This window comes from Rosa rugosa, chromosome 4 (genome assembly GCF_958449725.1).
Source record: "Rosa rugosa chromosome 4, drRosRugo1.1, whole genome shotgun sequence".
Classification (NCBI taxonomy): domain Eukaryota; kingdom Viridiplantae; phylum Streptophyta; class Magnoliopsida; order Rosales; family Rosaceae; genus Rosa; species Rosa rugosa.
This window is the reverse complement of record NC_084823.1, coordinates 51,633,002-51,756,893: the sequence shown is the minus strand read 5'-3', so window position 1 is coordinate 51,756,893 and position 123,892 is coordinate 51,633,002. Positions and strand designations below refer to the sequence as shown.

General features: G+C 38.0%; 18 protein-coding genes, 1 long non-coding RNA gene, 2 other non-coding genes and 1 pseudogene across 35 annotated transcripts; 5 read left to right on the top strand and 17 right to left on the bottom strand.

Moving 5' to 3' along the window:
* Window positions 1–39: 39 nt before the first annotated feature.
* On the bottom strand, window positions 40–1,269 carry LOC133707114 (caffeic acid 3-O-methyltransferase-like; annotated as a pseudogene).
* A 502-nt stretch (window positions 1,270–1,771) lies between these two features.
* Window positions 1,772–3,714, bottom strand: LOC133745885 (caffeic acid 3-O-methyltransferase-like). The gene is made up of 4 exons (XM_062174044.1): window positions 3,126–3,714; window positions 2,670–2,980; window positions 2,441–2,505; window positions 1,772–2,271 (listed from the first exon to the last, which is right to left on the bottom strand). Exons 1-4 carry the CDS (start codon window positions 3,506–3,508, stop codon window positions 1,969–1,971), a joined length of 1,062 nt encoding a protein of 353 aa, XP_062030028.1. The 5' UTR covers window positions 3,509–3,714; the 3' UTR covers window positions 1,772–1,968.
* Window positions 3,715–6,678: 2,964 nt separating this feature from the next.
* On the bottom strand, window positions 6,679–8,813 carry LOC133745274 (protein DMR6-LIKE OXYGENASE 2-like). The gene is made up of 4 exons (XM_062173330.1): window positions 8,492–8,813; window positions 8,128–8,375; window positions 7,563–7,884; window positions 6,679–7,116 (listed from the first exon to the last, which is right to left on the bottom strand). Exons 1-4 carry the CDS (start codon window positions 8,714–8,716, stop codon window positions 6,871–6,873), a joined length of 1,041 nt encoding a protein of 346 aa, XP_062029314.1. The 5' UTR covers window positions 8,717–8,813; the 3' UTR covers window positions 6,679–6,870.
* A 5,328-nt stretch (window positions 8,814–14,141) lies between these two features.
* On the bottom strand, window positions 14,142–16,487 carry LOC133745166 (mitochondrial import inner membrane translocase subunit Tim13). The gene is made up of 2 exons (XM_062173166.1): window positions 16,255–16,487; window positions 14,142–14,540 (listed from the first exon to the last, which is right to left on the bottom strand). Exons 1-2 carry the CDS (start codon window positions 16,366–16,368, stop codon window positions 14,388–14,390), a joined length of 267 nt encoding a protein of 88 aa, XP_062029150.1. The 5' UTR covers window positions 16,369–16,487; the 3' UTR covers window positions 14,142–14,387.
* A 4,410-nt stretch (window positions 16,488–20,897) lies between these two features.
* Window positions 20,898–20,980, bottom strand: LOC133707589 (small nucleolar RNA U31b). The gene has a single exon (XR_009845203.1). It is a non-coding gene; the product is annotated as a small nucleolar RNA U31b (small nucleolar RNA).
* Window positions 20,981–29,044: 8,064 nt separating this feature from the next.
* On the top strand, window positions 29,045–31,385 carry LOC133744077 (B3 domain-containing transcription factor NGA1-like). The gene has a single exon (XM_062172211.1). The coding sequence runs from the start codon at window positions 29,500–29,502 to the stop codon at window positions 30,841–30,843; it is 1,344 nt and encodes a 447-aa protein (XP_062028195.1). The 5' UTR covers window positions 29,045–29,499; the 3' UTR covers window positions 30,844–31,385.
* Window positions 31,386–40,463: 9,078 nt separating this feature from the next.
* On the bottom strand, window positions 40,464–44,647 carry LOC133745828 (uncharacterized). 3 transcript variants are annotated; one of them, XM_062173988.1, is made up of 7 exons: window positions 44,436–44,647; window positions 43,841–44,176; window positions 42,070–43,221; window positions 41,810–41,856; window positions 41,089–41,253; window positions 40,830–41,010; window positions 40,464–40,759 (listed from the first exon to the last, which is right to left on the bottom strand). In XM_062173988.1, exons 2-6 carry the CDS (start codon window positions 44,145–44,147, stop codon window positions 40,831–40,833), a joined length of 1,851 nt encoding a protein of 616 aa, XP_062029972.1. In that variant the 5' UTR covers window positions 44,148–44,176; window positions 44,436–44,647; the 3' UTR covers window positions 40,464–40,759; window position 40,830. The 3 variants fall into 3 exon arrangements, with proteins under 3 accessions (XP_062029972.1, XP_062029970.1, XP_062029971.1); XM_062173986.1 differs by having other exon boundaries at window positions 41,810–43,221; window positions 44,436–44,645; XM_062173987.1 differs by having other exon boundaries at window positions 40,830–41,004; window positions 41,810–43,221; window positions 44,436–44,644.
* A 2,816-nt stretch (window positions 44,648–47,463) lies between these two features.
* LOC133743969 (heavy metal-associated isoprenylated plant protein 30-like) lies at window positions 47,464–50,141 on the bottom strand. The gene is made up of 3 exons (XM_062172056.1): window positions 49,850–50,141; window positions 48,224–48,299; window positions 47,464–47,949 (listed from the first exon to the last, which is right to left on the bottom strand). The coding sequence occupies exons 1-3, from the start codon at window positions 50,024–50,026 to the stop codon at window positions 47,627–47,629; spliced, it is 576 nt and encodes a 191-aa protein (XP_062028040.1). The 5' UTR covers window positions 50,027–50,141; the 3' UTR covers window positions 47,464–47,626.
* Window positions 50,142–55,103: 4,962 nt separating this feature from the next.
* On the bottom strand, window positions 55,104–55,709 carry LOC133742803 (uncharacterized). Its single transcript, XM_062170478.1, has one exon. The coding sequence runs from the start codon at window positions 55,452–55,454 to the stop codon at window positions 55,254–55,256; it is 201 nt and encodes a 66-aa protein (XP_062026462.1). The 5' UTR covers window positions 55,455–55,709; the 3' UTR covers window positions 55,104–55,253.
* Window positions 55,710–56,308: 599 nt separating this feature from the next.
* On the bottom strand, window positions 56,309–59,987 carry LOC133742801 (protein NTM1-like 9). The gene is made up of 7 exons (XM_062170476.1): window positions 59,676–59,987; window positions 58,904–59,205; window positions 58,459–58,758; window positions 57,962–58,342; window positions 57,398–57,775; window positions 57,013–57,324; window positions 56,309–56,922 (listed from the first exon to the last, which is right to left on the bottom strand). Exons 1-7 carry the CDS (start codon window positions 59,839–59,841, stop codon window positions 56,587–56,589), a joined length of 2,175 nt encoding a protein of 724 aa, XP_062026460.1. The 5' UTR covers window positions 59,842–59,987; the 3' UTR covers window positions 56,309–56,586.
* A 1,352-nt stretch (window positions 59,988–61,339) lies between these two features.
* Window positions 61,340–63,409, bottom strand: LOC133743963 (uncharacterized). Its single transcript, XM_062172049.1, has 6 exons — window positions 62,905–63,409; window positions 62,657–62,791; window positions 62,524–62,566; window positions 61,939–61,995; window positions 61,739–61,853; window positions 61,340–61,643 (listed from the first exon to the last, which is right to left on the bottom strand). Exons 1-6 carry the CDS (start codon window positions 63,147–63,149, stop codon window positions 61,510–61,512), a joined length of 729 nt encoding a protein of 242 aa, XP_062028033.1. The 5' UTR covers window positions 63,150–63,409; the 3' UTR covers window positions 61,340–61,509.
* Window positions 63,410–64,219: 810 nt separating this feature from the next.
* LOC133707162 (uncharacterized) lies at window positions 64,220–66,187 on the bottom strand. 2 transcript variants are annotated; one of them, XM_062132719.1, is made up of 6 exons: window positions 65,999–66,187; window positions 65,755–65,886; window positions 65,299–65,349; window positions 65,106–65,220; window positions 64,936–65,024; window positions 64,220–64,532 (listed from the first exon to the last, which is right to left on the bottom strand). In XM_062132719.1, the coding sequence occupies exons 2-6, from the start codon at window positions 65,848–65,850 to the stop codon at window positions 64,497–64,499; spliced, it is 387 nt and encodes a 128-aa protein (XP_061988703.1). In that variant the 5' UTR covers window positions 65,851–65,886; window positions 65,999–66,187; the 3' UTR covers window positions 64,220–64,496. The 2 variants fall into 2 exon arrangements, with proteins under 2 accessions (XP_061988703.1, XP_061988702.1); XM_062132718.1 differs by having other exon boundaries at window positions 65,755–65,892; window positions 65,999–66,185.
* A 4,057-nt stretch (window positions 66,188–70,244) lies between these two features.
* LOC133743846 (dolichol-phosphate mannosyltransferase subunit 1) lies at window positions 70,245–72,419 on the bottom strand. Its single transcript, XM_062171900.1, has 8 exons — window positions 72,261–72,419; window positions 72,053–72,152; window positions 71,925–71,958; window positions 71,724–71,800; window positions 71,135–71,160; window positions 70,879–71,043; window positions 70,680–70,794; window positions 70,245–70,483 (listed from the first exon to the last, which is right to left on the bottom strand). Exons 1-8 carry the CDS (start codon window positions 72,356–72,358, stop codon window positions 70,379–70,381), a joined length of 720 nt encoding a protein of 239 aa, XP_062027884.1. The 5' UTR covers window positions 72,359–72,419; the 3' UTR covers window positions 70,245–70,378.
* A 646-nt stretch (window positions 72,420–73,065) lies between these two features.
* Window positions 73,066–73,961, top strand: LOC133746057 (uncharacterized). The gene has a single exon (XM_062174221.1). It carries the CDS (start codon window positions 73,074–73,076, stop codon window positions 73,653–73,655), a length of 582 nt encoding a protein of 193 aa, XP_062030205.1. The 5' UTR covers window positions 73,066–73,073; the 3' UTR covers window positions 73,656–73,961.
* Window positions 73,962–80,884: 6,923 nt separating this feature from the next.
* LOC133707598 (U2 spliceosomal RNA) lies at window positions 80,885–81,082 on the bottom strand. The gene has a single exon (XR_009845212.1). It is a non-coding gene; the product is annotated as a U2 spliceosomal RNA (small nuclear RNA).
* On the bottom strand, window positions 81,052–83,468 carry LOC133745401 (WAT1-related protein At3g30340-like). Of its 2 annotated transcripts, none has more exons than XM_062173463.1 (6): window positions 82,942–83,468; window positions 82,787–82,849; window positions 82,574–82,690; window positions 82,064–82,481; window positions 81,675–81,826; window positions 81,052–81,566 (listed from the first exon to the last, which is right to left on the bottom strand). In XM_062173463.1, the coding sequence occupies exons 1-6, from the start codon at window positions 83,133–83,135 to the stop codon at window positions 81,380–81,382; spliced, it is 1,131 nt and encodes a 376-aa protein (XP_062029447.1). In that variant the 5' UTR covers window positions 83,136–83,468; the 3' UTR covers window positions 81,052–81,379. The 2 variants fall into 2 exon arrangements, with proteins under 2 accessions (XP_062029447.1, XP_062029448.1); XM_062173464.1 differs by having other exon boundaries at window positions 81,200–81,563; window positions 82,942–83,453.
* Window positions 83,469–92,096: 8,628 nt separating this feature from the next.
* On the top strand, window positions 92,097–95,467 carry LOC133743977 (nuclear pore complex protein NUP98A-like). Of its 5 annotated transcripts, none has more exons than XM_062172074.1 (7): window positions 92,097–92,170; window positions 92,429–92,523; window positions 92,825–93,529; window positions 93,682–93,897; window positions 93,997–94,328; window positions 94,482–94,563; window positions 95,198–95,467. In XM_062172074.1, the coding sequence occupies exons 2-7, from the start codon at window positions 92,499–92,501 to the stop codon at window positions 95,215–95,217; spliced, it is 1,380 nt and encodes a 459-aa protein (XP_062028058.1). In that variant the 5' UTR covers window positions 92,097–92,170; window positions 92,429–92,498; the 3' UTR covers window positions 95,218–95,467. The 5 variants fall into 5 exon arrangements, with proteins under 5 accessions (XP_062028058.1, XP_062028056.1, XP_062028060.1 ...); XM_062172072.1 differs by having other exon boundaries at window positions 95,195–95,467; XM_062172073.1 differs by having other exon boundaries at window positions 92,100–92,170; window positions 92,447–92,523; window positions 95,195–95,467.
* A 712-nt stretch (window positions 95,468–96,179) lies between these two features.
* On the top strand, window positions 96,180–100,277 carry LOC133743976 (serpin-ZX-like). Of its 6 annotated transcripts, XM_062172068.1 has the most exons (8): window positions 96,180–96,406; window positions 96,518–96,581; window positions 96,814–96,892; window positions 97,161–97,289; window positions 97,585–97,889; window positions 98,117–98,207; window positions 98,309–98,369; window positions 98,776–100,277. In XM_062172068.1, exons 4-8 carry the CDS (start codon window positions 97,262–97,264, stop codon window positions 100,061–100,063), a joined length of 1,773 nt encoding a protein of 590 aa, XP_062028052.1. In that variant the 5' UTR covers window positions 96,180–96,406; window positions 96,518–96,581; window positions 96,814–96,892; window positions 97,161–97,261; the 3' UTR covers window positions 100,064–100,277. The 6 variants fall into 6 exon arrangements, with proteins under 6 accessions (XP_062028052.1, XP_062028054.1, XP_062028051.1 ...); XM_062172070.1 differs by lacking the exon at window positions 96,814–96,892; XM_062172067.1 differs by having other exon boundaries at window positions 96,180–96,581.
* A 586-nt stretch (window positions 100,278–100,863) lies between these two features.
* LOC133744998 (uncharacterized) lies at window positions 100,864–101,553 on the bottom strand. Its single transcript, XM_062173008.1, has one exon. The coding sequence runs from the start codon at window positions 101,551–101,553 to the stop codon at window positions 100,864–100,866; it is 690 nt and encodes a 229-aa protein (XP_062028992.1).
* Window positions 101,554–105,265: 3,712 nt separating this feature from the next.
* LOC133745557 (ethylene-responsive transcription factor 7-like) lies at window positions 105,266–107,837 on the bottom strand. Its single transcript, XM_062173646.1, has one exon. It carries the CDS (start codon window positions 107,804–107,806, stop codon window positions 106,829–106,831), a length of 978 nt encoding a protein of 325 aa, XP_062029630.1. The 5' UTR covers window positions 107,807–107,837; the 3' UTR covers window positions 105,266–106,828.
* A 5,851-nt stretch (window positions 107,838–113,688) lies between these two features.
* Window positions 113,689–116,089, bottom strand: LOC133745753 (uncharacterized). 2 transcript variants are annotated; one of them, XR_009863758.1, is made up of 5 exons: window positions 115,826–116,089; window positions 115,687–115,738; window positions 115,160–115,220; window positions 113,991–114,059; window positions 113,689–113,807 (listed from the first exon to the last, which is right to left on the bottom strand). It is a non-coding gene; the product is annotated as an uncharacterized LOC133745753 (long non-coding RNA). The 2 variants fall into 2 exon arrangements; XR_009863757.1 differs by lacking the exon at window positions 113,689–113,807 and having other exon boundaries at window positions 113,934–114,059.
* A 3,413-nt stretch (window positions 116,090–119,502) lies between these two features.
* Window positions 119,503–120,493, top strand: LOC133744997 (serpin-ZXA-like; the record flags this gene model as incomplete). The annotated part of the gene is made up of 1 exon (XM_062173007.1): window positions 119,503–120,493. A coding segment is annotated over one exon (867 nt), but the record flags the coding sequence as incomplete, so codon positions are not given.
* Between the last annotated feature and the right edge of the window lie 3,399 nt (window positions 120,494–123,892).

Here is a 123,892-nt window from a genome sequence, read left to right as displayed (position 1 = left end):
GATAATAGTACATTAGTACTAATGAACATGTAACTATCTCTTAAACTCCTTGACAATTTTGTTACTTCAGAATTTATCTTCTTCAATAGTACGCTAGTCACTGACCTTCATGAAAATGGCATCTCCTTTCGGAATACTTACAAACATATCTCCTGCAATATGCTCTATACCTGAAGCAAAATTCTTCAACAAGTTAAGTAATCAAAGTGTAATAAGCAATGCTACACTATAAATATGATCAAGAACAAACAGCTTAACCTAGTAAATAAGATGTAGTACTGTATTGTGTGAAGGGAAACAAAATTTGATATCCGTACCAGGATAGGAGGGAGACTTTTCTATAACAGAAGCTAAATCATAGTTGATAGCCTTGATGGTAGGGTACTTGGAGACAATCATGTTAAGGATAGTACCATCACCACCACCCACATCTACGAGTGTATTTACACCTTCAAAACCTTTATAATTCTCCAGGATCTCCTTCATTAAAATTGGGTTAAACTCTCTCATCGAGTTTTTAAATATTTCACCACATCTAGCATCTTTCCCTAGATACTCCACCACATCCGTTCCATAGGTCTTGGTAAATGGAATTCCTCCTTCCAAAACTGCTTCTGCCAAATGGTACCTGTTTGTGACATGCCATGATCTCACTTGCTAGAAGTAAATGAGTTCAAAATGGGTACAAATTTGAATAAATGGAACATTGTCACACACTGATGAAGGAAACTTCAAACTAACAGATTTTATATAAGTTGTAGTATACCAGCTATCTGTGTTGACCATAATCATTGCAATAATTTAGTAAAGTTGCTAATGATGCTCCATCCTGGTCCCGAATGAAATACTTGGCAACGGGGGCCAATCCATAAAGCCTCAAAACCTCCACATGATCAAGCACTGAAGGGGCACCTGGGTTGGTGGGCGGAAACAGAGCAAGTGAGAACTGAGTGGGCAGACAGAAGGCGAAGCATACGATGATTACGATCAAGCACTAAAGGGGCACCTGGGTTGTTCTGAGAAGAGAGCTGAGACGCAATTTGGGAAGGTGAAAGCAGAGCTCCAGGGCCAGCTCTATGTATTATGTCAAGCACACCAAGTTCTATGGCTGCTTTAAGCACCATAGGCACCAGTGATGCGCTTACTAGCTGCATGGCATGTTGGGAGTGACTATCCATTCTCAGATGGTTTATTTTGGTAGTAGTTTCCTTGGAATTGGGTGTCTGTGTCAGCTATTGATCTGTGCCATAAATTTATAACCATAAGAGTTGGAGATGGCTTGACTGCCCCATTTTATTTTCAAAGTCAGCATTTGAAAAATGTTCTGGCATATTATTGCATTCCACAGGTGCCTAACCATGCAAAGTCCCATTTCTATTCAAATAGTCATGTTTTTTAATCTCACCATTAGAAAAGCATGATATTTAGAATGTGAATCAGCATATATGATGTGATCTATTTTCGTAATTTTGGTATGGTAAGCCAAACAGGTTATTTTGGTGTGTTACGCATAATTCGGAATAAGTCAAACAGGCTTCAGCTAGCTTATCTGGATGTTCTGTTTCACGTCTAATGCCAATTGCACTAACATGGTTGGAGCTTAGTAAATAGCTAGGTATTGTACTTAAATTGATCCAATGCATCATCATCGATCATTAATATATCTATGATTGCCTAGATTTATATTGGTTGCATATACGTTTTTGATTCACAGGCACAGCTGGTTATTCTCCTCCGCATGTAGCTACTGCTACAGCTTTAATTACCTTAATGAGGTAATTCTTTTTACACAATTGAAATATCATAGCTATTTGTGTCTGCAATTCCATCTGCTACAATGGATCTCTCTATCCTTCTTTATTCTTCGATGTCATTATTCTACAGTACATGATGAAAAGAGATACAGATCTAAAATAAGAGAAGACTGAACCATACAAAAACAGAACATATCCAACTAGATATAGGATATTACATGTTCTTGAACATCTCCACCACCGAAAAGTTAAATGCAGAACTTGCCACTCGAATGGTGTAAAACCCGGCTTGTTTTGCCAAACTTCCAAGTTCTTTCTCTGTTCTCTCATTTCCATTGGTGTTCATGTTCATCATGAACATATCAAACTGAAACAAGCTTTTTGCAGAAGTAGTAGTTTCAGGGGCTTCCGGTATCACCATATCAACCACCATGACTTTTCCATGGTCTGGCAATGCCTCATAGCAGTTTTTTAGTATCGTCAAGCAACTTTTGTCATCGTAATGGTGTAGTATCCACTGTTTTCAAAACCTCGGCATTAGTTGAAAGCTCTCTAAAGCACATAACTAATAAAAAACTAGTACTATCTTTTAAGCTCCTTCACAAGTTATTGAAGTTAATAATTGGTTGAAGCAGAATTGTTTTTTCATTAGCAGAATTAGTCGGATACTAGTTTAACAGATTGACCTTCATGAAAATGGCATCTCCTTTCGGAATGTTTACAAAGATATCCCCTGCAATATGCTCAATACCTGAAGAAAAATTCCTCTACGGGTTAACATATCAAAGTGTAATAAATTACTGAGGTACGCTATTCATAAGATCAAGAGCAAACAGCTGAATCTAAATGAATAAGATTTTACTCTAGAAAAAGATACTAAATTGTCTGAATGGAAACAATGATTTGATATCATACCAGGATAGGAGGGAGATTTTTCTATAACAGCAGCCAAATCATAGTTGATACCCTTGATGGTAGGGTACTTGGAGACAATCATGTTGAGGACAGTACCATCACCACCACCCGCATCTACGAGTGTACCTAGACCTTCAAAACCCTTATAACTCCCAAGGATTTCCTTCATAAAAACGGGGTTAAACTCTTTCATTGAGTTCCTGAATGTTTCACCATATCTTGCATCTTTTGCGTTGTACTCCACCACACTCATGCCATAGGCCTTGGTAAATGGAACTCCTCCTTCCAAAACTACATCTGTCAAATGGTACCTGTTTGTGACATGCCACAGTGTTACTTGCTAGAGATAAATGAGTTCAGAGTACGCAAAAATTCGATTAAATGATACAAACATGGTCATATATATACTAATAAAGGGAAACACAAACAAACAGGCTTTGTATGAGAATGTAGTACCAGCTATCTGTGTTGACCTTGTCATGGCAAAAACTTAGTAAAGTTGCTAATGATCCTCCATCCTGGTCCAGAATGAAGTACTTGGCAACCGGTGCCAAACCATAAAGCCTCAGAACCTTCACATGATCAGCTTCATCAGTGGAAACTGAGCAAGTGAGAATGGAGTGAGCAGACAGAAGGCGAAGCATACGATCAAGCACTACAGGAGCATCTGGGTTGTTGTGAGAGGGGAGCTGTGACGCTATTTCGGAAGATGAAAGCTGAACTCCAGGGCCAGCTCTGTGTATTATGTCGAGCACACCAAGTTCTATGGCTGCTTTAAGCACCATAGGCGCTAATGATGCGCTTACTAGCTGCATAGCATATTGGGAGTGATTGTCCATTCTTAGATGGCTTGTGTTGGTAATAGTTTCTTTGGAATTGGGAGTGTTTTTATTAGCTATTCATCTGTGCCATAAATTTGTAACCATGAGGAGTTGAAGATGGTGTCCAACTGGGTTACGATTCTAAACCTCTTGTAGTCATCAGAATGAAGAAACTCTACTTCTGGAAATGAGAATATTCTATTTTCGTATTTTCGTTTGAAGTTTTGTTCCTGTATTATATGAACTTCCATTTGGGTGGCTTGACTGCATCATTTCATATTCAAAGTGGTCTTTTGAAACTTACCATTTGCAACATGTGTCATATAGTTGATTTTATCTTCAGAGGAAAGGTCAGTAAAAAGAACATGGAATTCAACTAGGATGACTCATTGTCTCATTCTAAAGGACAAAGAAAAAAGAGGTAAAAGAAGATGTAAGAGGATCATTTTAATGGGTTTCTGTATTTTATAATAGACCATATATATTGTGTGTACGGTAGTATGTAGAAAAAAGCTCATTTGAAAATGTTAAATGATTTTTTCTATCATTTGACAAAGACAACCACTTCTTTCTTCTTTTTTTGGTTTGAAAAGAGAACCACTTCTAGAGATTGTGAAAGGCTAAATTTAGAGATTGAACTAGGCTAATAGCCTAAAAAGATGCATTACATTGCACAGTATTTACACAAATGATCAATTTTGTTTAAACAAGTCTATGCAGCACTCTTTTTGCAAGTCCCAATTTTGTTTAAACAAGTCTAAGCAGCACTCTTTTGGATTCACTAACAAAGAGACAGGTATTTGGGCTTATAACGCTGACACCCAAAAATATAAAGCCTGTTGGCCATAAATGGATCTTTGTTAGAAAGCGTAATGAGAAAAATGAGGTTGTTAGATACAAAGCCCGCCTTGTGGCGCAAGGTTTCTCACAACGCCCTGGAATCGATTACGAGGAGACATATTCTCTCGTAATGGACGTTATAACGTTCTGCGACCTTGTCAGTTTGGTAGTTTCTGAAAAACTTGACATGTAGCTTATGGATGTGGTTACAGCATATCTCTATGGGGATCTAGATTCAGAGATATATATGAAGGTTCCATATGGACTTCAATTACTCAAATCAAGTGGCTCTAAACCACGGAGCGCGTTTTCTATAAAATTTAAACGCTCACTATATGGATTGAAACAATCCGGACTGATGTGGTATAACCGTTTAAGTGACTACTTGATTAGGAAGGGATATGTAAACAACGAAATATGCCCATGCGTGTTTATTAAAAGGACAAGTTCCGGATTTGCAATCGTAGCAGTTTATGTCGATGACATGAATCTAATTGGAACTCTAGATGAGTTAAGAGAAACTGCTAAGTACTTGAAATCCGAATTTGAGATGAAAGATCTTGGGAAGACACGGTTTCGTCTCGGATTAGAAATCGAGCACCATAGTGATGGGATTATGATCCATCAGTCAGCATACACTCAGAAATTACTAAGGCGCTTTAATGAAGATAAAGCAAAGCCTGTGAGTACTCCCATGATTGGCCGAAGTCTTGAGGCCGGAAAAGATCTGTTTCGTCCAAAGGATGAGAACGAAGAGTTATTAGAGGCAGAAGTGCCCTACCTAAGTGCAATAGGCGCATTATTGTACTTAGCTCAATGCACAAGACCGGACATCTCATTCGCAGTGAACTTGTTAGCTCGACATAGTTCCGCGCCAACACGCCGCCATTGGATTGGTGTAAAGACAATCTTTCGTTACTTAAAAGGTACAATTGATATGGGCTTATTTTATCCCTACAAAGAGAAAAGAAATGACAGAAGTTTGGGATCGGACCCCATAAGGCAAAACGCCAATTTCTGTGATGTAGTCGCCGGCGCCACTACCCATAGTGGCCGGCGTCCTACCCCTCCTCCCCTCCTCCCCTCCATCAAAATGACAACGATGTCTTGATGGGTTTTGTTGATGCAGGGTATCTCTCTGACCCTCACAAAGGTTGCTCCCAAACGGGTTATGTCTTTACCATGGGAAGCACTGCGATATCTTGGAGGTCTACAAAACAGACCCTTGTTGCTACTTTCTCGAATCATGCAGAGATTATTGCTCTACATGAAGCCGTGTGTGAATGCATATGGCTAAGGTCTGTAATTAGACACATTCGAGGAACTTGTGGTTTGAAGTCTACCACAGATGAACCTACATGCATTTATGAAGATAATGCAGCTTGTATTGAGCAAATGAAATTAGGTTTCATCAAGGGCGACAAGACAAAGCATATATCGCCTAAGTTCTTTTACAATCAGCAACAACAATCACTTCTAAATATTGAAGTAAATCAAATCCTATCAGAGGATAATGTAGCAGACTTATTTACTAAATCGTTACCTAAATCCACCTTTGAGAAACATGTAAAGAGTATCGGATTAAAAAAGTTATCCGAACTCCCATGATTGTAGCAATCAGGGGGAGATGTCGACATCAGGGGGAGGATGATGTTTACATGTTCGATCTCGAAGAGTGAAGGACGTGTTGTGCTCTTTTTGTCATTCGACCAGGGTTATTTTTGTCCCACTGAGTTTTTGTTATCTGTCAATGTTTTTAGTGAGGCAACGATCAAAGCGTCATCACCAAGTTTGAGCGGCACAAGGGGGAGTGTTGAAGGATGTTGAATTCTAGTGTGCCTCTTCAAACTAGGGTTTAGTTTTAGAGTTGTAATAGGAGAAAGTTCTAGATTTCCTAGTTATATTCAGATTCTATTACCTTGTATGTACTCTGTAAATCCATATATAAAGGGCTCATATTATCAATAATAGAACACACAATTCTCTCGAATCATATTTTCGTACAACAAATATTCTATTTTCGTTTGAAGTTTTGTTCCTGTATTATATGAACTTCCATTTGGGTGGCTTGACTGCATCATTTCATATTCAAAGTCGGCTTTTGAAACTTACCATTTGCAACATGTGTCATACAGTTGATTTTATCTTCAGAGGAAAGGTCAATAAAAAGAATATGGAATTCAATTAGGATGACTCAGTGTCTCATTCTAAAGAACAAAGAAAAAAGAGGTAAAAGAAGATAATTATATATTGTGTGTACGGTAGTATGTGAACAAAAAAAAGAGGATCATTTTAATGGGTTTCTGTATTTTATAATAGACCATATATATTGTGTGTACGGTAGTATGTGAACAAAAAAAAGCCCATTTGAAAATGGTGAAAGATTTTTTCTATCATTTGACAAAGACAACTACTTCTTTCTTCTTTTTTGGTTTGAAAAGAGAACTACTTCTAGAGATTGTGAAAGGCTAAATTTAGAGATTGAACTAGGCTAATAGCCTAAAAAGATGCAGTACATTGCACAGTATTTACACAAATGATCAATTTTGTCTAAACAAGTCTAAGCAGCACTCTTTTGCAAGTCCTCTGTCCCAGAATTTCCCATAGAACTCGGCATATGTGAAGTTTCTGTACATTGCTGGTTGATCATGGCTGATGAGCTCCTTGGCAGGACCAATCAATGCATCAGGTGATGGACAGTAGAAGGTTGGAATTGATATTCTCTCTTTATTGCAGTTCACAACAGCTCTGTGCAGCACACTCTTGTACCTATCATTGCTAATCACCTATACACACAGAGAATAGACAAAAATAATTAGAGAAATGTTGAGATTAGTGACAATTTGATATGTTATGTGCAGGCACGGAACTAGAGTTGGGCTGGGTTGAGTTGCAGCCCACCTCATTTTTTTAGAAAAAAATATTTTAAGTACAAGTTTTATATTCGGTGTAGCCTCTATAGTCAAAAATCTCCTCCTATCCTCTTATTTTAGTCTATCTAACTTAGTCATCAATTAAGAAAATAGCTCTAAATTAAAGAACTTTGATTTAAATTTTAGTAACAGTTTTCACGTAAAATTAACCTCAATTTGTAGCCCATCCGATTTTTCAATTCTAGTTCTGTCTCTAGTTATGTGATAAGACTAAGTTCACAGCATTACGTTAGATCATGGGTTTAGTGAAGACAGTCTGATAAATGGAAAGATATCCAAGTTAGTGGTGATGATGTTACCTGCATTTGATCACCAATATTGACTATGAAAGTGTTGGGAATAGGGTTTACAGCAACCCATTTGCCCTTTCGAAGGACTTGCAATCCAGGCACATCGTCTTGGAGAAGTATGGTGATTAGGTTACCGTCGGTATGTCCCGGCAAGCCATAAGTAAGATCTGGCTCTGGACAGGGTGGGTAGTAATTCAAAGCCATATGTTGGGCTTGCTTGCCTAAAGCTTTCACAATGTAGTCCTTTTGCAGGCCCAAGCTCTCTGATATGGCCTCAAGCAGTTTTAAGACGAGTCCTCTAACACTTATGCAATACTCACTCACTTTCTCCCTATGAGCAAACAAAATAAGTATTCATTCTATCATTTAGTTATGGTACAAAAAATATAAGCCTTGCTACATTTTCTACCCTAATGTCTAAATCTTTATCTTCAAGTACCAAGCAATTGTGTATACAACTTTTTTCTCGCACAATAATTGTCATATGGCAAGTTTTGGGAAAAAAACTTCAAAGCACACCGACGATGCACTTATACAATAAGAAATAAATGTTCGGATGATTTATAGAATTTACCTGAAGGAGGGGGGATTGGTAGGCCATTCGTGAACATAATCTTCCAGAGGGTAACAGTGGAGCCTGAGAAAGTCCCTCCAGTTGGCTGTTTTTTCTGTCTTGACATTGAAACTAGTGGATAGCCTTGTAGTCTTTGAAGGGTCATCGGAGTACATCTTCATCCTCTCACTCTCCGGCAACCTAAAAAACTCTCTTGCTATACTTAACATGTTATCGATCATCTCCTCCGGTACCCCATGACTTTTAACCTGAATCGGTAACAAAAGGATTCATTAATATAGTAGAGTTGTGAGCTTCAGTCATTAACAAAACTTTCACAACAAACACGTACATAATTAATGGGATTACATATATATAGAAGTACCTGAAAGAAGCCATCATTTTGGCAAGCTTGGGCAATCTGTTCTATAATATCAGAGTGGTTGGGACCGTTGAGGCCCTGAAGATCAATGAGAGGGATGGAGCCCTCCGATGACACCTGAACGTCGGCGAGATTTGGACGGTCGGAGATGGGCCGAATGTACTTTGAAGGGACTTGGTTGACGCCGGAGATGAGGTCTGTTAGAAGTAGCTTTGCTGCTGTGGCCATTGCAAATATGTAAAAGACTAAAACTGGAAGAGAAAACCTGAAAGCTAAGCTAGTAGTGGACTAAGTATGCTGGTTTGAGAAATGGAATTGCTTTGCATCCCTATTTATAGTGTTTGTGAAATCAATTAATAACAAGTTCAAGAAGCTTCTGACTAAAGTCATAGGATTTGATCAATATGTGGAGGGTTCTTGAACAACGTGTCGAATTTTAAAAAGAGACTAACATGCAAAGTGCACCGTCAGCTCTTTTGAAACGGTAGCAAAGCGGTGAAACAACCAATCGTCTAATCCTCTCGTAGAAAAATAGAAGCGCAGGATAGATTTTTGTGAATTTCAACCATGAAAAGTCCAGTTGATTAATTAAGGTATCAACTCTTTCGAGATTGGAGAGACTTGTCTACATTGTTGTCTCCCAAAAACTAATATCGTTTTATTTTTTATTTGATTAAATCAACTCATTAATCTTACGTTGTTTTTAAACTGTCGTATCGAAAACTAACAACTTAAAATTATTTAGAATTATACGAAACTGGCTTATCATTACATTGAACGAGTGTAGCACCTGAAACCAGAGATATATAACTCACATGTCAATGTGATCGACTCATCAAATCGAGAAGTATTATTGCCCCTGCCATGTGAATTCTGTTCATTTAGCAACAGGGAAGTGCTGGTCCAGCTGAAATGAAAGGTCCAGTTTCAATTAAGAATCCAAATCCAACCAAAACTGTAAATTTGCGGTGGGAATTTTGATAATGCAATTCTGGTATGATAGAGGCGGCAAGTACGTACCGACAGATATATATGGACGCACACTTTAAGATCCTCCTATATATATAATTGGTTTGCATGAGGTAACATGAGGTAACCAGAATGACATAATATTCCAAACGTCAGCAAGAATTCAAAATATCAAACTTTTTGCTTATAAATTAAGACTCTGGTTAAGAGGAGACCTATGTTTATTATAAGAAAATGGCTAAATTAAAGACTAAAAACAACTGGAAGAGAGGGAAATAAACAAGTGATTAATAGAGCTAAAGGTATCTTTCAATGGTTTCAAACGATCATCGTCACTTGGTAAATTTAAGCTAGGTAGCTGGAACTAGAAGTCAAATAGTTTTGTTTTTGCATTGGTAGGTACAAGAATCTCTTGTGAGATCTTTTGGGATGTTAACCATGTTATGTTCACAGGTCATAGGCAGGCAGATCTAAGTGGTGTTTGTGAAGGTAATCTGTAATCGACCCCATTCCGATTTGTTTTGGTAGTCGAAATCTTCAGCATGTCAAGTGCTTGATGGTACGGAAAAGTGCAATGAAAACGTTGAGTTATAATAAAAAATAATAAAAAGTGTTCGGCGAAATGCTTCAAAACGATTAAGTAATAAAATAGCCGACCTGTTCGTTTCGTCTTCTTCGTCTCCATGGGTGGTGGGCCGGTGGCTTTACTCGGTGTCTGCCGCGCGCACACAAACTGTAGAAATTGACTGATACCGTGTGTTAGCTAGGTTTTAATTGAAATTATGCACTTAATGTTGTAAATATTATTATCCATGTGGATGTCCATGTAAGTACTCATTAGTTATGTACTTTGATGTAAACCCTACCTCTATATAAATGAGGCTAATGAGACTGAATGATAACACTTCTACTTCCTCCTAACTATTCTCTTTTATCTTCTTCCTACTTTATAACACGTTATCAGCACGAAAATGAGCTTAAACAAACCGATATGCAGCTAAGGTAACACCCATATCAAGAGTCGTAGATCTTGATCTATGGCTCCGAATGAGCTACTATCATGTTACCAAATTTGAAATACTGTTGCATTAATTACCTCCTATATGGTTGGAGAAGACTTTATGCCATCAGATATATACTGTATCGAATTTTCTGCAGTAAACTCAGTCATATGATGTCATGAACCTGAAGTTCCTTGAACCAAATACACTATTTTGGCATGACTGGTTACATCATCTTTTGTCTACCATGTTGCATGGAATCACTTACAAGTTTTGATGACTGCTAACCTTACTCACAAGCAAATTGTTTATTTCCCGCATATTTGTGAGTTGTCACTTTAATGAGACAATCCTCCTGCAATGAGGGGGAGAAAGATTGTTCCTGAAGAACGATATGAATTGGTGTGAGATATCTCCATCGTCTCATTTTGACTTCGAGAAATATCAAAACTAGTGAATTGATAAAAGAAAGTGACAAAATTATATGCTAAATGCAAAGGCATCTGCTTGGGTTAAAGTCCTTGAGACCGACCATATTAATACAAACAATGTAGACTCCATTTGATTTGTGGGATGAAAATGTATCCAATTGACATGGTTCTACTGAAGAGAATGTCATTAAACAATATCACAGCTCCTAATATGGCTACACATACAGAGGATGTAGGTACACCATTAGGAAATGGTGTCTTAGTGATACAATAATAAATCAATATGGTTGATGCTGATGAATAAAGCATGTTTTGACCTAAATCTTGGTTTGGGTTCGCCATCAACCAATAAGCATCTTCACTCCAAAGAAAGTGATAGATTTTTGAACGCATCTTTTGAGCATGGTCAAAATAAGACAGTCTTCCCGCCGTTAGGGGGAGGAAAGACTACTGTCATTTGAATAACGGCGTGAATTTGTGTGGATTATATCCACCAGGTCTAAAGTTTTAAGCTCCCAAAACAGGGAAGATTATACAAGCCCTATAAATGCTCATACACGAGATTATAAGTAAAAAGATCCACATTCGCTACGTGATTCATCTATGAGAGATGATTGTCCTAGAAGCGACAATGTATGCCCCAGAAGTGGCATGGGTACCCAATATCAATAAGCTTATTATAGCTAATGCATGCATATAAGAATGTGTGGGATCTATGATTAATGATCATCAATGATAATTTACATTTGGTAGCTACCAAAAAATCATTAAGGGCTGTATTGATGCTATACCACGTTTCATTATGAATGTCGACAAAGTATATTATTGGCCAAATTGGAAAGAGGCAATTCCAATGAAATTGAATATTTGAAACGTGATGAAATACTTAGACCTTTAACCCTACAAGTTACAAAAGGGTATTTACAAAAGTGAAGATAAATCACTATGACACAATGTCTATTTATAGAGACATGAGATTGTGAACATCTTCCCTTATACGAATGACAATTTTCTATAAATACAGTGTTACATATAGCTGTTATATTGACGAGAGATTTATTGCACATTGTCATCGTATATTATGAAGATCTTAAAGACACATTGCTAAAAGCAAAATCTCAAAAGTAAAGTGTCATTGTAAGCGTATTGCTTATCAAATCCTCAAGGGACTCAAATACATGAATAATTCAAATGCAAGTCCATGAAAGGTTGAAAGAGCCTGAAGCTCACTCATGGAATCAAAGAGTCTAAAGCTAGCTCATATGTACTCATTTCGTTCTAGTCAACGAGATCTAAATTGCCTTAATGAGTACTATGACAAGACTACGAAATCGAATTCGAATTATGATTATAGTGTTGCAACATATTCTAACCTTTGCAAAGTTATGAATTACTTAGAGCTCTTGAAGACCTTATATGAGACATATCAATACACAAAGATATTGATGTGTATGGCTAGGTATGCCATGATGATTTTTCAATGTTTTAAACTATACAAAGTTAAATGTGTCAATTTCTTTATATTGTTTAGCTATTACTTTGTGTATGAATTTGAGCATATGAGATTGTTTCTAACCTTATCATATAAGGTAAGGCTTATTGAAAATCGTCTAGCTTTGTTGATATTTCTTAAACTTTACAGGTATGAAAATTTGTGATGAACCCCTACATGCAAAGCACACATGGTCTCACTTCAGTGATAGACACATCAAACTACTATACATGGTACATGTAGCTTATCGCATACATGAATGAGGCTTGCAACAATCAGGGGGAGATTCTCATCAGGGGGAGCATCCAGAAGCATGCTACCTAGGACATATGCGCGTTGTGCTCTTTTTGTCCTTCGACCAGGGTTATTTTTGTCCTATTGGGTTTTTGTTACCTGGCAAGGTTTTTAACGAGGCAACAATAAGCGCGTCCAATACCATCATTCATTGGTGGACATCCAAGGGGGAGTGTTGTAAATATTATAATCTATGTGGATGTCCATGTAAGTACTCATTAGTTATGTACTTTGATGTAAACCCTACCTCTATATAAATGAGGCTAATGAGACTGAATGATAACACTTCTACTTCCTCCTAACTATTCTCTTTTATCTTCTTCCTACTTTATAACACTTAACTAATAATAGCCTCGATCATCATGTATCTCATTCTTTAATGATTTGTCCTACGAAATATTAGGTGTCTGTACTGAAAAGCAGAAAAATTAGCCATAAAATAAGGACAAAATATAGTGGGTATCCAACTCTGAGAGATTTCAATCTGTGGTGGAAACATGTGATAATTAAGTAACGATTATTACTCACAAATCACAATTTTATGGTTTAAAACACTTGAAGCATGCATCATGAGTTAGAAGCACTTCAGTTTTAAAATCCCATACAAATCATTAATATGAGTATATATATATATATATATATATATCTCAGATCAAATCAGAAGTCCTCGAGTTGTTTAAGCTTTTGGAAAAAGTAAAAACTCTAAACCCGTTTAACAGATGCAGTTAACTGAAGTAAGACGAACATAGTTAGGGTATGTGGTCGACCGCACTCATCAATCCGACTTTTGCATTATCTACAATTAAAAGGAACATGATATTTATGTTCTGCAGTCGAACATAACATGTGTTTATCTCTCTCGTCAATTGACACACCTTTCAAATTGGGAGAGGTTAGTACGTTTCAGTGAAGTCGGCAACATGTGATGTGCGTATTTGTCCTACAGTTTATGAAATCTATATTCCGATCAGCATGAGTACGTAATCAGAGTGACATCGCTATGGCAACGTCATTCCTTACGATCCGGTCTATCTTCTTACCGACATCACCCTGCTCACATCATCACCCCCAAAGAGTTAAAAGACTATTAACAAACAAATAAAATGGGGCACTCTTTCTTAAATTAGGCCACCAAATACTCAGTTCAGATAGTTTTAGTCTTTTAGGTTTAAATCATTAGAGATGTGCGAAGACGAAGAAATAGCCAAATTAGTCAAAATCTGTGATGAGGGCTAGATGACTAGGCCTCAACGCGTTTTCCACAAATGCGACTTTAGATTAACACAATTCATACCCAAGTTTCATCACGCCACGGTACATGATAAAACTCGACCTCAACGCGTTTTCCACACAAATGCGGCTTTAGATTAACACACATCCTCCTATGAATTGACCCAAGTTTCATCACGGTACACGATAAAACTCGACCATTAGGTCTCAAATCATACCAATTTAATAACCAGATGGAAGAAAAAAGAAAGCATTAACATCCAATTTGCGAGTTGATAGGATTATTCCCACAGATGCATAGCTAGAAGTCAAGTAAAGTACATAAATTAGGAAATAATGTAAATGAAACACTCGGTCCTAAGAAAAATGTTGATCCTAGCGATAGAGTACAAAACGGCATAATCTCTGCTTGCTTTTGTAGCTTTTTTATCTTTTGCAACTTCAACTTTCTTCACAAAAACAATTTGATGATCCTTCAAATTTCAATGCTGAGTGGCACTGAATAGAGATTTACTGATGATGCCGGTGGCCTCAACGTAGCGATCCATACATCTAGAGATGCAGCTACTCTCACCCCCACTAAGGCTTGATCCGGGTTTTGTGATGCACTTGTCAAAGCACTTCGTCCTCAGGGTCTGTGTGACAAATGAAAAACAGTTGAGAACAAAAAAGGCAGAGGGAGAAATTCTAAGCAGAGGCATATACACATAAGATTCAGCTTGGAATATTTCTCCAATCCAAAGTGATGGAAGTTTTTAAGGCAACTTCACAAGATTATATACATGTAATCCAAAACATGCAAGCACGCACATACATACGCATATCTACAGTGCAGATGTGTAGCTCATCATACTAAGGCTAACAAAAGAAAGACATAATATATGCATGGTAAGTAGTAATTGATTTCTAGAGTAAATATATACATAGCCGATTCTAAAAGTTCATTACACCTCAGTATCTCCCCTTAACACACATCACCCAGGACCGGTAGCTAGCAAACCTCATCAAAAGAGAAGAAAAAAAAAAAAAGTGGCTACTCATCTCTAACATCAGCACACCCTGTGTGATTATAACTGGGGGCTCTTTTATTGCGTAAAGATGATTACAATTTGTGAGAAAATTCTATCAGAATGATTATGCATCTTATAAGAAAGAAGTATGAGAAGGATAGACATGCGGTTAGGCTTTCTCCAGAAGCCGCTGGGAACATGTGCAGACTTCTGATTGGGAGAGTATTGGAAACCCTGGTAATCTCAATCTGTGAGACTAGGCAAATGACATTTAAGACATCCGTTCTGCAATATGATTTTAGTAAAATTGGGAGAGTATTGGAAGCCCTGGTAATCTCAATCTGTGAGACTAGGTAAATGACATTTAAGACACCCGTTCTGCAATATGATTTTAGAAAAACCAAAGTTCCACCAACATCCTTCCCCATTTGGCTCATTCCGGATCCAACTTCTCTACTTCTAAAAGCCTCATTGTAAGTGCAAAATTAAAAGCAAAAACAACTAACGATAAGCACAGTAATGTGAAGATGTAGGCCAAGGAAAACATCGATCAGCAGCCACTATTGTAACAGAGGATGCGACATAAGTGACAAACGAGAGGGGGGAAGAGGGAGAGAGGTTTTTTCTAACAAAGAGAGTCCACTGTTCCAAGCTTTTTAGTAGTTAATCTGTATGCTTTACAATCTATGTATACTGAACTATGCCAGAAGTATGAAACTACAAAGCTGGGGGATCTGTGCCACAGATTCCATGGTTGCTTCATCTACACCCTACCAGGGCACTTCTGGAACTACTATAACAATGAATAGGTATTTCAATGCATTACACAGTTACTACAGCTACACTATAACAAAAATTAAATTGACAGATATTGGAAAGATCAAACATCTAACATATGGGAAGCAAGACAAAAGAGAGACGTAGTTCCATTGATTCCTCATAAGTCATTGTCTTTTAACCGTAAGAAATCCCTCTCAAACTAACAGGGCCCAAAGATCAAACTTTAGAACTCGATACCACTACATTCGAAGTTCAAAAGAAGTTTAGACATTTAGTGATCAAACAAAGAATACCAGGCATACTAGAGCAATCTTCAAACTAGAATCAAAATTACAAACTCTTTAGACCTTCAAGCCCCAATATTAGAACCATAGAAGTTCAAATAAGTTTATGACATACATAGAACAAAGCGTTGTGAACTAATACGAGGTATTGAGGAAGAAGACATTCAAACATAGGTTTCAAGTGAAAGATTACATACCCAAAATAAAACTAAATATAGGGATGAACATGAAATAAGAAAAACCCAAGAAAGGAGATGAATGAATGAATGAATGACCTCAAGGAACTCTTCGGCATAAGCCTGAGCGAGTTGGTTCTGAAGCTGGTTCTTGAAAGCGTCAGGGTTGAATTGGGTTGAAGAAGATCCGCTTGATGGCGATGAAAAATCCATTCTTGCTCACTCAAAATCGTCTTTGACTCTCTTTCTCGATTGTTAAGCCTCTAAAACCCTACACCAACTCCTATGGCTGCTCTTCTCCACCAAAGTATTGGGATTCCGGATGGAAGGGCACCGCTTTGGGTTTTGGGCTCTTTTACAATCTTCACAATTCTACTTCAAGGCCCAACCATCCCTGGTTTGCCCACTTGGATTGTTATAAAAACTTTTTGCTATGTTTTTCGTTTTGGTCGGGTGGAGCCCAAACCCCAAGACACGACTCAAGTTATGTTCATGTACTCGATGAATTTGATACTCAGTTGTACTCAACTACCGTTGCATCTATATTCAAAAGTAGAGAGTATAAAAGAAAATTAGTAAATTTCAACCTCCATATTATTCTCCACCCTGTAATTTAAATCCAACGACAGATCAACAGTTGTGCTCAACTGAACAGAAAATTCATTGAGCAAGTTGTAGGTAGCTCATTCAGGTACTATTAACTCAAGTTTAAGAATATAGACAAAGCTAAGCCTTTCTCTCTAGCTATTGAGTTGTATTCCCAACAAAGATGAGTTATAGAGCAATTCTAGCTGCTCCGCCAAAGTTGGTTGCAATCAAAAATAATGTCATGCAATATTATATTGTCACATTTTAGCTTTTAATTAAAACCTAGTAGAATCTACTATGAACTCTAGACTAACAAGTAACAATATCACAAAGAGTGCGTCTTTAAACACCTCATATGTAAGTATATAACTCACTACACCAAACTAAACCAAAACTAGCAGTCTAGCAACATAAAACATCCCATTCAACCCTCGACGACATAACTAGTCGAATCTAACCAGGCATCGCAAATAGGGAAGGCGGTTGATTCCTCATCCATGCTAAAGTCACCACTTTTAGTAATCTTGTTCATTTAGTCATTTACAAAGCAAAATATGTAATGAGATTGATGTGCTTCATCAACCGACAATGTGGTAGTATACAACTATACATTGTGTTGGGCTAACATGAGGCCCAAAGCAAAACTAGCACTTCAGCTCAGTACTATCGAGTTCAATTAGGTGAACCAGTAAGATCCTGAAGGAATGGGATTCAAAGTTCAAACTCCACTGCCGTAAGTTGATCCATCCAAGCCTCCAAAAGATTAACAAGTTCTGGTTAGTATGTTCGCTACAAGTGATCCCATTTCTGCAATACTAATTACACTGTTCTTGCTTCATGAGCATCTTGATCTGGAATTTTTAGACCAAAACAAATGAACAACCCATTGCTTCATTTTCAACACGGGAGATTGAGATGGAGAAGGCGACAGTATATGAAGATGCATAAAAGACATGATAGCCGCCAACTGGATACCGATGATGATCGATCGATCGCGTAGAGTGTGAAATTGCCTGCTCTCGATCTGATGCTGCTCTCTCTCTCTCTCTCTCTCTCTATCTTGCAGTGGTCCATTCCATTCAAGTTTTTCAGAGAAACGCGTGGTCCTATCCCAAACACAACCATCAACTCATATTTATCAACTTCATGATCATACTTAGACTTTGTTTTCCTCATTTTCTTCGTTAATCAATTCCTTTCCGATCCATACATTACTTCTGTTAATCCCCTTCCTCGATCCTAAAATCCAGAGCTAGGGTTTGTAATTCAACTTAAACTAATTAAACTGCTGGTCCATACATGCATGCATATATATAGCCACACCTACGATGATGAAGAAGAAAGAGCTACAGTGTTTATTGAGCTGGTGGGAATAGGATAAGCCTAGACTGAAGTACGTAAAAGTCCAGCAAAAAGCTTCATACATATATGATGCTCTTGTACATATACACAGTCACGGTCACGTCACTGTGTTTCTGGAATAAAAGTCATGGCAATATTTCTGTCATCAATTTTTTAGCTTCAAATGGATTAATGTAAATCAATAACAAGCTTCATGAACCGGTGGATGTGAAGCTGAAAAAAGCAACTAGTGAGAGATGAAGCTAGCCCCAACCTAAAAATGACCCAGAGCCCCGCAACCCTAAAACCCTAGAGTGGGGCGAGCAAGCGATGGAGCAAAAAAGAAGTGATCATCGATGAAGAAAAATAAAGGTGTAAAGCCCCAAAACCATAACTAATAAGTAGTACAGTACAGGTAGGCTTAACGAGGCATGATGATCGAAATCCTATTAAAGCTAGACATTGTCAATGGGGCTTAAGCTATGTGTATATATAGGGTTTTTGTGGATATAGAGCAGAGGGTCCACTAATAACTCCAACGGGTGAGACATCATAGTCCACTTCCCCATCTCTCTGCACAATATATTGGTTTCATTGCATATACATGATTTTGTTTAAATGGTATTGCTAGCTATGAACACTTGGGGGTAAAGAAAAGTAGATATTCTGGTTGGGATTATGTGCATTGCCCAGCTATATATACAATCTGTTGGCTAGCACTTCACCCTTTTGAATCCCGTGGAAGATATTTGAAAACATTCCACTTTAGGGTTTGGGGTGTTTGTTTGCTGATTTCGATGTTCTTCAATTTTAGTTATCCAGACACATCATATACTGCAATATGTATACACATAAATACATAAACTTTTCTTATATATGTCAAAACTCATGATGGCATGGACTATCACAATCCGACAATATAACAATTAGTTACCAATAATACACGTATGGATCTAAAGTTCTATATGTATTACGTTGTTAGATGGCTTAGATCATACGTTTGTCAAAGTACATAATTATATTGCGTGATTCTTTTCGATCTATGGTATATCAAACTAGCAATTGGCATGGTAAATTAACGTATATAAAAAAGTACTATGCACGTAAGTGAACATTAAATTTTACTTCGTTCGTTGGGAAAGAACTATTCAGGATATTAATAGTCACACCATGTGGCAATATATATCTAGTTGCTGTATCATGAATTAACATGCTGCTAGTCTCACTCATTTGGCCGAGTTTAGGCTTTCACAGTAACCCCACGTTTCATACTCTAATATACACATATCATTACATAGAAATTAATTTTTCCTTATGAGGAGGGTCTAATGCGTGTAGATCCTTTTCCTACCCAATCTTGAAGACAAATATGGAAACGTAGACTAACCTTTCAAGATCAAGAAGAAAACCATGCATATCTATAATAAAGAACATGCATGCATATGCAGGTCGACACCAAGTGCTAAATAAGAACACACATTGACTTTCCACAATCATACAAGAATACACTAAATTAGTGGTCTAAGTTCATTATTCCTTACGCCTAATTAAGTTCCAATTATATTCCATATCCCCCACAACCCAAAGTTTGAATTTGACACTGATCGATCGTGCTACAGCTAAGTTGGCTATTTATGAAACCACCCACTTGTTTATCAAATTAAAATGTGACCTCAACCTTAACCAAAGACTAAATTTAGTACCAGATAATACAAATTGGCCATACTTTAGATGAAAGTCTAAATCAAGTAATCCAGATACACTTAATCAATCATTTTCTTCAAACTCAGAATCGCATTAACCCCAGAGATTCCGAGATTTACATGGAATTGTGCTAATGCCTTTCTGCATTTTAATAACAATGAGATTGCTCATCTTCATTGGTAGCATATGTTCAAGTAACTAAGAGTGATTCATCGCTTAAGTTACGGACTGCAACCATGTGTTAAGGGGGAAGATATGATTATCTATATGTATAATGTATATTATCCAATATTCATTACTAGTTAACTAATAAACTACTTGTTAAAAATCAGGTGCGAAAATGTTTATCCAACAAAGATTCCGTTGGAGACGAGATGGTTTTCAAAGAAAATGTAATTGTATAAATGAGAGAGGACGTCTTTCTCAAACAAAACAAAAAAAGAGGGAGAACCATACCCTAAATATTATTAAGGGTTTATGTTTTTTAATTATTTTCTACTCCTCGTTTCATTTATGATTTTATGCTACATTAATAGAGCAAAATATTGACAAGTGCCCAGGAACGATCTGTTTATTTGCTGCCACATAATAGAGTAAATTGAAGGTAATGCTATTTTTTATTGAAAAACGCTAGAGATCTCAAAAATTTATACCAAAATATGATCCCAAATGACATGACGCATGCCATATTGTCACCCTATAATTTCCACATGGGTATATGTTGTTTGCAAAATTATATTTCTCTTAAGTAAAAAGAAAAACAGTCTTTTGATAAAAAAAATAAAATAAAAAAAATTATTCAGGTATTTAATAGTAGCTGCAAATCTCAAACTTTCTTCATGGTATCCTACTAATTAAGCCACCATCACCACACCTTCGCTGGTATTACTTGCTTTAGAAAATGACTCAGATTCCGATCCGTAATGTTTGAAGCTAGTTTCTTCCAAATGAGAAAATTATCTCTCACAATCAAGAATCTTCACTCTATATGAATATGTCTTATTTACAATTGTGTACGTTGTGTTCAAAGTGGTGAGAAAAGCTTAGAAGTCCTTCAATTTAGATCAAGTGAGGTTTTTGGTACTATCACTTTCTTTAAAGAAAAAGAGGAATCAAAAAGAGAGTCAATCACCACCAAGCATCAATTTTTTGAAGCGCAAGTCTGGGGCGACAAAACATCTCATGATCTTTCTTGTTTGATTACACTAATATTCATATGAATCTATGAACACAAAGAAGTAGACTCCGTAATACAAATAAAGAAGATGAGAAGTTACACCAAATATAAAATGGAATCCAAATTGAGAAGCTGCATCAAAAATGGATGCTGGCTACTTGCAATTGTAGGAGTTGTTGGTACGTGTTATCAGTATTGGGATTGTTGGGATTTGATTCCTTGTTTGTAGAGTTTAATTCCTTTTCTTCCTCTGTTTGGGTAATTTTAGGGTTTTAATTCAAAATATTATATTAGTTTCTCAAATAAATTAATTTTTATTTACATTTTGAAAATTAACAAGTCAATAGAGATTACTTGACAGCTGCCACATCATTTAGAATTCATATTTGGTATAAGTTTTTGGGGTCTCTAGCATTACTCTTTTTTTTTTTTTAATAAAGCATTACTCTTTTTTATCTTACAATAGTATATCAAACATGCTACAGACCCAGAATTAGTATATCCTTAATTTACACTTCGACATTTCGCATACCATTTTTCACTTTTTTTAAGAAATAGAGATGAGATATGATGAGATGAGTTGACACCTTAGACTACTGCTTAGTAGCGGGAATTGGAGACACATTTTTTTTCCTTTATTTTAAGAAGAATTGTCGAAAATGATACCAAAATGAGGTTCATGCATAAAAAATCACCTCCAATTAACAAGAGTCGTAATACAAATGACACAAAACAGGAGGTAAAATGGCAAATTGTTATTGAAACAATGAAATCTCAAAATATTTCTAAACAACTATTGAATATGATTTCGTGAATGAAAGGTCATACGTATAAGAGTAAATTAAATGTGAATTCCCTTTTCATTTAAAATACAGTACATGAACTCTATCAGGTGTCATCTGTTTTCACAGCATCTAGCTAGTAGTTACGCATGTAATGGTTATCTTCCAGATATAATACCATAAGGCTATGTTTGTTTCATGGGATTGGATGGGATTGGACATCCTTATCTAGTCTAATCCCAGTTATCCCATGTTTGGCAGCAAGGAGGACTATTTTTAATGAGACTCCACAGTCCCAACAGCAGCCCCAACACCTTCTACCACAAACCCACCGAAAACCATGGGATTGTGCAAGCCTCCTTCTACTCCACTATTCATCATTCTCACTCTCTCTCTCTCTCTCACGACCCTGCTCTCTCTCTCTCTCCCCCAATTTCATTTCGGATCAGCCACTGGGCAGATCGCACAATAGAAGAACACCCAACACTAGACTCTATTGCCTCTACATTTCCAGGCGTCAGATTCAAATCCTCAACGGCTCAACGCCGGCCGAGACCCACAGCTATATCCGGTAATCAATCGATGGGTCTCAGATTATGGGCTGGAAGCACCGACGAAGACGAAGCTCAGATTCAGACCAAATCTGAGATGATTGCGATCCTGGGGAAGGGTTTCGATGGAGTCGGAGAGGCTTTCTTAGCTTCCAGAGTGGAACTTCACAGGAACGCTCATCTGGAGATGATTAAACTCTCGAAGAAGTTTGCAGCATTGAAGAGGAAGTATCAATGATAGTCTTGTCATCACCAAACATGAGTCAAGTACTAGAATAACATAAGCCAGGCTAGAGGAGTCCAGGACTCTTATAGAAATTAAGGTGGGCAATGACAGTCCTGTGTAACAAACACGGCCTAAGAGTCATTAGTTTTTGATAAAGTAATATGGGGTTCACATCCAAAACCAATTGGCAATGGATGGAGTGGCCCAAACCCTTATAAACCCATAGGCAATGTCCCATTTTTCCCATGTGGGATGTATATATTCTCAACACGCCCCCGCACGTGTGGCGAATTTTCAAGCCATACACGTGGACAACTTTTGGGTGACGTGGAGCCCGTGTGGCCGTTTGGCATGCACACGTGGATAACCCGCTCTGATACCATGATAAAGTAATATGAGGTTCACATCCAAAACCAATTGGCAATGGATGGAGTGGCCCAAACCCTTATAAACTCATAGACAATGTCTCATTTTTCTCATGTGGGATGTATATATTCTCAACAGTTTTTCCAGATATAATATACCTTATGTATAAGAGTCATTATTTAGCCAAGAAGTAATTGTGCAAATCAAGTTTATAGGGAACAATAAGACAGGAACCCTGGCTGGGCGGCTAAAACAACTGGGTTTTTTCCTTTCATTTTGGGATGCGAAAATTGCAAGTTGAGGTTCGAAACTAGGGTGGCCTCTCAAAAATGTTTTGAAGCCAATGTAAACACACTAATTAAATATACTTTAGTCAAGGAATCAGAGAGTTTTAATTAAGCGATTCATTTCGAAGTTTCGATAAACACAAACGTCACTGTGCTCAGGGGTTGATGACGATTGCCGCATCTTAACTACTGTAGCACATTGCTTATAATTTATACGATGACTCATGCATGCTCATCGAAACTATGATCCTAATTAATTAATCAACTAACTAAGTTAATTGATTTCATCAACTATAGGTTATAATATGAGCTAGAATAATATCACGGGGCCTAAAATAGAAAACTACGTTATACTTAATTTGTATTCTCTTGCATATGTTATGAGTATTCTTATATTCATTGATTATATAAGTGTGTAGCTAGTGTGGTCCATTTTATTGGCTCCAAGTGGCCAGGAGACTAAACCCAACCACATGACAGACATGTTAGTAAACGGTAATGTTACAACATTCAATTTTTCGATCACAGTTTATATATATATGCTTCAAACATTGAGCCAAAATTTTCTTCGATACACTTAGCTTATGCGCACAAATTTTTGATGCGTTAGCTTAGCATAACAGCAACTCCAACAGTTTTCTCATATTTTGATTTTTCTCTATTTTAAGGAAAATGAGTTTCTTTTGTTCTAACAGATTCTCTATAACTATCCACATTTTAGGAATAGTGAGGAAAGAGAAAAAAAAATCTCTAAATTTAGAGCAATCTCTAAAATTTTAAAGATGAATTATGGAGTTTTTAGATTTTACTATAAAATAAAAAAGTTGTTGGAGTTGCTGTAATAAGATGCTTATATACATTTGACTATGATCGATGTGCTTCATTGCACATGTTGTACACACGGAGACACACGAAAACACGTAATTTAGCTATGAGATTTTAATAGAATATTTTTGTTGTTACTATTATAGAATAGAAGTGTTAGCGTGCCGGCTTAGAGGGACCCTTTGATCATTCCTGGAGAGTGGAGAGGCAGAAATGAGAAACAAATTATCAGAAATTAGGGCATGGAAGTTGAGGGAAAGCTGGAGGATAGAGACATCGAGGGGAGGGAAACTAGCTATACCCTAGCTCGCATTTTAATTATGTTAATTTATCACATATTGGGGAATATACACACACACATACACTCTACATCCAGGCAAATTCAGTAGGTGATGTTCATCAATCCACTAGCATTTATAAGATTTTATGATATTGTATTGCCTGGAGAGTCAATTTCATGAGCAGAATGATTGGATGGTAGTGGATTAATATCTCTTTTATACGATTCTGAGCCTACTCATATAAACCAGGTGTACATGTACAGTCTCATCTGCCATGCAGTTGCTTACAAATAGTTCAATCAAATTAATTAAGTAGAAGCATATATATATAATCCTTGGCCCTTCATTACTCTAAGGCATGCCGGTGAACTAGGTAATTAAATAAGTTTCATGGTCATATATCTCTTAGATTGCGGGATAGGTCAGTGAAATGAAGCACATATTTATAGGTTCCCTGGTATATAATAACTTGGCATTATGATTATGTGACTGAAGGATGAAGCATATGGAGGGGGAAGGCAGTTAGACATTGCCACTCACCTAATGTGTCTCTCCAATTCAGTCGACTCTGTAGTACTGTGCACCCAGAAATGGTCCATACAAAAACAAATGAAAGCAATTTAACAGATATATATCCTACTTCTGATAACACAGAATAACTATCAAGTTGCATGTGCTATTTTTCATGTACCTAATGTATTGAAAATGGGAATGGCCGTTAAGTAAACTAAGTAATATTCCAACTATCACTCTCATCATATGCCTCTGAACTGGTGAGTGGACGATATTTTTTTTTTTTTGGCAAACAGTATTTGGGAGGGGGGAAGGCAGGATGAGTGGACGATATTTGGTCATCTTTATAATTTACCACTGCGTACGTGCCTTCTAAAAAAAAAATAACAAAAAAAAAATAAAAATAAACCCATTTAAGCTGTGATTATCACACAAATCACGTAAAGCTGTCATCGTTTATTTTTAATTTCCTGTAATTTCTGAATTTCATCATGTTATATATATATACTAGCATTTCTCTACACATACAGAGCATGTGTAAATATTTTTTTTTTGTAGAAAATAAAAAAGAAGACGGTTATTGCAAAGAGAAGATAATAGGAGAGAAAAGTGGGTTGTGGGGTTTTTTTGTTGTTTTCTTTTTAATAAAATTATATTTTGTAAATGTCATAATTGTCCTTGTGATTTAATTAATTCTCAAAGTTTTTTAATCTTCTGGGGTCATTTTTGTCAAAATTTTCATTTTTGGCTAACAAACTCTCTTCCCTTAATAATAGTACTAGCAACGTGCCCGCGTTTCTCGCGGGTGATAATGTGATGTTAATGAAAAATGGATCGACTAAAAAGAATAGTGGTTATTTATTTTTTAGACATAAAATAGTGGTGCTTTGGGTATTTTTTCAATTGCTCTTTTATTTATTTATATTTTATTAACTTAATTTGATAATTATGTTATTGAAAGGTATTATAGTAACTTTTAAAATTTGGTGAAGCCTTTAACATTAAAAGAGAGCCTCCAATTATAGTAGAGTACAGATATACATATATATATATATATATATATATATATATATATATATATATAATATGTATGTATATGCCTGGTTTTCGTCCAATTAATGGAATATGTTTACTTTTTTTATAGGTAATGATCGACTTCTATTGCATGAAGTGATATCCATGCAGTCGTAGTGCTAATTAGTTAGACATGATTGTTTCCGGGGTCCAAATATTGGCTAATCAAGAGTCAAATCTTTGCAAAAAGAATTTATTTAATTTCTGGAGGTTTTGGTGTGGGTGAATGGGCAATGCTTGCATGATAGTGTTAACCTAGTGATATATCCCTTCAATGTCTCAAAATTTATTAATTCTATCAACAAATGAAAGGGAAAAGAAAGAATCTTAGCTAATCAAAGATTGTTGGCTGCAAATTAATCAAGTAATTAACCAACCAAACTGCTAATTAATGAATGTAAGTACAACTTAGCTGCTCGACTAGAAGAAAACAATTCAATTAAGATAGCTCAAGGCTTAATCTATTTCATTGATTCGCAAATTAATTCATAACTTAAAAGTGGTTGATCCTTGTGAACAGATATATACTAAGGCCTCGTTTGGTTCGCGGAAAGTAAGCATCAGGAAAGGAAAGTTGTTCATTTCCTGTGTTTGGGATGCAAAAGGAAAGGAAATACTTTCCTGAAGCAAAGGAAAATAGGGGGAAAATGGTTCCTTCCATACTCCAAAGGAATCACTTTCTCCCCTTCTTTCCTTACATTTATTACTCACAACATATTATTTTATTCCATTAATTACATACTTTTTAACAACTTTCCGGATAACTTTCCTTACATTACCAAACATCGGAATGGAAAGTTCTTCAGAAATTTCATTTCTCTTCCCATGGGAAAGACAAATGAACTACTTTCCTTTCCGCGAACCAAACGAGGCCAATGAAGAAATATGATATCTAAAGTGTTTATTAATTAACTAAACTCCAAACACACCCTATGAGTGTGGATAACTACGTGGGAAATTATTCCACAAAATGTGGAGAAAATTGTTGCAAATATTTTGTTTTTGATTTTTGATTTTTTTTTTTGTTAAATTTCTTTTGTTTTTCTTTTATTTGTGAATTAACCATTTTGTCTTTCTCAAATTTTCAGTTTAAAGGTTTTTTAATATTTGAGGAATATTTTGGTAAAATTTTTCTGTTTTGGCTGACAAACTCTCTTCTCTTAATATATATATTTTTTTAATAAAACTCTTCTCTTAATAATAGTATAGATAAGGATGCCGAACTAGCTGTTGTATCAGTATCATTGCAGAAACTATAAACGAAAAAGTATTATTAAAGGGTGTAACGGTTTCGATAGGCATCTCTCAATTAATGCTTGATTTCAATTTGCTTAAATTGATGATTGTTCAAAAATAGCTTTCAGATGTTCTAGATTGACCTTTTAGTATTTATCTGTGAGTTTTTTTTTGAAATGGGACTGGTGCGGCTGCCCTCAAGCCTTGATTAATGAAATTGCAGAATACATGGGGGGGGGGGGACGTAAAGCCTGAACCCCATATTACAATAAGCATAAAGAGAACATCCTGAAATAATACCAGGATTCTCTACAAATTAAAATCTATGTACTCTAACAAGCATCAATTAGCAAAGAGTGCATGAATGGCTACTCCATTTGATTTTACATAGCGGTGACATACCGAAAAGATAACTCTATAACGAAGAAGAATCATTAAAAATATCACAGCTTTCCCACTATGTTGCCGCACGGAAATAAATCCGGCGACACTCAATTTCATCCTGCCACTAGGAGGTTGCGTCTATTGATACTACTTACTATAGTAAATTGATAATATCTCAAGATAATATGACATTATTACTTTTAGTCCTGGCAGTGGATCAAAAGCTCTATAATGCTTGAGACCATAAAATAGTAAATTAAATTTTGTATCTATGAAAAAAATAACGATATGAGAAACATGTTAAAGGACTGTATAATGTTCAAACACATTTGTCCAAACTCGAATGTACACAAATCATCAATTTGATTCATCTTAGCCTAGAATACTATAGCTGTTTAGCTACCTACAATGAAAATGAAAAAGAAAAATTGAGAAAGGTGAAATTATTCAGATTCATGGCCATAATAAAATCCAAGGATAAACCATCATCTCTTTATTTTCTTTTTCATTAAGCTTATCTTCAATCTACGAGTTGTTTTTGTTCCGAATAAGTATATACATATTAAAGCTAGGAAAATAAATCACAAACGACCAAATTAGTTGTTTGTCTTCTTCAACAGGGATCAATTAATTTTTCAATAACAAAAAAGAGCACGTACAAAATTTGTCTTATTAATTAATTATTGTTGAGATCTTTTTAGAGACATGAGAGAACGGTAAACATCCTTAATTATATAAGTTGATAAAAATGACCAAATGATTCAGCAAAAGGTTAATATTGCCTAACAGAGAGGATGGTCCGTCGAGGAATAAATGGAAGCAATTAAGAAAAAAAAATTTAGTCAAATAAATCCCCTCCAAATAAAACAACCCACTTACCATAAACTAATCACCATCAGGTAAAAATTTAGTAATTTACCATTTCTTTCTTTCACTATGGATTAATTAAATAAATAGCTTCAGTAGCAGCAGATAGATTCCAAAAATAAAGCCAAAAAGAATAAAAATGGTCCACCAATCCTAGTTGGTGTATTGAATTACAAGTTCATACCCTCCCACAACAGCTGGCCCTTTGGGCCTTATCGTAGATAACATTAATTATATTAATTCCATAATATATATATATATATATATATTCAGGAAAATTAAAAACGAAAATACCATGCATGATGACAGGGACAACCTCACATGAGCCCAACCAGATAATACATGGGGTCCCTACGTATAATTTCTGAGAATTTATTGATCATTCATCTCAAATTAAATTATAATTTTGTTAATTAAAAAAGAGAAAATAAAAAGATAATAAAACTGTATCTAATAACATAAATCTACTCTTAAAAGTGAGAGTTTATGAATTATCCGCTGCTGTCTTGCTGATGTTATAAAGAAAACAATAAAAATGAAAAGATCTAATGCCTACATGCCTAACTAGAGAAGGTTCCAGGCAGGGAAGCACCCACCTATTATACAGTGACTACTACAGAGTATAGACATAGACCGCTAGTCCCCTCCCTTTTTGAAATCTTTTTTTTTTTTTTTTTGGGGTTTAATTCTCTCTCTCTCTCTCTCTCTCTCTCTCTCTCTCTCTCTCTCTCTCTCAAAGCCCAAGGTCAACAACAAGAGGAACTTTGCACTCTTTTGAAACGTCCATGGGGTGTCTGAGTCTTCTTGGTCAAAGAAGAATGCACCGACCGTCATTGTATTTGAGAGCTACCGTCTCTATCTGCTTCCTCTTCTCCTTCTTCTTCTTCCTCCTCTTTTCCTCGCCCTGCTGATTTTTCGTGCTCGATCGATCTCACTCTCACCCCCTTCCCCACAGTTTTTCATTTTATTAAATCTCAACCCTAGAAAAGATACCAACAAAACGAGAGGAAGAGGAAAGTAGGCTGAGACTGAAAGCTAGCTACCAAAATTGGCCACCTGCTCAGAGAGCCGTGTTTGAATTTAATTTCTTCCACCTTCTTGTGCTTGCTGCTTTAGATCTTCGAGATCTAGCTTACCTCATCATGAATTTCGGCGCATCTAGAGATGGAGGAGGAGGTTTTTCCGAGGATGAAGTCAGAGGTAAGCTTCCCTTTTCGTCTTACTCTCCCTCTTCTTCTTCTTCTTCACCTCACTTCAACAACGCCAGTACGGCAACAGCCACTCTTCTCCCGGGTGGTCTCAGCAGCTGGGATACTTACGGCGGCGGTGGAGGTCCAGACACGAGGCTGGAGCTGATGGACTCGTCGCCGCTAAACGCTGATAATAATCAAGAGTCGAACAATGAGCCTCATACAACAACAACAGTAGCGGCCATAGAGAAAGAGCACATGTTCGACAAAGTGGTGACGCCGAGCGATGTGGGGAAGCTGAACCGGCTGGTGATTCCGAAGCAGCACGCCGAGAAGTACTTCCCGCTGGACTCGTCCACCAACGAGAAGGGGCTGCTCCTTAATTTCGAGGACCGGACCGGGAAGGCGTGGCGGTTCAGGTACTCGTACTGGAACAGCAGCCAGAGCTACGTCATGACCAAAGGGTGGAGCCGTTTCGTGAAGGAGAAGAAGCTCGACGCCGGCGACATCGTGTCGTTTCAGCGCGGACTCGGTGAGTCTGGGAAGGACAGGCTCTACATTGACTGGAGGCGCCGCCCCGAAGCGGCCGATCCCAACCACCACCACCACGCGCTTCATCACCAGCATCACAATTTTGGAATTCCACCCCCGCATCATTACTCGTTCCACCGCTCGGTGCCGTGGAGTCCACTTCTAATGCGGCCACCTGGATCTTCGCCAACAATTGCACGCGAGCACCATTTACAGCAGATGAATTACAGCACGAACATTCATCCCTATCGGAACAGCAGCGCTGGCGGTGGCGGAGGTTATGGGTACGGAAACGTGGTGAACATGAATCCGGTCTGTTCGGGGCCGGTTTATTATCTGAGATCGGGTGGAGGAGGAGGATCAGTAATCCCACAGCAATTACATCAACAAGAGGGCACTGCTACTACTCATGCTCATCATCATCATCATCATCATCATCAAGTGGGTCTGGGTCAGCTGGGTCGGGTTAATGTGGTCGAGCCCATGGTTCTGGAGTCGGTGCCTGTGGTCCATGGCAAGGTAGCAGCAGCAGGCAAGAGGCTGAGGCTGTTTGGAGTAAACATGGACTGCCCCGTATCCGATCAGTCGGACGAATGTGACATTTTGTCGTCATCAACTACTACTGCAATGGTTCTTTCCCAACAGCCTCATCAACCCCCACTTCAATTAAGGCTCTACGACGGCACGCCGGCCACCACCACCGACTTCTTCAACCGAGGCAAGACGTCTTCATCGTCCTCCATGTCCTTGGATTTCGATGTTTGAACAATGAAGATGACAACATTTGAGAAGTCCGAAGCTAGCTAGATAAATTAATTAGTATTCAGACACAGCCGCAGATGGATCATGGAGCAGACAATGTATGTGCTGAAAGAATAAAATGGGTTTGATCGAGTTCAATGGATGATGTTCGGTACAGAAGGGGGTACAAGGTTTGTGGGGTTTGAATGCCTAGGAGAGAAATGCCAAAGCCACCATGTCTTCTTTCAATAGTTTAACAGCTTTTTCATCATCATCATCATCACCACCATGTGTATAAATATTTTAATTATTTATATAACAATTTATATAGGAGAGATGATAGATAGTTCATGATATTCGATGAAGACATAGATCCCATCATTGCCAAGATTTCATCCTCTTATAATTTCATTTTTTGTAGGCTCTGGTCTCATCAGTTCCTCTCCTCTCTCTATCTATTAATTTGTATCCATTCCAAGCCATCATGATGAATTTGTTTCCTCAATTTGTTTATATATTCAGCGTGATCTTTTATTATATTCATATAAATTCCCTTCGTCCACCGACTTCTTCTCTCTCCCTCTCTAGCTATTTCCTAAATTTTGGAATCAAGGTTTAGCTTTCCTGACTGTTGAAGGCGCGCAGTGGATCAGATACAGTAATCGAACACAGTGCATGAAGCTACCTGATGTAATTGCAGTTTTGTATTTTACCGTGGTAGGTTGTTGTTCTTGTCGCTGCAGCTAGCTGCTTCGTTGGGCTCACCATCCCCCGCAGGTTTTTGCAGGGAGACCTGCAGAGAGACCTTAGAAACAAACAAAAGGTATAGGGTTGTATGTAATTAAATACTCTTTATCATCATTAATTTTCCTCATTTACTTCTTGCCAGTAATTAGTTACCACCTTTTTCTGCAATATTTATTGATTTAAAGCCTCTTATATTAATTAGTTACCAGCTGCTCCCTTTCTGCATTTGATTTCACTTAAATTACTCCCTACGCTTTGAAATAAATTCTATTAATCCAAAAGGAGACTAGCTCTTCAGCTAGCTAGCTAGTCTTCTTATGATGGAGCTCTAGGGTATACTGGTATTGATCATGATATAATGCATGTTGTTCAAAGACACTACAAGATCTAAGACAGTACTTACAGAACTGCTCCCTTTGTTGGCTATATAACCTGCACTAGGCTGTTCTTTTTGTCCATCGAATTTCACATGCTTCTTTGTATTTTACCCAATGTAATTCTAAAGTTTGCATTTGAACTTAATGTGGAGAGTGGAGACAAAATGATAACTGTAGTAAAGATAAAACAGTCCTATGCTTGTCAACATCCACAGTTTTTACTTGCATATATAAACTCTTACCCAGTCTGCTAATTGCTTTTGCTAGCTAGCTCCAGTTTAAGGGTTTAACTGTATGATCATGATATGACGAGGGTGAAATTAATCTTATCGAGTCTGCTTACTTGTATATACAAGATTTTTCAATTTTTAAGATGTTTCAGTATGATCATGATAAGATCAGGTTGAATTCTATCACCTTGCGAATTCATGATCATGGCTCTTTTGACTCCAATTTAAGTCATAACGTTGAGGAGGAGTTTGCCATACATTATGAATTATATTGCATGAAATTTAATTAATAAGCTCGGAACAGAAAAGCTTATTGGCATAGTACGTAGTTCTGATCCACGTTTATATAATAGCTTGTTAATTATGTACCTAATCATGTCATTCATCTTGGGATTTAATTACAATGTGGATGTAAGCACATAGAATTCATCATGCTTGAGCACGTACTATTCTTCTTGCTAGATATTATAACTGGTAACTGGAGAGGTACTAGCTTTTATCCATTTATAAGTCTAAATTCATTTCCTTTATGGCTTTACTACAGGTGAATTGTTTCACCAATTAATCAATCTCATCATATATAATCCAGGTTTAAACACATATATACTTTTAGCATTTTGTTTCCATTGTTACATTTTCATATAGATTATGCAGTGAGATTATTTATTTTTAATGTATAAAGAGAAGCACAAGATACTTCCCTGAATAGGCTCCATATTTTTTGAGGGATAATTTCGTTAAAATTTAAGTGGCAAATTGGATATATGAAGACTGTAACTAAAAGACTTTAATGAGTAATAACCTTTGCCTACCCAAGGATGGCCTTTTGAAATGTTTAGGGTTTCAGATCTTTTAGGACTGTTCTTATTACTGTCAGATACATATTCTTTTATTCTTCTATTTAGGTACTTTTAAGATCATGTAAATGTACACTAGCTAATGCCTGGTTTAAATTATAGGCAGTCTTTTTTTTTTTTTTTTGAGAAGGAATTATAGGTAGTCAGACAAAGGAAGGTAGTAGAAATATAATAATTAAGTTTACAACTGCAATTTTAGGGTTTGGGGAAGTAGCTTGAATTTATATCTTCTACCAAGAATGCAAATGTACGTATATAGAATTTACAAATGGAATCCCTAGATAGAAATGCTACCTATTTAAGAAAGTCAAAAAATTGAAGGATGAAATATATATTAGTAATTTCTACTTTGCATTTCACGGCTTGGCATTTTAAACAATAACATAGGCTCCTTATTCTATGGAAGCAGAATCCATTTACCATTTTCAGCTTACGGTAATGTGGGTCTGCAAATGGTTTTCTAATGTAGTTAATTTGTTAGTTCTTTGAAAAGCTAATGTTGCCTCTATAGTGAAAGTTGCAATTCAATTTCCTACTAGTACAGGAAATGCATTAACTCAAGAATGGGCAGATCACAGCTCTAGAACTCCCCACTTCACATATTCAGTTGCTCCTTTGCAGGTTTTATCATGTGGTTTTTAATTCGAGGAAGTTAAACTGTTTCCAGTTATAGAAGCTGATATATTCCTTCAGATATCAATGCATATATTCAGGCACACCTGTTTTCCTTTGTTAATCCCCATATTTTATGGGAAGACACACATAAAATTTTGCATCACCAGTTCACAAGTACATGATAATTTGAATGTACAATACTAAACTCTTCTGTTTACTCCCAAGTTGAGACAAATAGTTTCGTCTGTGCATGTTGATTATGCAAAACCAATTCCATGTGCTGTGTTTCTTTCAATTAGAATAAATTTCCGGGGATAACCTTCTAGCTACTATTAATTAACCAATTCTAAAGAATCATCTTTAGGTTTTTCTACATGGTGTGAGATTAGAATTGGGAGATATCGGTGCTTGGAAAGCTGTTGACATGAGTTAGAATTAAGACTGTTAAAAAACTATCAAACAGATTCCATATCCAGCTCAAATGGACTTGGATTCTCTATGGAATATTACAAATGATCAACTGGTATTATACATCAATCCATGTTCATGTTTTGCTATTTCCCTAGGGTTTGTACTACAGCCATAAATACACCTGAAAATATTATGAATCAATTTTATTTACTTGTTATTTCGCTTGCACAGTACATAGCATATAAAAGTCGACATATCCAAGCACACCAAGTCGAAGCAAAATACGGATTCAACACAAATTCTTCCATACAAATCCAGCCATGAGAAAAGTGAAATCTATGTTATGTGCTGGCACGCATGAGGTCTTCTAGTATAATTTCTCTAATTGAGGTAAGTTTTTTAATTTCGTCGACCAATTGCAAATAGTGGCCTCTCAATAACTCGTATAGTTGCCCTAACAAAATAAAAAAGGTACTTGAGATTCCTCATTTTTCTTAATTAATTCATCAGTGTCCATCCAAAGAGGGGTAGGGGCGAGCATGTATGAAACCGAAGGACGGAGGGAGAGAGACTAGCCATCTCCCTTGTATTTCAGAATGAGGTTTAATTCGTTAGACAAATAAAGGATTACAGTTGGTATATATGGAGTGCATTACTATGAACAACCAATGAGGATTAGCTACATCCCTTTATTCTTTTTTCTTTTTTTGAATAGTCCCTTTATTCTTTAATGGGAAATGAAATTGGCACTCTCTTGTCTGTAAATCATATCCATCTCTTCTTCTTCTTCTTTTTTTACAAGTGTTAATTTTTGCATAGACATGTGCTTAAAGAAAGGAAGCAAAAATGTGGTTTGCAAAAAATAGGATGCTAATTTCATCCCCATTACTGTTGAAGCAAAACCTAACTAGCCCTTATTTAGTGGTGTACGTTTCATTTTGTAATCCGTTCCTAACTAAAATTAGAGGAGTGGCGATAGCGAATGTTAGTACACAAGAAAAATCTTCAATTCAATTTTGATATTATGCATGCTTAACGCATACTAATATTCAAGAGATTAGCATTTGCCATTGACAAATTGCTCAAGAACAAAAACTATAGTAATTTAGTCATAATTTTCCACGTACGCCTCGGACTTTAACAATAACTCGGAACAATTTTCTCCTTTCCTCATCACATTGATAACAAATAAATGGATGTGTCAAACAGTGTCAAGGGTGCTAGCTAGCTACTCTCAAGTCTCAACATCATGCTGACTTGAAAATGCCATGTTTGATTTCTCTCGTAGCTAGCTAGTTACAAGGAAGCTAAAAGCTAGACGGCATATCTGACAATTGACAAGTATATATTCAATGGAAAGAAACAGCTCCATGTTCTAGTCAAGCCTTAAGATACCATCGCGGATTTTTCTTCCAACTAAAATTTACCAAAGAGACCAAAAACAAAGAAGAAGAAACCTGTATAGTCAAAATAGCAGAGATGGGTGTGTCCTTAATATAACTGTTGAGTGTTTGGGAGTGTCATGCTTTACAGAGACAGGTCCACTGCCAAAGCTTAGTTTGCTATATGAACCTTCTTCACTTCTGCTTCAAAGGCATAGCCCTCATCATTCAACTAGGGAATGCTATGGGGGCCCCTACCCTAGATTATGGTATAGCTAGATGTAGGTAGGCATCTAGGCACAGATAGATATGTATATAAATTGATGAGGATCGGATTGGATCAATCTGAGTACAACAGAGTGAGCACTGGTGCATTATAAAGTTCAGTGATATCAGTATGTAGGGCTGCGTATGGATCTGACTAGTAGCAGTAGTAGTACTGTTGAAGCATGCTGAGCTACTGCTGCTGCTGCAGCTAAAAGAGTACGGCATGGAGGACAAGCATAACGAAATGCTAGACATATCACTGTTCCACTAAACAGTTATCACCAACTCCGATCCTCCTCCATGGCCATTTTGTCCATTTCTGGACAGTTAAAACTGGGTTTCCTTCAGTTAATTTCTTATGGGCAGAAATGTGTTTTCGTTCCCTATTTTCTTCTGGGCAATATTGATTCTGATGGAAAATACTGTGGGAGCTAAGTTCCAAGTCCAACCATGTAACCCTAAATTTCATAGTTTTGATCTCCTGTGTTTGTACAGTCTATTTGGTTTTGAATTTCCTTCTGCATTATCTACTGGTTTTTCCGCAGGGTACGTTTTATTTTCGGAATCCAATAGTAAATCTAATATCATCCCCTAGGTTTACTGTAACTAAAATTTATATGTAAGCATTCGATGATTAGGGTTTGATACCGAACCCTTTGAAGAAGAACAAATGGAGAAGAGTGCAGTCCCCACCCTAGTACGAAATAGAGGGCAGTAGGTTTCAGCTAGGGTTTGATAGGCGTAATCAATGACGCGAAAGAAGTATGAGTATTCTTCATTTTGAAATTTCTATATCGTATTTTTGAAGACCTGCGCGCTTTGCCAAACAAAGGCCAAACGCGTGCAATCTACACTAGTCATTTTGCATGGCCCACGTTGATATTTTCCTTCGTTTTAATGCACCTTATTCCCGTGATGTATGTGATTGTGATTTGTGATTTGTGATATATATATATATATATATAGTCTCTTTGGCCAAGAAGAAGAATGAGTATGACTCTCCTAACACGTCCAATTAAGTGGTTTGGCTCTTTTTCATGGTAAAAATGAGAGCATCTTTACTTAGAAAAGAAATAAAATATAAAAAAGTAACACAATAATTCTTATCCCTGTTGCATGTCATTCTCATTCAATGATTTATTTACTGTTCAAATCGAAATATTTAAATCACTACTAAGACGTGTAAAGCTTATGCTAAGAATACAAAAGTATTCTTCTTGATATAACAATCTCAATGGAAAAGGGGTTAGCGTTTTGAAAAGTGACTATTTTTCACCGATGGGTTTGTTTTAGAATGAGTGAGGTGAAATTGTTGGGAACATGATTTTGTAAATAACTATATATATGAGAGTGTGTACGTAGTTTTGAATTTAGGGTTTAGTTTTTGATTATCAAGGTATATTAGCTAAAATAGAAGCGGGACTAGAATATATATATATATATATATATATAAAATGACGTGTTCACATCTTAATTAATGATTCGTTAGATACACTACTGATCGAGTATTGTCGATCACGTGGTTAATCCTTTGTTATGCTAGCTATTTGCTGTCAGATATATATTCACTTGCTAGTATGTGTGGAAAATGTGATGTTTTGAGTGACAATCCCTTAATTTATTACATTTAAATTCCCCTAGCTCACTAGCTCATTGCTATTTAGTGATTAGTTTTAGGTCAAATGCAAGCATGCCAAAAATAAGCTAAACATTTAACTGGAGTTAAATGCACGACACCTGTAAAACGGAACTTGTACCGTTTAGGGCTGATCGCTAAGCTTTCTGAAGGCATATGCCATATTTGCGCGGCATGCTTTATTTATTTGTTTCTTTCTTCTTTCCTCGATCATCATCTTCTCTCACCCAACATTCCATGTCCCCAAAAGTTAAATATGGACCATCTACCCCCATCTGGGTCTGTTCAAAACTCGGTCTCGAACCGTCAAAGAAGTTAAAACAACCAACGGCTGTGATGAACTGACTTTTCACTTTTGGTTCGTTATTATCTCTGATAATTTACTGTCACGCATTAAAGCAAAGCAAGATAGATGGAAAAAAGACGATCGAAGAAGAAGAAGCAGCAGCAATGAAATTTAAGGAGGACACAAAAAAGGCTGTGGGGCTGAACAGTCCTTCTGTATTACACAGACAGCTCTAAGAAGGCTTTCAAATTTTTTTGGTGACAGAGCAACAGAGCATTAACAACGACAGTGCAGAGGGAGAGGCCGGTTGATGCAGCCGATCCCATAAGAAATAACAACCGCAATTTTAGAGTAAATATGAAAGCAATAGGTCATGGGGGGTTCACAGTTCGCAGTTCCACACCCTAAAAGCTCCAAAGCAGCCGTAAAGATGCGCTAAAAAACCTTACTATATTTGTAAAAGAAGAAGACGAAGATACCTAACAGAATTAAAAGGGAGAAGGAGATAGAGGAGAGGAGCTAGCCAGGTGGGGCCTCATCGATCAGCCTGAGCCAGCTGATCAGAAAATAAAGCTTTGCTTTTTTCTGACGACCCACCTCACCTGGATGGGATATGATATGTTTGTTATAAATGTGGATATGTGCTAGCTGATCGATAGAGATGTATATGTACCGATCTAACATTTAATGATAGGAATCCAGTTTCATGCTAAGGTATCCAAACTGAACCCAGTTGGCCAACCCTTATCTCCACTCTATTCCTTTCCTTTTTCGTCTCCTTCTGTCACAGTTTCTTTCCCCTCACTCAACTAGCTCCTTGGTGTCGTTTTTCGTTTCTATTTTTCCCGAAATTACTACCATGTTGATGATTGATGAACAGCGTGTACTATGTACATACTTGTTTTAGGTTTTGGATCGACCTATGTGGTTCTTTTATTCCTTTAGAGTAATTTTATTTTTTCCTTTACAGTATAGGTTAATTGTTTTTCTTTAACGGGTTTATGCCAATGAGAGTTGGCAGGATTGGCAAGGCCTAAGTTTGAATGGAAATCCATCTAAGTTCAACTGCTGGATTGGAAGTTGGGCACAGACATTGGTTGTGGTTCAGCGAGGCCTTTGTCGGGGAGCAGCCTCTCCCTAACCTAAATTTTCATTCCTGAAAAAAAAAAGTGCCAATGTATATCTTTGAGAACAATGATTTTTGTGGCTAGTTTCACTTACTTGAGTAACATTTTGTTTTGCGGAATGAGTTTGATGAGAATGTAGTTTCTATTACAGATCGAGTCTAGGAATAGTTACTAGGGTTTCATTGATCCAAATTATGTATGCCATATTTTCCCATACTCGTAGCTCAGAGCTCATTACCATAGGTCTATTTTACAGATCTTATATATGTCCCAGTGAGAAAATGGGTTTATTAAAATGTGAGTTTGATAATAACTTGTTTTTTAACTATGAAACGATAATACGAGTTTAGAAAAAAGAATGTAACATGAGAAAACCGTAAGAAAAGTTGCCGGTATTTGCTCAAATGTAATTAGTTAATTACCATTTCCAGCTATCCTTCTAATTTTTTTTTTTTTTTTCAACTTTTCTAACCGACCTTCCATTTCTTTTTGTTAGTAAAGAGTTACTTTCTCTAGCTATGTGCCTAGCTATGTGTGTTCCATCAGAATTCAAAGATAATAGACTGTTGGTTTCATATAGAATTATGATGATGTGAAGTGGACCATTTACAAATGGACCATATGAACTATGTGGCAGAGAGTATGAAAGAGAAAGAGAGCTTGGTGTTAAGTCCTGTCTGATTACATGCTCAAAAATCATGAAAAAGCCATACTGTTTTACAGAAATTCTACATGGTAGTAAATGTTGAAAAAAGAAAAAGAAGGTGATGATTCAAACCAAGTGTGATTGTTATTAATGAATGGATTTCTGGGTAAATGGTAAAGTGGTAAATGGATAGTAGATGGTTGCAAAGTTTGAGGTCCCCTACTGCCATGATCTGTCACTTTTTGTCTTGGTGGGTGAATGGGTAGTGTTCAATGTCCATGAACAAGTACTACTACTTCCCACTGGGCATTGGGCTCCTAGAGCCTACAGTAATGTAACGCAATGTTTCATGAGTGGTACCACATGTAGCAACAGTAATCAATTATATACTTAATGGCTTTGTTTCTACCCCTTGTCCATTCAGTATTTTTCTTATTTACTAGGTTTAATTTTTTAATGTTCCCCATTTCTGTCCCAGAGGGGATTTGATTTGGTTTTTACCATAGGACAGTATCTGCCTACAATAGAAAAATATATTTGCTTTGTGAATGATGAGTATAAAGTTAAACTGAAATGACTAGCCCACTAAGATCCTACTAGTTACAGTTTTAGATGTATAATTTGCAGGCCAAGAAAATATATATGGACTCAAAACTGCCAATACAAATGTCAACTTTCTTACTGTCATAGTTGTATTATATGTTGTTATTGTCACAATAATTTCAGATTTGTCCTTGCAATGTTTTACTTTGACATGATTAAGCTGCAAGGCCTAACCCAAATCATCACTTCTTTTTCCTCAAAGGTTAAATTCCTATAAAAGCTTTTAACAGTACTAAAAGATGTAGCTTTCTGCTTTTTACAGCAATTGAAACAGTAGATTTATTTTTCTAATAGGTAAAAAGTGGCCTATAGTTGGAACTTGTTCAAAGTAGGTACCAGTGCAATCGAAATCATGTGCCCAACCTGTAGTGTAGTTCTTCCTGTACTGGGCTTTTGGCCTCCTTTTGAACCAGAAACAAAAAGAATAGAAAATTGTATTGACATTCTCACACAATCAAAATGTAGAAGTTTCAATATTTATAGAGGTAGGTTGTTGTCACCAAAACTCCAAAAGTAATTCAAACACTTGGAATCATCAAATTTACATTTCACAGACTCTAAGCTAAATAAGATGTAATACATTATATATTCTACTATTGACTATCAATTGTACATACATACAGGTCAAGAGAGCTTTAAACTCCAACAGTTCCTTCTAGGCAGTACCAGCACAAACATGTATGGCCGGTGTCTATGTTAATAGCTTTCTTTTTGCCTCAAAATGTAAGCTCAAACTCTTCCCTAGTTGTCTGGCACCTATCAGTATGACAAGACAAGGTCAAACTAAGAATGAATTCACGAAAAATTGGTAAGGGAAGTAGCTGACCTTATTTTTGTTTAGATTGCGCCATCCCATTTCCAATTTCATGCATCACACATCTTTCATACTTCATGGCACGCAATGTTGCTTCAGCCTCGAGCCACAGTTTTTTGTATACTGAAGCTTGTGGGTCTATCTCGTCCTTGGTTGAATAACTGTCTCTCACAGCATTTCCCATGACCTGCATCTTACCATTACAAATGTGAGGTTTCAGTAACATGAAGCACTGGTATGAAAATTTCAGCATCATATCCACAAACTCTACCTGAATAATGTCTTTGCTCTTCCCAGTAACTATGTTGCTATATGAAGGAAAGGAATTCAACATTCTCTCAGTAATATCAAGACAACCAACCACATTCTGATGATCAAGTTCATGTGGAACAGCAAGAGCCCCTGTCTTTGTTACTTGAAACCCCATGTTCGAGCACTGAAAGGCATTATTAGGCTTTTAGATAAAAAAATAATAGCATAACATGTCCATGTACTGATGTACCAGAAAGAGAAAAGTGAACAATAACAGGTACCAGAAACCTAACAACCCTAGTTTAATAAGTAATTATGATGAAATTACTTCTGTTCACCAGCTCCCTGGTAAACACAAAATAAAAGCCTAATAACTATTTGAGTAATTCTTATTACAATACTAATAAGCCAGAACATTAAATCGACTAGGCAAGATAAATAAAGGCATGCAAACAAAGGTTAATCTTCTCAGAATTAAATCAATGAACCGACACTAGGAACTCAGTTATAAGCATTCAGAACACATCCAGATATTCATAATGATAACAGAGTAACAGTTACATCTTAGAAAATGGGTAAAATACACAAAAGTCCAACAGTATCCCCGTAAATTTTAGAAAGGAAAGTGGCCAAGGGAATTCTTATTTGGATCTTTAGAGAGTACAGCAAAATTCAACATTGTCTTCAAATCAAATTCTCAGCATAGAAGAAAACAAAAGAGGGACAAAAGACACACATACCCCCGCCTCGATGATCTCCGTTGACTTATTAGGAAAGTATGGAGTGCCTGAAACAGTAAAATCAGGCATTGGAGTCTTTCCTCCAGCCCTATGTTGGAAGCACATACATAGGTTATTGATTATATGCTGGATCAAGTCATGATCATTCAATAAAACGTCATTTGAACAATTTTGTACAAGAAAACTTGACAGATCATGCATCATATTTAGCACTGTTGAAACATCTATTTTTGAATCTGTAGATAATAACTTGGATATACCCTCGCTGAGCGCAGAGTAACTTCCTGATTTTTCAAGCAGGGCATATTCTCTTTTTGGTTCATGGATGTCATTAGAAGTTTGAGTTCCCATTCCATTAAGCGATAATGACAACTTTGATCCTGCTTTATCAACAGATGTATTCTCCTTGGAGAATGAACTAACAGCCCCTACGGCTCCAGATTCACTTTTTTTGAAAGATGAGAAATCATCCGCATCATATTCATTTGCATAGCAATTAACAATTGCTTTAGAAGGCCGAGGAAAAAAATGAGGCGCCAGCGGATTCAGACTATAACTTGCTTCTTGTACATTTTCAATAGAGTGTGAACTCAAAGACCTTGAAACTCCAAGTGGAGTTTGTCTAGAAGCCAGGCTTCCTCTCCAACAAGGTGAGTCCACATCAGAGTCGTTCCCATCTAACTTTGTTGAAAGAGAAACAGCTGCCTCAGCATCCTGATGTTCCGAACTAGATTTATCATAAAACTTCTCTAAAGTGATTTGTGGATCAGACTTATCTGTTAGTAACGGGTCTGAACCCTCACTAGATACAGGTTTTCCACATTTCCGTTCGTTTCCTTTATCACTCAGACTTTTATCATGGTCAGTCTTTTTGCCTTCACCATACAGCAGCTGATGAAGATCCATTATGTCAGGAGGGCTGTATTTAGAAGAATTATCATTGCATTTCACTGCAAAGCTGCCTGTAACCTCAGCATTTTTTGACAAAATGGGATTCATGGGAGATAAAGTTATTCTGGTATCTGATGAACCAAGCCCCAGATCCGGAAAAGCATCGTATCTTGGTGACTGGGAAGCTGTAGAATTAGCCGCACAAGGATCATATTTTGTCAAACCAACCTCACCAAAGGTCATTGTCGAATTACTACGGTTCCAACTTGCAGCTACTGCAGTATATGTTAGCTCAGGTTGAGAATAACTCTGAAGCATGGATGCAGAGTATATAACTGACATCGGAAACTCATATGAAGTCGCCACAGAATTTACTGCTGAAGAAGAGAAAATTCCAGCATCTACTGGGTCTGTGGAACTTGAAGTGAATGGCGTTTCTCTTCCCATGGTTAAATAACTGCATTTCTCATGAACACTTTCAGAGTTTTCATCATAGAGTTTCGATTTTTTTACAGGCTTTCCTGCGCAGAAGCATGTAACGAATGAAGAGCTTTCTGTATTGATGTCACAAACTCACAAAAAGTAAAAGTGGCCTCACAACACAAGTTTTATTTCGTTATATACTTATTAATCATTTCCCTCTCCATTCAAGTAGGAACAGGTCCATTACAACTTAATAGATAGTAGAATAACACATTGAAAGGAGAAGAAGGTCAAGAATTTAATTTGCCCAACAAAGTGAAGTAGTTCTCTAAGCACATTGCATGCCAAAAGTTAAAGCCACATTCAATTTACAAAGTAAGTGGCATATGCAATACTTTCAACAAGAACGCGGCAACAGAAAGATACATAGTGACAGCAAGCACAAACAATGTACTAGGAGTTCCTCAAGCTGAAAAGACAAGATATTGCACCAAAATTTTCCATCTGTTACTTCATAGATCATAATCATAAAAAAAAAAAAAACCATCACCAGAGAACTATATCTTCACAAAGTGGGCAAGTCACTCGAAAAAGACGATAAATGTTGCAATATAAAGAAGGAATTGAAATCATTCATGAGCTTATTAACTTTCGAATTCTCTAATGCCAAAAGGAACTCAATTTTACACACATTTACAATTGAGGCAAAGAAGTTACCTTGTTCAAGCAAGGTCTCGTAAGCATAGTTGGTGCAGGCCAAACTGTCACTGTCACTGTGCTGGCCAAACCATGAACCCTGTAATGAATCCAACCCGAAATTCGATGCAGATGGTAATGGATCTTCTTCCAAGTTGACATTAGACAAGGATTTGATCAAGGAATCACAAGGGTCTACTGAAGTCAATGAAGAGGTCCAAGTGGGTTGGGCAGTAAAGCGGTTCAATCTAAAGGGCTGAGCTTTAGCTGACAAACGAGAGGACACTGCAGAAGATGAGACTCTCTTTCCATGACCATCCTCCTCCATTTCTATACTATAAAGTTGCAGTCAAAACCCTATGCAAAACCCAAAACCCAAAACCCAATATCAGAATTCAGAAAAGGCAAGAACAGTAATGTAGTCTGCTCAATTGGGATGATGAAATCACAAATCACAACATGATCGCCTTAATTCAGCTAAAGGATGATTCTTTGGTGTTTTCTTTGCTTTAAGTAAATGAAAATGTGGAATCTTTAAGAACTAAGCATGCATGTTTGATAAAGTAAAGAACTTTAAATCTTTGCATAATAATAAGAATGGAGATTTAGAACATACCTATTGCAGAGGAGGTAGAAGAAGGGTCTCTCTATCTGTTGGGTTTGATCTTTCTCTAACTATTGACTGCTTTCTTCATTCAGTTTTGTCATGTCGACTCTACAATTGCCTCGAAGGCCGGTCCCTTCTTCTTCTTCTTTGCTTTATTATCGGCTTTTGTTTTGGTCAATGGCAAGTCCCGCCACATTTACCCAGTTGTTCGACACTTCAGTGGAGAACTTTCTTTTTTGGAGGATTTTCAATGAACAATTCATGTCCTTAAAATATGGTAAAAAAAGGAAGTAAAGGAAGATAAAAAGTTAGTAATGAGAGTCTTTTGTTGATGAATAATCCATTAAGAAAGCTTTATCTTTTTTTTTTTTTTTTTGAAAGAATAAATAATTTCATTATTTATTCATAGTCAGAAAGTAAATACATCAGATGTTGTCTCATACCAAAATCATAAATGACACAAGCTGCCAAGCAAAAGACAGGTGACCCTCACTGTTACACATACGCTCACTTATTGAGCCTAACAACAAAGAAACAAAATCCTCACTACTTACCTCCCTTTGAACAGTAACCTAGTCTCCTAGAGACCTCAATTGGTGTACAACTAGAGAAACTAAAATGAAAGTAGTAGAAGACCGTACTTCTAGTATTAGGCAAGAAGACCAGGAAAGTTTAAAACTTTCCCTTGCCCTTGTCTCTAGGGCTAGAAACAGTATCGATAGCTGCAGGATCTTCATGAAGAGGTTTGACGCCGTCATACTCTTCAAAGCAAACCGGGGCTCGATCAAAACACCAACCCCCACCTCGGAGTACCTTATTGCGATCACGCACTGATTCAAAGGAGAACAAGAATAAATCTCCAGCCCGTTCCTGAACTCTAAATTCTGCCTTAGGATCAACCGGCTTGCGGGTCAGAGGTTTTCCAATCAGAAAAGGTTGAGAGTGAAAGAACCAATCAGTATATACACTTACAAACAGTACACACACACACACACACACACACACATATATATATATATATATATGAATATATGAATATAAACGAAATATATAACAACAAATAGACGAAATTGAATTCAAATAGTTTTGAACAGAAAAATCACTAACTTGATCAGATAGAGGCTTGCAATGCAGTGACCTAAGACAAAAATTTGTCCACACTTGTGCTGTAGTTTCGGACGTCTATCTAGAGGATACAACTATCTGGTCAAGTTCTTGCACAAGAACTTGACCCTAGCGAATTTTACTTTATGCTTCTCTTAAAAACGATTTTGGGAGGAAGAAGAAGAAAAGGGAGTTTTTCGATTATGAATGACGACCTTGGGTCGTCCATATATAGAAGTCAAAACGAACAGTTGCGTCGGCAGTTTCATCGTTGTTTGATTTCATCCGTTGCAACTGTTTGGTTTTATCTGAAAATTGAATAATAATTCAAAAAAAAAAAAATCAGATTTGTCAAAAGAAAGCCCATCAAAGCTACCAAAGCCCACATCTAGGCTTTGTCATCCATTTACTTGTTTGGAATGATGTGGTCTTATAAATGCCATAACCCTTAAAACTTTCTTCCATGCATGTAGGACTAAAGTCCCACAAGTTCCAACCGGGAGGACGCGGACGAGGCCACCACCAATCTTTCCTAGGTCAGAAGCGCTGCCTCCTTCAGCGAGGGCAAGGGAAGCAGCGAAACTTGCTGTGACAGCATCAATGGAAGTCATTGGATGGAGAGAAGTCGAGAAGAGAGCAATACCAGGAAACTTGGGAAGGAGGATAGGGCGCCGTTGAAGACTAGGTTGAGAGAAAAACTCTCCTAAGTTTTTTTTTGTGGTGAAACAGCATAAGAAAGAAAAATTATATGGTGAAACAACATAAGAAAGCTTTATCTTATTATTACTATATGGTGATTTTTTTTTATAAACTATACGGTGATCTTTGTCAAAGAAAAATTTGTCGGTAAAGCTTTATTTCTATCATTACTACTTGGTGATATTTGCTGAAGAAATTTTTCGGTGAAAGTTTATCTGTATTATTACTGTTTGATGATCTTTGCTGATGAAAATCTCTTATGTAAAAGTTTATCTCTATCATTACTATTTGGTGATCTTTACCAACGAGTTATTATTATTATTAGGTGAATCACGGTGGACTATTAGCTCAGTGGTAGAATGCGCCCCCGGTGGGGGAGATGTATGGATATATATCTCCAGAAAAGATGCATGGTCAATGCCAAGTCCCGTTCATTTACCCATTTGGTGAAATAGACATGTCCGTAAAGATGCGGACTACCGGCACCTCAACAAATAAGTGCTTGGGCACAAAAGCTCCTACCTAATGGAGAAATGTGTTGAGGCGCAGCAGTTGACTGGACATCCAAAGATAAAACACTATTTAAAGTCAGAAGTTCCGCATTTGGATGAACCACAAATAAAATTAGTGTCAAGTTGTACCAATTTACTGGAACATATATTGCAATAATACATTGTTTGAAATGGAATGCCATTGGACGTAAAGCATAATAGATATTTTTTCACAAAACAAATTCTTTCTTTGTTTACATCATTGTCCCCTTACGGGGCTATACCATGAATAAGCGGACATCTCTAAATATTCTTTGCGGACCAAACAGTTTGGCTATACTTTATACCATTATGATTTGACTCCCACAATTGCCTTCTCTACCAAGAAACTACCTCCCTGTTAGCCCGTTACTGTCGTAAGATCCATAACCAAGGTTGAACCAAGGAGGGTGACAAAGTCCAGAGGAAGTTAAGCCTGCTTCTCTCATGCAGATGCTCAACTACCTCCGGATGGTCAAAGTCCATATTAGAACAGTGTGTGCCAAGAGGGTAACGCTAAAAATCATGTAGCTATGGAACAAAATTTCGAGTTTATGACTTTTTGTTTCTTGAAAAAACCGAAAGTGGTGCAATTTTGCCTAGCTTTGTAAACAGGAAATTGCAGAACCACGTAGAGAGGATATTACTTGGTATCCTATAGTGCTTAAAGCACTAAACATTTACAAGTACAAATCCAATCAATATTCCTTGAAACAGTTCTATTGAATTATTCCCCACACAGGACACACTAATACAATCACATTAAAAACACGCTTAATTTGCATACTGTACAGAACTATATGGTACAGATTGAAAGCCTTGAAACCACACTACTAGCTAGTACATGGTACACAGAAGATCATTTAGTTACATGACAGAGCAAGCATTGACATTATCATCGTTGAACATGTTGCTGACTTTATCGTCTCCCCGTTGAGTCATCGGAATGGTACCATGTTTGTCCCCAATGTTGTAACCATGCCTGTAGTAATTGTAGCTCTCTTTGAACTCATTGGTTGTGTCCTTGAAATAGTCAGCGGTGGATGTGAAGTACAAGGGAGGGTTGGGGTAAGGCCAGAATTCGGCCCTCTTTCCAGCCCTCCTCACCGCCTTTAGTACCTTGTTCCGTTCAACATACCCAACTACTGTCACCTTTTCCATTGGTAGATTCACCTCCACCGAATCAATCCCTAAGTGCATATAGCAATATATGAAAATTATGAGTAGAATGTACTAAAACGATATCGGAAAAATCTTGAATATATGCAATAGCAATACTTGTAAAAAAGAGGGTACTGAGGAAATTTAAGGATATTATCGAAATTTGAGACCATAGAACACATCATCAATATTTACAAATCATGAAGCATCACAATTCTTAAACCTCAAATCCTTTGTTCACTGTTGAAAAAGAAAAAATTAATTTTAAAAAAGATGAGAAATCAATGATTGCCGACTAATAACCTCTGAGCTTGAATATTGCATGTTTGACAACTCTCTCACAACCAGTGCAGCACATCCTGACCTTGAGCTCCACAGTCTGTAAAGAAAAACAAGATTTCAGAATCTGTTCTTGCAAAAGCTGGGTGTGTCCTGTAACGTTTTATGAAACTATTTTTGTAATACTGGATTGTAGAATGAAAACAGAGAATTAAACTACAAGTTTTTAAGATGTAAATACATGTTCGGCACAAGTATTTCAAAATTTGAAATATTAAAAACATATCTATCATTTAAAAAAAAAAAAAACTGTAGCACTCAGTTTATACAATCTGAAACTCTATTTTTTTTCTTCGAAGAGAAAAAATCATTTTTAGTTTTTCCTCAGTAATCATGAAAGATTGACTATTTTGTTTGTATTGATCATGAATCCTTTATTGGTTGTTATGAAAAAAGAAACAGAGTATTGTGAAGGAGATTAAACAAGAAGAACCAAATCCCTCAATTTTGTTTATAAAATATATCATATGAAATTGCAAGCTCCTGAATCTTTAGTTCAAAAAGATAATTCAATCAAATGTCTCAAACTTAGCTGTTAATTCCTCTAGCCCATGAGATAATCCAATTATATTGAAGCATAAAATGTCGAAGCTTTACCCTAAATCATCCATATAAATTAGATCTGACACATGAAAGAGGGATTTTCTAAATCCTTCATTCTTCTCCACTGTATGATTCTGCAAGTTTCAATTGATTGAAAAAGACTGCTGGGAAGAAGAAAGTTAAAACAGCTGATAAAGTAGATGAGATTATGAGAAGAGAGGATAAGTCTCAATGGAAATTGTGGGAGAGAAAGAGAGAAACAGAGGAGAAGAGTTTGTGGATCTATGTGCTTAAAAGAAATAAAAAAAATAAAAAATAAAAAAAAATCACTTTCTCTAATTGCAAGGCGGGTTGTTTTCAGAAAACAAGGAAAACGTCAAAAAGTCATTTCCTATATTTATTCATAGTTCCTGAATTGTTTCCTAAAATTTGTTTTCCCTGTTTTTCAAATTTAATGCACCGAACGCAAATTACATAAGTTTTTGAATTCGTAAAATAAAAAACAGTATCGCAAAATGATACCGAACGGGCCCTAATTGTTTCGGTTTTACTTTTCTATCTACTACTTTCCTTCATTTCTTTTTGTTCCCTTGGTTCTTTCAGAAGCTTTATACTTTTAGGCAGTTTATTAATTGGAAACCAAAGGGATTAAGAAAAGCCATGACTCATGAGGCGGGATAAGCCTTTTGTTCAAGATCATTCATTATTCGTATAATACTTACAAAGCATGGAACAGTGTCTTGTTCTTATTTTCCATAAATGGTACCAAAAAAAATGATTCAAGCGTTTAGCATAACTAACAGAGATTGTATCCGATAAGTACACCAGAAAAGATTATAAGCTTGAAATAACACGAAAGAAGATAGCTTTTTGACCATATAGTCCTTTCTTGTAGTTCATACAGATATGGTTCTTATAGACACAGATAGAGGGAGGAAGAGAAGCCATATATATGCATGGTGAATGGTATACTCATGCAGAAAATGAAGATACCTCGAAACTCGAAAGATAGAAAACAAAATTATTTACAGGATCATGAAAGCGAACCTGCAACGAAAGGGGTCGACCCCTAGGCATGTTGTACTTGAGTTTGTGGATGTTGCTTCTGCTTTTGTGATGGTGGTGTTGATGGTAGCGTTGATCGTGGTGCTGATCGTTCGTGTAACACAAGAATGCAATGGAAGATAGGATTGAGCCAAATGTTCTCTTTAGTGAGGTTGCCATGACAATTGGGGTTAGTTGCTATTTATATATAAAGAAGGAAAAGGATGTGGGAAAAGTGAAAACTGCTCAGGACAAACCAACCCTAGATGTCTAGAAGATATTCCTCAGTAGCCTTAAGTATCCATTCCCTTCCTTCAGCTTTGTCTAAAACCAATTCCAACTTAGCAGACTTAGCAGTTTTCTTGTGATTAAAATCACAAATTATTAATTAGACCTTTTAGACAGGGAATGGTATCTAAATCCTCACATTAATGCTTGAAATGTGGGTCAAGCTAACGTGGCTGCTGACAATTGTGAAGGGAATATATCAGGTTTCCATGGGGATATGGATGAGCTTAAGGAATAGGAAAGATGGGTTCTGATGCAAAGGGGACAAATCTATATATTCTCTCAAGTTCTAAATACCTTTCTTTTTAACCGTTTTGAAAATCACTACACAACATGCACTACCATTTATCTAAAAAGTCTATTAACAAAGTTATATTCCCACATTGCTATTTGTAAACCCTGTATAACCTATAGGTGATTTACATTTCTACAACCCTATACAAGAAGGAATCTTTTGGTTCTATACTTTTTAGTAAATTATACCAATTGAGAATTGCTCTACCAATAAACTATGCTATAAAGAAACTGGTACACTAGCATTAAGAACAACCAAGTGCTAAACAAAATGATGACATTTTTCCCACACCAGACCACACAATACCAGAAACATGGGCTTATACAACCATGTATATGAATTGTTTAAGAACAAAGATAATCACAGTGGTGTAGTTGGTGTACTTTTCTAGCATTTTGTATTTCATTTGTTTAATTTTAATGCTGTTCATAAAAACCCAGAAAAAAATAATTCTGGTTTAATGGAAGGCTTTGATGCTTCAAGTTAATATCCTGCTTTTCCTGCATTTGATAACATATCTGCATTTATAGTAAACTTTAGGAGACAAACGTACTAAAAGAAAGAATATAACATGTGAATAAATATATACTCTTACAATACCACCAAGATCTCAGAAATATGAAATACAGGAATTCCTAGTAACCTTGGTATTGAAATGCCCAGTTGGAAAGGTAGTGTGGAATACACATTATGCACACACATAAGAAAAAGCTAGAGGTTCTTCCTAATCCCAATACTATTATTGTGCATCAGATGTGATTTGGTCATGTTATTCTCCAACAGAGAATATTGGTGATGTAATTTCATTGATCACCTTGCAATACAAAATACAATGTGCTCACAGATGCCTGGTTTTGGACTTCAAAATTTGGTAAAATCAGATTGAAGCTCAAGAATTGTTGGGAAAATCAGGATTTCAACCTGAGAAAATTTGCAACCTATGCTCCTTTTTGACCAATAGAGCTACCTTTGCACTAATGGGCCATATCTGAAGCTAATGCCCTACAAATAACAGTGATCACTGAGAAATATTTTGGTAGTTGGGCTACATTGCAATTCAAAACAATTGGTTTCCTATTTCTTTCATGGTCCATGAATTGAGAATCTCAAATTTGGCATATATTCTGCAGCACCCACTCCAGTTTCCCTGCCCTTTTGGTACCATATGTCCGGTCAGCATTTACACTCTTCCATCCGTGTAATGTGGAAATTCATCCTTTACCAATTTAAGCTCATCACTCCCTATCTTGATGAGCAATTTATATTTATCTAAAGAAGAGCATCAGATCCAGGGAATAGCTTTTCAAAACCATGGGATATAATATTACACTGTCCATAATGTGTTGGGTGTTAGAAAACTCACTCCCCCTACTTACCAAGATTAACTTATGCAACTAGAACAAATAATCAGGCACAAAATTCGACTTTATTTTGCCATTTCTTTCCTCTCCAAAGTCTAAACTAATATAAGAAAATGGAACCCAAAGCCTTTACAGTTAGCTTAAGTGGTAAGAGAGAGTTGAGAATTCAGTAAGATTAGTTCGAATCAGAGGTGTAGCAAAAACAAAGTGGAAAACCCAAGTTCTTTGCCCAAATTTTGTTCCAGTGTTATTACCCTTCTCTGGATCAACAAAGCACAGTGGCTGAATACTAATGGACTGATTGTTCCATTTTGGCCCACTAGGTCCATCCATCCATGTACACATTTTAGCCATTAAGCTAGTGAAGGTTTGGCACTTCTTTCCAATTTGTAGCCGAGTCTTTTTCGGAATGGCTCAAAAGTAGAGGTGGCAAACGGGCCACTAAGCACGAGCACGGCACGGGCCCGGCACGCTTAAAAGAGGCCCGACACGGCCCAAGCCCGTTAGTGGCCCGGCACGACCCGAGCACGTTAGAATAACGGGTCGGGCTGGGCCTAAGAATATTGGCCCATTGGACTGGCCCGGCCTGAGCCCGTAGTGGGCACGGCACGGCTCGAGCACGACATATTGTGGGCCGGCCCGTTACAAACACAAAATTTCATTTTGTTTTTAAAAATATTAAAAAACTACAATGATGAGATTTGAACATGAGACATTTTTATTTAAAATCTCATGACAATTCCACCAATGCTTTCTTTTATATATATTGTCAAAATAATGAAACAAAACATTATATCCTTGTTTTGACATAAGTATTTTTTCTAAATATTAAATATATGTTTATTAATAAAGACTAATCTCATAATAATACAACTATAGAATGAAGGAAAAAATAATAGATACTAAATCTTCATTATATTAATAAAGATTAATCTCACAATAATATACTAAAAAGGGATGGGAAAAATTCACCAACGGTGTCTGGACACTTAGGGGACTTTCAGAATGATACCTGAACTTTCAAAGTTATCAATGTGATACCTGAACTCATTTTTTCGTATCAATGTCGTACCTACGGTCAATTTCCGTCACTGAACAGTTAACCAGAGGCATGTGTCCGGCACGTGATAAAAAAAGTGAGGGCAAAACAGACTTTTTCTATCAATTTCCCCTAAAATCGATCAAAAATTCAATTCCTTCCAAAATTTAGAGGACATGAGGTTCGAACCCCCAACCTCCCTCACAACAACTCAACTCCCCACCACTGGAGCACAAACTGACCTCAATATAATAGCTCCAAACTTTACATTTATACTCTTTTTAGGCGATACCGAATAATTATAAAAAACATACAAACTTTGGAAGACATGAGATTCAAACCCCCAACCTCTCTCACAACAACTTAAGAACTCCCCACCACTGGAGCACAAACTGTCATCGATGTAGTACCTCCAAACTTTATATTTATACACGTTTTAAGAGATACCGAATAATATACAAAATTTACAAACCGTGGAAGAGATGAGGTTCGAACCCCCAACCTCTCTCACAACAAAACAACTTCTCACCACTGGAGCACGAACTGTTGCCGATATATTATCTCCAAACTTTATATTTATACTCTTTTTAGGCGATACCAAATAATTAAACAAAACAAACAAACCTTGGAACATTTGAGATTCGAACCGCCAACCTCTTGCACAACAGCTCAACTCCCCACCTCTTGGGCACGAGCTGCCGATGTTAAAACCCCTACGATCTTTATATTTATGTTGTTCTTAGCTGATAGATTAAACACCAAAAAGAATCTTCTCTCTCTCTCTCCTGGTCTTCGACCTTTCTTCTTCTTTCTGCAGTTTCTGCAACTCTGCTTCATCTTTTGTTCTTTTTTCTTCCTCCCCAATCCCCATCAAAATTGTCGTCACGGCCGCAGCAGGGCGAACCGAGTTGGACCGGAGCGGCCGGCCGGGGGAGAAAGCGAACTCGACGTCGAAGGAGTGAGGTGGCGGGATGATCATGACGGGAGAGAGAGAGTTGCTGGAGGGGGAAATGTCGGAGACAGGAGGGGAGGAGGCGATGGGCTCCGGGGCGGCGAAGAACCCGACTTGGCGGACCTTCGGATTGCTGACGAAGAAGCTGAAAGAAAGTAGAGGGAAGAAGAAATTGAAAAAGAAAAACAAGAAAGAAAAAAAGAAAGGAAGAAAGCAAAAAAAAATAAAGAATAAAAAAAAAAAAAAAATACTTTTGAGGGTAAATTAGTCTTTTACCCTTATTTTGTGCCTCACGAGCCGGACACTTGCCTCTGGTTAACTGTTCCGTGACGGAAATTGACCGTAGGTACGACGTTGATACGAAAAAATGACTCCAGGTATCACATTGATAACTTTGAAAGTTCAGGTATCATTCTGAAAGTCCCCTAAGTGTCCAGACACCGTTGGTGAATTTTTCCCTACTAAAAACAATATATTTTGAGTTTTTTTTTTGTTTCTTTCTTATAGTGGAATATAAAAAATTATTAGAAATCTAATCTTAAAAAGCTAAGATTAAGAAAAACGTTGTAGAACTTAATTTATTTTAATTTTCTAAATAGTTAAATAAAATTAATTTTTATTTGTTCAAATTAAGATTTTAAAATCGTACTTTATAGTGGGTAGGCACGAGCACGGCCCGTTATTGACCCGGCACGAGCACGGCCCGGCACGATATGGGCTCGGGCCATGGGCCGGGCCGGGCTTAATGTATAAGTACATGGGCCGGCACGAGCCCGGCACGATAATAAATGGGCCGGCCCAAGCACGGCACGAAGTACGACTAGGCCCGTTTGCCACCTCTACTCAGAAGTTAGAGGTGTTCCAAAGTGGGTATCGCGAGTAGCCCAGCCCAGGGGTTGGAAAGCTAATTCTGTGTGGTTCAGCTCTCATAAGTCATATCAGAAACCCAAACAAAGCTAGGACGTCCATTTTCGGAATAAGACTATCCATCAATTTTAGAAGAGACACCGACACGTGTGGAAGTGTTAGATTAAGACAACCTAACTCAACTCATCCGTCAGTACATAACAATATAGTAATCATTACTCTACGTCAAAAATGGATGATGTTCTACACTCTTCTGTTCCATGAACACCCAGGCATGTGCATTATTAGTGCCTTTGCTGCAATTTCCCAAAGCTTAAACAAAACTAATCGATCCCTGTATTAGTTAGGCCAAGTTGGAATCTTTGTTTCAGTACACACTGACTACACAGATGAATTTCAAAGAACAAAGGTGGCCATAGACTAATAGCATCATCCATCATGTGACTCAGGAGCAATCAAAATATATATGCTAGATTTCCATTACAAGCTCGATCAAAATATGTACATGAAATCGAAAACCCCTCTCTCTAAATTCTGACAAAGAGAAACAATTTAACCCAAGAACCCTCACATCCTAAAACAAAGAATGTTGTTGTTCAAGTTTCCTAAGCAGCAGCAGGGGCTCCAAACAAAGGACGAGGAGGGGGAGGAAGAAGAGGGTATGTGGACACAAAAGGAAGGTTTCTGAGAATCAGAAACCGAACCCTCCTCGGAAAAGGTGCAGACTGGAACATGTGCTCCAGAATCCTGGCCAGCAACGCCGTGTACTCCTCCATCATCTCCGCCACTATCGCCACCAGTATCATCTTGTTGTTTGATTTTTCACTACAACACCACACTTGAGCTCTCTCAGATGGCCTTTTATCGAAGCACCCGGAAGCTAGATTCTCAAATAGAGAGAGAGATGAATCCTCTCTGTGATCTGGTATTATGGGGTTTTGGGTTTCTTTCTAGTGGGCGTTACCACGGCGCCCCCACTTGGGTTTTATCTAGGACTTTCGGGGACCATCCAGTATGCCATAGCTGTTGAGGTGACAAGTGTGCATCCCCACCAAATGACTCGTTTGGGTTTCAGTTTTATCATCACCAAACCTTAAAAAAAGAAGGCAGAATAGGGTTTGGTGGTGATTGGCTCTTCTGAATCCTTATCCTCTCTATCCCTTTGTAATTTCTATTATTTTCTACGTGTCAGCATACTGCTAAGACTGGTTAACTGGTTTTGTATATTTCTGCTGTTTGTCTCGGTGTTTCCTATAAAATAGATCCCGCTGTTTTGTCCCACAATTTCAAGTCCCTGATTACAGTGAGCAAACTACCAACGGATAGCCCTGTTTTGAATGCTTTCACATTAGGCACCCTCGACAACTCTAGTTCCTATTTTCATTTTGAGGTCGGATTATTGCTCAAATTCAAGACAGATTGAAAATCACCAAACCAAATAGGACAATCTGTATCGATTCTCCTTTGATTTTGGGACGTGTTGAAAGTCACTAAACCCCGTATATCACAAGTATGTACCCTTTTTGAAAGTGAAAAACCATAGGCTTTTCCTGTTTTGTGCTTTAGCATGGCATGTGAGAGTTTAGTCATCCTTATCCTTATCCAAAGTGCAAATTATGTTATCACCTTCAGCAGGCAGAGACCCAATCGTCTGCATAAGGAAACCTAGAAACAGACAACAATTCATTTTTATAACTAATATATGCGATATGTCCACTAAAATACGATCAACTCGAGTTTACACATAAACACGGACCAAATCCTAATACACTAACATGTTTCTAACCTACGGTTATAACTAATATATATGCACGCATATGACAATGCAACTTATCCTAATACACCTGCTTCAAACGAAGTTGTACATAACTACATAAGATTCTGCAAAGAACCAACTAAAGGCCTATGCTGCCTGCCTCTCCCTTGCAACGTCAAGATCTAATGGGATATCCAGATCCCACTAAAGGCTATGAACATGGTTAGAACCAAGGGAATCCCAACTGAAATAATGAACAAGATAATCAGGCCATGATATTTAGATGCTGCTGCCTTGGAACGCACTGACATCCCAATACGGCTGCTATGTAACGAATTATCATTCCCTCCCGTCCTTGACCTGATCTTTGTTGCGACTTCTTCAGTGGTTTTCTTGTTCTCATCAATCAGTGTTGTTGAGGGTTCTACCGCAATTTTCCTGCTCGCATCCAACTTCAGAGGATGACACTCTACCTCCTGCTTGTTCAGATTAGGAGTTTTCTCTATGGCTTCGCAGGCCTGCATGGAACAATACTATGTTTAAAAATTTAAAATCTAATTCAAGCATACAACTCGGAATGCCTGTCTGGCTTCACTAATAATCCTTACCTCAATAATACTAGATTCCACTTCATCTTCTTGCCCATGCTTTGTATCTCTCACATTACTATCGGCAACTGACCCAGGTGAACTAGTCATCGCCAAGCGGATTCTTCTAGAAGCCGTGCCCTGAGTAACGGGTGTGTCTGAGTTTGATGCCTCTGGAGGTTGCCTGGTATTACAACTGATTCCAGTTTTACCAACAAGATCGGAATCATTGTTAGCAGAATAATCCCTACTGGTTACTTCTTCCTCATCGATTATTGCATGAACTTCCTCCCGTTCATCAGAGGTAAGACTCTCCTGTACAGTTTCTCTGGCCTGCATGGAACAATCAGAGTCAAATAAATGCATACAAAGAGAGTTATCAAATTGGCTTCTCAAGGACTTTTACCTCGGTGATAATTGAATGCCCTTCATCTTCTTCTTTGCTATGGTTTGAAACCCTTGTATGGTTATCAACTGCTAAACGAATTCTTCTGTAGGCCTCTCCCTGAATCACAGAGTTCGAATTTGGTCGTTCTTGAGGAAGGCGGGACCTGATCATGATTCTAGGTCTACCAACTTGATCACTGCTATGGTTATCACCATTCTTCCAATTGGTAGATTCATCCAAATTATTCGACACAGCAGAATCAGCATATGAGTTACCGGGATAACCGATATTTTCCATTCTAGGTTTATGGTCATAAATCGATGCTGGAGCTTCAGCTTGGTAGGAAGTATCAAATTGCTCATTGGACAAGCCACGAGCTCTCATGTCCAGATTATGCTGGTTAAGAACAAAGAAGCAGGTTAGAATCAGACTTCATCTCTACATAGCAATCAAATTAGCTGGATAAATTCCACATTCTAGAGATTCAATATTAAGTACTATAAGCAGGTTAGACAGGAAAACAATCAAATCTATGATAACTGTGGATTACAAGAAACAAGAAAGATATTCTTTGACTCATACCTCGGTCATTTTGGTGTCTGCGTAACCCCATGCAGCATTCAGCGATGAGTTTTCTGGTGGTATGGCTTGCAACATGAATGAATGATCAGATAGATAGGCCTCACTGACCCCAACCAAGTTCTTCTGACTGGTTGACTCCTCACAGGAGCTCTCATACTGTTTATTGCCAAACTCATCGAACACCTCTGGGAGGTATACATCCTGTTCACATGTGCCATCCTGAAAATGCGATCCATTGTTATAATTGCCAAACTCAAGAGGTGAACCCACATAATCTAGCTCTGCATTGAATGGTGAATGCGATGGTGAAAAGATTTTGCAGTCAATCGTGGGTTCATTGGGATCATAGAACCCCACTTCTCCTGGCAGATGATAATGTCCCTATAGTTGAGAAGCATGAAATCACAGTGTTGTTAATATATGTAAACTTGTGTACAGATATAGCCAGAGGAATAGGATAAAGTACATGACAAAAACACAATTAAGAATCATGTTACCGGAAAGATTGTGTCTTCTGGTCCATAGACTTCCACATCAGAAGCCGCCATATAACTGTCATTAGGTGGCACAGTCAGAGTATCAGGGGTCATGTGGTCAAAACTGTCATTCCACCTCGATATACCTTCTGATTCCTTTCCACCTTTCATATCTGGGGTAGCTGATTCCTGAACTATATCTGAAGATGTCTCATCAGGAGAGGTGGTAGGAGATAAGCCAGGTTGGTCTACTTCATCATACTTTAGAACTTCAGCCTTCTCCTCTGGTTTATGGAACAGGCGACACAGAACAAAGGCACACTGCAACATAGAGACATTTTCAGAAAGTGAATGAACCTACATCAGTTCCAAGACGCACTATTTCCCAATCCAACAACTACTAGGTATAAATACAAAGGATGGGTGACCAAGGCCAGCATTTAGTGGAGGCCCTAGAAGGTAGTACCTGTCCAGGAGCAGTACCATCCAGCTCCTTCTGGGTGGGACGATACTCATGCATGATCCAGCTGGTACGCTCGCCCTTGGGAGCGCGGCCTCTGTAGAAAACCAACGTCTTCTTCATCCCAACCAAGCCCGTGTTATTAGTAGCAGACTTGAACTGACGGGACTTGATGGTGCGGTCCTTCCCGGTCGCCTTCCAGTAGCCAGCATCTGTGGCTCTGTTGGAACGATGACCATTCGGATACTTCCTGTCACGGGGGCAGAAGAAGAACCATTCCTGATCATCCGACTTTATCATCGATAGCTCTGCACAGCAAGATCACAAATTAGACACGTACAACCACAAGCTTCACAGTTGCGACAGATCACAAATTTCTAGCGCTAGTGGCCTTAGGCCTTACTTCAATAGCACATTTCGGTAATCAAGAAAAGAATCTACGCCATTCCATCATTCATGGTAATCAAAATGCTCTTCTCCACAATTTTCAAACTCTTAAAAATCACAGGCTTGACAGTCCGAAATTAACAGCATCTGAGCTACAATCTTTTATGTATTGTATTTGATTTGGGTAGGTAAAAAAGCTAGAGTAATATTCTCGAGCGAAGAATTAAGCAACGAATCTAGGTGATAAATATTCATGGTGACGAAGCGAATAAAGAAAAATACGAACCCATCCAATCAGAGATTCTTATTCACAAATTTTCAAAACCCGCAAGTATAAATTGAATTGAATAAAACGAGAGAGAAGGAAGGAAGGAAAGAAAGAGATTAGTACTTGGCAAATCCCAGGGCTCCCATTTGCAGACGTCGATTTCGGGGATGACTTGGACCTCGGAATGACGGCCGTTGATCTTGAGGCGCAGGTAGTGGTTGATCAGCTCCTCGTCCGTCGGCCGGAATCGGAATCCCAGCGGCAGCGACTCCATCGACAACACCGCCATCTGAGCTCGATCGTCGTCGTCTTCGCTCACTTTCCCAATTCTCTGAAGAAGAAAATTTTAAACTACTTTTTGAAAACCCTAGAAGCGAGAAAAGGCACAATTGATGATTGGAGTAACCTCCTGCTTGGTTTTGGGCTCTCAGTGACAATTTGGTAATTTCACCCCCTTGGCTTCCTCTCTCTCTCTCTTTTTTGCTTCGAAAGAACGTGTGCAGCTAGCTTCCCGTATTAATCAGCTTTTACTTTCTTTTTTTTTTTTTTTTGGCGGGATAATCAGCTTTTACTTTGATGGAGTCCAGGAGCTGACCAGCTTCCGGTTGGAGGGGTCCACTTCAACTCTACGTGTATGCGTCGTACACGATCATTCAGTCTCCGCGGAACGAGGTAATAGTTGTTTTGAATAAGGTTGGACACGTGTCGCTCTCTTGTGCTGTCTCTGTGCCACTGTACACACTCTGTAGAGTCAGTGGCATCCAATCCGAATAATCACCGTCGGTCAACAGGAGAATTTCACATTAATTACCTCTCTGACTGCTGTTTATTTACCCACCAGGAAATTTCTGACCGCAGATTTAGTCTGTCTCCATGAGAAAGCAGGAAAGCTTCTTCATTTTAGTAATTCAAAGTTTACAATTTCAAGTCCATTATTGAACCTTTAGAGTTTGTTTTTCGATTAACACCATCAAGACAAAACACGATAATATTTGAGTTGTAGACTTTTTGATTCAATATGTTAATAACAACACATATGAGATTTACCTAAAACCGCACGACTACAAACCATTCTTACTTCTTTTTTTTTCCCTGAGAAAAAACCATTCTTACTTTTGAAGTCACAAGATAAGAATAAAACAACACTCTTGATTGAAGCAAGTTTATGAGTACAGTGGGGGAGTAGGAGTATCCTATGTGAATTATATGAGGTCATGTAATTTAAGAGATAAGTAGAAAATATTATACATAAATAAGAAGTGCAAGGGCATGAGAGATGTGAGTCCGATACTTTTTAATTTATTGTTTTCTCGTAACATAAATTGTCAATTTTACTCCTCTTTATCAATTTCACCAAACTAAAGTTTGGTGTATGCCTCCCATTTTGTTAATACTTTTATTTCAATTAATTTTTTAATGTCAGGAGATTGACCAAATTAAAACGTGAGGCAGTCGACAACTTACGGCAGATTTTAAGATTATGCATTCTTTTCCTGTTCTTTTGTTCCATGATCACTGACTCGGTCCAAAAATAATCACAAAAGTTCCACGTTTGAGTGATGAGAAAAACAAAGCCCCTCTGAAAAAGGGCTCGTAGGCCTAAACAATGTTCGGCCACTTTTATAAAGTTAGATTCTTCGGCGCCGCAGCACATGACTCGTCTTCCCGAAACACAAAGCAAGTCTTCTTCGAAACTCAATCATATTTCCACAGCTGTCCTCTCACCCCATTAACAGTAAAGTTAAAGTTGGAATATGAAAAGAACAGTAACCACCATTTACCCCAAGTATGAAATTTATTTCAACCCAGATTTATTTGTATTCAAGGTACATTTGGTGTGTGAGGTAATCAGCACTAGTGCACAAACAGAGCAAATGACAAGCTGAACATTATATAGATCCCAAAATAAATTGAAGTTCTTCTACTTCTACATCTTATTGCTATTTACAGGTTCTACCTAAAGACCAGGATGGTAGCCAAGAGGCACTGTCTGTGTGTCCACCCGCTGCACAACTCTCCTCGAACCCCACTCATGGCAAAAGGCCAAGGCAAGTCTCAGTACAGTTCCAAGCCCAAGGACCACAATAACACCTATATTTACAGTTCAGTCTTCAATATCAGCAAACATCTTTATATGAAACTACGAAAGTGATACAAGATTCACATGTTAACATGCAAAAGCATACCGATGATAATGTTAATGGGAACTGCAGAGATGCCAAGGGTGGCAGATATTAGCACGTCCAACAGCAGACCACCAATGAGGATTGAGAATGCCACCCAAAGTGGGCTCATACAGCCCTGCAACAAAGAATAGCATAAGCAAAATCATCACACCAATAACTGTACTCATAAAACATACTACAATCTAGTGAATAATTCTTACCTGGTCTGGGTTTTGCGATCGATAGGTTGTTTCAATTCTCCAAACCCAATAATTTGTCTGTGACACCGAATACACTGAGGGTTAAGTTTGTTGACAAATTTATGAGTCGCAGTAATAATGGATAATGGCACTGCCATAACTGTATGCTCGGATGTAACAATCATCATTCAAGTTTCTCTCGTAAAGCCTAATCGTCTCCCTTATATCTAAAACAACAATCTTAATTCCACGGCTCATAGAATCGGGATCACTAGTCAATAAAAAGCTCAAGTTTGAACCTAACCTAAATGGCTAAGTAAGGAATAAATAGATAACCAGTGAAATTTTGGATATTGAAAGACTTTGAGGGAGTCCAGACGATAGATAAACAAATGCTTAAATATATGTATATATCCACTTGTATTAAACTATCCACAACATCATTTTCAGATACATTTTTCTATTCTACAACATTATTGTTTAATACACAATCATACTAGTTTTTGCTGGTGTAAGATCAATACTTCATTTCATGTAAATCAATATTATAGCCATGGCGTGAACGGAAAAGGCTACACATAGAACCCAAAGGTACATATCACATACAGTTGGCTGGGATTCTGGAGTTGACACATTCGTAGCTACCTCTCTGCATTAACCAAAAAAAAGGCATTACAATGTGGCTTCATATGTGAGCTAATTTTACAGATTATCAATCAAATATTGGTGAGTGAATTACTGGCAAATCTCGCATTTGTTTGATCCTTTGGATTGAAACCAAGTGTCTATACATGATCTGTGCGCTTTCGCAAGTTCACCTCGACAATGGCATCCGAGATCAATCAAAGCTTCATCTTTATCCTGCTGACACACCCTGCACAACAAACACAACATTCCTAAATCAACCACACTGAAAATCACTACCTCTTGCATCATCCAATTCGATCCGAAAGCCGGGAATTTCAATTGAATGTTGAGGAGTTTTACCTGCATTGTTCATGAGCGCTGGAGTTTCTGGAATGCTGTCCCTTAACCTCCTTGGACGAATTGGCGGTGGCGGCGGGCGGAGCCGGTGGTGGCTCGGAAACGACGACGTTCAGCAGCGGCGGCACCGTATCCTCAACGGCAGAAGAATCGGGAATTGAGGTAACCGCCTCAGCGCCGCCGTCACGGTGCTGCTGCTTCTCAAGGTCAGGAGGCTCGCAATTTGAGCTCTCCGTGTCATCGCTCATCTCACTGCTGCTCGATTCGTCGGAACCCTAGAGCGTTCAATTCGAATCCGATTTTTCAATTGACGTATGGATTTCGAAAATTGAGGGATTAAATCGGTGGGTTTGGATTAGAAGAGTGGAGGTCACAGGCTCTGCATTTTGGACAAGAAAGGGGAAGAGAGAAAGCGGCGAAGAAGATGAATCATGAATTTAATGCTCTGTTTTTGATTACTAGTATGACTACTCTCTATCAGCTCTCCGGGATGAGCTCGAGAAAGACGGGTGGGTCTGACCCGGCCCAGATTCAGCTGCTGTTACTTTTCTTTGGGGCCCCGGTATATATTGGGATGGGAATAAAATGATTTATAAATTAAGCATAAGGAATGTTTTTTTTTTACTTTGTCAAGGGGAACTCAAAGGCTTCCTAGGCCCAAGATAAACCCTTTCAGCGCATGTGAAATGCTCCAACTGTGCATTGCAGCACAGTAGCCAGACCACTTTAACAGCTTCGGGGTTCAAACATAAGTTGGAGAACACACTCAATTAGGCAAGAACCACTTGCGGTGGTTAAGTATAAGGAATGTTTTTTTTTGACTTTGTCAAGGGGAACCCAAAGGCTTCCTAGGCTCAAAATAAACTTCTTTCGGCGCATGTGAAATGCTCGCAGCACAGTAGCCAGACCATTTTAACAGCTTCGGGGTTCGAACATAAGTTGGAGAACACACTCAACTAGGCAAGAACCACTTGCGGTGGTTAAACATAAGGAACGTTGCTTTCGGCCTAAACTATCTTAAAATACGAATTCAAAGACGCATCAAATATTCCAAACTGAATAGAGACTTCAAATAACTACACGTGCCCTGACAAATCATCTCCCACCTAATGTCGTCACTCTGTCCTCCTGTAAATTTTGTCCAGGCCTTAAATCATGCTCAGTGACTCTTTTGGATGGCAGACAGAGATGACGGCGAATATGAAATTGTAATTACGCAACCTCGAGTTGTAACAAGAAGATTGGCAAGGCCTTTTAGATTTCCAACAGATCCAACGGACTTTGTATATGCCAGGTCTTTGTATGAGCAGTCATGCCACAAAAGAAGAGGAGTCGAGCCTCCATTTTTATAACAAATATTAATACTCCTCACTGATACTTAAATTTCATGCAACTGAATAGAAGGAATTCTGCAATAACATCCTACAAAGAAGGTAAGCTCATCGTTTTCTGAAATGTCTTCGAAAGGGAAGGATTGCAGAACACACTTTCTTAGCGCTACAAATTACTCTGTATACATTTTATCAACTGAGAAAGCATTTACATAACTTGCAGTCTCAGTGCTCAAGTGATAAACAAAGAACCTCTGCTTTTCCTCAGGTTGCATGACTTGCATCTGATTTTCCACGTACCTATCAATTGGATAAAATGTATATCATTAACAGAACTTATGATCGCAACATAGAGCACAACTTTTGCCAAAAGAAGAAATAAAGAGTAAAGCTTCATGGTTCACATAATAAAGTGAAATTTAAAAAGAAAAAAAGTTAAGTAATATTTAAACCATTGCTAGGTGTATGTGTTCATATTTTGAAGCAAAAAGGGTCAATGCAGGACTTGAGGAATGTATTCACCCACAGTTGGAATTATATTTTCAAACCAACTAATAATTTTTTTTTTGTATTCATGGTACATTTGGTGAGGTAATCGATCAGCACCGGTGACCCCAGCAAAACAAATGACAAGCTGAACATCATACAGATCCCAAACAAAGGAATTCTACCTCTTGACACTATTTAGTATTTGAAAGTTTACCTTTTGCACATCTGTGGCCGCTGTCAATATCTGTTCATAGAAGAAAGCTAGTCTCAGTGCACTTCCAAGTGCGAGAACCATAAGAACACCTGTTTACAGTAAAACTTTCATCACCAAACACCCTAATATACAGTGACATAAGATTCACAAATCAAAATGCACAAACATACCGTACAGAATGTAAGCCGGCAGCTTAGAGATATTAAGGGTAGCATATAAAATCATGTACACCGCCAGACAAGCTATGACAATTAAAAATGCCACGGCCAGTGCTCTCATACAGCACTGCAACAAAGAACAGTGTAAGCACAATCATCACACCAATGATTCTACTCATAAACCATCTGGTACGACGACTCTTACCCTGTCTCGATTTTCTGGTTTAATTTCAACTCTCCAAACCGAGTGATCTGTCTGCTCTACCAAAACACATCGAGAGTTAAATTTTGGACAAAGGTGTGAGATGCTTCAATGTTACTACAGAAAGAATGGGTATTGGCACCGGCAAATATCTATGCTCTGATGTAATGATCTCTCAACCCCGTTTTCAGGCCTTAATTGTTAATCATTTCCTTGTCTAAAACAAAAATCTCATTTCCATAGCTAATGCAATCAGGATCACCACTTCGGAAGCTAATGTTTGAACCTAAAATATTAATATATCCCTCTAGTATTAAAATAACAATTCCTTCTTAGATTCACTAACTTATACTAATCTTCAAACACAAAACTAAATGAGCTTTTGCCAGTGTAAGATCATATTGAACACTAAACCATGCTTTGAATGCAGAAGCTACAGTTAGAGCCGGAAGTACATACAGCGGCGGTGCCGGTCGGTGGTGCAGAAACGACGATGTTCATCAGTGGAACCGGTGGCTCACCGGCGGCGACACTCTCGTTGTTGTTGCTCGTCATCTCTCTCTGCTTGCTTAGTCGGCCGGAACCGTAACCCTAGAGCTTCCGATCGAATCAAAATTCCAAGTTATAAAGAATTCATATGGCCGGATTACGAAGATTAGAGAGGAGAATGAGAAAGGTTCAGTAATTACATTGTTGACTTTACCTTTTGGTCTTCGGAATGGAGCTACAGAGTCTTCACTCTGCGAAACTGAGGAGAAGAGAGAGTGGCCAAGTCCGTGGGTGTTAGAACGGTTTTGATAGTGTCACTAGTTCATCAGCTCTGGGAAAATGTGCACAGAGGATCTGGTGGGTCAGGGTATTGCAGTAATGGACCCGACCCAGATTATCAAAGTATCAAAAATTTGGAGCGTGAAGTGCAATTAGATCCATTTTTTAGGGAGGGTAGACGGACTAATATTATCAATTAGAATAATTTATGGTTGGCTTGGTTAGACCAATCAAATGAAGTATCCAGGCTCCCTTTAGAAAGAAAATCAATTGGTAATAAATATATTTATGATTACGTTGAATATGGTAAATGCGTTGAATATTTGTTGGAAGACATGAAATAAAATAATAAATTGAAAAAACAAAATGGGGAAGTCATAGCAAAAGGACGTGGTATTGGGGCATTTGTCCTATATGTACAAATCCAAATCGGGCGGATCTTTACTCGGAGTAGAGCATAAACCTAAAAAAATTGAAGAAGCCCGGTCAGGAACAAGAAAATTACATTGCGATTTAGATTGTATCTCGATGAAACAATACATCAATGAGAAGTTAGTCAGATAAGTTTAGCAATTTTTTTTAGATAAACAAAACAGGCCAAAACTCATCTTTCTTCAAAAATGAAAGAAAAGTCCATTTTATAAGTTAAAAAAAACCTGTTAGGAAAAAAAAAGGCTAGAATCTACACATTGATTCCTTTTTTTCATGATTTTTGCTGAACCGTATGCATCAAAAGGTGCATGTACGGTTTCTAAGGGATACCATTTTATCCCAATCAACCGACTTTATCGAGAAATATTACTTTTTTTAGGCCAAGGGGTTGATAGCGAGATCTCGAATCAACTTATTGGTCTTATGGTATATCTCAGCATAGAGGATGATACCAAAGATCTGTATTTGTTTATAAACTCTTCTGGCTGATGGGTAATACCCGGAGTAGCTATTACAGACAATATGCATGGGATTAGCCGCTTCGATGGGATCTTTTATTCCTGTTGGAGGGGAAATTACCAAACGTCTAGCATTCCCTCACGCTCGGTGCCAATGAGTTTTTTATTTGATTTAAGAGAAAAAAAAAAAAAAAAAAAACTATGTCTTCGCACTATATGAATATTAAGTAATAATAGCATGGCACTTCGAATTCGATATGAGAATTTTTTTTTAAACCCTTAGATTACATATCAAAAGAGTAGTATGAGATAAAAAGACATTTTTGATTTTAGCCAATCCATCGGGAGGCCTATTTCAGCGTCACAAACTTTTTTGTTTTCACAGCAAGGACTCTTAATCTTAACAATTTTTAGGTTATGAAAGAATATGAAAATAAATCTTGTTTTTTTATTTGAAAAAAAAAAAAAAAAACTTTGGGATTGCTAAATAACAGACGAAATAAATATATAAAGCAACGGAACCATCATAGTATTTTTGAACTACTACAAAAGGAAGGATGGTTATTGGATCATTTACCAACCCAAGTCTGATAGACCCTATCATTTATTTTATATTTCTTCGATGTAAGTAAAGTAAGGTAAAAAAAGCGAATTCCATTATAGAGCCGTATGCAATGCGCAAAAGATGCATGAACGGTTGTTCAATTATATCTTTTTTATTATTCTTTATCTCCTCACTTTCATCATGCGAGATAGAAGAAACACTTTTTTTTATGTTATATCATATTATCAGGGTAATGATCCATCAACCTGCTAGTTCTTTTTATGAGGCACAGACGGGAGAATTTATCCTGGAAGCGGAAGAACTGTTGAAGCTGCGCGAAACCATCACAAGGGTTTATGCACAAAGGACAGGCAAACCCCTATGGGTTGTATCCGAAGACATGGAAAGAGATGTTTTTATGTCAGCAACAGAAGCCCAAGCTCATGGAATTGTTGATCTTGTAGCGACTGAATAAAAAAGAAAAAGAACAAGGATTTCACATGAATTCGTGATTTGGTATTTTATCTTCTTACCGGATTTAATATTCTATTTATTAATTTCTTAATATAGAAATTTAAAATATAGAAAAGAAAAAAAAAAGAATTCCTAAGCATCCGGTTAAGATCGATCTAAACCAGCCCATTATATATATGATTCAACATGCCAACTATTAAACAACTTATTAGAAACACAAGACAGCCAATCAGAAATGTCACGAAATCCCCCGCTCTTGGAGGATGTCCTCAGCGACGAGGAACATGTACTAGGGTGTATGTGCAACTCGTTCAGACCATGGACTAGGACAAAAGAAAGAAAACAATTGATCCAGTATCACCGATCCTACCAGTGAGTAGGATAGAATAGAATGGACGAACTCCATTGAATATTCTATATCTTAAAAAAAGATCTATCCTTCAATTGGGGTATCAAATGTATGGCTCCCGTTGGTGCAAATCCAATCACGTCAATTTTAAATTTAAGATGAGAAAGGATTCCCCATTGATAGCAAATGGTATTCATTAAGCAGGGGAAATCTTATTTTAAAAAGTCAAAATTTTAGGCCTTATTCTTGCAAGAACGGACTAACAGGGTCAGCTACTCAGCAAATCTTCATAATTAAATACCGTTACTGTATAAATAGATCTCGTTGTGAAAGACCTAGTACTAGATAATTATGGGTAGAGCCAAAGGGTGTGAACTGTACAAGTTAACAATAACATTGATTAAATGAAGGAAGGGCTCCGGTGTATAGAGAGGACCTCGCCGTTAAGAAGTAACCATAGAAACGATGGAACCCACTATAATCCATTTTTATTTATTAGTTTTTTATTTACTATGTGTTTCAATCAATACAATTTTGATTTTTAGGCGAAATGCCTAGAAAAAAATCGTGGTCGGGAAGGTTAGAGTAGCAAAAGCCATTGGAATTTTTATTTTATACATTGGAAGAATCCGTTTTGTTATTAATACTTTAATAGACTAGGAGACGGGAAGGGAATAACTAAAAGAAAGGAAATCAATTAGTTATTCATCAAAGTTTCATTTATTCAATGACCAGAATTAAACGAGGGTATATAGCTCGAAGACGTAGAACAAAAATCCGTTTATTTGCATCAACTTTTCGAGGGCTCATTGAAGACTTACTCGGACTATTACTCAACAGAAAATAAGAGCTTTGGTTTCGGCTCATCGGGATAGGGGCAGAAGCGGAGCTACATTGGGGCCCCACCGGTCCCATGCCCCAGTAAGATTTAGTATAAAATTTTTCTAGTTTGGCATTAGCATTGATAGCTGGTTTGCTGTAGTGGTAGACATCTTTTTGCATGTGGATGTGCTCCTAGGTTCGAGTATCACTAGCAACAATGCACTTTTTTTTCAAACATTAATACTTTTCTTTCTTCTCAACAAAAAAAAAAAAAATTAAATTCATAGATAAATTATATTTCCATTATGAAAAATTGTCTAAAATCTAAAAACTATAAGTTTGATTAATAAAATATGTAATTTAAAAAAAAAAATATTGATCTTTCCGTAATATTATTTTAATTTTTTATTTCTATTAAAATTTTGATATATTTTAAATTTTGATTTTTTTTAAACTTTAGAGTGCCCCACTGATTTTAAATTTCTAGCTCCGGCACTGGATAGGGGTAGACAAAAGAGAGATTTTCGTCGTTTGTGGATTACTCGTATACATGCAGTAATTCGAGACAATAAAGTATACTTTGATAATTGCAGTAATGGACCCGGCCCAGATTATGCTGCGGTTGGTTTTGTTTGGGCCGCTCTGTTCAGGGGAAAAGACGAAGAGAAATTTTACTTCTTCTTCCTTTCGACGATAGGAGTATAAGACGAGTTCTTAGTGTTTTTTTTTTCTATTTTGTAACACGTGTTTGTGATCAAAATAACTCATATTCTGCTTGCGAGCATTTGATTTAGAGTATAAGTCACTCATTTGTAAGTAGAATTCCTTTTATTAAGCTCAATGGTCTTGGATTTTACCGACGACTTTTTACACGGATTCTATTTTCTAAACATCAAGCTCTCATGCGAAAACCCGTAGGGTATATCACCTTCTTTTCTTGTCAACATTAACATCTTCATCAAATAGATCTTTGATCTCTCGTGTTGTGCTGTGTTTTACTGGAGTCTAATAACGCGGATGATGGTAATCAGATTGTTGTTGGCTCCAGCCCAGATTCTACTTTCAGAGATTTATCACTAGCAACTCATAAACAAGCAACAAATATGAAAACCGTTTATAGTGGCCTTAATTGAGTTTCATATCACTAGTTCCTTAAAAAAGGATATAAGTAACTTCAAAAAGTTTACACATTCTCTGAGTATGAATGCGGATGGCAGTGAACTGTAATAATGCATCTCATGTTGTAACAAGAAGATAGGCAAGGCCTTTCAGATATTCGACAATTTCAGAACCTCCGAGCTTTGAAATTCCATATACTCTGTCAACAAAAGTGATTGGAACCTGCAGATGGGTACAGAGAGGCAAAAGGACCAGGAACAGTTAGAATGCAGCTATTCTTGAAACAAGATGTGAAATAGAACTAACAAACAAGCAAACAAGCGATATCAGCAAAGCAAAATGTGCTTCCAGATCATAGAACTATCAGTTTCAACCAGAAGCCACAGAAGGAAAACATGTATGATGTAATTTTATCTACCTCTTCGATATGGTAGCCTTTTCTAGAGGCCCGAACTATCATTTCCATCTGAAATACATATCCCTTGCTGACACAGGAACTAATGATATCTTCAAGAGCTGATTTTCTATAAAGCCTACAACAGAACCACAACAATCTGAGTCCTTTTTTTTGCTAACTGTAAATATCCTCATAGCTTAATGCAATAATTAACACGTACCGGAAAGATCCTGTCAAGTCTGATACGCCAGGCCATAAAAGCGTCTGTGCAAGTACATTGGCCCCCCTACTTGTTAGTTTGCGCATAAGATTCCACCCATGTACACCCCCACCTTTAACATAACGGGTTCCAGTAACTATAGTAGCATCAGTCTCCAACTGTTTCCTGATAAGCACACCATAGTTAAATTCAGAACATATGTTAGGCACATTATGGTATAGAATAAACAAAGCACAAGAAATGAAATTGTTCTTACTTGATGAAGCTTGGCAAATACTTTGGCTGCATCACAAGAAGCAAACAGATCAAATGACTAAAACTCTGATTCTGTGAAGCTGATGACAAAATGGAAGTGCAATTCGTATATGAACGCGAAAAACAGTAGTAAAGTACGAAACTGTGATTCTGTTCCGTGATTAAAGGGAACACATACTTAAAACTTTATGATTGACTTCTTTGAGATAGTGTCATGAAGACAAGATATTGACGATTCAAATGAAATGACTCAAATCTTATAATTTCCCCAAAACATTTCTGGCTACTGGTATGTACTCTAGCAATCAATTAGCTACAAAGAAATTATGTTCTATACCAATATACGCAGGCAACAGCTATCGCCCTCCATTGTTAAACTTCAAACAGATAGCTCCAATAAAATAAACAGTAGAAAGATGTGACGAGTGAGGACAATCTAGTGTGAAAAACAAAATTTCACAAAACTAGTACATTCGCCTCTTTGCAATTACTGATTCAAATAAAGCTATTGGGCAGCAGACACATTCAACGAAAACTAAGTATTTACGAGGCAAACATATGATGATGATCCTTAAGATAACTAAACTTACATGATGTGACAAATCTGCATCCATTATCACAACAAAATTCCCAGATGCATGCTTCAATCCATGAATGTAAGCCGTTCCTGAATTTCGCAAACAACGAAACTACTTTTAGCACATCTAACAACAATGCTAGAATTTCCAAATGAAATTCCAAGATATCCAAACACAAAACAGAAAAACTCAATAACAAAGCACCACACTTACCCAACCCAAGCTTCTTAGCTCTAGCTCTCAACAGCTGCAACACATTAAAACAAACACCAAATCAATCAGACCCTGAAAATCAAAATCCATAACAACAGCCCTTGAAACTTTGAAAACGAACTACTCACGATGCGATCGTGACCGTACAGCTCCTGCAATTGCTGAACCACCTGCTGAGTACCGTCAGGGGATCCATCGTCAACAATGATGATCTCAAAGTCAACATCCCTAAACCCCCACCAAAAAAAAAAAAAAACAAATACGTCACCGTTTTGCTGGATTTTTCAAATTTAGGGATTCAATTACAGAAAAATTGGGGAAAAGAATAGTGATTACCGGAGATGCTTGAAGACGAGGTAGACGAGGAGGGCGATGTTGAGGCGCTCGTTATAGGTTGGGACTATGATACTGTACTTGTTCTTCGTCTTCTCCATTCTTCAATTTCCAAAATTGAATCATCTTCCAATTCATCGAATCGAACAAGAAGGAATTTGTAATCTCGGTCAAGCGTGACGTTGACTCAGATCCAACGGCTGCTGCTGCGCCTATTGGTTAGTTGATCAGCGCCAAATTGCTAACCGGCCAAACCCGCATGTGGCCCAATTTACAAATTTCTTTTTTTATTTTTCTTTCAGTGTAATTTTCAGTTAATACAATGCTCTTCACTATTAATCTAGATTTTTCGGAATTTGGATTTAAGTAACCAAAGCTTCTGATGAAATATGTAAACTGATGTATATAAATGTTTATCTACAGATTTTTTTATCACGCACTCATAATGACAAATTTCTGGCTCCGTCACTGAACTTGTAAGTTTCTCAATTTAACATAGACTAAAAACAAAGTGTTTAAAAGAATAATTTATTATAAGTATAAGTATCATAAGCTAACTCGTCCGTATGATAATAACTCCATATCAAGCGTGCTTACTATTTATGTTTCAATCTTAAACTTCCCAAAACAAGAGTGAAAGTAACAAAAGCATTAAAGTTCAAGAAAACATGGTATGAACCAAATCTCAAGTCATCCACATTCCCTTCTTCCCTTTATTTTTTTCTTCCTCAGATGCAAATGATTAATATCCTTGTATTGCCAATTAAGGCATTGCTTTATTCCTTTACTCCTTCATATATGTACCTACCCCATGCAATGCAATCTCCCCAAACCTCAACACCTTCAACTCACAGCACAAACTCATCAGCCATCACCCTCTCCACCCTTGCGTCCTCTTACATCAAAACCATGTCGACCGAGGCAGCCAAGCCCACTGGCTACAAGCAACTCGACCGCGAGCTCCGTGAAATGATCACTTCCATCACCAACCGCGTGACCGATCATCACAAGTCCGGCTCGGCCCACGGCCACGAGGAGGACGAGGACGAGCATGGTGTGAGGATCATCACCCTTGCCGGAAACAACACCGGAGCCACATTGCGGAGCGAGTTGGATGATCATCAGGACAATCATCGTAAACGTGGCGGCCATCATGGTCTTCATCTAGGAAGTCCTGATGAAGACCCCGAGGGGCTGAGCACATATGTGAACAGCAACTTCCAAGCCATCAACAACTCGCTCGTGATGGGGGGTAGCTACACTACTAATGATCCGGGTGTTCATCTCGACATTACTGATTTTTTCGAACCACATGGGCATAGTAAGCCGGAGAAGAAGGGGTGGAAGGGTAAGAAAAAAGAGAAGAGCGACCAGCATCAGGAGCATGATGATGAGTGAGACTATGGTACTTAGAGAACAGAGGAAAGGTCTTGATTTACTTTCCATTGAGTGGGTTGAGATTAATAATAAGCCTTTTAAGGCTTTAATATGAGTAATCTAAGTAAAAAACTAAATGTTATCGAGTGTTATTATATCATGTTTACTTTCACGAACAAGCTTGTGCCTGCATTCCATGAGCTTTGAGTTAATAATTCGCAGATAAACATCCATCCACCGTTGTAGACCCACTAATACTTGAAATTTGCTTGTGTTCTTTTTTTTATTTTTTTATATTGAAAAAACTTTAATGCTCTTAGTTGAGGATGGATTTGTTTTTTTTTTTTAACCAAGTAATCATTCATTTATCTCAAGCCAGAATGGCACGAATACATACTTTCCCTTGCCAACTTTAGGGCAAGTTTAGGACGTGGTATGCTAGCACCACCCATTACTTATTATCAGCAAGCCTATAACTATGACGAAACTAGGACACAGTAAATAGGCATAGATCAATAAAAAACTAAATTCTCTCCTTGCCATCCAAACTAGGGCTAGGAGATTTGGCCAGGTCCATCCTCCTGGATCCCAAATACAAAACCCCATAGAATTAGATCCCAACAGTTTGGTCCACATAAAGGCCCAAGTCCAAAAAGTATTCTTATTTATTTTGGGCACCCAAAGCCCAACCAACTTGAGCCATACAAGTGATATGGGCACCCAACCGCAATTAAGTCCACCATCTCCTTCACCGATTACCGCCGCCGCTAAAATATTCTTAATCTTTTTTTGAAGTAAAGAGTACGTACCAGTAGTATGCCCCTATTTCATATATAAGAATAGTACAACAAAGACTATTCTGTTTCAACAATCATAGCTCAGAGTAGTCTATGCCAACAAAAGTATCTCGCCTTGTAGGCAATCTATTTTATCTAACTTCACGCGCTGAGCACGCAATTGTGGTACGATGAAACCAGGTACTTCTATAGAGGCTCATAGAGACGCCTTGACTAGCATAGACATTATTCTGAAAAAGCCATCTAGGCAACTATAAGAATTCTAGGACCAAACTCCGGCCCAAAAACTAACTTCATGACTTGAGGCCCAATTAGAGGTCCATTCAGCCCCTTGGAGAAACCAAGCCGAAAGATAGGTCCTGAATTGGGTCCAAAGGCAGCCCACAAACATGTCAGATTTGATCTAGACACCCAAATATCTTTGGGCACCCCTACCAGCCAGTTCTGTAGCTCCGGCGTCTCTGGCAGCCGGTCAACTTCAACCCAGCGAAGCCCGCGACGGAGCCTCCACCAAACCATAAACCTGCATCCGCCTAATAACATCTCCACCAAAACCACGCCCACAACCATCTCTGTCCACACCAATGATGTCAGTGTTGACTGTAACACGACAATCCACTAGAGAACCAATGGCCCAGTTCTGCCATTAACAACCAATGATGCCACCCGATCCACAGTGCAGATCTCCTCTCTCGGTTGCAAAGAGCGATCACTAAGCCGTCCACGGTGAGGTCGTGGTTTAGATAACCCTGTCAACCACCACCAGCCACGCCATCCCTCATGTCGAGAAGGAAATCGATCAGCCGTGAGACACGTACATTGAGGCGAACGAAAGAGCGGAGGTGCTGAGAGCCTCCATGGTAGCCGCACACCGAAGGAGGCGGCGCTAGGGTTTTCGAGAGAATTTTCTCTCATTCTTCATGAGATAGGGTGCAAACTCTTTAGATATTGTTTTTTTTGGCACCACTAAAATATTCTTAATCTAAAAAATCATGAAATATCATATTACTTGACAAGATTAAGGCTACTATTTTAATATGATTAGCATATTAATGTATATTGACATTTTATAAATGACCATATTAATTACTTGGCTTAGTTATTGGGAAATCCATAAAGATTTATTATTGTTTCCTTGCTTAGAAATAAGTTTTGTATTATTTGAGTTCTCATCCACGATGTGTTGATCAAGTATAAAATTTTGAGTTGAGCATTCAACCAAAACTATATTAGTAGTTTTTCCACTAGCATTAACATAAACAATTTGATTGTCACAATAATTCCTCCCACTGACCTAGCTTTGCTAGGGTTTACTCGAAGGCTGCCGTTTTCGACAACATCTCATCACTATGGATGGTGGTGTATCTGCGACTGGGTGGACGGGGCTCTGGTCCCTTTTTCCTGGTTGGCGTGAGGGTAGCGGCGGCGGGGTTCGTCGACGTTTTTCCCTATCTCTGGGCCTTTGGCTGTTCATTGCTTTGGCCGTCGTGGTTGTTGGGCGGGTGATGATTCCGGCATCGTCTCAGGTTCTTATTCCTCATGATAACAGTTTGGTGTCGGATTGCTTCGTTCTTGGAAGTGATGGGGATAGGAATATTTCGTCTATGATGGACAAGGTTGATGGCGATCTCGACATCTATACAGACGAGGGTCGTCGCTCAATGGACGATGGTGGTGTTTGGTGGCCAAGGGGTCTATCAGTTTACTTCCCGGATCACTGTTTGTCTGGTTTTGGAGGCTTGTGTAAGAGTTTCTGGGATGGTGGAGGTTCTTCCATTGGCAGGTACGGCGGTAGCGGTCAAGGTGGAGGCGGCAGCCGGGAGGTAACCTTGATGGAGTCTGCTAGGGTTTGTGCAACCTTGGATTGTTGGGCTCCATTTTGGTTATTGGGCTGGAACTGGACTGGGCTGCTTTGGTTATTGTCTCATAGTCAGGCTTCTGAGACTGCAGATGCCAATATCATTGAGGTGGTAGGGGTGCAAGTTGAGGAGGCTAGTCCTATTGTGGCCTCGGTTTCAGTTGAAGGGGGAGTGGGCGAGGACTCGCCTACTTCATTTGTTTCTATTTGATTTATTTTCAGGTCGCAAAGATCAGCTGCTTCGTTGAATTTTTTATGTTTGCTTCGGAGTTGCTAGATCTTTGTTAGAATAAAGGTGCTTAATTTTTAAAAGGTGGGTGTACTTGGGGTATGTTGGGTTCTTATTCTGCTTCTAGAATAGGTTTTTAGGGTACTCTGTAATACGGCTCTTTCTGACGGCCCCTTGGGGTGTGTCGTGTTGGTACTGCTTGCTGAAATACAATATCGGGATGACCTCTTTTTACCCAAAAAAAAAAAAATATATTAGTAGTTTTTCCACATTATAAGGAAAATTAGACTATTTTTTTAATTTCTTTTAATACATAAATATATGTTTTGGTCATTTAACCAACCTATAAAATCTGATTAGAAATATAAAATAATATGGATGTGTATTAACAAAAGGGAGATTCTATTCATACCTCCAAAATTGGTATTTAGACCTCCTCACTTAATAGACCTCCAACTTACTTTTACAAATAATCAATATGCTATCTATATCTCCCTAATTTTCCCATAATACCCATCATCCAATAATATCAATAAAAACTTTTTTTTAGAGTGTTCTATTCATATACCTCCAAAATCAGTAGTTAGACCTCCATCAATTTTTGAACGTTTCACAATATTATTTTACTCTTGATATAACTAAGCTGGAAAAAAAAAAAAAAATCTTTCAATTGATAGCTCTGAAGTCTATATAGTTGAAGCAAAAGGATTTTGGAAGCTACGTATGTATAATCGTGGAAACAACAACGGAATTGCTTCAGTCCATTCCAAAGCAAGTCTCTGGAAATTGGTTGACTTGATTGGCAAAATTTGAAAAATGGTTCTTTCTTCATTGATTACTAGTCTTTGTCTTACATTATGATAGAAGTTGACCCAGCACAACTTATATGACTATTGCTGGGGATGCGTAATTGCGTATATGACTAGTCTCGGTTTTGTACAATCATTTTTTGTTTCTCTCCGTTTTGAATGAAGGGAGCTTCTATTCATACCTCCAAAATTGGTATTTAGACCTCCAATTTACTTTTACAAATAACCAATATGCTATATACACCTCCCTAATTGTCCCATAATACCCATCATCCAATAATATCAATAAAAACTTTTTTTTAGAGCGTTCTATTCATATACCTCCAAAATCGGTAGTTAGACCTCCATCAATTTTTGAACATTTCACAATATTATTTTACTCTTGATATAACTAAGCTAGAAAAAAAAAAAAAAAAAAAATCTTTCAATTGATAGCTCTCTCCCCCCCTGCTTATTGTTGTATTTTGTAGGCATACGTATCTTTAGAGGCTAAGAGCAGTTCATTTTTTCAACTTCCTAAGATTCCCTCGTTTCATATATTAGCTCAAACAGTACGCTCCAATGGATGAGTATGATTTTAAGCGAAAGTGGTCTGTTGGTGTTTTAGTTAGAGAATATTGCATATCCGAAATTGACTCGAGGAACTGCAAAGTAAGGAACTGGTCTGTTGATTTCTCCGCTGCTTGGTAAGGATGAAGATCATAACAAAAACAAAAGGGAAAAAATGGCATGAGGATGAATATTTGTTGATTTCATACCTCTAAAAGGGAAAAGACTTTTTTTAATTATTGTTTTTTCTCTTTTGTGTCTTTATTGGTAATTTGACATGAGTTGACAAAGTCAACTATCACTTGAAAAAAGAAAGAGGTCCAAATGCCAATTTTGGAGGTATGAATAGAAGCTCCCTTAACAAAATAGAGAGAAAACAAAAAAAAGAACTACAAAAGCAATAAGGAGAGAAATTCTCTCACGTTCAATAATATATCCTTTATTGTTTAAATTATGATTTTATCCTTTATATATGAAGTTAATTATTGTTAAGAGCCCCTAATAAATCAAGACAATTACAGAATTTTTGAAATTTCAACCATAAGCACTATTTGCTTAATTAATACTCATACATATTTTGGTTCATAATATATATATATATATATATATATTTTTTTGAATTAGCCCGAGGGGCGATAATATCATTCATCTCAAGCCAGAATAGACCGTTACATACCCTTCCGCTGCCATCTATAGACAAATAAGAAGATAGTGGTAGTACCCACAGTGGTACATAGACAATAGACCTACTAATTACACATTTAAATACGTAGATAACTAGAATCCTCCTTTGGTACTACTCTAGAGCAAGGTTTTAAATATCGGTTGTAAATATCTATCGGAACTTTGAAAAAGGGAGATATCGGAAATATCGGGGATATAGGAGAAAATATATCGTTTTTGAAAGAGTCAATTTATTTGAATTACATATAAATACATATGAATGACAACTTCATCTACATCCAAAAAGAGACTCTAGGCGGTTGAAAAGCCTCTCGCTAGTCTACGAAATTGCAATAATTAGACCAAGACATATGACCTATATAGTACGAATTGTAGTGATGAATATGATAGTTATAGATCTCTTTAGAGCTGCCGACTGTTTCCCCTATAAGGGGATAATAAGGATGAATCCAACTAGATGGCTGATTATATACTTCTCCATATTGATTATATCCATAAGCGTCATAACCAAATTGATTGTTGCCTTCATGAGATTCATTTGAGATCCCACTGCACTCTGTGCCTAAACTGATAGAGTCAAAACTTAAGGCAATTGAAGAAACATTAGATGGGGTACTTTGATCATCAGTTGCACCTCTAGTCCTCCTTCCATATCGGGTCTTCTCTTGAGCACCATGACCAGCTATTCTCACTCCGTGGTCTTCATCTTGGGTGGTATGCTCAAAATTACCTTCACAGGTAAATTAGTTTAATCATCCACCCACAGAAGATTGTCCATATTCATATCTTTCACCTTCACCACCTGTTCCGCTTCCACCCTCTCCACCATCATCAGAACTATCTGGAGTTGCTGTACCACCCCACGCATCATCACTATCTGAATTATCTCCTGGGTTTTTAACAACTTCTTCAGATAAGCCCTTTCTACGTTGATTCCAGCATTAGTTGCAGTTTCTACAACTTGTGGAAGAGGTCTTCCAGCTTCACCATCGAGGTGTGCAGGCATAATCCAATCATGAAGTGGATCAATGCCATTATCAAGCGGCTCACCTAGATTCGCCTTGAGGGGATTTTATACTCACCTAGATTCGCATTGAGGGGATTTTCTAGTCACCTAAATTCACCTTGAGTGGGCTTCTCCTCACCCAGATTTGTGTTGAGGAGATCTCTCTTCACACATATTTGAATTTAGAGAATTACTGAGTTTTTTCTATTTTTTGTTTTTTGTTTTCCATCAGATTTTACATATATTTCTTTACTTTATCTGGGATATATCCCAAATATCTAATATATCGGGGATATTTGACGATGTCGGAGAAATTTCACAGAAACGGTAGAAGATAAGATATTCACCTTCTAAGATATATCGGTCCGTCGAAAAAGGGAGATATCGAAGGATATATCGGAAATATCACATATATTTAAAATCCTGCTCTAGAGGCGCTAGAGGTACATAGAGTGCACCAAAAAAAAGTGCATTAGTTTTCTAAAAGGAATTATTGTAAAAGACAAAGCTAAAACATAGTAAAGACCTAGGGCAACAACCTCAACCCAAAATACTAAGCCCAAGAGCCTCAAAAGGAAGGGTTCCAACTCAGAGCCCATCAAGCTGGCTTGGTCCAAGCCTAACATCTCCCTGACGTCATGTCGTACGCAGCAAAACCAGCGCCTCCGCCCGATCCGTTCTGCCCCGACTCATGCCACCGCGCCCCACGCCGCGATGACCCCACCTGTTTCCACCCCAACCACCGCGCCCCACGCCGCCACAGCTCAGGCCGTTAAGACCCGATCTAGAATCACGCATGTCCAATGCGCAAAACATCTGCACCACAGTTGATTCAGAATCCAACGCTACCGATCTTGAATAGCCCACAAACCCCGCCGCCAGTCTTGATCGGAAATGTTGCCAGAAAACTCAAACCAACGCCGTCTGGTAACCCCGAGCACACAACACCCACCCAAGAAGCTTCCTCGACTAGTTACAAATCGAACACCCGTCTGGCAGCAGATCTCAGACGTCGACAAGGCTGGAGGTCAACTAAAACGTCAGGCGCAGATGGACGAGCACGATTTCACAATTAGAAAAAAAAACCGGTCTTAGGGTGTTTAGGTTAGAGAGAGAGAGAGAGTTTTACATAATAATTTGAACTTATTAGACTTTGCTATATTGCAAAATATGAACCCCTAATCATATATGAATATACATATATGTCATAGTAATTTGAACTTAATAGAACTATATTGAAAAATAACCCCTTCACCAATGAAGAACCACTAATGAAGCCTATGTTGTTGGGTTGGGCCTAAATTTTGAACTGAAATTGGTAGGGTGCGTCAAACTTTGCTGTAGCGCAACACACTTGAGCCCCAATAGCACGCTATTGTGGTAGAATCACCTGTAAAAATATTAATTTAATATCGTGTGAACCATTAAACTGATAACAACATATACTACACTACACTTTTCAATAAAAAAAGACATATACTACACTTGATCTTAGCCAAAAGGCCGAGAAAGGTATGCTTGATAAAATGGCATGTCTCCTATTTTGTACGGTCTTTTACTTCCCTGCTTTTCGCTGTCTCCTATGTGGGATGTGAAGAGACAAATAGCAAGCTTAACAAAACCAGCATGTTTAGCAGAGAACCTAGTTGACATTATCAAATAAACAGGGGAGAATTCAAATCTTCTTTTATTCTGGTTATACCAACTGATTTTTCTCTGTCAGTTTCCTGGCTAGAAGATCATAATTCAATTGGGAGGAAAAAAATAAAAATAAAAGCCTCTGAATAAGAAACCATGCATGTGTAACTTGGCTTCATGGACACCTTGAATCATCATCAACGGAGACTCTGATGATGACTGGTGGAGGAGAAGGTTGCTCCTGCTCCTTCATCGCTTCGGCTTCTTGGGCTAGTTTTGCCATATACTTCTGCATTTCTTTATTCTTTCCCCAAAGAAGAATATACAAGCCAATTATCACAATGATAGACCCCAACAAGCTGCTCAATGCCAATGTAGCACCCAACGAGCAAAGTTAGCACCATTTGTAGTTTATTATGAATTATGAATAAGTATCAGCAATCAAGTCTGGAATACATAGGAAAATTCACCTTCCAAGGTGGAGTTGTTCATGAAACATGGGGATACCGATCACCGCTGCCATAATCTGAACAAGGGGGCTAAATGCTGCAGTAAACACAGGTCCCCTTTTCTTCACACACCATGACATCCCCACAAAGCCCAAGCCTGATGCTATCATCCCCTGAACACACCAATAGCTTTCTTATGAACCAAGAAATCACTTGGAGACACAGAAAGTTTAGTAGTTCTTGTGTAATTGAAGTTGTTTTCTAAGGTTCACAGTAAAATCTTTTAAAATCAGGAAACCAATAATGACACTCCAATTTTAGCTTTACACATTAAAATGTTCGGTTTGTAGTAGAAGCTAAAATTGGATTGTCATTGTCGCTAACCGCGATAAAAGGAAGAGTATGCTTACGGCAAACATGACAGTGAGAACTTGTGCTTTTCCCCTCAGAACCCACACGGAGAGGTTCTTACTAGTGCACAAACCTAAGATTCCGGACTGAATGGCACCAAAGAAGTTCATTATAGTAGTGCTGGAATACTGACATGGATATAGCTTGCCTATGTTTGATTGCACTAGAAACCATGAAGACCATAACAGTGTTCCTGCAACCAAAGCTATTGAACCAATAGTCCATCTCTCTTTGTTTCTGGTGCTGCTCAGCTTGATACCATGATCCATCATGGTAATTTGAGTACTCGTAGATTTCGAATGATCAAACAAAGGAACTCCTTTGTAAAGTGTCAATATCGCTGCACCGCATAAGCACACCAGTGTACCGAGTACTTTGGCTCTACCGCTATTGCATTTCAAGTTCACCTTCTCTAACCTGTCAGCAGAAGGAGAGTAACATACATTTTCGTGAAGTAGCCGAAAATATTCATGAAGTATGTAACTGAGATTTCTGTGATTACTTCTTACCCGAACGGTACTGCCATGATGAATGTGACCATAGGCACCATGTTGACAAAGGCACAAGCAAAAGTAGCAGATGTGTATTGGATTCCAAGGAGAAAGAAGTACTGTGTTATGGATGACCTTCAAGAAATTAAGCATTATATTTCAGCTGAATAAGAATGGAAAATACAAATCTAGATGGGAAAATTAATGAGTCTGTTTTTAGATTTAACTAACCCAACAATGGCACTCAAGAAGAGGTAACATACAATCCTTGGTGTGAGTTTTGGTCTACTATTCCTGCAAGCAAAGCTTTTTGTATGTATGAATAGATATCCAAAAAATGAGTTTCCGCAAATAGCATTGAAACTGAGAGAATCAAGGTTGCTTACCTTTCCCAAAAGTAGCTAATTGGAGCCAAGAAGATGGTCGAAATTGTCAACCGATACGTAATGAGAACCAAATGGTTCATTCCTTCATCAAGCACTTTCTTGAGCAGAATATTCACTATGGCAAACGCAAAATCTATGGCTACCATAGCAATGAAAGGCTTCCATTCGTCGAATCCCTTCATCTCCCCGGCCATTCGATCAGTCTCAGTTAGACTAGCTAGTAGAAGAAACTCTTCATAGCTAGCTATCACTCACTCCTGGAAAACAAAGTTTCTCAAGTTTTATAACAAACAAAACCTAGAGGCAGGGAGACCTATAAGACCTCTCAATTTCTGCCTTTTTATATCACTGATTTCTCATGTGCTTGAGATGAGAGGTAATTAATAGACAAGGCTCCAGAATAAGTGGGTACAAAGCAAGATTAAAATTCTTCAAATCATATCATCAATGCTTTAAGCAACCAACTTTGACATTATAAAATGTTTGATTCCCCTTCTTTTTTGCTTTCTTTTGACTGATCCTTTCCATTTCTTAATGTATATGGTAGTTTATCAGGAAATGGGAATCATTTGCAAGGCTCATATACAATTTATGAAACCCCATTTGATACTTTTTTTTTACACTTAAATACCAGGTGATGTTCTTGAACTTGCTCCTGCTTTTTACTCTTTAGAGTCAACAATTTTACTGTATGTAACTTATCATAGGCTCTTAGGCATCTTTTTAGTGGTGGTGTAGGGAGATAAATATATACTCTGACCTCTGCTATTGTACCATGCATGGCATCTAATACTTCCTCTTAGAAAACAGAATGAAACATCAAATGTGTGGTCTAGAACAACTTGTCAAATCTTACGCTATATCAAAGAAAAAGATGAAAAGAGGAGGAACATAATGTTTAACACAAGGGCTTATGCATAATTTAATTATAAGTCAACTGAGCATAAAATTAATGGATTAATTAGCATGTATTCTCATTTTTAAACCACGAATGGCTCATTGGTTGACATGGGATCCTAATTCAAATATGAAAATTAGGAAATGATGGGAAGTTGTCGACCTCGTCGGGTGTTGGTTAGTGCATGTTTATATATGTTGCTTTACTCTGTTCTCTACTTACCTCAAAGGCCATGATAGTAGCTGGACTTGTTCTATAGGGATTATCAAGAACTGAATTACCAAGAATCATTTTGCTTAGCCCCTCAGTTATTCTCATTTTAACGTCTTCTGCTAGTGTTTGTTATTTATGGTGTCAACTCCTTCATGATTTATAGCTTTTATGGATACAGAAATGAGGAACAGACAGAAGATGATAGAAACTACTCAAGCTTTCTGTCATGCATAGTTAAGGCATGATTAATGAATAGGAGATGTGATTAGTCTTCTTTTTATCCTTTTTATAGTAATTAGTGATGTTAGTGATAGAAGAAGAATGGAAACTCGACACCTTGTAATGATAAATGCTTTTAAGCACTATACACAAGCAATGATCCGCAATATCTGTCCTTAATTTCACTGTTTTGCATGTGATTAGTCTTCTTTTCAATCTTTTTTTCTCATAATTAGCAATGTTAGTGATAGAAGGAGAATTGGAACTCGAAACCTCTTGGAATGATAAATACTTTTAAGCACCATACGTAAGCAACGATCCGCAATATCTGTCATTTCCTTAACCTAGCTGTTTTGCTTTTTAAGTTCTTCTCATCGTTTTTTCAATCAAATTAAGAATCATGGATATTTAGTACCAAATTAAATCACGAATATATGTACATCTCATATGAGTAGTTTCTGGGATGACCAGGACCATCAAACAATGCTTTTGTTGGGTGACTACGACCACTCCTTTGGTTATTGGGACACCTTGCATGTCCATTCGACCTTTTATTCAATCGAAGCCAAGCTAACGGATCATGACTAAGCTCTTTAACTCATAGTAGGATTGATCCTTTTAGATAGGCACTAGTTCCTTGATAAGATGGTTTTTGAGTTGATTAGAAATAGGCATGAGCCATGTACCAAAAAAAAAACAGAAATAGGCATGAGCCTAAGCTCAACAAGATCATCTATTGCCATATCTCGAAATCTATTTTTCTAAAGGAGTTAATGTATATCCACTCTTTGGTGGAGATATTTGCCTACCTAAGGAGGCATGCACCATTTTTTATGACATTTCGAAACTGAGTGTCAATTACTTACACGTGTATCTTTCTTTATTTTTATTTTAGCAGGGTCCTTCTAGTGAGGGATCTCATTTTTTTGGCCATTTTAATAGATCGCTCATTAACCTAACTTTTCGATCACATATTCACATTTTAACCATTCAGTTTTTAGGTATATATGAGTAGATTATCTCTGTAAATTTTCAGACAAATTAATAATCATTAAGGCATTCAGGTTCAGGTTGGACAGATTCGGTTCGTCCATTGATTTAATCTAGTTCGATACCTTAACGATTATCAATTTGGCTGAAAATTTGCAGAAATGATTTATACATTAAGACCTAAAAACTGAACGGTCAAGATGGCGAATCGAAAAGTGGGTCCCACAAAAGATCCCTTAAAATGGCCAAAAAAGGAGATCCTTTAGTGGAAGGACCCCCATTATTTTAGCTAGTATGATTACATCAGAAGATATTTTTAATTTGCACTAAAAATATTAGTGAGTCACAACTTAAGTACTAACACTTTACATTAGGTTTACTAAGTTACAACAAAATCCGGATTCTTTGCATTAAAATACCTACCCTAGCTCTATACATGTAAAGAAAACATAAAATTTGGAGCGGAAGAAAGAGAGATAAGCCATTCTCATATTCTAGTCCAATAAAGCTTTTAGTTGCATTTTGGAGTTAAAAAGTTTATCGAGCTTACTCCAAGCTCAATAATTGGAGCAATGATATTTTCAAAAGAAAACTCCGTACGTACGTTGTTGGCGACGAAAAATTTCGTAGAGGATTTTGACTCACCAATGAATGCGGACTGGAGCGGGAGCTGACCAGGATTGATCGAAAAACTTCCTTTGAGCATTGACTCGGAGTTTGACCGTCGGCTCGAGGAGGAGGGGGGTACCTGCAGAAAACTCTCCAATGCCTAAGTCAGTATGTTTCTTAGTAGTGGAGTAGAAAGAGTTGGAATGAGATGGTTTAACTTGACGTCGGGCCGCCTTTATATAGGCGATGACTTACTTGGAGGACAAGCCGCCATTACTCCGCTTTTATGGTCGCATTTACTTTCACACTTATGATGATAATCATTGCTGCATTGACGACAGTTAATCATGACTCATTTATGACAGTCATTTATCACACATTCATAACTGTAATCATTGCGTGTAGTTATTATCGTAATAATCGCCGCATTCATGATTGAAATTTAACGTCATACTAACTACGAAGTTAATCGCCTAAATTGCGGGCCTAGCAAAAGTTGACCACTCCCACATACGCTTGGCATTGAGAACAACTCCACCATGCCTTTGGGACTAATCCAAGTGGTAAAGGAGGGCAGAACAACGAGTTAGCTATAACTAAGATAAGTCGGAGGCTTGATATTCTTTAGGAATAAAAAATATGAAGCTTAATTGAAAATCAATAGTTAGATACTTAGATCATTGATATTTCCTAAAGGAAACTCCCTATTCTTGGTATTGAGAATGACTCCCATGATGCTTTTGCGACTAATGCAAGTGGTAAAGGTGAATGAAGGAGTGAGTTAGCTGGAATTAAGATATGTTAGAGGTTCGATGTTCTCTAAGACTAAAGAATAAAAATCATCATAAATAATTCTTACTTGTCGGGTTACCCTTGCTTATTTTCAACAATCTTAAAACACTTTGTTGTGAAACTAGCTTTTCATATTTATTCAACAATATTCTGTTACCATCAATTCATAGCAATTCAAATACTTTATATGATGACTCATTTTGATGAACTTTATATTGATTATGGTTTCTTCTTTAAACCACCACAGATGATCGAGTTGGTAAGAGCCTCCAGGTGTGGAACTCCCATACCCGGGTTCGAATCCCTCCGACGCTTATTGGAGTTAAATCCCAATATATTCTTGGTGGTCAGGGGGGAGGAAGCGTTCTGACAAGATCCCCCTAGGAAGCCTTTGAGGGCACCGTGTGATTGAACAATAATAATAAAAAAAAAAAGTAAGATCATTAAAATGGTTTCTTCTTTAGTTTTTTTTTTTTTTTTTTGAAAAGGTTGCCTAGCTTTTTCTAAACTTAGCAGTTGTTAATCGAAACATAATAAATTAGCAGTCTATCACGACCGAAACCCACAACTTACTTGCTCAACTATGCATTCTCGTCCATAACATTGAAGTGATCTTAAATTCCAAATATTGAAAACAACAATTCACCCAATAGAATAAACCAAAACAATAAAACCCAAGCAAATTGCTTTCAATCAAATTTGACTTTTTGAAATTTCTTAAATTTACCCTAATAATTTTACCTTTGACCTCTTACCTTTTATCGATCGACGACAAGAAGTCACCGACTTGCTTTCTATGCACGCTAAGACCTAGGGACTCCTTCTGGGCTAAACCAACTTGTTAATTTCACTCTTAAGCTCACTTAAACCTCCACATATAAATCTCATTACCTACGTCACTCATCTTTCACTAGCCAAACTCTCTTCCATCTCTCATTTCTTCTCCGATCAAATCCGGTTTCAACCTCCGGAGCTCCTATCGCCGGCAGTACCAGCCTTCTTCGAATCCCTATTCTCTCCAACAGTTTTAGGAACACTCAGAAAACCCTAACACTCTCAATTGTGCTCTATTAATTGCCATTAATCTCCGATAAATTGAAGAATGATGAACCTAATGTATTGCTCTAAACTATTTCTCATCATCTAGTACTGCGGTATAGCAATCCGTTCTGAGTTTGAAATTGTTCGTTGTTTTTGTTACGTTTCAATTTGCGTTGCAATGTGTGTTGAATTTGCGCTTTGTTTTGGTTTCAGGCTGGGATTGACGAGCTGCAAAATGGTAAGAAATCATGTCTGGTTCTACAGCTACTAACCGTAAGCTTTTTTGATCAAAGAAGAACTTCATTAATAATGAACTGCTTACAACGAGTTTTAGGCGACATCTCTGAATCAGAAATGGCCTCTAGACTTCACACTGGAACTCTATACTGACTGACTCTAAACTTGCACTACAACTATATGACAAAGACAAAAGCGCAGGAGCAGTAAACTTGACACTGGTTCTACGTACAGCCACTAACCGTAAGCTTGCCCATCTCTCTTTTATTTTTATTTTTTATTTTGTGTAAAATGATTCTTGAGTAAGAGAAATTGTTCTATCAATTTTGCAGATGTATATGAGGATATACATTTTTTTTGTAACATGATCAGGACCTCCATTTACTGATAAATTGTCTGTGGCGATGGTTATTTTCATCTGGTGTTTTGTTTACATCGGATTTGTTTCGTTGTGGGATAATTGTTCTAGGTAATTTCTTTTTTCTTTTTCACTATGAAAAACAATTTAATTTGTGGAATATTGCTTACCACCTTTTGGGCACTCATATAGGAGCCCATTTGTTTCCCAATATGTCTCTAGGCAGGCCAGGAACATAAGTACCAATCCTTTTGCTCCCATGGCCTTTGGTAGTACAACCCAATGGAGCTCACATTCGGAGCTAGGCGTTTATTCAGTGATTCCTTCCTCGGCAACCTTCAGTGCTTCATCCTCACCGGCTCTTGGAAGTACAATGCCTGCTTATGGTTTAGGAGCCTCTTATAATCCTGCTTTCAATTGTTTATGGACACCATTTGTTGTGGTAAGCCTGTGAATTGTTATGATTTTCTCCAATCTTCCCACCACCCTAAAACTTTTACATATCATATTCGAAAAGATGCTTGTTAGAAATCGTTAACAATATTTCTTCTTAATCTCCATGGATTTGTATGGAATTTTCTAGTACAATCACTACAATATACGGGATTATTGAGCTTTGCTTGCATATATTGTCTCCCTTTCAAGTCTGTTGAGTTTCTTTTCGTTTTCCAAAAGTTGATCCATATATAAATGTGACATGCACAAGTTAGTGCTCAATTTAAAACCCTATCAATGTAGTAAGAATAAGTAGAGATCGTTCTCAACTAGGGATTAGGGACCTTATTAATTCCTGAAAAATAAAACGTTAGACCAACAAAACTATATATTATAAACATATTCACATTATTTACGATTTACACATAGAATGGGCTTTTAGGATTTTTATTTTCTAAATTAACAACTAATTATATACATGTGACACATCAAAACACAGAATCAAGTACAGAATTATGAATGGAACGATTTTTTGATAGAATTAACTACTATATATTAACACGTTGACAAGGTTTCAAATATCAAATCACGAATCAAAATATGTCATAGCATAGAATCAATCAAGAACAAAGATGAACGCATACAAAGTTCTTTTAACTTCCCTTAATTAAATTAACTAGATGAACGCACCATAGTTAACCCTATTAAGCATGCAATTACTAGTGGTAGATAATCACTAACAAAAACACTTTTAACGCATAAAGCACAATGGAAGTTTGATCAATTCAAGTCAAGAACACAAGTTAGAACGCTAATCAAGCATGCAAGACTCATTGTTAATTTACCTAAGTAATTTTAGGTTTTTCACTTTAATTATCAAAGTCTAGAACGTTAGCACCTTAATATGGATTCAATTACATGTTTATCAACCTAAGTATGCATCCAAAGATTAATTAACATATAAAAGATGGGATTGAAGCTCGAAATTAACAATCATGCAATAACATATAGAAATCGCAATTTTTAATTTAAAAACCTAAAACATGCTTCATAGTATTCGAAAACTACATATCTAAAATCAACCACATAAGAAATCGCAAAACACAAAACCAAAACAGAAAACAAAATCACAAATTGATAGAAATTCGAAATTGTTTTACATTCAAAAACCGAAAACATAAAAAGGTGTTCATGGTTACACTTTTTGATCTTCAAGGACGCAAGAAGCTTCAAAAGGTGGTGGAATGGATGAGGATCACGGCAATGATGTTTGAATGGAGAGGAGATTGCTCACGGCCTTGAACTTTGGTTGCTTGGATGGTTGCCGAAACTTTGAGGAGAAGGGGAAGTGTTTGTGGCTTTTGATTATGAACTTTGTGGTGTGTAGAATGACTTCACAAACCTTCTATATATATTGCACGACAAGGACTAGGGTATCAAGGTTGAAATCTACTTGTGGCATCATCCGACTAATGAAAATATTCCATGAGAATTGGAGAGCAAGTAACCTTTCTTTTGCCGAAATCCTCCTTGTACCTAGACCATATTTCGGCCTCCAAGTATGTAGAATGGAATCAGGAATCCGAATTCAATATTTATTCCTTTATTTTCTTCTCCAAAATTCCATAGAAATCCAAAAACTATCCCAAATTGGTCTTTGCCGAAATTCCTTGAATATTTTCCTTTAATTGTCACGACAAAAAGCAATATAAATGGGCCATGGGCTCCTCAAGACGTCATAGATGGTTCTAGAGACTCATGTGCAAGTCACATGCTTCAATCTTCGAGCCAGGCTTCTCAAAATCCAATTAAAAAGTCCACTTCAAATGTGACGCCATTTTGCTTCTTCTAGAACATTCTTGAACAATCTTGAGTCATCTTCAAGACACAACATCTCCTAGTCTCACCAGGTCTCCTAGCAGCATCAGGACTCCTAGTGTCATCAGGTTTTCTAGTCCAACTGGGACTCTGTCATTTCTTCATTTCCGAACATCAATTTTCCTAGCTCATTCCTAGTTGAGTTAGGATTCCTACTTCAACTGGGATTTCTTTTCCTGGTAGAACTGAGAAAACTTCATTTCTCCATTTTTTCTCATTTCTGCGCTCTTTACTCCTTGCCTTCCATTTCCAGACTCAAAACTACCTAAAAACACAAAAGAAGTTAGAAATGATAATATTAAGGAAATAACTAAGCAAAATGTAGAGAGAAATACACTAAAAATATAGTCGAAATTAGTCTCAACAAAATATATCTTGGTTTCTGTATGAATCTAACACTGTCGATTTTGTATTTTCTAGCTGATTTCTGGAATTATGGAACTATGAAAAATTGTGCTATTTCACATTATATCAACAATTGGGAGACGTCTAAACAATTGCAGAGCTTCACTTCCTAATAATATATTGGCATTAAAATGAGTCAAACTTATGACCAATTCGTCCTAGATCGATGAATTGTTTGGAAAACTTCCCATATAACTTTCTAAAATCTCAATAATGACATCATATTAGTCGTTGTTTTTTTTTTTTATCAGATAAACAACTCAAATGCTACAACTAGTATTTCGTGAGTCGAACTCACAACCTCCCAATTTCAAAGGGGAGACTATGCCACTAGACCAAATGGTATTGGGCTACTAGTCGTTGTTCCTACGTACTCATCCACAATTCTGGCTTTTTTTTTTTTTTTTTGTTTCTTTCTATCTTCCGATAAACATGGAAGTGGCTTATGATCAAATGACGAGATCGAGCAAAGATGATATATATTTAAAGTGAAATTCAGTAGAGATGATATATCGATAAAGTGAAATCCAATCCCTTTTATCCAATAATAAATTTTCAATTATCAAATAAAAGAATCACCATTATTTAAGATGATAACCGAGTTTTATTTATATTGCACCGAACCCGAAAAACTACCCTGAATGAATGATACACAAATGGATTTAAGCTCTGGCACATATTGGCGGAAAATTCTTCTACGCATCGGCGGTGCAAGTGAACCACCATATTCAATAGATCTCGATCAGCCGTTGATATTTATATATAACATTTCTTTTAATAATCAAAAGATGTACTTGATGTTATTTACTCATCCATTCTTGTTAGATGCAAGTGCACGTTAGTTTAACACGTACGTTTATCCGCTAATTTGTGTTCAAATAATTTTTTTATGAAAGTGAAGGGTTTCAATCCGTTAATAATGAAAGTAGGCAACAAAAATAAGGATTAAAAAAAAAGGAGAAAGAAAAGGAAAAAAGAAAAAAAAGACCGACACGAATTAGGGACTGCAAATTGACGCTGAGTTCCCGCGGTTTGTGCTTAGTTTCGACGCAACACACACATACACGTATATATACACTTCCTACTTCAGGTCGATGGCCACTACTTCTTCTCTCTACTTTCATCCACGTACTCTCCCCTTCTCGCAATTTCAGGTATTTTCGAAACCCTAATACATTTTCTCTTTTCTGTTCATCACATTCATAATTGCCTTTTAAATCCTGTAATTCAACTCATATTTCCGCGATCTGCACCCAAATCCTGAACCTATGTAACTGCATTGACCATATTGTCTTAATTATTGTATGATTTTTTTGGTTCCAATTGCTGATCATAGTTCCGAAATCAAAATGCATTGTCAAATTCAATTCATGTTCATCTAATTTAATTTGTTTCATTTTTGTCAAATTCAGGTTGTGTATTTGTTTCAGGTCGATTTCGATACGCTATCACCCGTTTTGAGCTACACACTCACAATAAAGGATGCCTTCGTTCGGCTTCTATAACTGTAAGCTTTTACATGCATTGTCATGAATCTCATTTCTATTCCTTTTACTAATGGTTATTGGTGACAGTTGTTTTAAGGCATTGTCTTGTTGGATTCGCTTTCCGGTACTATGAGATTGCATTGTGGTGATTTTGTTTTAAGATTATAAGGATTGATCAAGACCTGTATGCGTTTTATTTGTTTGTGTTACAAGAAGAATATGTCCTGAATTCCTTTCAAAAAAAAAAAAAAAAAAGGAATATGTCCTGAATTTAGCCTAGATACTTGTTTTGAACTCATGGCTCTCTCTCTCATGCAACAGCTTTTGATGCTCCAAAGCCGGTTTTTGAAACCAAAACAGGCTCTGGATGGAGTCCTTTTGGCACTACCACAACCCCGGCTTTCGGCACTACCAGTTGCCCGGCTTTTGCCACTAGTAACCCAGCTTTTGACTTTACCACCGTTTTTGGCGCCCCGGTTTTCAACACTGCTAGCACTCCAGGTTTTGGCACTAATTGTACCACCACTTTGGCCACTACAGGTACCCTGGCTTTTGGCACTACTAGTACCCCAACTATTGGCACCACGATCACCATAACCCCTGGTGTAGGCACTTCTACTGCTTCAACTGGTGGCACTAATTCCATCGCCATAACCTCTAGTGTTGGTACTGCTAGTACTCCAACTGTTGGCAATAGTATCACCATAGCCCCATCTGTTGGCGCTACTGTCACCATAGCCCCAGCTTCGGGTACTAGTATCACCATAACCCAAGCTGCGGGAACTACTATCACCATAACCAGCAACCCAACTTATGGTGCTACAAGCACCCCAGGCATTGGTGGTGCAAGTACTCCATCCTTTTGCTTTCCAACATCCACTGCTCCTACAAGTGCCCCAGGCTTTTTTACTAATTCTTTTAGCTTTCCAACATCCACTACTTCTACTTTTGCGCAATCAACTTGCACCTCTTGCAGCAGCCAAGTTGGTGCTTCATCTCCTTTTGGACCGCGGAGATCTCCATTTGGTGAGTATTTTTTTTTAAGAATATGAGTGATTTACATTGACACAAGCAAAAAGAACTGGACTACTTCTAAGTATACGAGTGGTTTAAGTAGTACTACTGTTTTGGAGGTCAGAGTAATACCTCATTGTGTTATACCTTTATATATGTTGTAGGAGCTCAGTTGACACCAATAGTTGGGAACAATGCCTCTAGGCAGTCAGCTTTTAGGGGCCACCAGGGGCAGGGAAGTAGAGTGGTTCCTTACACAGCATCTGTTGAAATAGATAGTAATGGTGCTGGTCGTATGAAGTCAATATCAGCAATGCCAATTCATGAGCATAAATGTCACGAGGAACTGAGATGGGAAGATTATCAATTGGGGGATAAAGGTATATTTTCTCAGCTTGAACTCTTCAACATTTGCCTTAACTTTGTCAGCAATGGTGACATTTGCTAAGTTCTGTATATTTTTTAAAATCAAATTTCAGGTGGAGTGGTTCCTCCTGGTGGGAGTGGCTTCAGCTGCCAGTTTACCACACAGCCATTTCTTCAGAAAGAAAAACCCACTTCCTTTGGGCCGTATGGAAGTCCATGTGCTCACACATCCTCAAGTACTTCTAATATCTCAACTTCATCTCCATTTGGTCAACCATCTTCAAGTCCATTTGGTCAACCATCTTCAAATCCATTTGGTCGAACATCTTCAAGTCCATTTGCTCGACCATCTTCAAGTCCATTTGCTCAAACCCTCAGTTCATCAATTTCGGGGAATTCCAATCTTTTTACACCTTCATCAATTGGGCAAACTTCATCTCCACACGTAAATATTTTGTGTTTATGATCAAACATTAGTATTACATAATTAAGGCCTTAAACTTCAGTTATTTTACGTTTCTTTTAAAATGCTATCTCCACCTAGAAACCTGATTATATATAATTATATATGACACCAAGTGTTTTCTTGTGCGCGCAGCCCTCTTGGTGCATGCCTTCCCAAGTGTCTCAGCCGGTTCAGACTGGTACTCCTCTCTTCAACAGAAATCAAACAAACACAGGTAACTTCATTGGTATATATCTTCATCGATGTAGTGGTTTGTTTATCAGTTGATGTTGCTGACTTTATTAATTGGTGGTGTTTACTGTTTAGGCTGGTGGCTTTGATCATTCTCCAGTCTTTTTCCAAATAACTCTGGACAATTATATGTCATATTGTCCTGTCACTAATGACTTTTTTGTGCATATCATATTTACTATTATTGTATTTCGTTTCGCTATGTAATGTGCATATCATAGTTCCAGTGAATTTTTGGGATGAAGCACATCTCACTTGAAATGGAATGTCTTGGTATTTAATCAGTCGCTCAGTTTCATCTTAAAGGGGATATTTATAAGATTTGTTAAGCTTAGTGGACAGAAGCTACTTTTAGAGTTTTGATTTGTTAAGCTTAGTGGATATAAACCTTTTAGTTTCTACAAAATGTTATTTCCTCAATCTCTTGAATCCTTTGATAAACCTATTTGATTGGTCAAGGATTGTTATTACTACATTGCTAATTAGCACCTTCTGTTTGCTGATCTTCACTCTATGCTAAACAGGTGAAATGTTAATCGGTATTTGGTACTATGTTTCATATTCGGATGTAAATTATGTGCTCACACCTTTCTGCTTGTTCTTGTGTTTTGCAGCAGGTTCCTTGTCTATCTACTAGACTGTGATCATAGAGGTACCATTTTGTTGAAGTCTCAGGCCAAAGTAGCAGATGTCGTGTGTTGACTTCTAGGAAGGAAGAAGTATTGCGTTATTGTCGATGTCCTAAATAAAGCATATTAGGTGTTTTTAGTTCAGATGTGAAAGGATCAAGTGCTTAACATCCCAAAAAACAGTCTTTCATGGGTTATGTAGAATTTTGAGTACATTACTTTTAGAGATGAATCAGATGATGGTAAAAATTTGAGCTTCGTTTCGTTTTTAATATTTCAGGCATCAATGAATGAGTAGCAGATGTGTTCAGGCTAACAATATTGAAACATGAAATTAAGTATCAGTATAGCTTTTGGGTTAACTCTATATACTGTTTACTAAATACACACACACACACACACAGCTCAAAATTTACCCCAAAAAAGGGTAAATATTGAGCTGGTTTGGTGGGGTAAATTTACCCTAAAAAATATATATATACGTAGCTCAAAATATACGTAGCATTAATCATGAGTATGGTTTGGTGGTTTTCGACCTTCCTCCTATTCATGCTGCCAGTGCTTTTCTTAAAGACTTTGAGGAAACTATTAGAATTAGAAGATCCTCTGCTAGGCCTAATGTTAGGCTTAGTTTGTTTTGCTTTGCTCTTTTGCTGTGCCTTTTTAGGCTCCCTTGTAAAAAATAAAAATAAAAGAGTTTACCCCAAAAAGAATAAGCTGCCGCTCCGCCATAACCCAAGCACAAAACAGTAAATGAATCCGGGTCGGGCGTAAATCATTTTCATCAGGCACGACATAATATCACGAAATTACCTAAACTAATGGGCCAAAATTCATATATGAAGCAAGAATGGGCCAAACTTAAATTGCCCGGCCCGTATACTTTGAATTCCCGCGCCTCCGGGCGTAGTTTTCACGCCAACCAAACTCCCCTATATATAGGATCTTCCTCTTTCTCTCGTCGGCTCTCTGCAACTTTCGGGTACCTCCGGAACCCTAATCATCTTCTTTGCTTCTGCTTTATCAGACATAGTTGCATTTACTGTTAGTATATAATGTTTCAGACTTTCAGTACTATCCTTCGCCTAGTCTCGTTAATTCAACCTCTGTATTAGCGATTCGGTTCACTATTTCGTTGCTAGTAATCGCAATGTGACCTTGATCGGTTTCGACTTTAGTGGCTTACTGTTCTGTAGTGTGTGTATTGCTCGGTCATTTCATCTTTCCGGCTATGTATTCCTAATTGTTAAACTCAATTTGTGTTGCATCTAATTTTTGGTTGATTCTGTGTTCTATTGTTTGTTTCAGTTTTATATCGAAGGGCTATCACTGGTTTTGTGCTGCGGAATGGAAAGGATGCTTGTTCCTAACTGTAAGTTTTCTCCATTTCTCTATCTGTTTCCGGTTTAGGTATCTAGTCGTGTTTTGTTGCCTCTATTTTCAGTTTATTCCATATATGAATAGTTGTTCATTCTGGTGTTGTATTTTCCAGATTGTACTTTTCGCATTTTCTTTCTTCTTTTTCTGGTTGCAAAATGCTTTATCCGAAAAAATTTCGATAGTATACATTTTCTCTTCTTCCATCAAGTTTTCTTTGTTGCCAGGCAACTGTTTTGTATGTTTTTCAGGTTCCTAATTGTTTGTGGCAGACTGGCAGCTCTTTGATTAGGCCTTTTTGGAAGAGTACGTTGGACTTACATTAATCACATTATGACTTTAACAATTGTATATTTGTATATGATTATTGTTGAATGAAATAACCGGGATTGCATAGATGATTCTATCCCTGGAACAATAAGGAATTTGTATCTGAAATCCATATTGTATGGGGAAACTTAATGTGCTTGTAATCAAGTAGTAATGTATATTGATACAGGATTTATATGTAGAGGACCTAATTGATTTAGGAAAACTGTTATGGGAAGTTCCTGATATCATCCTCTATATATAGGTTCAGGTCCCTGCACTCTCTACACACAAGTATTAAGATCTCAGCCCCATAAAGAGAAGACTTGAATCTAGAGCAGTTGCAGAAGACCGGACCAGTTCATCATGGCACTCAATTCATTCTCAGCTTCAGGTATGTCTTCTGTCTTTCCAACTTGTTCTGGCATGCCTTAAGCTAATGTGTACGTTTATTATGTGATTGTCTTTATATAGTTGAGTAATCCTTCAGTTTAAGATTACACTTTTGTATGGATTTTGTTTTGGAATTATCCTTTTTGGTTTTTTGAACTTGGTGGTGGATCGGTCAATTTTAAAGATGCATATAGGACATGTAACTGGTCATACGCATTTAATTTGTTCTACTTCAAGATGAACATGAACTGAATTTAGGCAACTTGTATTGTCTGATGCGTTCCCTCTCTTTGCAGCAGGTTATAGTAGTTTTCACATTCCTGTTAATCCACAGTCTGATACAGAATCCAGTACTACTATCACCATAAGTGAACCATCATCGAGCAATGGTAGATCAAGTCAGCCTGGTTTTGGCACTACTAGTAGCCCAACATTGGGCACTATCACCATAAACCCAAGTTCTGGCACTAGCATCACCATAACGCCAACTTCTGCAACTACTATCACCATAACCTCCAGTTCGGCCTCCACTACTGTCACCATAGCTCCAACTTCTGGCACTACCTCAACTTCTACATCTGGACACACTCCATTTCCATCTGTAAGTATCTTTCTTTTTCATAAAACACAAGCATTACGTCATTAAGGCCTTAAACTTTGTTTTGAAGTTTTTTACTATGCTATTCATGGTACTGGCCTGCCCTAAGCTTTCTTTTTGGCAACCCTGCTGTCTTCACCTAGAAGGCTAGAAACCTGATACTTGATTATAAAGTTATATACTAGTGATATATGTTAATTTTTGTCCCTAATATCTCTTCCTATGTGTAGCCCTTCGCTGTGCCTTCCCAAGTGTCTCAGCCATTTGAGACTAGTACTTCTACCTTCAACAGAATTAACAATTTTGATCAAACAGAGCCAGGTAGCATTATGTTTTTAGTATGTTTATGTTCCTTCAGGCATTGAATTGTTGGTCAATTCATGGTGCTGACTTTACTTATTGGTTGTGCTTTTTCTTTGTAGGCAACAGAGGTGGCTTTGGCCCTTCATTATTTAAAAGATCGCAGAATAGCTCCGGAATATGGTATGTCATATTTCTTGTTAATATTACTGTTGTTCTAATTGGGTCCGAACTTTGCAGAAACAAAGGTGCTTTCAAGTTACATAATTAATTAGCAAATCTCATCTGATGTAGAAAGTCATCATAATTCCTTCATTTTCATGTCCATGTAAAAAAGGATTTCTATTTTAGGGATAATAAAATTTTATTTTGTCGATTCTATTGGTGTTTAATAACCAGAAATCCCAATTCTAGAAATTTATTAGTTACATCGGTGTACACAGTATAATATTAAATGTTGACATATATTTTGCTAGTACATAATGTATAGAGTTGTCCTCTGTTTTATTAATTTTTTTTTTCCATTGGGAATTTCCAAATTAACCTTTGGATTGAAGAAACAAGTATGATATCATGTTCTCTTTCACAGGTTTGGTAGTGCATGCCCTGCTACAAATCCGTTTGGAATGCTCCCTGAAAGGCCTCCTCAGCTTTCATTTGGTCATTCTGCTCCTTCACCATCAGTTCAAGACGGAATTTTGGGATCTTTGACAGCTACGATGGAAGAATCCATTGAAAACCAAACTGATGTCGCACTGAGAATCACAAAAAAGCTGCTTTTGACTAAAGGCAAGGACAAGAACATGGTCTACTCTCCTCTGTCCATCCATGTGGTTCTTAGCCTGATAGCAGCTGGGTCGAAAAAGGGCTATCCCCAGGACGAGATGCTCAAATTTCTCAAAGCCAAATCCACCGAGCAGCTCAACGATCTTGCCTTGAAGCTCATTCCCCTGGTCTTTGCTGATGGATCCCCAAGTGGCGGTCCTTGCTTGTCATTAGCCAATGGTGTTTGGGTTGAAATGTCTCTCCCTGTCATGGCTTCCTTCAAACAGGTAGTGGAGAATGCGTACAAGGCAGTTCTAAAGCAAGTGGATTTCATGACCAAATCTGAGGAAGCACGATGCGAAGTAAACTCATGGGCGGAGAAGGAGACCAGAGGCCTCATTAAAGATCTTCTTCCACCTGGAACAGTTGACAGCACCACAAGGATCATTCTTGCAAATGCCTTATACTTCAAAGGAGCTTGGGATCAGAAGTTTAATGAAACAAGAACAAAGATGTTTGATTTCCACCTTCTCAGTGGGAGGTCAGTTAAGGCACCCTTCATGACCAGTTGGAAGGACCAATTTATAAGTGTCTTTGACGGTTTCAAAGTCTTAAAGCTTCCTTACAAACAAGGTGAAGATCACAATCGGCGCTTCTCCATGTATGTGTTTCTTCCAAATGCAAGTAATGGGCTGCCATCTCTGGTTGAGAGAGTTTGTTCAGAGGCTGGGTTTTTAGGTCGCTATCTTCCTTGGACAAAAGTTGAAGTTAATAAATTTTTAATCCCAAAGTTTAAGATCACTTTTGGCTTTGAAGCTTGTCAATTTCTGGAAACTTTAGGTCTGAAGTTGCCATATTTGTCAGAGACTGTTGTTGGTGATGAACCAGTTGTTGAATTGATGATACATAAGTCCTTCATTGAAGTTAATGAAGAAGGCACAGAAGCTGCCGCTGCGACTGCTGCTGTTGGGTTTGGTTATTGCTCTGCTTCTCGTCCGGTGATTGAGAAGATAGACTTTGTGGCAGATCACCCATTCCTTTTTCTGATCCGAGAAGAAGCAACTGGAGCTGTGATGTTCATCGGGCATGTCCTCAATCCCGTTGCAGACTGATCTTACATCTACTAGCTAGCCAAGTCCTCTTAGGCTATTAGGCTGTAAATGTTTCTACTTGGGTCATTTTTTTTATCAAGAACTATGTTTTGAAATGTCTCTAACAAATCAATATGAGGATATGGTATTAAAAAATCTCACTGATTGTATCTATAGGTTCCTGTTCTTTGAACAAAGCATGATCATGTGCCAATGAAGTTCTGCGCTTGATCGATTTCCTCTGTTCTTTTAGTTATTGGATTTTTTATTTTTTTGTTTTTATTAAGTAAAAGAAGAACAAGATAGACGGATGACACTTTTACGGCATCCAACGATTGCAATCCTTTATAATCAACAAAAACCTTCTTAATAAGAAAGATATTTTAGATCGCAAATGAGCAATTTGGACATATGACTTGTATCATATGAAGCACGAATGAACCAAATTCAAATGGCAGAGCCCATTGATTACAGGCCCATGGACCAAACTATATTCGCTTCCGTTATAATGAAATTGCTAAATTAAACTCTATACTCGTTACTCCTCATACTTTTGCATGAAAAACAGTTTAGTCCAAATTTTTTAAATTAAACAGTTTAGTCCTTATTCTTTCTAATTTTCACACAACAGGTCCTAAAATGACTATTATACCCCTCACTTTTTATTTCTCTCTATGTATGTATGTATATATATATACATTGTGTGTGTGTGTATTTATATATATATATATATATATATATATATATATATATATATATATGTATGTATAGATATAGATATATATTTTTGAATCAAATAATTATCTTTATTGAAAGAAGCCTTAAGTCGGCTGATTACAATCTGATTGTAAAACGTCCAGAATGCATTCTGGAACCTTATCAATCCAAACTGATGTATAGTTTTCATCAAAAGCTATGCTAGCTAGCCTATGAGCTACTGCATTACAAGTTCTAGGAGCAAAACAAATCTGCACTCCTAGGAAGGACGCCAGAGTCATCCTTATATCATCAATAATTGCAGAATAATCAATCAGATCGTACCTTTGGTTTCCTATGTCCAAAGTAGCTTCCAGGCAATCAGACTCTATCACCACAGATTGCACCTTCAAAGATTGTAACAGTTGCAAACCTTCTTTGATTGCTAGGAGCTCTACCTGTTTGGCACTATCCACATGTTGTACTGGCTGTGTAAATGCAGCTTTGAAACCACCATCCCCATCACGCAAGACTCCTCCTAGACCACCTTTCATTTGGTTTGGTAAGAAACTACCATCAACATTTAGTTTCCATCGCTTTTCTGGATCAGGCTTCCATGGTTTCTTTTGCATTTTAACTAGCTTGGCAGCAACATCATGTCGTGCCTTTCTAAACTCATCCAACCAAGAGAAGGAGCTGAACACAATATCAGTAGATGTTTGTGCACAACCATCCCAGAGTTTAGTGTTTCTGTTCTTCCACAATGCCCACAGTATCATAAGCAACTTCTCGAAAGTGTCTTGCTTTAGGTTCATAGCTTGCTCTAGCATCCACTCAATGAATTTTAGATGTGGCAACAGACTAGCTTGCAGATTGAAAGGAGGAGATGATAAGATTATTTGGGCTGTAGGACACTTACAAAAAATGTGCGCTCTATCCTCAAATCTTGCAGGACATAATAGGCAATCAGTGTCCCCCGTATAACCCTTCTGGAGTAATTTTTCTTTTGTAGGTAGAAGATTTTGGCATGCGCGCCAGATACAAATTTGTACATTTCCTGGAACATGTGCTCGCCAAATTCTTTTCCACAGAACATGATAAGGGTTTCCCTGAGAAGAGGATGTAAGCACATTTCCTAACACCTTCTCTCGTGCAATCCAATAAGCAGATTTAACAGAGAAGAAACCTTTGCGTTCAGGTCTCCAAATATATGCTGGTATGTATAGATATAGATATATATATACACACACTATATATATATATGTATGTATTATATATATATATATATATATATATAGAGATATATATATATATATATATATATAATACATACATATATATATATAGTGTGTGTATATATATATCTATATCTATACATACATATATATATATCTCTCTATATATATACACACATATACACACACACATATATATATATATATGTATATGTGTGTGTGTGTGTGGAGAGAGGCAGAAAAAATAAAAAGTGAGGGGTATAATAGTCATTTTATGACATGTTGTGTGAGAATTAGAAAGAATAGGGACTAAACTGTTTAATTTTAAAATTTTGGACTAAACTGTTTTTCATGCAAAAGTATGAGGAGTAACGAGTATTTAGTCCTTTATAAAAACAATATTTTAACGAAAAACAACCAAACACAAATCTCAAATAGAGGTACTGAAATGAATTGCCCCGAGAACTCCAATAACATGTCAAATAGAATTCGTTATTGTTTTTATTTTTTTCTGTGTCAAAATATTTTTAAAATTATAGATGTAAAATATATTAAATACTATTAATCCAAATATGAATTAAAAGACTATTTCACCCTTGATATTTTTCTCACAGGGCTGCCAGATGGCTGCCACATAAGCTTTTTTAACAGAATAGACAGAAGTACTAAAGGAGCTAATAGAGGGATAGTACAAGTATCAGTAGACTTCCTAAAAATTTGTAGGTACCAAAAATTGCATTTCGTGATAATTCAGGTACCATATGAGGATTTTACCCTTAAGAAATATTCTCTATCAATTTACTTGTGCTTACCAAAGATTATATATAATTATATGAGGATAATTCAGGTACTTCCGAAACCCTAATCTCTGATCCTCGCTTTACTTGTGCTTACCAAAGATTATATATAATTATCTCTATTACTGATATTCATCGCTTAATAGTTAAATTCAACTTGTACTTTATTAGCGTTTAATTTGCTCCCAATCTCATAGTAACACCTTAATCGTTTAGTTTCAGTGATTTATTATTGTATATAATTTGTGTATTGCTATGTGATTTTCGTCTTTTCAGCGAGATGTCTTGATGAGTATGCCCTAATTGACTCACCAGTGTTGCTTTGTTTGAGTTCAATTTACCCAAACAAGTTTGCAATGCATATTTACTCTTTAGTTTTTGTTCCGGAGAAATATTGCCAATTGCTTATCTTTGTTCGCTGACCTACAGAGGGCTCTATGTTCTCCGCTTCTTAGCTAAGCTCATGGTAAAACCGTAAAAGATAAAAAGTTCTTGCAACCCTACTATGTAGATGTTAAATTTGGCTAGAACATAAAAAGATATACATGTACATGTATTACATCTTCATCATAAGAAGCCGATGAATTTTGTACATAAAATTTCAATGTATGTAATCAACATCATTGCATCACATGTATAATATCCATCCCATGATGAGCTGATAGATGAAGAAGATGTCCAGTTTCAGGGTGTGTTTTACGGCGACAATGAGTTTAGACCAAAATAGACTCCGTCTGGCATTTGAGGTACACCAATAAGCAGGTGACAAGCAGTCGACTAATTACACTAGAACAAAAAAGATGTAAACCCTCAATTTTTTTCATCCTCCTCCTCCACACCTAACACGTAAGCTCGCAAGAACAACTGGGATCAAAGGCTTAAAACATTTTAATTTCTTCTAATATCCCAATAATTCTTTTCATGCAAATGAAACTGAATTAGAACAAAAATATTAAAATTATATAAAACACAAACTGCTAAAAGTTGAGTTTCAAAAAAAAAAAAACTGCTAAAAGTTTTTTCTTTAGTCATTATTGTTTTACATACCTCTCTTTAGATATAGCACAAGTCATAAATTTCTCATTGTTATCCACTCTCATGTAATCATATCAATGATATGTGTAAAATTAATTAAAACCAAATTTCTCATTGTTCTGCATTGTCATGTGACCATATTAGTGAGATATATATATATTATATATATATGTGACTTTTCAGTATTTCACTTTAAAATGAAGCAGTAGCAATTGCAATAACTTTAGTATGTTGTAGGTATGCAATGCTAGAGTACTCGAAGCAAAACACATGCTATAAACTGGAGTTAATAATAGGACCCAGCTGTTAACTTAATACTCCAGAAATCCTTCGTTCGAGTTAATGAAGAAGGCACAGAGGCAACTGCTGCTACTGCTGCTGTTGGTTGGAGTTTTTCGAGTGGTCCTCCTCTGGCATGGAGAAGATGGACTTTGTGGCAGATCATTCATTCCCTTTTCTGATCAGAGAAGAAGCAACTCGAGTAGTGGTGCATGTTGTCCTCAATCCAATTGCAATCTGATTTCTTATATCTCTTAGCTAGTCCTATTAGGTTATGTATATGTTCATACTTGGGTTGTTTTTGTATTCAAGAGATATCAAAAGATAAATCTCTAACAAATAGCTATTCAGGTTCTTGTTTTTTAAACAAATCACTATATGCCACAGAGGTTCTCCTTGATTGATTTCTTTAAACCTTGTTCTTAATTTTTGTTATATGGAATTAATCTATCTGAACTGTATATACACATTATTACGTGATGCTTACTATACTACATAGTTTTGTATAATCATAACATTCAAGAATTAAAAACCAATGTAGCAGAAAGATCATAAAAAGTTCTTGCAACCGAGGAATACTATGTATATGTCAAAACTTAACTAGAACATATACACGTACATTTGTTAAATGAGGATGATGCCGCTGTTAACATTTAACATCTAATTTTCTCTCTAATATTGCAACCCAGGAATACTCCAGTTGAGTTCCAATTAAAATCATCTGTTGGCGTTGCTTTGTTAATTTCAAGTTTCATCTGTCGTTTTTGTCAAGTTTTTGTTCTATATATGCTTGTTAAATGAGGATGATGCCTCTCTTAACATTTAATATCTATTCATGTTTCGAATTCCTTATTCGAGGCAATGTCATTTTTGTGATGGACACCCTTTTGCTTTTACTTCTTGTCTTTAATTTACAGGTTCCTTAACATTTAGTTATAGAAGCGATAGACACCTTGCAAATAGAGGAGCTGGCAGAAGTAGAATTGGCGTATACGGTAGAATAAAAACAAGTATTGTGGTATCAATTTCTACAAGATCGGACAAACTTGTAGTGGAGATTTTGGAGAAAAATTGCCAATTGCTGATCTTTCTTGCTTTCACTGATAAGTGCTTCTCCCTTCTTTAAACAGATCAGGGAGAAAGTATCAACTAAGCTCGATCATGGCAAAGAACATAAAAAGTTCTTGCAACCCAGGAATACTATATAGATGTTAAAATTTGACTAGAACATAGATATATATACACGTATAAGAAGCGAATTATTTTCTCTACTTCTCATGATCATTCGTTACTGGAACACAAACAGTACGTGTGATAGCTTATTTGGGAGCACACATTAAAGAATTAAGGGAAAATCTCACAAACAGTACCTGAACTTTCGGCCACTAATAACTTTCGTACCTCAAGTTCAAAAAATATCAGATTGGTACCTGAACTTTTAACCCCGACCCAATATTGGTACCTGAGAACAGTAAAATCGTTAACGGGGTTAACTTTTCAAGGGTAGCTTCGTCATTTTACTGTTCATCTTCTCCAAAAGCTCTCTCCTATCTCTCTGCAATCCCAGATTTTTTATTATCTTCTTCTTCAGTAACACCACTCCTATCTTCTTCGTCAGCTCATCACAATACTCCTCCTTCCACCATTCCCTGGCAGGCCTCCTCTTCTCCGTACTCAAAACTTTCCCACTCTCTTCCATTGACATCTACCAATCCAATCTCTTCCTATTCCTCTTCTTATTCTTCTTCTTCTTCTTCTTCCATTTCACTACTCGAAGCAGCCGTGGGCCTCTCATTCCCAATCTCGTAAACCAGTAGCATACGACGCCGTTTTCGATCGGAGGAGAATCCGAGCACCGAGATGACTTGTCGGGAGTCGAGCATGGAGGCGAAGAAGAGCTCGTTCTGGAACTCACACTCGCCCTAGAGAGAACCGGAGTCTATGAGCCTGACGCCGACGTCCTGGCTTGTGTGGGGGAGCGTTCTGAAGAAAACGGAGCCGGAGCCGCCTTGGTCGAGGCGGCGCATGGGGAAGAAGGAGTTGGTGGCACGTCGGAGGAGGGAGTAGGAGAAGCGGTGGGGGGCTTGGAGTCGGCTTCAGGGGCGGTGTGTTTGCGGGTGATTTTGCATAAGCAGACGAGGAGGAAGAGGAGGAGGGAGAAGACGGTGGTGGTGGCGGCGCCGACAAGTGGGACGAGGAAGCGGGTGCAGTGGGGCTGCGGTGGCTGGGCAGATGAGGGTCACAGGGATTGGGCGCATCGTGAGGTGTGGAAACTACATAAAGGTTGAGTCTTTGGGTGTTGGGTGTGATGTAAAGGTTGAGTCTTTGGTAATGGTGGGTTGGTTTTAAAGGTTGAGTCTTTGTTAATGGTGGCTTTTTTCAGAGGAGGAGGAAGAAGAAGAAGGAGGGGAGTTGTTCAGCTGGTTCGTTTTGTTTGGAGAAGATGAACAGTAAAATGACGATGCTACCCTTGAAAAGTTAACCCCGTTAACGATTTTACTGTTCTCAGGTACCAATATTGGGTCGGGGTTAAAAGTTCAGGTACCAATCTGATATTTTTTGAACTTGAGGTACGAAAGTTATTAGTGACTGAAAGTTCAGGTACTGTTTGTGAAATTTTCCCAAGAATTAATGATTAGCCTTTGATGAACTAAGGTTAATAATATAAAAACGAAAGAACCCAGAAATCAAGAATAGCACAGAGGGGACCAACTATAAGTTGTAATTAACTGATTTATTTTAGATCAAATCACCCCAGAAACAGAGGGCTGATAGAAGAGGCCTTGGGATTCCCAAGTGCCGTTAGCAGCAGCTGCCCAATTGTTGTCACAGTGCATATATTGCTGATCTGCAGACCAAGCACCACCTCCCATTGCTCCTTCGATCTGTGACAGCTGCTGCGTCAAGCCTACGGCGGTCACTTTACCATGATCTCTACTTGTTGTTGGCAACTCCATCGAACACTGATCTGTATATGACATACTCACAATTGACTGATCAGTTGGTACCGGCCATGTAGGCATAGGAAGTGTGTTGGACCAAGTCAATTCATATGCTGGAGGTTCATTGGTCCACACCATGCCCGGGTTCGATGCAACGTGACCGGACACGGCCACCTCTGTCTGGTCACTGATATCAAATACCACGTCGTGGCCTGTCACGTGATCATTTTTGTGAGAGTGAGGTTGTATACACCGAGTGTGACTAAAATTTTTTTCCTTTGAGGACCCTGCTATATATGAACCCTGCTGATTCGGAGGGTTTGCAAATCCAAACCCACCGCCACGTGGCACAACTAGAGGAGACGAATCAATCTTCTCTTGCACCCGACTAAATCCCTTGCCATCAAGCAACTTGGCCTTGAGCGCACCAAGCAAGCCATCTTCTTCAGCTCCATTGCCACAAACATCCTCAAACGAAAACGGTTCCACATTTTCCATCCCCGAATCTCCCACGCCCGCACCATTCGATTGAGGCAGTTCGAAATTGGTGCGGGCATTTGCACCGCGCAAAGTCCGCGCAGCGTCATCATAAGCCCTAGCAGCATCCTCAGCAGTATCGAAAGTGCCAAGCCAAAGCCTGACCTTTTGCAACGAGTCTTTGATCTCGGCCACCCATCTTCCCGACGGCCTCTGCCTCACTCCCACAAACCTATGGTGCCCTCTCGACGATGACTTCCTCCGGCCGCGGACGCCATCGTTTTGAGCTCGTACAGCTGCCATGGTTAGCTCTAGCTTAGCTTGATTTGAAAACCGAGAGGTATGAAGTGGTGGTCGATTTATAATGCAGAAAAACATTCCAGTTTAGTAAAATGACAGTAGGAAATGGCCAAAAACGTCACCATTCTATCCTTGCAGGCGTGATTGTTTGTAACGAAAGACAACAACATAAAAAACCACAGAAATGGTCAGCATTATTTTTCTGTGTACAAATCAATGATGTAACTGCATACGAATGACAAAAAGGAAAAACCCAGAAAACCAGACAGTAAAACAGTAAAAGGTATTGGTTTAACCAAACAACTGCCGTAAGTTTCAAGGATGGTTGGATTTACTGTTGGAGAAAAGAATCAACTCCATTGGAGTTACCGCTGTAACTCCCCGTTTTTCTATATGAAATGATTGAAATCATTGGATTTACGTTTAACTTGCAAGTAGTACAGTGACTACAGTCAGGAGGATAAGACACATATTGGTTAAGTTTGAACATGAAAGTTACCAAGCTAATGGTAAAACCGTAAAACATTGCAACGGAATTCACCGGGGGGCGAACTCGATCTTTCTTATGATGGAGACCGCGTTATGTTTATTTCTTTATTTTTCTTTTGCCTAAAGACAGCGTTATGTTTATGTGGTGTCACTAATCCACCAATCAATGACCGACGCTATCACTAATCCACCATTTGGTGTCACTTAGTTATGAGAAAACTTAGAGGAGAGGATTTAGCAATTGGCGATTAAGCATTTTATGTCACCTAATTGAGCAAGGTTTAAAGGTTTTTGTCGCTTTCAAAACTTGTATCATTTCTTGAATCCTAAATTTTGAATTTTATAAAACCTAGACGGACGACAAAATTGGAAACTGGTGAGAGCATGTTGGTTGCTAGGAAGTTTCAGTTTTTGTGCATTTCTCTATCAACCAGCAAGTCTAAACCGATTGACCGGTTATTTCAAGTTGATTCCGAGGTCGTAGATGTTTTTATCTTGTTCCTTTCATTGCCACGGTAGACATGTCGAACGTACAAAGTACAAACCATCAAACCTCTTAAACGATCACGGCTTCTCATGAGGAAATCTTCTACACGATGCATAATCACGATGAGTCATATGCATTAACTCAATTGATGGAAATGTGTATCCTCCTTTTATTTTGTCATATTATAATAGTGACATTTTGGGTATTCCTCAATTTCGGTTTTGCTAAGTTTCGGTTTGGTCCCCCTCTTGTTGTTCGCTTCTTCTTTGATTAATTCAATAGAGTTAGGAAGGTTGCCCCTATCTTTTACTCATTTCTCAGCCAAAAAAAAAAATTCCTAAAATCTGACAAAAGTTACAAAACGTGGGATTCTTAACCCTCAAATGGCTATACACATACATATCGTGATATGGACGCAGAGCTCCCGCGCTCTATAAACCCTATAAGTAGTTGCGACTCCTTTTCAAAAAAAAAAAAGTAGTTGCGATTCAGATCCAAATTAATTTTTGCTTTGGCAATCTCTCTAATTCTCAATCTATTTCTTCCATTCGTGTCCCTCACTTTTACGTACGACGTGCTTCCGAAAACCCTAAACCCCAATTTTCTTCTTTCGTCTGTTTATCAGATCTATAATTGCCTTTGACTTTCAGTAATTATAATGAATTAGCACTATTGCATGTTTACCAATTCATCAACTTCTACTTTAGCGAATTGATCAGTCGATCTTGAACCTGATATAATGGTCCGTGTAATCACCCCATAGTATCTTTATTTGTGTTCAATTATAGTCTTTTAGGCTGTATAATATGTGTATTGTTGATCAGTGAGTTTCGTCTTTAAATTCCGGTTACATGTAATTTTTCATGACTCATGAATACCAGAATGGACTGGAGAATGAGTTCCGAAATCAGTCGCTGGCGTTGCTTTGTTAAGTTCAATATAAGTTGCATGTAGTACTGTTTTTGTTGAGGTTTTGTTCTATTGCTTGTTGCAGCTTGATTTATACGTCGACAAGCCATCACTGGTAACTTGAGGTGGTGGCCGTGGGTGCAGAATCGTAAGATTTCTTATCGTTATCACTATATATTTTCGAAATAATGAGGCAGGTTTTGTCATTTGTATCTTAACTGCATGCATTGAATAATTGAAAATTCATTGACATCTAGATATGAAAATTTAGTCATACAACATATTGTTCAACTGTTTTGTTTACAAATCTATTTTCTATTTGCTTTCTTCGGCTTTATGAACTTGGCACATATGATTACAAGTATTAAACAATTTTGAAGATGCATATATATATAATATATAGGATCATTAATTAAGCTAGTTGGTCACATGCTTTTATTTGTTCATGTTGCAAGATGAACATAACTTTATTGAATGCTAACTTGATTGTTCTCTCTTTTCTGCAACAGCTCCTTATCAGAAGCCTGATTCTGGAACTACTACTTCCGTTGCTTCTAGTATCACCATAAACCCAACTTCTGGTACTGCTGTCACTATAACCCCCGCTCCTGGCAGTACTGTCACCATAACCACCTCAACCTCTGGTAGTAGTACTACTATCAACATATCCCCCAGTACTTTTGAAACTACCTCAAGTAATACACCTTCGTCAACTGGAGAAACTTCATCTCCATTTGTAAGTATCGAGAACTTAATCTTCTGGTGGATTGTAGTATTCTATCTCCTCTGCTGGCTTTGTGGCAACCTGGTGATCTTTAACTATAAATTCGATACTTTATCAATATATTGATGATTTATGTCAACTTTAATTTCTCTCTATTTTTTCTCCGTGCATGTGTAGAGCTTTAGGCTTCCTCATCCCGCCGCAGAGTATCCGAGTTTATTTCAACCCTTCAACAGTTTGGCTCAAAAACCGCCAGGTAACTTCTGTTTTAGTATGTTTATGTTTCTTCAATTGACATAGTCCTTGAACTGTTAATCAGATGATGGTGCTGACTTTGTATATTGGCTACAGCTGTGCAACTAATACATTCTACAAGCTCGTCTCTGGTTCCAACTCCTGTTCCTGCACAGTCAATTGAAGATGGTGTCAGTGTTCCCATTTAAAAACCAGAACGATGTCACACTGGGAATCACAAAGCAATTGCTTCTGGATGTAGGCAGGGACAACAACATGGTGTATTCGCCGCTGTCCGTCCACGTGGTTCTTGGCCTGATAGCAGCTGGGTCATCAAGAGGAACTAAGAGGGACCAGATTCTCAATTTCCTGAAGGCAAAGTCCACCGAGGAACTCAATGACTTTGCTTCCAAGCTTGTCCCTCTGGTCTTTGCTGACGGATCCCCAAAGGGAGGGCCTTGCTTATCATTCGCAAATAGTGTTTGGCTCGACAAGTCTCTCAGTTTCAAGGCTTCTTTCAAATGTTGACTTGTGAGTCATGTTGTTGATGTGAACATGCAGATTAAGGCGGCAGCAGCAAATCTGACATGAAGATTATGGCTGCAGCAGCACACCTTGTGTAATTAATGTAGCCGTAGTTCTTGACTTATTGTATTCACACTTAGCTCTAGGAAATTTGTACCTCTATATATATCCTCCAGTTTGGAGAAGAACATATCAAGACAATTATACCATAAATCTCTATATTTAACATGGTATCAGAGCAGTTTAGCTCTTGAGACCGATACCCATATTCCGCTGCAAGAAATATCAAGAGAAGGACTCTGTTCTTCATCTTTTTACCCAGAAAATATATCCACACCAATATCATACCCAGGAAGCTTATTTCTTCCTTTTTTGTCTTGCACTTCTAGGCCTGCAAGTCTGCCGGCATTCTTTGTGCATGTCTCTCGACCTTTAGATCGATTACATTCCTTGCCAAGGATAGACTATTGCCCAGAATCAGACCCGGCGACCGATCCACCGTGGTATCTTGGAAGAGGACAGACTGAAAAGAGCTTCTGATCTATCGATCACCTCTTTCTCTCACTCTCTCTTTCTCACAAATCTTTAGCCTGTTGGCTTTGTTGAATCTTTAGCCTGTTGGCTTTGTTGGTGCCGGTACCTTTCTTTCTTTCTTCAAACAAATTGCACTCTCTGTTAAAATATTGTGCATACTTTGTTTGCATGCTTTGTCGGCATCATCCCATTCTCTCACCATTATCATAAATTAATCCCTCTTTCCCTCTCACCAAAGTCCACTTTCTCTCACCAAGCACTAAAGAAAAGAAAAGTAGCAGTTGCTACTCCAAAACCGAGTCATCACATTACATCTTTGGAAGAGAAAGTTGCTTCTCTTTATTTTTCTCCTTTTATTAAAGCCGATCCACTTCCCCACACCTTTATATTCAGTATTTCAATGGCTGGCCTTGATGCTCCACTTTTAGAAGGAAGGAATACCAGCAATTCTGGAATTCAGAAAATTGAAGTTTCCGTTCAACACCCAGATTCTTCTTCAAGTTCATTCGGAGGAGCAAAACTAAATGGACCTGGGAATTACAGGACATGGAAGAAGATGATTTCCGCTCACCTTCGTGGAATCCATAAGATGGGTCATGTCGTCGGTACCATTAAGGCACCGCTGAATGAAGAAAGTGAAGAATATGTCAAGTGGGAAGATGTTGATGGACTTGTACTATCAATTTTGTACAAAGCCATGACTGATGAGGTGATCCAATTAATCATTGGGTGTGACACTGCTGCAGAAGTTTGGAAGACACTCAATGATCTCTATCTGAATGAATCTGATTTTTCTCAAATCTATGAGTTGTTGTGCAAGGCAACAAGGATGAAGCAAGATAGGCAAGCAGTTTCAGTGTTCTACACTCAGCTGAAAAATGTTTGGGCTGAGATTGATCAGCGACGGCCAAACAAATTGAAGAATGCTGAGGATATTACTTGGTACCAAAAAGAGAAGGAGTTGGAGCGTGTGCACCAGTTTCTGAGTGGATTAGATGCTAGACATGACAGTGCCAAAGGAGAGTTGTTGCGTCGGCAAGAGCCTCCTTCCCTTACTGAGGCTTTTACCTACATCCGTAAGGATGAGTCTCAGCAAGACAGCACAAAGGCAGTCCATTCTGAAATCTCCAGCCTGACAATCCAAGCTAAGCCCCCACGGGCTCAAGGTCCACCTCCTGGCTTCAGTACACCACGATCAGGATTACAACCCATAACTCAGGGTTCATATCTAGGCAGGTCTGTATGTCAACACTGCAAACTACCTGGACATACCAAGGAGACTTGTTATAAGTTGGTTGGGTACCCTGCTGGATACTTCAGCAAACCCAAGCCAACTGAACCTCGAGGCAGAGGAAAGGCAGTTGTCCATCTTGTTCAGAGTTCAGAGTCCTTTGGAGTCGTTGGGCAAGATTATACCACTAGCGGTGATGGCCCTCCCTCAGTCTCAATGGTTGCTAGACGTACTGGTAAGATCGGTATGGCTTTAAAAGTTTCTAACTTTGTTGGTTCAGATACTTGGATTATTGATTCTGGTGCTTCAGATCATATGACCTATGATAGGAAGTATTTCCTTACCTTATCCACCCCTAATGTGTCATATGTTACAAATGCCAATGGTGAATCATTTCCAGTCCTAGGTATTGGGTCCATACGAGTCACACCTACCTTAGTATTGCATGATGTGTTGTATGTGCCAGACTTGTCTCACCACCTAATCTCAGTTCCCCAACTGAATACTCAATCCTTGTGCTCTGTGACATTTTATCCCATGTATGTGGTGTTTCAGGATCTTCTGACCAGGGAAGTTATTGGCAAGGGGTATATGAGGGGAAGACTGTTTCATCTGGATCAAGCTTATGTCGGGGAGAGGCCAAGGAAGAATGTCCCAGTTGCTTTGACAATGGCTTCTAAAGAGCTCAAAGAAATCTGGTTATGGCACAGACGCTTAGGGCATCCTTCATTCAGTGTAATGCGTAAAACTATGTGACAGGACCCGCCCCAGATTTCACCCTGAAATCCGAAGTGGCCCTGCGGGGCCCACTTTAGAAGAGATTCTACCAAAAATTTGGCGGAACTTCCCCTAAAAGTAGGCTACCCAAAACCTGTAGGAAAACATTTACACTTCTAAATCATCCATCCTTAATCTTCTGGAGTCATCTGCTCCCCAAATCACAACTCCAGTTTCACAAATATCAGTCTCAACCCAAAAACAATATTAATCCCATAGGTTATCAGAGCAATATTAATCCACTAGGTAACAAAGAAAACAGAAATAGAATGAGTACGCGGAAGCAATGCTGTTGGCTATGCCTCGACTCCATGTACGCCCGACCTCAACTAATTTCGCCTGCAAACTGGGCATTTGAAACCGAAGGGCCCAGGGGAAAAGTATTGAAAAACACGTTAGCGTGAGTGGACAAAAATAAACAAATTAAAACCAAATGTATTTCATACTTTCCCACATTTATTTCTTTAAAAATCCCGATGCATGCAACAATTTAAAGAAACACAACTTTAGTTCAGCTCAAGAAAACCGACTAGCCCCGCTAGCCACAACCAAGCAAAGAGGAAAGAACTCTGATACTCAAGAAAATAAGACCAGCCCCGCTGGTTAAGGGAATCGGACTAGACCCCGCTAGCCCAGCAATAATATAATGAGTAGGGGAAGATGATAGCCATACGAATAAGCCACTCAGGCTTGGGTGATAGCCTCCCAGGCTAAAGAACTCCCATAAATCCCGTAATATACCCTTACGCCACTAAGTGTAGCGATAGGATACTGGGCTACAGAATTACTGTCACAGAGACAGTAACCTGCGCCACAAAGGCGGAAGGGCTACGGTGATCCCATCACCGCGCCACAAAGGCGGAAAATCAATGCTAGCATGATAAAATCACCCGTCAGTATGGCACAGGGAAACATAACCGAAAATCCAGTAAATCCAAAATACATAAGGCTTCCCCCATCTCTCGCAAATGCATTTCCAACGACGTGTCCCACACGCCAAGAGTATCATCATGATTCGAAACAAAACCAATTCCAAAATCATCATCGAGGCATTCCCAATGCCAAAACCGAAAGTCGATAAACAAACAAGAAATAATTCCATCGAAATCTCATTTCGAAAATCTTTCGGAGATCTCAAATCGGTGAATGAAAAATAAATATGAAATTCCGGAAATCACCTCGGAAAAGAATTCATTGAAAATCACAATATCAGAATTTCAAATAATAATTATAATCAATTTCTGAAAATCAATTCATATTCTCAAAAACAACTCATAAATCCAAATCCGAGCATAATAAGTTCATATCCGAAACTCATGAAAAATCAATGTCAAATTATAATCCAAGACAAAATATCATGTTCGATAAATAAAACGATAATTAAATAAACCAATAATTTCAAAATAAATGCATGCATCATTTACTTAAAAACAAAAGTCCACTCACAGTACTATTGGGCGACCACGCAAACGAGTTCCTTCATTTAACCGTAGCTCGCGGCATTGCCCTGTACACAATTATATTTCCGTAAACGACAATCCGATAAAATAATTACGAACCTAAACGAAACCCGAAAATCCCTATCTCCATTACTTCTCAAATTCAACCCAAATCTCTTCCACAACACCAATTCCTCAATTTATATATCCCACAACGAAAACGAAGGAAATCCGACGGCCGGATTTCCCACAATTCAATCACAAAATTTCAAACTTCGGAAATTCACAAATAATTCCAAACCCCTCCAAAATTCATCAAACTTCACATACAAGCTCTACAACAATTCTACAATTTAATGGGATAAAAACTGAAATTAAAACACTGCCCTACAGGCCTCCACGCGCCACCAACAGTGGAAGCGCGTGGGCCCCACGCGCCGGCGGCAACCACCTCCGATGGCCACCAAAATTTGGCAGCACCATCTACTCAACAAACCCAACCTCTTTCTCAACTACAACAAGTTCCAATTTTACCTGGAAGAGCTCCAATTTGGCCGGTGAAAATTTTCCAGAAATTCCAAGAACCCTAGAAATTGAAATTGTTAATTCGACCTCTACACTACAAATTGAAATGAAAGACGTTAGGGGAAATGATCTATGTCAAAAACCGAACCTTCGACGCCAATTTGGTGGCCGGAGACTGCCGGAATCGGAAAATATCGGCGTTGACTCAAAACTGCTACAGTGACCGTCCTCTTCTTCTCGTTGCTGCACCTTCCACAGTTCATATTAAGCTACGAAACGAACCCAGAAATGAAGAGAAGGAAGAGAGCTTTCCAACGACATCTTACACTTCAAAATCCGTCGCCGGATGGAGGAGTTATGGCCGGAAGAAGGTGAAGAGGTCGGAGAGGAAGAGAGAACCGGGGAGAGGCTCGGTAAGTTTCCGAAAATGGAAACTTACCACAGTAACTCGGCTATTTATAGAAACTTACTATGAACAGTAACTTTAGTATTTTGGCCATAACTTTCGTATACGAACTCCGATTTTTACATACCACATATGCACGCGCTCGGTTTAACGTCCTCTACAACTTCCATGAAGAACATTTTCTCAAATTTTGACCCGAACAAAAAGTACTGAAACGACAGTAAAAGTGATAGTAAATGTCGTTTACCGTCCTAATGATTAGTAAACCGGTAAATTAAGATACGGGATGTTACACTATGCCCTCTTTATTTGTTGACATTGATGAGTCGACCTTACATTGTGAAACTTGTGTTTTGGCGAAAAGCCATAGAGTCAACTATCCATTAAGTCTTTCTAATAAAAGTTCTAAGCCTTTTGAGATTATTCACTCTGATGTGTGGGGACCTTCTCGAGAACCCACTGTTTCTGGAATGCGTTATTTTGTCCTATTTATTGATGATTGCACTAGATTATCATGGGTAGCATTGCTTAAGTCTAAAGATGCTGTGTTTTCTGCTTTTCAAGCCTTTGAAAAATTGATTCAAACACAGTTTAATGGTCATATCAAAGTTTTTCGTTCTGACAATGGAGGGGAGTTTGTTAATCATGATTTTCAGGAATATTTCCAAGAAAAATGTATAATCCATCAAACCACTTGTCCCCAAACACCTGAACAAAATGGTGTGTCTGAGCGTAAAAATCGTCATCTCCTAGACATAGCAAGAGCATTACTATTTGGTGCTCATATGCCCAAGTATCTTTGGGGTGAAGCAGTTCAAACTGCCTCACATCTTATTAATCGTCTTCCTTCCAGTGTTCTTCAGGGGCGCATTCCCTTTGCAGTCCTGTCAACCCATGTCTCTATTCCTTCCTTCCATAATCTTCCTGCTCGTGTCTTTGGTTGTGTTGCCTTTGTCCACATTCCCAAAAATCAGAGGTCAAAGTTAGATGCCCGAGCTCTCAAATGCGTCTTTGTAGGTTATGGTTCTCATCAGAATGGCTATAAGTGCTATCACCCACCTACACGAAAGTTCTATGTTACCATGGACGTGTCATTTTATGAAGATATGTGTTATTTCTCCCCCAACAACACCTCTCTTCAGGGGGAGAATGAGTTTTTTGAAGAGATGTTTGTTGGTGGAGAGTTGAAGAAGAATAAAGACGCAGAAGAAGAGAGTATTGACATCCCGGAATCAAGGGGTCAAATTGCCCAAATCGACCCGTCGATAGGGGGAGTCGACCAGTTGAACGAGGAAACCAGCGAAATAGACAGAAATGTACTCGACCAGTCAAAGGATATTTTTGACCAGCCGATTTCTGAAGCTGAAGAAAACTCTATTCCGGCTTCCCCCTCATCTGATACTTCACCCCTTGATGCCGAACTTTCTGGTCAAGAAGCTCCATCTCAGGTATGTCCAGTATCTTCATCTAGTAACCCTGTAGAGTCAGTCTCTTCTACATATGTGTTACCTAGTAGAACTACCCGTGGTCAACCAGCAAAAAGGTATGAACCTTCCATAACTGCTAAAGCCAAATATCCAGTATCTAACTTTGTGTCACACCATAGGTTATCTAAACCTTATGCATCATTTGTGAATCAAATATCCTCTGTATCTGTTCCTAACAAAGTGCAGGAAGCTTTGGGAGATCCAATGTGGGCCAAGGCAATGGAGGAAGAAATGGAGGCGTTAGAAAAGAATCACACCTGGGAACTTGTACCACTTCCTCGTGGTAAAAAGATTGTTGGGTGTAGATGGATTTTTACTGTGAAACATAATGCAGATGGCACAGTAAGTAGGTATAAGGCTAGGTTGGTGGCTAAGGGATTCACTCAGACATATGGGATTGACTATGATGAGACTTTTGCTCCAGTAGCCAAGATGAATATTGTTCGGGTATTGTTGTCCCTTGCAGCCAATCTGAATTGGCCACTTCATCAATTTGATGTAAAAAATGCATTCCTTCATGGGGAGTTAACTGAGGAAGTGTACATGAGTCTTCCTCCTGGGTATGCATCAAATACACATGGTGATGTTGTTTGCAGATTGAAGAAATCCCTTTATGGACTTAAACAGTCACCCCGGGCATGGTTTGGCAGATTCACTCAGTCCATGAGACGCTTTGGATACAAGCAGAGCAATTCAGACCACACCTTATTCTTAAAGCACCAGAAAGGGAAGGTAACTGTGCTTATTATATATGTGGATGATATGGTAATAACAGGGGATGACTTGGTAGAAATTGGAAGTCTTCAGAAGAAGTTGGCTTCTGAGTTTGAGATGAAGAATTTGGGAGACTTGAAGTACTTCTTGGGGATTGAAGTAGCTAGGGGGAGAGATGGCATCTTCCTATGTCAGAGAAAGTATGTGTTGGATCTCTTGGCAGAGACAGGCATGTTGGATTGTTCTCCGATTGACACTCCAATCGAGCAAAATCACAAACTAGCAGAATATCCTGATCAGCTTCCAACTGACAAACCAAGATACCAGAGGTTAGTGGGACGTCTGATTTATTTGTCACACACTAGACCTGATGTTGCTTATGCAGTTAGTGTTGTGAGTCAATTTATGCACAATCCAAGTGAAAGGCATATGGAGGCAGTAGTAAGAATCTTGAGGTACTTGAAGTCCGCACCAGGAAAATGTTTAATGTTTTCTAAATATCAACACCTAGATGTTAGTGGGTATACTGATGCAGATTGGGCTGGTTCTATCACAGACAGAAAGTCTACATCTGGGTACTTCACCTTTGTGGGAGGAAACCTTGTTACATGGAGAAGTAAGAAGCAAAAGGTTGTTGCAAGATCAAGTGCTGAAGCTGAATATAGAGGTATGGCACATGGAGTGTGTGAACTTCTGTGGCTACGAAATTTACTACGAGATTTGGGTGTTAAGCCTAAGTCAGCAATGCAATTGTTCTGTGATAACAAAGCAGCTATTGACATCTCACATAATCCTATACAACATGACCGAACAAAACATGTGGAAGTTGATCGACACTTCATTAAGGAAAAGTTGGATGCAAAGTTAATCTCCTTTCCTTTTGTTCTAACCGAGGAGCAATTAGTAGATATACTTACCAAAGCTGTATCTAGCAAGTTGTTCCATGACTCACTTGGCAAGTTGGGTCTTCGTGATGTTTATGCCCCAACTTGAGGGGGAGTGTTGACTTGTGAGTCATGTTGTTGATGTGAACATGCAGATTAAGGCGGCAGCAGCAAATCTGACATGAAGATTATGGCTGCAGCAGCACACCTTGTGTAATTAATGTAGCCGTAGTTCTTGACTTATTGTATTCACACTTAGCTCTAGGAAATTTGTACCTCTATATATATCCTCCAGTTTGGAGAAGAGCATATCAAGACAATTATACCATAAATCTCTATATTTAACATCAAACATATAGTGGACAATGCATACAAGGCGGCTTTGAATCAAGTTGACTTTAAGACCAAGGCAGAGGAAATCCGATGTGAAGTGAATTCATGGGCCAAGGAGGAGACTAAAGGCCTCATCAAAGAGGTTCTTCCCCCTATGTCAGTTGACAGCACAACAAGGCTTATCCTTGCTAATGCATTATACTTTAAAGGAGATTGGACTGAGAAGTTCGACGCATCACTTACAAAAACAGATGATTTCCACCTTATCGATGGGAGGAGGTCAGTAAAGGCACCCTTCATGACCAGCTGGAATAAACAATTCATAAGTGCCTTTGACGGTTTCAAAGTCTTAAAGCTTCCTTACGAACAAGATGGAGATCACATTCGGCGTTTCTCCATGTATGTGTATCTTCCAAATGCAATAGATGGCCTGCCAGCTTTAGTTGAGAGAGTTTGTTCAGAGTCTGGATTTGTGGATCGCTATCTTCCCCACTTTGCAGTTAAAGTTGGTAGATTTTTAATCCCGAAGTTTAAGTTCTCTGCTGGCTTTGAGGTTAAAGAAGTTCTGCGAACTTTAGGACTAGACTTGCCATTTCGTCCTGGAAGTTTGTCACAGATGGTGGACTCATCTTTGGGGCTTTTTATTTCTCGCATACTCCATAAATCCTTCATTGAAGTTAATGAAGATGGCACAGAAGCTGCGGCTGTTACTGTTGCTTTTGCTTTTTATGACTGTTGCTCAATCATAGATCCTCCTCCTCCGATAGACTTTGTGGCAGATCACCCATTCCTTTTCCTGATCAGAGAAGAAATGTCTGGAGCAGTGCTGTTCATCGGTCATGTCCTCAATCCCATTGCAGATCAATGATTTGTTATACATTTCCTAGTTCTAGGCTATATATCTGATCCTACATATAAAAATGATCTGTTTTGCTTTTATCGCCAACATAATAGTTTGAGCATGTATCAGATTTTTCTTCTTCTTTGACAAATCCATAATCGATGGCATTGCTTTTCCTTAACCTTGTTCTTTGTTTTCTTCTTTAAATTTATCTTTGGTTAATTTTTGCATGGTTTTCTATTGCCTAGTCTTCTCATGCACCTGCACCAAGAACTTATTCTACCTAAGGAGCTGCAGAGCTAGCCATCATATCATTCATCTTTTAGAACAAGTTCTTTGGTTTCTTCAAGTCCTTGGGTACGTAGAATATATAAAGAACACCGAAGCCTCTTAAATAAATTATATATAAAGTATATATATTAACATTATTGGGTAATATTCCAATTTCATAAATTCATCTAGCTTTCCTTTTTTTTTGAAATAATGGTAATTCCATTGATAATAGCGTATGCCAAGAAGACCATTACATACCCATCCGCTGACACATAACAATGGCCAGACAAGATTTCGTGGAGGAGCCACTGTGGTACATAGGATAGACCAACTATATTTGAACTTATCGCTGGCATAACAGCGAGCCTATAAGCTATGGAAAAACATAGCAAATAGACAAGCTAAAACAAAACACTCGTTAGGGTCCTAATACAAGGGAACTCATTGTAATTAGACAAAAAGCTAAAAACATAGGTTTGGGCCAAGAGCCAAAACCCCAGCCCAAAATAGCAATGGACTAGGGCAGAACCCCAGCCCAAACAGTGCCGACCCAATAGGGGAGTCCACTAAGGAATGCACCAGGCCCATCATTGGTTCGGGCCAATCCACCTTGTCCCTTCCACCACGCCGCCGTACAACACCCGTCCGACCGAGTTCCGCCCGACCCACGTCGCAAGACCTGCGTCGCCACGCCCGCCTAGCCACACCTTCTCGTCCCGGCGATCCAAGTCGAGCAGTGCTAGCGCTTCCGCGACATGGATCAGCACAGAAGACCCATCTCTGGAAGCCCTGCAACCGCACACTCCATCGATCGGGATCCATGGCCACCGTCGATCCCAGAAGCCAGCAGCATGAATTGATGAACGGACCAGTGAAGCACACTCACCCATCGCACCATCCCAGCCGAACCTTCTGACGGAAACCGAGCCAAAACCTGCCGACAATCCTATGGGGATTAGATCTCCCGTCCGGCAGCAAAACCATGACGACAGTGTGGCAGGAGGCCAGCCCCTATGTCCAGCCGCCGCCAGACGAGAACGAGATTGCAAACCGAGGGTCTTAGGGTTTTTTTTTCGCTTGAGAAATAGTGTTCGGTGCTTGTTAGTTTATTTGCTATATCATAGATGATTTAATTTTCATCTAGCTTTCCTTAAAAGGTTTGTTTAGCTGATAACAAATGCTTTGATCAATTCATCATGAAACTAATAAAAAAATAAACATCTAGTCGAGATGTGAGATTAGAAAGAAGCAAAATAGTGCACTCTATAAATTAATGTTTCATATACCTGATATCATCTTAGTTATTAATGTGATGCTAAACCTCTAATTTTCACCTATTACGTAAGCTCTAATCCGTAATTTATAATACTAAATATACAACTATTTATTTACTTATTAACCTCTTAACACTCGTCCACGCGTGTGTCAATTGGCCTTTTTTTTTTGTTGCGTCTTGAAGTCTTAATACAATTTTTTTTTAACTGCAATTAAAAAGAGAGAGAAAAAAAATAGCAACCTTTGGTTTTATCTTTTAAAGTCATGTGTTTCACATGTTTCAACATCCCATTGCCAAAATTTCTAAAACATCTTAAACCTTGGGCCTAGTCAAGCTACAGTTGGGCTTTGACTTCATACATTAATGATTAATCAAAGAAAAAAGCTTCCCGCGCTCCGTGCTTACTTTGCATCAATTCTCTTTGTAATTAACGAACTTTCGCCCAATTAGTACTGCAATTACCCTAAACCTTCCTTGCCCAAAGCAACCGCTTCGATTTTTTTTGTTTGTTTGTTTTTTTTTTTGTCAATTTATGCTTCTTCGGCTCAGTGTGGAACTACTTCACTCGCTTTTGCATTCTAATTTCGATTTTTTATATAGATTGTTTTCTAATTTTGTTTCAGCTTGATATCGACTAGCTATCACTGGTTTTTGAGCTACAGATTAGTCATAAAAGATGGTGCTTGGTTCCGACATCTGTAAAGTTCTTATATATCTCTTTCGCTTTTTTATGATTATTGAGAATGATTTGGTTGCCTCAGCTTAGTTGCATTCAGTAATTGTCAATTCATTTTCATATATGAACGATTGTTTTTTTTTTTTTTTTTGTTAATTGATTATATATGATTTTTTTTTTTAGGGAAAACTATATATTCAGTTTGAAGTTTTCGGTTTTATGAACAAGGTGGTTGCTTTAAGATTTTTTTGATTATTTTGTTTTGAAGATGCATATAGGAATGTGACTGGTATTATACAATTTATTTGTTCTGTTGTAAGATGAGGAAGGCATCGTTTGTTTATCGGTTGTGATTTCTTTGATGTAATGATTTGTATATACTGCTTTGTTCCCTTTGTTCTCTGTGAAATATGATGTAATTTTGTGGAATTTGTTCAGCTTTTGGGCAGTCATCTAGTGGCCCGTTTGGGTCTTTCGGTGCTTCATCCTCACCGGCTTTTGGAACTACAATGTCTGCTTTTGGAGCATCTTCTGCTCCCTGCCTTCGGAGGACCTCACCTACCAGGTACCACTTTTGATCAGAAGCCTAATTTGGGAGCATTTTGGTCTAGTCCTGCTCTGACAAGTCCTTTTGGAAGCATGATTCAACCATCACAGCCAGCATTTAGGAGCAATATGTTTGGTAGCTCCACGCCATTTGGTGGAAGTCAGTCTGCATTTGGTACTACTAGCACCACTAGCACCCCGACCTTTGGTGCCACAACTCTGCCTTCTGGGGCCATTGGCACCCTACCATTCGGTGCTATAGGTTCTCAGGCCTTTGGTGGTACAACTACTCCGGTCTTTGGCTCAACAAGGAGTCCTGCATTGGGGGATTCAAGAACCCCAATGTTTAGTTCATCTAGCTCCCCTTTTGCTGCTACTACATCAAGTGCACCTGGTTTTAGTTCTTTAAGTACTCCATCTTTCAGCTGTCCTTCCCCTTCTGCTTTTGGCTAATTAAATTCTACATTTGGTACCGTCCTATTTGGTGCTTCATCTCTCCCATTGCAGAGTTTTCCATTTGGTGAGTTTTCTAATTGTACAAAAGTGATTACACATTGTCAAAATATAAAACTGGACCACTATTTTTGGTGGTCAAGGATTACATATATCCTTCTAAGGTGTCATGCAGGAGCTCAAGCAACAATGCCAACAGTCGGGAATACTGGCTTTTGGAATTCAGCTTTTGGGGGCGACCGTGGGGGAAGTAGAGTGGCTACATACACAGGCACACTTGCACCAGATTCTTTGGGTAATGGGAATACTGCAACAGTGGTGAAATT

Coding starts and splice junctions, on each gene's coding strand:
- LOC133745885 (XM_062174044.1), bottom strand. CDS start 3,508: ATGGACAATCACTCCCAATATGCTATGCAGCTAGTAAGCGCATCATTA. Junction 2,981..3,125: donor AAGGTCAACACAGATAGCTG/GTACTACATTCT, acceptor TGTCACAAACAG/GTACCATTTGACAGATGTAG. Junction 2,506..2,669: donor AAAATCTCCCTCCTATCCTG/GTATGATATCAA, acceptor ATTTTTCTTCAG/GTATTGAGCATATTGCAGGG.
- LOC133745274 (XM_062173330.1), bottom strand. CDS start 8,716: ATGGCCACAGCAGCAAAGCTACTTCTAACAGACCTCATCTCCGGCGTC. Junction 8,376..8,491: donor AAAATGATGGCTTCTTTCAG/GTACTTCTATAT, acceptor TTACCGATTCAG/GTTAAAAGTCATGGGGTACC. Junction 7,885..8,127: donor ACCAATCCCCCCTCCTTCAG/GTAAATTCTATA, acceptor GTTTGCTCATAG/GGAGAAAGTGAGTGAGTATT.
- LOC133745166 (XM_062173166.1), bottom strand. CDS start 16,368: ATGGATTTTTCATCGCCATCAAGCGGATCTTCTTCAACCCAATTCAAC. Junction 14,541..16,254: donor ATGCCGAAGAGTTCCTTGAG/GTCATTCATTCA, acceptor TTTGTCACACAG/ACCCTGAGGACGAAGTGCTT.
- LOC133744077 (XM_062172211.1), top strand. CDS start 29,500: ATGAATTTCGGCGCATCTAGAGATGGAGGAGGAGGTTTTTCCGAGGAT.
- LOC133745828 (XM_062173986.1), bottom strand. CDS start 44,147: ATGGAGGAGGATGGTCATGGAAAGAGAGTCTCATCTTCTGCAGTGTCC. Junction 43,222..43,840: donor CGAGACCTTGCTTGAACAAG/GTAACTTCTTTG, acceptor GCTTCTGCGCAG/GAAAGCCTGTAAAAAAATCG. Junction 41,254..41,809: donor CGGAGATCATCGAGGCGGGG/GTATGTGTGTCT, acceptor AATGCCTTTCAG/TGCTCGAACATGGGGTTTCA.
- LOC133743969 (XM_062172056.1), bottom strand. CDS start 50,026: ATGGCAACCTCACTAAAGAGAACATTTGGCTCAATCCTATCTTCCATT. Junction 48,300..49,849: donor GTCGACCCCTTTCGTTGCAG/GTTCGCTTTCAT, acceptor TTTTCTTTACAG/ACTGTGGAGCTCAAGGTCAG. Junction 47,950..48,223: donor TGCAATATTCAAGCTCAGAG/GTTATTAGTCGG, acceptor ATATGCACTTAG/GGATTGATTCGGTGGAGGTG.
- LOC133742803 (XM_062170478.1), bottom strand. CDS start 55,454: ATGATACTGGTGGCGATAGTGGCGGAGATGATGGAGGAGTACACGGCG.
- LOC133742801 (XM_062170476.1), bottom strand. CDS start 59,841: ATGGCGGTGTTGTCGATGGAGTCGCTGCCGCTGGGATTCCGATTCCGG. Junction 58,343..58,458: donor CAGAAGACACAATCTTTCCG/GTAACATGATTC, acceptor TCTCAACTATAG/GGACATTATCATCTGCCAGG. Junction 57,325..57,397: donor GGCATTCAATTATCACCGAG/GTAAAAGTCCTT, acceptor TGTTCCATGCAG/GCCAGAGAAACTGTACAGGA.
- LOC133743963 (XM_062172049.1), bottom strand. CDS start 63,149: ATGAGCGATGACACGGAGAGCTCAAATTGCGAGCCTCCTGACCTTGAG. Junction 62,792..62,904: donor AGCGCTCATGAACAATGCAG/GTAAAACTCCTC, acceptor TTTGTTGTGCAG/GGTGTGTCAGCAGGATAAAG. Junction 61,644..61,738: donor TCCCATTAACATTATCATCG/GTATGCTTTTGC, acceptor CTGTAAATATAG/GTGTTATTGTGGTCCTTGGG.
- LOC133707162 (XM_062132719.1), bottom strand. CDS start 65,850: ATGACGAGCAACAACAACGAGAGTGTCGCCGCCGGTGAGCCACCGGTT. Junction 65,025..65,105: donor GCCGGCTTACATTCTGTACG/GTATGTTTGTGC, acceptor TACTGTAAACAG/GTGTTCTTATGGTTCTCGCA. Junction 64,533..64,935: donor CGGCCACAGATGTGCAAAAG/GTAAACTTTCAA, acceptor TCCAATTGATAG/GTACGTGGAAAATCAGATGC.
- LOC133743846 (XM_062171900.1), bottom strand. CDS start 72,358: ATGGAGAAGACGAAGAACAAGTACAGTATCATAGTCCCAACCTATAAC. Junction 71,161..71,723: donor ATGCAGATTTGTCACATCAT/GTAAGTTTAGTT, acceptor CTTGTGATGCAG/CCAAAGTATTTGCCAAGCTT. Junction 71,044..71,134: donor TATTTGCCAAGCTTCATCAA/GTAAGAACAATT, acceptor TGTGCTTATCAG/GAAACAGTTGGAGACTGATG.
- LOC133746057 (XM_062174221.1), top strand. CDS start 73,074: ATGCAATCTCCCCAAACCTCAACACCTTCAACTCACAGCACAAACTCA.
- LOC133745401 (XM_062173463.1), bottom strand. CDS start 83,135: ATGGCCGGGGAGATGAAGGGATTCGACGAATGGAAGCCTTTCATTGCT. Junction 82,850..82,941: donor ATTAGCTACTTTTGGGAAAG/GTAAGCAACCTT, acceptor CTTTGCTTGCAG/GAATAGTAGACCAAAACTCA. Junction 81,827..82,063: donor TTCTCACTGTCATGTTTGCC/GTAAGCATACTC, acceptor TGGTGTGTTCAG/GGGATGATAGCATCAGGCTT.
- LOC133743977 (XM_062172072.1), top strand. CDS start 92,499: ATGCCTTCGTTCGGCTTCTATAACT. Junction 93,898..93,996: donor TTATCAATTGGGGGATAAAG/GTATATTTTCTC, acceptor ATCAAATTTCAG/GTGGAGTGGTTCCTCCTGGT. Junction 94,329..94,481: donor GGCAAACTTCATCTCCACAC/GTAAATATTTTG, acceptor TTGTGCGCGCAG/CCCTCTTGGTGCATGCCTTC.
- LOC133743976 (XM_062172070.1), top strand. CDS start 97,262: ATGGCACTCAATTCATTCTCAGCTTCAG. Junction 98,208..98,308: donor TTTTGATCAAACAGAGCCAG/GTAGCATTATGT, acceptor TTTTCTTTGTAG/GCAACAGAGGTGGCTTTGGC. Junction 98,370..98,775: donor CAGAATAGCTCCGGAATATG/GTATGTCATATT, acceptor TCTCTTTCACAG/GTTTGGTAGTGCATGCCCTG.
- LOC133744998 (XM_062173008.1), bottom strand. CDS start 101,553: ATGAACCTAAAGCAAGACACTTTCGAGAAGTTGCTTATGATACTGTGG.
- LOC133745557 (XM_062173646.1), bottom strand. CDS start 107,806: ATGGCAGCTGTACGAGCTCAAAACGATGGCGTCCGCGGCCGGAGGAAG.